This window comes from Phyllostomus hastatus, unplaced genomic scaffold, assembly GCF_019186645.2.
Source record: "Phyllostomus hastatus isolate PE091 unplaced genomic scaffold, TTU_PhHast_1.1 phas_contig_30, whole genome shotgun sequence".
In the NCBI taxonomy this organism is placed as follows: Eukaryota; Metazoa; Chordata; class Mammalia; order Chiroptera; family Phyllostomidae; genus Phyllostomus; species Phyllostomus hastatus.
In genome coordinates, this window is record NW_025333841.1 from 9317978 (window position 1) to 9462156 (window position 144179).

At 39.2% G+C, this 144179-nt stretch overlaps 2 protein-coding genes across 5 annotated transcripts; one reads left to right on the forward strand and one right to left on the reverse strand.

Moving 5' to 3' along the window:
* Positions 1-11820: 11820 nt before the first annotated feature.
* On the forward strand, positions 11821-40325 carry MAP7D3 (MAP7 domain containing 3). The gene is made up of 15 exons (XM_045839423.1): positions 11821-11856; positions 12939-13102; positions 16337-16442; positions 17254-17358; positions 27778-28901; positions 29448-29545; positions 30051-30259; positions 31613-31742; positions 33384-33519; positions 34487-34591; positions 35621-35674; positions 36915-37011; positions 38094-38286; positions 39220-39494; positions 40100-40325. Exons 2-15 carry the CDS (start codon positions 12950-12952, stop codon positions 40105-40107), a joined length of 2793 nt encoding a protein of 930 aa, XP_045695379.1. The 5' UTR covers positions 11821-11856; positions 12939-12949; the 3' UTR covers positions 40108-40325.
* A 5504-nt stretch (positions 40326-45829) lies between these two features.
* On the reverse strand, positions 45830-107928 carry FHL1 (four and a half LIM domains 1). Of its 4 annotated transcripts, none has more exons than XM_045839402.1 (7): positions 107785-107928; positions 83252-83325; positions 50539-50720; positions 49932-50106; positions 49149-49318; positions 48495-48681; positions 45830-47348 (listed from the first exon to the last, which is right to left on the reverse strand). In XM_045839402.1, exons 3-7 carry the CDS (start codon positions 50692-50694, stop codon positions 47194-47196), a joined length of 843 nt encoding a protein of 280 aa, XP_045695358.1. In that variant the 5' UTR covers positions 50695-50720; positions 83252-83325; positions 107785-107928; the 3' UTR covers positions 45830-47193. The 4 variants fall into 4 exon arrangements, with proteins under 4 accessions (XP_045695358.1, XP_045695360.1, XP_045695357.1 ...); XM_045839404.1 differs by lacking the exons at positions 83252-83325; positions 107785-107928 and adding exons at positions 47733-47932; positions 57581-57732; XM_045839401.1 differs by lacking the exons at positions 83252-83325; positions 107785-107928 and adding an exon at positions 57581-57732.
* Between the last annotated feature and the right edge of the window lie 36251 nt (positions 107929-144179).

Here is a 144179-nt window from a genome sequence, read left to right on the forward strand (position 1 = left end):
GGAGAGAGGGAGAGAGGAGTACTGAAGGGTCATGAGGGGTGGTGAGGGGTGGGCATGAGGTGGAGTGCATGGTGCAGTAGAGGGAATTCAGGAGCTGGGAAGGCTGCCATCAACCAAGTGAGAAAAGAGCAGAGTCTGAGGCAGGTAAGCTTGTAACTCAGGAGAGAAGAAAGGTGAAGATTCAGGGAAAGAAAGACTATGAGTAGATTTGACGAGAGATGAGGCCAGAATGAAATATCACTCTTTCCCCTGCATCACAGCCAAGCTGCAGCAGATGTGAGGCAAAAGGCAGAAATGAGAGACAAAAACAAAACAAAACAAAACAAAACCCAGGGCTTTTTCTCCACTGTGTGATTGATGCATGAATCCGACAGGTAGTTCAGGATGGAGAGGAAGAGCCAGCTCCTTGCTGTGATGCTTAAAATTCATAGGACAATGCTGTGGTGGTACCAGTTTAAATGCAGATTTGCTAGACTTGGTAAGTTCACCAAGTGTTTATTACATGTGAATTCAATTTTTAAAAACTTGTAATAGAAAAAAGTTCCCAGACCTATTATATATTTTTCCTGCTGGTGTTAGTTTTAAGGGGTAAAAAAGCCAAGTATGAAAAAAAATGGAAGATTCCAGTTCTTTTTTGCTCACTGGAGAACATGTAGTCTCCAAATAAGGGAGGAGAGGGAAGGAGCAGCCTGGGTTCTTTTCCAGCTGTGAGTCTCAGTTGGCTCCAGTACAGTCTTACCCTCCCCAAGCTGACAGGCATTCACTTCCAATATTTGTCTGAGAAATGTACAGATAGTCTCATGGGGACTCCTTAGAGAGCTGATCTAGCTCCCAAGGAAACAGCTATCTAAGGGGGCCCTAATGTCTAATCATTAACTTAGAATCGATGGAGGGCAGGACTCCTTACTTGTCAGGAGTCACTCATTCTCTCTAACCTGCCAGGCACAGAGTGGGTGCTTAGTAAAAGTTTCATTGAATGACTTACTTACGGAATGAATGAATGAGTGCTAAACTTCACAGTGATCTATCAGTGATGTTAGAGAGAAAGCAGGGTTTATCTACAGATTAAAAGACATTTAAAAACCAAATCAATGTCATGTGCAGCAATTGTTTGGATTTTTATTCCAACCTCCAAAATGAGACAATTGGGAAACTTGAATACTGATTAGATATTTGATCAATTTATTTGCCCTGCATGGTGTTTTTGCAAAATGTTTAATGTTGTCATCATTTTAAAAATAAGAGTTTTTGCATTAAAATCTAGATTTTCAGCTTATTTTGAAAATGGGAAGATCTGGCCACATATGGGCCTGTGTCTTTACTCAGCTACCATAGGCTGGAAGTAAGGACAGATTGCTTTCTTTGGGGCCTCAGGAACAGAAAAAGTGCTAATTCTTCCATGAAGGCTTCTCTGATCACCCACCCCAACTGGGAGTGATTTCTCAATCTGCTGAGCTCTTAGGACACATTTTAATTCCTCACCCAGCTGCCAGCATATGCTACCTATATGTATTTTTTAGTAGACCTCTTATTACCCCAATTCCCCCACACCAGGGCAGGATTAAGGCATTTGGAAGTTTTAAATCAGGGGTGTCAAGCTCATTTTCACCAGGGGCCACATCAGCCTCACGGTTGCCTTTAAAGGGCTAAATGTATTTTCAACTCCTTAACAGTTAAGGAGTAGTTACACAGTCCTAAAATTATTTCGGCCCCCTTGAAGGCAACCATGAGGCTGATGTAGCCCCCGGTGACAATGAGTTTGACACCCCTGCCTGAAATACTGAAAAGAATATCGAGAGTACCTCCCCATATGTATTTCCAAATCAAATTTCATTTTTGAAAGTTGTGGTATGTGCATGTAAGCTGAAGACAAAATTTCTAGATTAAAAACAACTCCAACTTGTTATTTTGAAAAATTCCAAACCCACAGAAGAGTTGAAAGAATAGTAAAATCAACATCTCTGAGACATCAAGATTCACCGATTTTTAACATTTTGTGATATTTGCTCTGTTTTTCCTCTGAATTACGTTACTTGCCAGTGTTTCAGATATTATGATGCTTTACCCCTAAATTCTGCAGCACTTACTTCTTAAGAAAAAGAACATTTTCCTGGATGACCACAATATCATTTTCACACCTAAGAAATTTGACTTTGATACAATAAGATCATCTAATATAGTTTATATTCAAATTTTCCCAATTGTTCCAATAATAAGTACCTCTGAGTTTGTTTTAATCTAGGTCTAATCAAGGATCATGTATTACATGTGTTCTCTTCCTGTGATCTAGACCACTTCCCTGATGTTTGTTTTTAATCTTTCATGACATTAACGTTTTGATGCATCCAGGCCAAGTATTTTGTAGAAAATGTCACAGTCTGCATTTGCCTGAATGTTGCCTCATTAATGGATGGGTTAGACATCTAGCAATAGGCTCAACATTTTCAACATTTTTGCAAGAAACTGCAAGGGTGATGCATTTTTCTAGATTTTCTGTTTGTGAAGTTTCACATGAATTCATTAAAGCTAATTTTATATCTGTGTACAGTACATATGCTTTGCTGGCACGCTAATCACATGTGTGCCATATTAATAAACATAGTTATCATAACGTATATCAGATAAAGCACTGATCTCTGTATATACATAAGAGCAGGGTTTGGGGTGCTATAATTGCCAAACTTTTACCTTTACTAGCATTTTTTGGAGAGTTGATATTTGTTTTTATTTATTTGTTATTCTTAGAAAAACCTCATTTTTGACTGGACTCAGACTTAGGCATGGAAGCTCTCAGAGAGGATACCCTATGTCTCTTAGCAATATGTTCTTGGTGTTTTTCTTTGGTCTTCTTCATTTTCTTAGCCAAACGTTTAGTGTGTTCCGAGTCTCTTCCTTATTTTTCTTAGTACATTGCAGAGGTATCCAACCTTTTGGCATCTCTGGGCCACAGTGGAAGAAGAGCTGTTTTGGGCCACACTAAATACACTGTTACACGTAATTACAAAAAAAAAATCTCATAATGTTTCAGCAAATTTACCATTTTGTGTTGGGCCACATTCACAGCCATCCTGGGCCACATGCAGCCCATGAGCCTCCGGTTGGACACCCCTGGTTTAGAGCAATACGCCAACATTTTTGTTGTAGGCCATGTGGAATAACAAGATGCTGAATCTTGGGTGCTTTGGTCCTAGTTTTCTTACCTTTATGTTTAGGGACTTTCTCACAACATGTTGGCAGGCATCATCTTTAGAGAGATTGAAAAGTTTGCAGATTCTGCTGGCTTTTTTTGGGCCCCAGGGGACAAGGCACAGTAGTATCAGTGAGACCAGGACTATCTTTCTCCCTTTAAAAAAAAAAAAAAGACCAAGAAGAGAACACTGAGATTGGCCCACAGTGCAACCCCAAACAGATTTGTGCTTTCATTCTCCAGTCCTCCTTAGTCTATAAGAGGAATGACCCTTTCTCAGAAGCAGGTGGACATGGCCATGGGTCAAGACACCCTACTTCACTGGGAAACTGTTTGTTGCGCCCACTACTGATTTGAACCACATAACCCTTCTATTCCTCACCCTGAGCACCAGCAGCAACTTCCATGGTCATACACTTCTCATAAAAGGTAGGAAGTTTGTGTTCATCATCCATTTCAATGAGTTTCTGGCAGCCAGTGTCTGGGAAAGACATACTCAGCTTCTTCCTGAAGCAGTCCACTACCTCCAAGGCGCCATTTAAAAGAGCCTCGCAGTAGTAGGCTCTTTCACACTGCTTAATAGAACTTAACATTAGTAGTATTAATCTGTAGCCTCACCAACACTTATTTATCGTCTGTTTTTTAATTTTTGCCAAATCTGTAGGTTTAACAAGACACCTTGAGGTTTTCCTTTATATTCCCTCACTGCTGAAGAGTTTGAGCATCTTTTGTTATGTTAATTGACCATTTTGTGTTTTCTTCTGGTATAAATTCTGTTTGTGTCTTTTGCTCACTGTTTGGAGGTTGTCTTTTTCTTATGTGTCTTTAGATCTTTATGCATTCTGGATACTAATCATTTACGAATTTTATACTCTATATCTCAAATCTCATGAAACAGTATGGCATAAGGTTAAGTGTATGGATACTGTGGTCAGTCGTTTCGAGTTCAAATTCCAGTTCGGGTACTTACAATTGTGTCTCTGGATAAATTATTTAACCTCTATCTGCTTTAGTTTTCTTGTCCATAACATGGGGGTGATAATAGCACCTACATAATAGGGTTGTAGGAAGATTAAATGAGTTAATAACTAATGTAGTTAGAACAGTACCCAGCACATAGTAAGAGTCAATAAGCGTTTGCTGTTATGAGGTTTTCTCATTTTACAGCTCCCATATGATCCTGAGACAGTAGGCTCATCACAGTGTTCATCTCACAAGTGGTCGCCTGCCCCACTTTGGGGGGGGTCTCCTGTCCCATCCAAGGATCCCATGGATAAACTGTTCCCTACAAGCAACCGTGTGCCACATCATACTAATAAAGGGGGTGACTCCACTTTGCACAGGCAAACCACCCATAAAAATGATGTCTTCCCCTCAAAGGTGCATCCAGCCAATGAAGCTTTTCCTTGTGAGTGGGAAAAACATTCTGCAAACTCCAAGGACCTCTTCCAAAATCTGTAGAGATTAATGCAAGACCCACAAGCACCCTTTGAGACCTAACAGTGTCATGATTTATTCTGCAACTGTTTAAGAAAGTCTCTGTTCAAGTTCAGATCCCTAGCACCTCACTGGAACCTGTCTCTCCCAACCTTTCCTTGGGCCCCGTCCCTCAATTTGGGCCTTTCTTTGTGCAGTGTTTCAAAGACTAGCAAACTCGTGATAGAAGCGCACCCAGAAGGCACTCCGTACAAGCTCCCTAAAAGAACGAATGAGTGAAGGGAAGAAGGAATGTTACTGTGTTGCCAGGTAGGAGTGATGAGAAATAGAATGTTAGATGGCCAAGTCGCGTGATGACTGGCTGGCCCCCCACAATGGAGGGGGCGGGGAGAGCGGAACGTAGGAGGGGGTTTGTTTACACTAGGTGGTCGCTGCGCAGCAGGTCACGGGATGAGGGGTGGAGAGCAGCTCTGCCCATTTCGCGGGTCCCAGGTAGGCGGGGCCGGCGAGGTCTGCTGTGCCACCCCACCCCGCCCCGCCCTCCAGCAACGGGGTCCGGGCAGGAGAGGCAGTCGTGCAAGAGTCTGCGCACTGTGCCCGAAGTGCTCGTAGCGGCTTAGGGCTCGACTGTTCCGAAGATGGCGGAGCGCGCCGCCACCGGTGGCCGCACACACCTGAGAGGGATGCGGGAACGCACGGGTGAGCAGGCGGCGGCGGTTCCGGGGAAGGAGGGTGCGGGGGCTCGGGCTGCGAGGGAGCCGGGTTTCCTGCGACCCTGGAGATAACTGAAGCGGCGCGGTGGGCGCCAGAAAACTTTGCTCCGGAGTCGCCTGGTTCTGTCCGGTCCTCTCACCACTCCCGCTGAAGCTACCTGGGACGGGGACTTGCGGTGGGACCAGGACGCAAGGGGAAACGGACGGCCAGCGCCGCCAACGGCCGAACCCTGCGCGAGGGGCACAACGGAACTAACGGGGACTGCTGGGCAGGGGGTGGCCTGGAACCCTGAATCCCGTGGCCGGTCCTGAGCCCTGCTTGCTCTTGGGGGACGACGCGTGCCCGCGCAACCGTCGGAGCGGACTCGCATCTGCCGGGGAGGTGCTGGCGCCTTCCAGCACCCGGTGTGCCGAGACCGGCTCCTCGGCGAAGGATAGCCCTTCGAGGCATCGGTGGTTGGAGTTTTCCTTCTACCCAGGGCGTTTGCGCTCTGATTCTTACCCACGTCTCAGTCTTTGCCTCTCTTCCAAAGCTTACTTCTAGCACCCTCCTGGTCAAGGTCGGTTGGCTGGCTATTCCTCCTAATTCACACGACTTCGCCACCACGTCACCTTTTTCTGGGATATCTTGCAGACCCTAGGCTGAACTAATTGAGTGCTTCTCCTAAACTGACCCCATCGCCAAAAAGTCTCCCCACACCCCAAATCATTAATTTTGTAAAATTTATCAGCGAATTGCTCGGCTCAGGAGACTTCCACTACCTGAGCGATATAGTATTTCTAGCTTGTGGGAGGTTGCTTTTTGCCACTTCTCAGGCTAGTTTCCTCCACTATGAGCTTGAATAAAACTATCATATTGATTTTATTGAAATCCTTAGGGTTTTTTTTTCACTTGCAGTTGAAAATTTAATTTAGATTGGTCACGATTGGGAGGCTTTATGTTACTTGAAAACGCTTTGAATCAACTCTGCAAAGAATGTCAGAAGCATAATACACTTTTATCGTTCCATCGGGAGGAATACTCATTTCTGTCTCTAGAAAGAGAGTTTGCAATAAATTCAGATTGTTTTATTCCTTATGAACACCTAAGGCTCTGTGACACTGGTTTATATCATTGATTTAAATTAACCAATATTCTGGATAATCTCTCCATACATTTGTATGTTAAATGTTGAAAAGTATTTGAAAATGTTTAGGACAGTTGCTTGAACTGACAGTATTTCAAACTAAAAATTTAAAAAGCTAAAAATGTTTACAACATCCCTAGTTGACATCCTTGGTGCCCATTTTAAATTGGAAATTGAAAGCATTACACGCTAGACTAGAATTGCCCTCCTGGAGTCAGCATTTCCTGAAGGGGGCAAAGAGTCGGTGGAATGTTTTGCCACTCTGTGGCAGTTGGTTCTTTTTATTCTGTTGTCCCAATAACAGTGAGTAGCACTAAATTTATGAATCTGTACCATGGTATGGTTCTTTGCCACAACCATAACCCTTTTATAACAATGAAAAACCTGTTCAATCAGTTTTTCAATCTACCCACCCTTTCCTACCTAATAAAAGTACTAGTTTATGTGATCTAATATTTCTGATGAGTACAGAAGAAAGGATCTTGGGGAAGAAAGGTCATGGGCTGGTAGGGCTACAGATTTTATATTGAATTCTGAGAGGGATTCAAGAGCAACATGTGTGGCAGACCATATAGAATTGCTGAATACGTATGGGGGTGAGTATTTATCATTGACATTTCATGGGATTAAGCATTGGGGGTGATTGTGCTTGTGTGCAGCCTTAGAAGATTATTGCCATCCTTAACTAGTTGGCATGGAGTGTTCTTCCTGTTTTGCGTTTAGTTGGCCCAGTGGAGCAGAACTCTAGTGATACAGATTGTGTGTATGTATGTATGTGATGATGTCTATGTGTGTGTGTTGAGGAAGGGGAGACAGAGAGAAGCAGAAATTTTCTATTGAAGTCAGTAATGAGCTAAAGTGTTTTATGACCTAAAGGGGCTTCATAATTTCAATGACATCTTTCAAAAACCTATTAAGTGTAAGCATTCATAACTTTGGCATCCTAGTGGTGCCAATTTTTGGTTCATTTCATTCTAAAGCTTATATTGGCCTACATAAGATGATTAATTGTAACTTTTCCCCATAGGAGAATTTTTTTTCTTGTCATATCTTTTTTTAAAAGATTTTATTTATTTATTTTAGAGAGGGGGAAAGGGAGGGAGAAAGGGATAAGGGAGGGAGAAAGAGGGGGAGAAAGATCGATGTGCAAGCAAAACATTGGTTGCTTCTCACATGCCCCCAACTGAGGACCAAACCTGCAACCCAGGCATGTGCCCTGACTGGGAATCGAACCTGTGATGCTTTGGTTCATAGCCCACGCTCAATCCACTGAGCTACAACGCCAGCCAGGGTTACACTTATTTTTTAAACATAGTCCTGTCTTAGCCACAGTATAATTGTGCTATCTTTTAAAAAAATGGTAAATGCTTTATTTTAAAATCTTTCCACTGCTGTATTTTTCAAAGTATATTTTATTTACTTCTTGTTGAATCAACTTTATACATTTAGGTCTTAATTTCTTTTTTGTGATATTTTAAACAGAAGTAATCTTAGCAGCTGGGGTGGGAATAATGAACTAAGTCATACAGCGGTTAATACGAGTTTGTACAGCCCGGTCCTTCATGATTACGTAAGATTTCAAGTAAAGTTGCTTCTTTAAAAAAAAAATTTATTTTACTTATTTTTAGAGAGGTAGGAAGGGAGGGAGAAAGAGAGGGAGAGAATCATCGCTGTCAACCGGTTGCCTCTTGCACACCCCCAACCTGGACCTGGCCCACAACAGAGCCAAGTGCCTTCATCAGGAATCGAACCAGTGACCCTTTGGTTCACAGGCTGGCACTCATTCCACCAAGCCATACCAGCCTCACACCAGCTGGGACACACAGCAGGGTGTAAAGTTGCTTTTTTAAAATATTTTATTTATTTATTTTTAGAGAGGGAAGGGAGGGAGAGAGAGAGAAACATCAATGTGAGGTTGCTGGGGGTCATGGTCTGCAACCCAGGCATGTACCCTGACTGGGAATCGAACCTGCAACACTTTTGGTTCACAGCCCGCGCTCAATCCACTGAGCTACGCCAGCCAGGGCTGTAAAGTTGCTTCTTAATCTACAATTGAATCAAGTTCTGGACCATTACTATCCGTGTGATCTGCAAAAGTTATGTTTAGCTTCAGTTTTCTCATCTGTAAAAAAAATGGGAAAAACAATAATAACCACTGTATAGGATTGTTATAAGAATTTAATGAGCTTACACAAATAGAACTTCATATATGGTGAAGTGATATACATTATTTGTTATGGCAGTTTTTAGGAAAGCACCATAATATAAAGTTTCACAATTCAGTTTTAGTAATAAACTCTATACATTTTTTAAATTTAATCTGTAGGCAAGGTAACTTTTAACCTTAATTTGGGATTTAGAATTAGTATAAGAACTACATAAATACAGTAGTATGCTTCCTGTACCTTACTGATACTTTCAAAATGAATGGTAACTAAATCCCATCATTTCAGAGTCGAGTAAGTCCAGACATAAAGGCTTTCCCCCATTGCCTGGAGTTTTGAAATAATTTTTGGAGCCTGCCGTTTTAGTGAATGTATTTCTTGCCAGTAGGAATTTGAATATAAAGATTTAAAAAATAGATTTGCTGTTATGTTACCACATGAGCCTTATATGATCTGGTTCACTATTCCCAACACAGCTAATTCTAAGGTTACTTCTCTTTAATAAGATTATGAATCTGGTTATATTTTGCTTGTTTGTTTTGTGTGAAGTTAACAAACTGACAGTAACCAGAGGGGAGGTGGGGGGGGGCTAATGGGGGGCAAGGGGAGGGGTCATCAAGGAACATGTACAAAGGACCCATGGACAAAGGGTGGATAGGATGGAGAGTGGGAGGTGGGGATGGCTGGGGTAGGGGGAAGTGGTAGGGGGAAAATGGAGACAACTGTGCTTGAACAATAAAAAAATTAAAAAAGATTTGTGAATCTAGTAAAATTGTGCATTTTGAAAGAAATTGCCCTTTTGGTCAGCTAAATTGTGCCAAAATATGAACTTTCCTTAGGACTTCTAAGAAAATCGAATGTGCAGAAACAACTGGTTTTCTCTTTGCTCACATAGAAATGTTGTGAGTGGGAGTGGGTATGTAGGAGGGCTTAATTTATAGAATTTATTTAAGAGTTTTTCTTAATACAGTACTACTTAAATTCTGAGGGTAATTTGTGGTCTACATAATTGACAGTAGTTGAATTATTGAGGAAGGTGGGGAAGAGTCTAATCTTCCAGTTTAGCTAGGTCATGTATTATCTGAGCTGTTAGGTCTCTGGGGTTAAAAAAAAAAATCCCATTTCCTTTTTGAAATGGTGATCCCTATGGCAGCGTTGTGATGTGACTTTCAAGGTTACTCTATAAAATGACTCACAGATATCCCAGTGGCAACAAACATCTCCAAGTCCATTCATTCTGTTAAGTACAAGGAGAGCACCTCTATTCCCTTAATTTTTTTCACTGCCCATCTTCAGCTGTTATATTTTCCTTGATATATAGAAACCAGAATTGTAAGCAGTATCACAGGGCCGTATTTCTTGTGCTTTTTTTTATAAGGTAGAAGAGAATTTGGGCACCTTCCCAAAGATGCCCAGTAGTGTGTGGGGCATTTTAGAAACAGCCATACATGGAACTAAAGGTTTCAGGGAAAACTCTATAATGACTTGTATGTGTATCACCCTAGGAATTTTTTTAAAGATTTATTTATTTATTTTTAGAGAGGGAAGGGAGGGAGGGAGAGAGAGAGAGAAACATCAATGTGTGGTTGCTGGGGGGCCGTGGCCTGCAACCCTGGCATGTGCCCTGGCTGGGAATCGAACCTGCGATGCTTTGGTCACCCTAGAATTTTAAGTTTTTTTACTTTCCCTCAAATTGTGCTCCCCTTATATTTCACCCCTATTGAAGTTTTTATTTATTTTTTAAATTTAATAATAGTTGGTATAAAACATTATATTGGTTTCAGATGTATAATAGTATTCATCATTTTATACCTTACAATGTTAGCACTACACTAAATCTACTAATCATTTGTCACTGCAAACTTACCACACTATTGACTGTATCTCCCTTCACCTTTTCCACCCAACCCCCATCCCCCTTATTGAAGTTTTTTGCTTTTCTACCTGTGTACACAAGTCATATGTAAATTTGTATTGTATAATTTATGTTTGTTTGCTTGACTTGTTATTTTATTTTTTATTGCATTTTTGGGTGACATTGGTTAATAAAATTATATGTTTCAGGTGTACAATTCTCTTCTATAATACATCATCTGTATATTGTATTGTGTGCTCACCACCGAAAGTCAAGTCTCCTTCCATCACCCTTTATCCTCCTTTAACCCTCTTCTACCTCCCCCACCCCCTTTCCCTGTGGTAATCACCATACTGTTTTCTAAGAGTTGTTGGGGGTTTTTTTGGTGGTGGTTGTTGTTTAATCCTAGAATAATACCATCTCCTTGGAAATTCCTTGAGCGGTTCTCCACCTTCATTGTGCATCAGAATAGAGCTTTTAGCAACTAAAAAGGCCTGGGTCCTGCTCCCTTGGAGTGGGGGCTGGGAGGGGCAGGCAGTGCTAATTTTTTAAAAGCAGTTTAGGTGACTGCAGACAGGGCAGAAAGCCCCTGAATCTAGGCCATTTATAAATGTACTCCTTAATGTTGGGCCCAGTCTCTGAGGATCTCACTGTTGACACTTTTGCTTCCCAATTAAGATCCATGAACTCCATATGTTTTTGAAATTCTCAGTTTATGATGAAACATTTTTTTCCAATTCCTTACCAGCTGTTTTTCTAGTATTGTACTTGGTGTAATGTCTTGTCTGACACATTTTTGAAAGCTATTAATCGGTAGCTTCTCCTCATCCACGAACTTGTGCTGCTGCACCCATTAACGATTCTCTCTGTCCACAGATATGCTGTCAACATCCACAGTAGACACTTATTTTTTGTGAGATTGTTGTTGAACATGATGAACTCAGTATATCTTTGTTGTTGACTCAGATTAACCCATCACAATTTATGGAAGATACACCACTTTTGGCATCAAAGACATGCATTGTGCTTTGAGGCTCCCTGTATTAGCTATTTGTGTTCTCAGTATCTAACCCCTCCCTTTATCTCCCTGTATTTTAGATACTGCCACTAATGCCATTGCTCAAGGGAAACGCAGTCAACATCGGTTTAGCATGTCCTCATCCCAGTCTTCAAACACAAGATCACCATTCAAACTAGGTATAATTTCTAGAATGCTCTAATAAATGTCAAAGTGTCACCTTGTTAAAATTTTATATCCAATTGATGTCTAACTATATTCTTTTTTTAGTAACAGATGGATCTGTGCTTAAAAATGATATAAAACAACAATTAGCGAAGGAGCGAAGAGAAGAAAAAAGAAGACAACAAGATGGTATATTTCATACTTTTTAAAAAATTGAAATGAATGAATTTTATATTAAGTTCCATATTTCCAAAGTAGTTTTACTTACTTTTCCTGAGCTGTTTATATGATAGATCACACTTTTTATAGTGTGCATTATATTGGATTACATGCTTATACTAAATTAGATAAAGGCACATAAAAATATTTGATTAAATTGTTTTAATTTTTGAAGTAAGCTTTACTGTTAGCTTTAATTTTCTGAAAACTAAGGTGTGAATGTATCTTCAACATTTGTAGAAATAAGCAGTGGGACTTGGTAAAGTGATACTAAATATGTAAATGAAGTTGCTAGGAGTCCTTACGTGGATATGATATCTTTCAGTGGTTGCTATGCTTCTCATGTGTAACTTTGAGTCAACTGGGATCTAAAAGAGTAATCTTTCTATCTATACCTTGAGAGCATGCCTTTTCAACTGTGTATTTTTCTCCTCTGGTCCTGTAAATCCACTGACAATACTAGTGTTCAACTTTATTCAAATGGAGTATCAATTACCTTTGTTTTGGTGAGGAACCCTTTCTTCCTTGCTCTAAGCCGGAGACTATTTTACACCTGTATAGATGCTTAAGCAAGGGGAAATTTGAATAGGCAAACATCAAAATGTGGTATGTGACTAAGCCAGTGCACTGGCATGCTCAATATGGTCAGTACAGATGAGGCCTTTGAAAGAAGTTTCCTAATGGAAGAGGAAAAACCACACTCTGGTCATGTGTTGTTGTTTTTTTAATTCTTATTTTAGTGTATGCCATGTTAATTGGGTGGGGTTTCACTTCAGCTCAAATCATCAGACATATTATGGATGAAACTTTTTCTTCTTAATTGGAATTTTGTTTCAGACAGGATGAAAGTCATCAAAGTTAATTTAGTTCTCTGGAGTTAAATGAACACCCAGTGAAAATGCACCTCTGTTAACTTATATAATAAATGTTTAGTTATTAGCGCAGATTATTTTAAAGAGAATGAGATAATAATTAACTTTCTCCTCTGTATATAATATGAAAAACTTGAAATATTTTCTTGGCTCCTATACCTTGTATTTGGAATATTTCAGCTACTAAAGAAATGCAACTACTTGAAAAAGAAAGAAAGGCAAAGATCCAGTATGAAAAACAGATGGAAGAAAAACAGCGAAAGCTGCGAGAACAAAAGCAGAAAGATGAACAGCGAAGAATATCTGCAGAAGAAAAAAGAAAACAAAAATTACGGGAAGATAAGGTACATATTTTTCTAGACTGTTAATTAGATGATATATGTGTTGCCTGGATCTGGGATACTTTTTTTTTTAAGCCTTTCTCTGTCTTTTACTGGTCCACCCTGTGGAAAGGGAACAAATGCCAATTCTTCCTTTCTTCCCTTCAATATTGGAGACTCTTGTTCCTGTCCCAATCAGATTCTGGGCGTTGAAAACCACTGGCTTGAGGTAAAGAGGAGCCTTGCAGATCTAGAAGGAGAAACCGCCCCCCCTCACCTTCAGGACATGGCACGTAGGGTGCCTCGGGCCCAGGGTTTGCTCTGAGTAGCTCTCTCCTATCAAAAACTTTTCAGTGAATTCCTAATATGCATGGACCCACTATTTGGTCCTCCCTCACAGGGCCCCATCTGACCGGCTTACTTCTCCCTACTGCAACTGTCATTGCCTGGCTGCGTCCCAGCCAACTCCAAGCACTGCTGCTCCCTTACACATTTCCCTGACTTCCTCTTGTGTGTGCACACACTCTCCCTTGCCCTCTCCCTCATGTTCTTCACATTCCCTTTTTTCTCTGTTGTTTTGTGGCCTACTGTTCTCTTTTCCTTTCTCTGTTAGTGTCTTTGGCACCTCTTAGTATGAGTCACTGCCTTTGTGATGCCTTCTCCTTTTCTCTTCTGTGTCCCTCTTTACCCAGTTTCTTTTATTACTTATACATGGACATCTGGCTCCCTGTCTCATTTTGTATGATTCTGTCTGACACCAAATTTTTCTCTTGTACTTCATCGCACTACCTTATTCTGAGTAAATTGACTCTTTCTTCTGAATCTGACAAATTCTCTGACGCCATTCTCTTTCTTGCTGGCATTGCCTTTTCTTCATTCCAGTGACTCTCGGGTGTCCCTAAATAAGTCTTAGTCTGTCTTCTGGTTCTCTGTTTTAGGTGCCTCACTTTTCTTTCTTTGTTTTAGCTTGCCTCTTTTTCTCTTCTCATATGTGTACCTTCTGCCTGTTCCCTTAGTATGCAGGCTTTTATCTTTCTCTCTTTTTCTAGGTTACTCTAAGTTTTACATTTCTTTTTCTCCTTTTTCTCTTTGGTTCCATTTCTCCCCCGTGAGCATTCATCTCTGTGATGCTGTCTTTCCCTCATTCCTCCTGTACACAGTTGCTCTGGCATAAGCTTCACCCCCCCGTTTCTACCTCCCATCTGTGGATCTTCCTTATTCTAGGACTGTATTTGTGTCATTTCTTCCCCATTCATGATCCATTACCACTTTCTCTTTCTCTTTTTGAACTTTTTTCCAAGGGTTGCTTGTGCTCTTTTTTTTTTTTTTTCACAATTCAGTAGTTGATGGACTCTCGTTTAGAAGTTCTGTCACCTTGTTTTTATCTGTGAAACACGTCCTTAATTTACTTTTCTATGTTGAAGAGAAAGTGGGGGGAGAGGGAAAGAGAATATAAGCTAAGAAAAGACAGAGAACCAAAGAAAGTAAAACAGAAAACTGTGTGTGCAGAGTGGGCCAGAGTGGAGGAGAGAGGCAGTCCCAGGGACTGAGAGAAAAAAAAAATACCATCTTAGGGAAAGAGGAATCTGAGAGAATATAGAGGAGAATGCAACAAAATGACACTGCAGACAGAAAGGGAGCCAGACACATGACAAGAAAAGAGGCAGAAAGACAAGAATACAGGGCCAAAGAGAATCAACCCCAGGGAGCTCATGTGGGGGAGCACAGCAGGGACTGTGGGACTTTATAAGTAAGCTGTAGGTAGATCAAGGAAAAAACCCAAATTTCTGGTGCTGAGGAGGGGCCACAGGAGACACCATATTTTGCCCTGTGTAATGCGCATTTTTTGTGCCCGAATTTTTGAGGGAAAAATAAGTATGCACATTATCCATGGGTAGTACCTGAGGTACCTTTAATCTGTTATGCTTTGTAGTTACTTAGTACATACAATTTCTTGTACCATAACATGTTCAAAAATGCTAAAAATTCCTTTGTCATACAGAAAACCAGTATCTAAATATAAATTTTAAAAAATTGAATTAAAAAATAAATTATTTTTTTCCTGAAGTTTTGGGCCAAAAACATGGGTGCATATAATAAGCAGCAAAATGTGGTATATCTGAGTCACGGATGCAAGAAGGAACCGGAGAGCACAAGTTCATTTGGAAACAGCAGGATGGAATTTTTAGGAATCAGTAATGTTCTGTTAATACAAGATTAATCTCTGATTTTAGTGTTCATTTCTGGGTTTCTGAGTAATTTGGAACAATTTTCTATTAGAAAAAATAATTTTAAAATATTACCCTTAGATGCATGTTTTTGAAAATTTTTAGTAATTGCAATTGCTACTCTTCTCAGAGGATACAGCCAATTCTCCATCTGCCTAGTGTGTTTACCCTTTTTGCCCTCAGAGAAACGGTGGGGACATTACAAGGATGATGTTGCTAAGAAACGGTGGTTGTCAGGGAAAAATAGAAAAGCTAGCCCTGAAGTTAATTTGCTTACCTTAGTATAACCCGTGGTATGTTACAGCATAGGGATGAAAAATATCTAAGTAAAGAAAACCATCTCATTTCTGGCAGTGCAGTTGTTTTGTCACTGTGTGGCATTGACATTTGTGTACTTGTTGTCCTAAGAAGTTTACACTGAACTTGAGGTCAAGACAAGCACATCAATTATCTTTTTAAAAACTGGATTATGTAACACCAGAATTTAAGATGTTTTAAATGTGGGTACAGTGGATGACCATGGCATAGATTTCACATCATGTGTGCTAGTTGATTTTTTTCCTGCCTTGTTCTAACAGAATTTCAGGTATATTAAAAAAAATACATACTACAACCACGTGATGTGTGTTTGAGGGATTCAAGCAGAGGGCAAAATTAAAGCAGGAAAATAATAAAACATAAGTTATGATTAGTTAACACAAAATTGGTCCCCTCAGTCTTCTCTAACTGGTAGCAAGAGGCTACAAACTTGATTCTAAATTCCCAATGACATAAGCAGAGGGAAGCACAGTTCTTCAATTCAGATTCCTAAGATTAAAATCTAGTTATTCAAGAGAAGCACTGATATTGATTGATAAACTGTGACATGTCTATTTTTAACTTTTACCTGATACAAAAAAAGTTCTGCCTGATACAAAAATTTGGTGATGGTGTTGTTTTATAACCCACAGATCATAATTATACTAAGCACTAAAAGGAATGTGTGAACATTGTTGGTATTTACTTAATTTTATTTATTTCTTTTAAATAGGAAAAATTCAAAGCTGTTGTCTCTCGTACATTGGAGCGCAACAACCATATTGAACGTGTAAAAAGATCGGAAGCCTCTGTGACAGTGAACTCTGAAAGCAAAATGGGTAATTAATAAAAACAACATTTAAACTTTTAAGTTCATTTATGTGTATATTTAAATGTTGTCTGTTAGTGTAAGGTCGCATTTACAATGCAGTTTTGAGTTTTGTATCTTAACTGAAAATGCTGTCATGTACTCTTCAGCATGCACAGTATTTCACCTGTGTTGTTTGATTGCAAAAGAAACAGGTAAAAATTTAATAACTTTATTTTATCCAGGATATGCAAAACCTTACCAGTTAAATTTGTAATTAGTATAAAATAATTAATAAATAAGCTTGACACACTTTTCCAGTGCATGTTTTAAAATTTTTTTTAGTTTTTAATTTAAATTGTTGTTCAGGTACAGTTCTCTGCCTTTTCCCCCCATCTCAGCCCACCTCCCCAGCCCTCCCCACCTCCCTCCCATTTCCACCCCCCCTAGTTTTTGTCCATGTGTCCTTTATACTTGTTCCTGCAAACCCTTCCCCTTTTCCCCTGAAATTCCCTCCCCTCTCCCCTCTGGTCACTGTCAGCCTGTTCTCTATTTCAGTGTCTTTGGTTATATTTTGCTTGTTTGTTTTTAAAATAAATTAATTCTGTCTTGTTTACTATTGATATGTAATGTAAATTTTCCTACACGTGGACGAATTCTGCACAATTTCATAAAACCTAAGTTAAATTTACATAGTTTTTAAGGAATGACTGATGATGAATGTTGTGTACCTAATTAATCCATGTTAAGGCTCCATAGAACTAGATCATGAACTCATTTTTTTTTTGGCTAATGATGCTTTCTTAAAATAGAAGTACAGTAAATATTATATCTTTTCTCAGTCAATAAACCATCTGTAGCTATTGAAAAACTTGAACAGGAGACTTCTGGATCAAACAAACAAAGAACTGTGCCATCTTCCAGTCTTCAGAATTCTGTTGCCAAAAGTAAGTAGTTATTTTATGTATTCCACTGAATTTCAAATCAATGAAATGAATTCTTTATATGTATTTTAACAGTATCACTTATTCTTTAGATTGTTCCACATTCAGATTTACTATAGAAGAGCACCACATTGATTTACAGTAGACATGATCATTACCATTTTGTATTTTCATCAATATACCAATATAAATATCAATGTATGTATATATATAAATCAATATATCAATATAAATATCAGTGTAAATCATCTTTGTGATTTGTGTATTAATCACATCAGATGGGTTTGTTAGACTCAGGTAGCCCAAAGTGAAACATATTTTGACTAAAAGTCATGGCCACTTAGTGGCACAATAATTTGTCTTAAAAGTAATTCATATTCTTTCTAACTTATGAATGAAATCTTTTTTTCCTAGGGACTAGTTAAACCAGTCATTTAATTTTCAATATTTTATAAATATTACCTCATTTAAGGAAAATAATAGCATATATATAGCATGGACAGATTGATCTGCTTCACATATATTTGTTATTCACAACAACTTTGTAAAGTTGACAAGCAAGTATAATTACCTTCCTGATTTTATAGTTAAGACCCCAATCAATTTGCCTACTATGAATACATCAAAATACCTTTTGCCTCTGGTGTTTGCCCTTTTAATTTCTTATTTTAAAACTCGCTATCTGAGTGTGTGTCAGTGACCAATTCTGGCTGTAACACATAGTGCTTTCATTAATAATCAAAATGGATTAGGCAGTCCATACCCATCAATAAAAAAAAAGAACCTTTTTCTTTCTAGACATAAAAACAGAAGTGATTGTGGCAGGAAAAAGACATGCTAAACATTCCACAGCATTCCCTCAAACTTAGCCATTAAAAAGGAGAAATACCACCCTGGCTGGTGTGGCTCAGTGGATTGAGTGCCAGCCTGTGAACCAAAGGGTCACAGGTTCCATTCCCAGTCAGGGCACATGCCTGGGTCCAGGTCCCCAGTAGGGGTGCGAGAGAGGCAACCATGCATTGATGTTTCTCTCCCTCTCCCCTTCCCTTCCTGAACTCTGTCTAAAAATAAATTTAAAAATAAAAAGGAGAAATACTACTTTTTTACCTTATGAATCAAAAACAAAAGGTGTAACTGTAGTTTGAATTATGGAAGAGGGGATGGCTAGGGTGGAGGGAAAATGGAGACAACTTTACTTGAAGAACAATAAAGTTTTTAAAAAGTAAAACAAATAAATAACTGATAAAATTATAATGAAGCAGGGAATAGAGCACCCAAGATAATAAGAAAAACATGTATCAGGAAACACTCTGCACAGTTAAATGCTAATTATTTTAAATTCCATGTGAAATAAAGCATTTTTTGGAAGCCAAAAAAAGGGTTTTTTTTTTGTATTATTAGTGCCTTGACAGTTTTTGGAACAACTCAGATTGCTATAAAATTTCAATATAGCAGAAGATTCTGCATCTGATTTTAAAGTATAATTTGTTGTAGAAGTGGTTACCTTAGTGGAAAAGATTTCTATTTTGTCTAAATATTATATTTTTAATATGTTAAATGATTTTTGTTTTGTTCATACTTACATTATGTTATTTGTACTTTTAGGACACTTACAGTTTCCAGCAATTTGCTGTGGGTTCTTTTGTTTGTCAGTTTGGGTGCATCCCATTTTCTCTTGCAGTGGTCTCACAAAGTTGACCCATTTATCACCATTACCCTCAATTTGCTTTCCCAAAACACTTTTATGTACAGCCCAGATCCATTCATAAATTAATATGGGAAGATTTTCTGTAGCACCTTCTTGTCATGTAATAAAATTTATATTTCACTAACTCAGTCTTTCAGAAAAATTATATATCATATTGCAATGTCGTGTTTATATACTTTAATTTTAATGTATCTTGTTTCACAAGCATTGACTGTTACTCTCTAATGCTTTGATGTATTAGCAAAGATTTCCTCCAGAGACATTTATTACATTTTTAGTATACTGAGAAGACACTAATATGCTTTTACTAATATGTCTACTTCCCAAGTTAATGAGACATGTAAAGAGAAGGGACAGGTGATGACTTTGAAGATAATAATTACTTAAATTGCACTGAAGAAGCAATTCCAAGTAAATTTTTAAATGATTTCTTTACTAGTTTTAAATACAAGAAGGTATGTGTGGAAGATACTTTGTGAAATAACTTGCTTAAAGGTACAGTATATTGCTAACCTTGAAATGATAAATGTTGTAATTAATCATTCCATGGAAAATAAAATCAATATTGGCAATGGCTTACCTTTGTAAAAGCCCTTCAAATTGAAATGGCATCTGTCCAATACAGAGAGATGAACATTTCAAAGTCAAATGAAGTTCATAGTCTAACCTATAGTATTTTAGGTAGCCCTGTTTTAAAATCTTGGCTGATTCAAATAGTCTCCTTCTGCTCATTGCTGCCTCATAATAACTGTCTATATCATTTTGTCATTCCTTGCAGTATGATAATAAAGGATGTGTGACTGAAGAAATCAATTACACCTCCGTGGTTCATGGTGCTTAATTATATTATCAATTCAGGAATTTTCAAATGATGCTATATTATCAATAATGTACTCTAATTTGCAGAGCCTCAAAAGAGAAAATATCTTTAAACAAACATTTCTCTATTCTGAACCAGAATATTGCGAGTGAAATGGAAAAGTGTCTACACAAAAGATTATTTTCCCTGTGAATGGTTTGAGTTTCTAAAGTTGTGTATCTATTGTACCATATGCTACTGATCATTTTTATTTAAAATTACTAGTTATAACCAAAAATAATACTAGTTATAACTAGTTATAAGTAAAGTGTAAGTAACCTTAGTAGTAAGTGTCATAGATTAAGTCCACAATTGAAGGTGGTGTATTCCTAATTTGGGAATTTTGATGTTAGGTAGTATCAGATATTAACCCTTTTAATTTTTATAATTTTCTAAATATTTTTATTTCATTTTATTTTTTATTTTTTAATATATTTTATTGATTATGCTACTACAGTTGTCCCATTTCCCCCCTTCTCTCCCCTCCACCCTGTACCCCCTCTTCCACCCACCTTCCCCCCCTTTAGTTCATGTCCATATGTCATACTTATGAGTTCTTTAGCTTCTACATTTCCCGTACTATTCTTGCCCTCCCCCTATCTATTTTCAACCTACATTCTATGCTACTTATTCTCTATACCTTTTCACCCCTCTCTCCTCTTCCCACTCCCCTGCTGCTAACCCTCCATGTGCCCTCCATTTCTGTGGTTCTGTTCCTGTTCTAGTTGTTTACTTAGTTTCTTTTGGTTTTGCTTTAGGTGTGGTTAATAATTGTGAGTTTGCTGTCCTTTTACTATACATGTCTTTTCTTTATCTTCTTTTCTTAGATAAATCCCTTTAGCATTTCATAAAATAAGGGCTTGGTGATGATGAAATCCTTTAACTTGACCTTATCTGAAAAGCACTTTATCTGCCCTCCCATTCTAAATGAGAGCTTTGCTGGATAGAGCAATCTGGGATGTAGGTCCTTGTCTTTCAGGACTTGGAATATTTCTTTCCAGCCCCTTCTTGCCTATAAGGTCTCTTTTGAGAAATCAGCTGACAGTCTGATGGGAATTCCTTTGTAGGTTACTGTCCCCTTGTCTCTTGCTGCTTCTAGGATTCTCTCCTTCATTTTTACCTTGGCTAATGTAATTATGATGTGCCTTGGTGTGTTTCTTCTTGGGTCCAACTTCTTTGGGGCTCTCTGAGCTTCTTGGATTTCTTGGAAGACTGTTCCCTTTGCCAGATTGGGGAAGTTCTCCTTTATTATTTGTTCAAATACATGCTCAATTTGTTGCTTTTCCCCTTCCCATTCTGGTACCCCTATAATTCGGATGTTGGAACGTTTAAAGGTGTCCTGGATGCTCTTAAGCTTTTCCTCATTTTTTTTGAATTCTTATTTCATCATGTTTTCCTGCTTGGTTGATTCTATCTTCCCTCTGGTCCACTGTATTGTTTTGAGACTCAGATTCCTTCCTTTCACTATTGGCTCTCCTCCGTGTATCTTCCTGCATCTCTTTTATGGTAGCCTGCATCCTTTCATCTAATTTGCGCCCAAAATCAACCAATTCCATGAGCTTTCTGATCACCAGTGTTTTGAACTGTGCATGTGATAGATTGACTATTTCTTGGTCGCTCAAAAGGATGAGTTCTGGGGGACTGATCTGTTCTGTTGGAAACATGTCTTTCCCTGTCTCTCCTTTTTTTTTTCCGGTCTGGTCGCTCTTGTTACGGTGCGGGGTGGAGCCTTAGGTGTTCACCGGGGCTGGGCACCCCTGTTGCTAGATTGTGACGTTAAATGTGGGTGCTGGGGCGGGAGTGGGAGCGGGGGCGGGAGGGAACAATGGCGGTAGTTCCGTTCTCCTGGGCTCAGACTCTTCTCTGGGATCCTGGGCTGCGAGCTCTGCCCTGGTCCACAATCACTGCCTCACTGGGTCCGCCAGCCGCAGCTTGTGTACTCAGGGATCACCGCTGCCTTCTTGCGCCCCGGACGGCTGTCGCGCAGATTTCGCACCAAATTTTCCCGGACTTCCGCGCACCGCCGACCCGCGCCAGCCCCATGCCCGCCCTGCTCGTCTTCTCCTACCGGTCTGGATGTATGGGTCTACTTCAACTTCTTGGCTGTCCGACTTCCAGTCAGATAAAATCCTCTATCAGTTCTAGGTGTTATTCTATCTGTAAATTATTGTTGTTCTAATCTTGGTTGTGCGAGGAGGTACAGTGCGTCCACCTATTCCTCCATCTTGCCGGAAGTCCTCCATTTTATTTTTTCCATGCATCCTTTGTACATTTCCTTGATGACCCTTCCCCTTCTTTCTCCCATTCTCCCCCCTCCCCTCTGGTTACTGTCAGTTTGTTCTTTATTTCACTGTCTCTGGTTATATTTTGCTTGCTTGTTTGTTTTGTTCATTAGGTTCCAGTTAAGGGTGAGATCATAATGGTATTTGCCCCTCACCACCAGGCTTATTTCACATAGCATAATACTCTCCAGTTCCACCTATGCTGTTGCAAAGGGTAGGAGGAGCTCCTTCTCTCTCTCTCTCTCTCTCTCTCTCTCTCTCTCTCTCTCTCTCTCTCTCTCTCCTGTGTAGTATTCCATTGTGTAAATGTACCATAGCTTTTTGATCCACTCATTTACTGATGGGCATCTAGGTTGCTTCCAGCACTTGGCTATTGTAAATTGTGCTGCTATGAACATAGGGGTGCACAGGTTCTTTTGAATTGGTGTTTCGAGATTCTTAGGATATAATCTTAGCAGTGGAATTGCTGGGTCAAAAGGCAGTTCCATGTTTGGTTTTTTGAGGAAATTCCATACTGCTTTCCACAGTGGCTGCACCAGTCTGCATTCCCACCAGCAGTGCACTAGGGTTCCCTTTTCTCCACATCGTCTCCATCATTTGTTTGTTGATTTGTTTATGTTGGCCAATCTGACCAGTGAGAAGTGGTATCTCATTGTGGGTTTTTTTTTTCACATTCTTCATTGTTGTTCAATATTTCATTATAGATAACTTAAACTAGTTTTAAGATTGGGGATGTAGAATCTCTATATAATACTTGAAATTTCAATGCTTATAGGTAAGTACAGAGAGGATAGAAAACATTTTAAGAAAGGAGTGGCTCATTACCCAAATAATATATTTAAATAGTTTGTAAAAAATAATATTCCTTTGCTTTTGATCTCCAGAAAAAAAAAAACAGGATGTTTACCTCTGAATAGAAGATATAGCAAATTACATTCACTTACAGAAGCTGAACATGTAGAAGGAAAATCAAGTGGTTAGTTATTTTTACATAGGAACCTTAATAGTGATTTAAAAGAGATATATGTATGTAAACATTCAGTTGCTTGAAAAGTCATTCCTAAAGTTAGAAGCCAAAATATCCCTTCTTTAACTAAAAATGTACTTTGGTGCCATACTTGTTTGGCCAAGGCCAGAAGAGCTTATCTTTAAATGGAATACGTAATTCTGCCATCATCTGAGCAAAGGGGTCTTGCGTATCTTTAAATGAAATACATCATCTGCCATCGTCTGCTGCCATCTGAGCTTCAATGAAGCTGGCAAACTACATGGCAGATATTGAAAGAGAGTTTTCTACTGGAGGACTTGATTCCATTAAAACATTTCAGCAATGTTCATTTAGAAGTTCTAAATTACTGGCTACATTTTGAACCTCGAAGCTTTGTTCTGTTGCTTTATAGCATTACCCCACATTCATCCTTTGTGCATGTTTTTCTTGCTGATTATTACATGTAAAATTTCACAATCATTACTTCTTGAAGTAGTTTCTTTCTAACACCTTTCCCTGTAACTTTTCCCTGTCAAACATTATCATTGATTTTTGTTTCATACCAATCCATTCACTTACTGGAGACTCTTCACTTCATTGATTCGGGTCAAAATCATTGTCACAGGGATCTTAAAGAGCATAAACATTTATTGGAGCAATATATTTACAACAAGATTCATTTTAGCAAAGAATTCTGTCGGTCCCTTGGAGCTTTTGGCAATGGTCTGACCAGTATTATTGTTAGCAAAATTTTTTGTCATTTACAACTTTTTTGTCCATATGTGAGTTGCTCTGTAGAGACTTTACCTGTTGAGTATGGTTATGTTAAGTATATTACCTAGATTCCTTCATTGGTGCTGTTGTGGTATCCTGGGGCCTTTGTCCCTTTATTTAGGTACTCTCTTTCTTAACAGTGCAGTCTGGTCAGGTGGTAGTGTTCACTATTATGAATGTATTGTTCTTACTGCCTGTACTTTTTGGTGAGGAAAGTTGTTGGCAGCACTTCATGTTGTGTTTTTTTGGGGGGGCTTGTGCTTACCATTTATTTGTGAGGTGTCAAATTGAATCCTTTTTGTTTGTTCTCATTATTTAGTTTAGCAACTATACACTGATCTTTAGGAGAATGCTTTAATCATGTGCCTGATCACCCCAACAACAGCATCAATAGTGAGGAGCAAAAGTGCTGCTTCATTATCAGTCCCTGGAAAAGATACGCCAGGTCACAGGCATAGGGTAGAAAGCTGGAAAGTGTTAGTGTTTGCAGTTAAAAAATAGGTTGTATCACTTAATTTGTTGCAGTAAAGCATGAAAATAATTTTAATCAGTGGCTTCCAAATGAGTGATTTTATCCAACATTTTATGTTGCATATTTATTTTATGACTTCTATCATGTTAGAGTAGTTATTTGGGCAATAGTTAATTTACAGGATGAGATAGGTCATTTTGGTGTTGGTTGTTAAATTGCAAAGCTCTATGGGTTGTTTGACCTGTGCTTAAGTGTGTCACTGTGCTGTAAAAAGTACTGGATTTTAAAACTATAGTAAAACTTAATATCAAGGAAGGAAGATTCCTGCTCTACCCTTTTTGTTGTTGTTGTTAAAATGTGGGAGAATAATGTTGAGCTGCTCTTTAGCTTTTTTTATTGTTGTTCAAGGGCAGTTGTCTCCATTTTCCCCCCACTGCTCGCCCCCCACCCCACCCATTCCCAGCCCCCACCCTTGACCCTATGCTCTTTGGCTTTGTCCAGGTGTCCTTTATACATGTTCCTTACAACCCCTCCCCCTTTTCCCCATTATCATCCCTCCCACCTCCCCTCTGGTTACTGTCAGTTCTTAATTTCGATGTCTCTGGTTCTATTTTGCATGCTTGTTTGCTTTGTTGATTAGATTCCAGTTATAAGTGAGATCATATGGTATTTGTCTTACTAAGAACATAAAGATTGTTAGTAAAATAAAACACCATCTTCAGTGTTATGTGGATTTTGTCATTTCTAGGTTACATATAGTGGGTAGTTAGATGTCCTCAGTAATGGAGAGGTCTAACACACTGATCCCACCATTTGCTTTCCTCTTCTCCACTTTTTATATTTCCAGAATATAACCCATCCCTTTTACTAATCAATATTCATTTGATTATTAAAATCAATCAAAATGTTCTCACTTTCTGATGGTGCATCTACTTTTGGTTTGAATTCCTGGCTTTGTTTTTTCTTTTTATTTATATATATATATATGTGTGTGTGTGTGTGTGTGTGTGTGTGTGTGTGTATTTATTTATTTATTTATTTATTTATTTATTTATGGAGGGGAAGGAGGGAGAAAGAGGAGAGAAACATCACTGTGTGGTTGCCTCTCCCACACCCCCTACTGGAAACCTGGCCCACAACCCAGGCATGTGCCCTGAGACTCAAACCAGTGACCCTTTGGTTCATAGGCCATCGCTGAATCCAGTGAGCAACACCAGCCGAGGGTGAATTCCTAGCTTTGTTTATGCCTAGTTATTTGTATATCAAATTATTATTTGCCAGTCTCCCTTCAATTGGATACTTCTAATTACATTCATTTTAGTTTAATATATTACTCCCATTGAAAAATATATATAATGGGAGTGATATACTTATGTATATATTTTATTTTATATACAAAACAAAATGTATACACTACTCCCATCTCAACATTTTGTCTTAAATTTTATAGCTAATAGAAATTTATACTTATTATAATACAATAAAATATATTATATATTTTGTAACAAACTGTCTGTGCTAAATAATGTGACTTTTTAAGCACATGTAGATACATAAATAAAATGGTTTCTCTACCAAAAGTGAGAGACTAAAAAAGAACATTTAATTTAATCAAATTTTCTATTCATAAGTCTTTATCTGTTCTATTTTTATTATTTGATAAGATCATATAAAATTTTCCACCCATATTTCAAGATAATGTGACACATTTACCATATCTTTTGTAAAATTATTCTTTTTCTAAAGATTTTTATGTATGTATTTGTGTATGTATTTATTTTTAGAGAGAGGGGAAGGGAGGGAGAGAAACATCAAATGTGTGGATACCTCTCATGTGCCCCCGACCCGGGGACCTGGCCCCCAATATAGGCATGTGCCATGATTGGGAATCGAACTGGCCATCCTTTGGTTCCCAGGCTGGCACTCAGTCCAGTGGTACACACCAGCCAAGGCGAATTTACCATGTTACAAGAAAGCTACCACCAATTACCTTTTAATAAATGTTTAACTACATATTTTTCTTAGTGTTATTTTTGCAAAATAGGATCATAACCTGCTTTTGTTTAAACTTAATATATATTACTTTTATGTCCAAAAATTGTATACTATTAATGACTGCCTTACTATAGTCCAAATTTTTTGTTGAATAATTGCATTACATTTTCTATTATTTCAGTATTATAAAAATGCTCCAAGTAACCTTATAAATACATTTTTATCTATCTTGTTTTTTTCCTAAGTATAAACCTAGAAGTAAATTTGCTGCAACAAATATAGTATATACTTTTTAAAATGCTTTTTGATATATTATTCCCAAAAATGATCCCCAGGGAGCTTATGCAAATTCACATTCCCACCAGCAGTTTATGAAGTTGCCTGGTTCCCAAAATTGGTACCAAGTATTATCATTTTTGTTCATTATTAGGCAAAAAAATATTTAGATCATTAAAGCTGGAAGAGACCTTGGAGATCCAGCCCATTCTGATTAACATCTTATTTCAATTTTTAAAAATTAAATTTACTGGGATGAGATTGTTTAATAAGTTTCTAATGTACAATTCTGTAATATATAAGCTGTACAAAGCATTGTGTGCTTATAATCCACAGTTTAATCTCCCTCCATCACCATTTATTTGACTCCCTTTACCCTCCTCAACTTTCCCTCACCCATGTTCCCTCCTGGTAACCACCATACTTTTGTCTCTGCAATGAGATGTTTTGTTTACTTATTCGTTCATTTATTGCTTCCTGTTTTATATCTCACGAGTGAAATCACATGGTTCTTATCCTTTTCCCATCATATTTATTTTGCTTTGCATGATACTTTCAAGATTCATCCATGTTATTGCAAATGTACCATTTTTAGTATGGTTATCAAAATGTTCTTCTTTACATTCTACTCTGTAACGATCATGTATAGAGTGCCATACATAATCACCTGTAACAGTAACTTCTCTGGCCCTGGTGAAGTAGTACTTTTTAAAAAGTATAGAATATCTTGCAATTTTCTATGAAAATCATTCTGAGCTATAGTGTGACTAAAATAGAAATGGCTATTGCAAACATCAATTTGGAGAAGCAGCTTATCTTCATGTGTAATGGATTATTGCTTTCACAGTGATTCTGTTGGTGGTGGTGCTTAAAAGTGTACCAATTTTGCCATGCTTCCATGCTGTGTATGTGATTCATTTCACTAAGCACTTCAGTGATGTGTGTAATCCTTGTCATTTCCTTCTCAACATAGCCTCTCTTTCTCCTCTCTTCCTATTCTGGAGAATAGGTGCATTTCTGTGTTGTGAAATTTCTAACTGAAATTTTATTCTTTCTCCTCACCCATAGGTGTTCACAACCCTGTAATGCAGTATACAAACATGCCCTTACTTATCCCTAACAGGGATGAATTAAAGAATACCATAGAGCTTTTTTGCAAGTCAACAGTGGCAATATCTCCCCAGGAAAAAAAAGGAACACCCTTCAAGGTGAGCCTTGAAGCACCCCTTGAGGGGAGTGCAGAAGTGGCCCCCAAGGCTGAGGCGAATGTGGAAGCAGCCCCAAAGGGGAGTACAGAAGTGGCCCCTGAGTCTGAGGCGAGTGTGGAAGCAGCCCTCAAGGGGAGTGCAGAAGTGGCCCCCGAGGCTGAGGTGAGTGTGGAAGCAGCCCCAAAGGGGAGTGCAGAAGTGGCCCCCGAGGCTGAGGAGAGTGTGGAAGCAGCCCCCAAGGGGAGTGCAGAAGTGGCCCCCAAGGCTGAGGAGAGTGTGGAAGCAGCCCCCAAGGGGAGTGCAGAAGTGGCCCCCGAGGCTGAGGAGAGTGTGGAAGCAGCCCTGAAGGGGAGTTCGGAAGTGGCCCCCGAGGCTGAGGCGAGTGTGGAAGCAGCCCTCAAGGGGAGTGCAGAAGTGGCCCCCGAGGCTGAGGCGAATGTGGAAGCAGCCCTCAAGGGGAGTGCAGAAGTGGCCCCTGAGGCTGAGGCGAGTGTGGAAGCAGCCCTCAAGGGGAGTGCAGAAGTGGCCCCCGAGGCTGAGGCGAATGTGGAAGCAGCCCCCAAGGGGAGTCCAGAAGTGGCCCCCGAGGCTGAGGCGAGTGTGGAAGCAACCCTCAAGGTGAGTATGGAAGCATTCCCAGAAGTCAGTGTGGAAACACTGTCTGACAGCGTTGAAATATCACCTGTGGGGAGCGAGGATGTGTCTCTTGTGAGCGTCGATCCATCCCCTGAAGTAAGCATGGATTCGTCCTCTGAGGTGAGCTTCGACTCACCTCCAGAGGTGAGCATGGAAACCTCAGCTGAGGAAACCATGGAATTGTTCCACAAGGCTAACATGAAAATGATTCGTGAGGAAAGCTTAGAAACAATCCCGGAGGAGAACATGGAGGAACCTGCTACAGCAAATGTGAAAGTACCCCCTGAGTCATGCCCTGCAGTGAGCGTGGAAACATCTTCCAAGGTGAAAGTTAGAGACACTCCACAGGTTTGTCAAGTGCTACTTATTGACTAATCTTCTATTAAAATCTGTTTGTAAGATGATGTGATAGGTCAAGTTTCCCAATATAAACAACTTATGATTTATAGCATTCAGCAATAAAAATAATAAAATAGGATAACTCACTTTGATGATCTAAATTTCTGATATTCCTTGTACCCATAACCCCCAAAGGTGAAATACTAATTTTTAGTAGAAAGGAGAAGATGTAAGAGTTTATATGAACTGTGCTTTTAAACTCTGAAGAAAAAAAAATTTGAGAAATATTGCAAACATTTAAATTAGGATTTAGAAATAGAATTAGGCTTTCAAGTAAAAGATTTCTTTTAAATTAACTGTTTCTATTGTCTGCTTGAATTGTGTAATATAAATTCTTAGTCTGAAAGAACATATCTCTGTAACTAGTTCTCATAATTAGGAGTTTTAAGGAACTATAATTGTGTATTATTCAGAATATTTTTCTCTTAGAGAGAAAAGCCAGCTGTAGTAAGTTATTGCTAGTAATTTCTTATCTGATTGTATTGATCTCTGCAGAAATCAAACCCCAACAAGAAGCGCCCATTGACACAGGTACCAATTTCTAGATGGCCATCTGCAAGTGGATGGTGTTCATCCTATCCCTTCAGTGCTAAGTAAGTAGCTTATTTGCAGTGTTTCTGATATGTATTTTTCCAGGGTAAATTTTATGTCAGTGTTTCAGAATTGAAATAATATAGTATATATAGTAATGTAAATATAAAAAAACCTCTAATAGACAAAGGGTTTGTCTATTATAAAATATCATGATCTTTTTTTTTTAAGATTTTATTTATTTATTTTTAGGGAGGGAAGGGAGGGGGGAGAGAGAGAGAGAGAGAGAGAGAGAGAGAGAGAGAGAGAGAGAGAGAGAGAGAGAGAAACATCAGTGTGCGGTTGCTGGGGGTTATGGCCTGCAACCCAGGAATGTACCCTGGCTGGGAATCGAACCTGGGACACTTTGGTTCCCAGCCCGCGCTCAGTCCACTGAGCTACGCCAGCCAGGGCTTAAATATCGTGATCTTATAACACACTTTATGAAATAGTAAATGAGAATTAATTGGCACATGTGAATTACAAAATCATATCAGATTTTTCCCATTAACTATAACTTTTTCTCAGTAGGCAAATCCAAAAGAGTCATCCACCATCCTTTTTTCTGGTCATGGCAGAACAGCCAGTACAACCTTCTCCTTCCTGTAAAGCACTTCCTGTTCAGTATGACCTATGTGCACAAAATGTATTAGATACCATCAAGAGGAAAAAAGAATCAGTTTCTAAAACCACTACCAGCTCTGAGACTCTGAGCCAAGAGCACGTGACCGATGAAGGTAAGTTCCTTCACTGAGTTTATATTTTGGCAACATAGCAAATGTTAAGATATGGGAATGGTCAACTTTATTTTCTAATCCAGGTAACTCGAGGAGCAAGCTTTCTTTTAGATAGAGGATTTAACCAATCACTGGCACACTGCTTACTTCTCCTTGTCAGACTTTGTTTACCCTTATTCCCTTATTGTTTTTGGGAAATCCGTTTTTGGAACTGATGTTTCAAGTACGGGTTAAGTGAACATATTGCCTAGGTGATCCTTGCAGTCCCTTCCAGCTCTGAGAGTGCGTGGTTCTAGGAATGGCTGAACAAGTTTCCATCAGGACCTGTAGGTCAGTGGCCATACGTAAGCCGTAACGTGTCTGGGCAGTATGTGGGTTCCTGAAAGTACCATATTGATATTTTGCTTGTCACATGTGTTGTTAATATTTAGAGATATTACTTAATTAAAATTATTTTTTAGAGAGGGGGAAGGGAAGGAGAAAGAGAGGGAGAGAAACATCGATCAGTTGCTTCTCGAACGCCCCCAACTAGGGGACCTGACTCACAACCCAGGCATGTACCCTGGCTGGGAATTGAACTGGTCACCTTTTGGTTCTCAAGCTGGTGCTTAATCCACTGAGCCACACTAGCCAGGGCTTTTGCTTAATTTTAAATATACATTGAGGAATGTTGCTTTTTGAAGGAATTTCACAGTGAATTTTTCTAACAGGAACAATCTTACTATAAATTCATTCTAGAACAACTCTCATGTTCATACATGCTTTATTTAAAATAAATTAATCATATGGATTAAATATTATCATACATTCATGCTATCACCTTATGTTACTGATATGATACTCTTTGTTTCTTTGGCTATCTATAGTTACCTACTTTATGAGCAATCAAATATTGTAATACACTATTATTAATGGTGAGCTAAACAGTAATTATTTAGTAAAAATGATGAAAAAATTTTAAAATGTATGCTGGATGTGTTTTCATTTAATCAAGTATTTAAGATTTGCACACTTCATTTAGACTGAATATAAGTTTGATTTTGTCTATATTCAGTATGAGTCTTTTTTCCCATAGGGTCCATTTAGTAAGGTATCAGAAGAGCTAAATCAAAGTAGGAGGGAAGAGTATATCATTTCATTTTAGAACAAGTAGTTATTAAAAAGAAAAGATACTACTTGTTGGGGAGTTGGGGTTTTGAACATAATGTGTTACATAGTCACAGATCACTTTTTATAAATTTTAGACCATATATGCATACTGTTTTTTTGGTTTTGGTTGTCTTACCCCTCTTTATTGGACTGAGAGGTAGTAAGTTCCCTGAACTAACTGTTCCACATGTGAATTTAAACTAGAGTCTGCACGTAAAGGCTCACAAGGGATTATGAGTGCTGAGGAGGAAACAAACATTTTGGCAGCAAAACAACACCTTGCTCATGAACAAAGAGAAAAAGAAGAAAAACTACAAAAAGAAATGGAGCAAAGGTCAGCACAGTGTCATCCTTTCTATGCTATCAATCTTGGGTGGGTCTAAAGTTTGAAAGGCAAAACTTACCCTCAAAATAGATGTATTACGAATTCTCAGACAGTGATTGACTTTTTCTTCAGCGTGAATCAGAAATGAGTGTGGGAAGCATGTCAAGCAAAAAGAGGACACGGGTGTGTAGATGAATGGTATAGGCCCCTTTTGCCTTCATGCATTGTTTCCCTTGAAGGTGTGCCGTGAAGACACATACAGAAACCAAAACTCCTGTCAGGATCCCAGATCTCACTGATGGCCCCAGAGTGATGGCACTCAGTGATTACACAAGACTGTTTCTGTTGGCATTCACTAGTGTCAGCTCCTGTCTTTTTCAAGAGTCTTTTGTAACTTTACAATTTGTAAACCTAGAATGTATACTTTTTTGTGTTTTCATAACAGTGCTCTCCGGTGACCTATGGGACACCTGAATCTCATCAGTCAGTCATTGGTGGAAGGATTTCCTTTGGGCAGCAGATGTCTCATACAGTTGTGTGCATTCTGACTCAATTAGAGGCTTTCTTGATCATCCATCTTTTTTTAAAGACATTTATTTATTTATTTTTAGAGAGGGGAAGGGAGGGAGAAAGAGAGGGAGAGGAACATAAGTGTTGGTTGCCTCTCACATGGCCCCCACTGGGGACCTGGCCTGAAGCCCAAGCATGTGCCTTGACTGAGAATCGAACCAGCGACCCTTTGGTTTGCAGCCCATGCTCAATCCACTGAGCTACACCAGCCAGGGCTCTTGATCCTCCATCTTGAGGCCCATTCTAGTTGGGACCCTGGAATATAAACCTCTGTCCTCTGACTGACTTTTTGTTTTTAAGATTTTATTTATTCATTCATTTATTTATTTATTTACTTTTACACAGGGGAAGGGAGGGGGAGAGAAACATCAGTGTGTGGTTGCCTCTTGCATGCCTCCTACTGGGGACTTAACCCACAACCCAGGCATGTGCCCTGACTGGAAATTGAACCGGTGACCCTTTGGTTCACAGGCCGGCACTCAGTCCACTGAGCCACACCAGCCAGGGCCTGAGTTTGTTTTTAAATATTAAGTGTTTTGTAAGTATAGTCACATGCCTTCCATATACTTTATAAGGCTTTGGGAAAAAGGAGAAGGAAATATTGTGAAGAGCAAAAAACTATAATTTGAAGACAATTATTCATTGCCTTATGTAAACGGACCTGATTTTGCATTTTAAAAGTGGCAAATACTGATCTTTGTGGACTGGGCTTTCTATCTCTGGGCACTACCAGACCCTCCTCTAAATAACCCCTATCACACCCCCATGTAATACCAGGTGTTAGCATGTGTAAATATAGAGTCCCATGTGTCTGAAACAGTTAAGGAGGAGTGATATTCTGTCTTTCCTCTGTCTCTCTTGTGTTTTAAGATACAAAGTAGCCCACCACTCGATGAAATCTTCTACTCCCAAGGGCTAGTGTCCCCCATTTAAAAAGGGTGAAATTGTGAAAATCATGTGGAGTAAAAACACAGAAAATGTAGTGAATCTGGTATAGATATAAATTGTACTTACTGCAAGCTGTGTATGGTAGAGACTAAAACAAATACCAAGAGTTATTTAAATATTCTGTGTCATTAGGAAAGAGATAGACGTGACAAAGAAAGAAGTTGAAGGCCAAGAAGTGTTCTCAAAATTTGACAATGGGCAACGGCAAAAGAAAATAACAAAGAAGAAAAGATGTCAGGACCAACAAAACCAGAAAATGCTATTACAGGTTTGCTGGCTCTGCACTTTATCAGGGGATGAGAACTAGGTTATAAAATTCAGTTGAAACCCAAAGCAAAAATGTAAATCTCCAAGAAGGAAGATGAGCAGATGCTGCCTTTTGTGGCTGCATTTTTACATTTCAGTCTAGGGAGCTAATAACCCCATATCGCTGTAAGTCACTCCCAGCCACTCTTGGCAAAATCCTAGAGTGTTTACCAAGGGAAACAAAAGCAGAAAGCAAATTACAGATTAGAAGAAGTTCTTTAGCTTGTCCACATAAACAATATTGCAACTTGGTTTCAGGGAATCCAAACCACTCACACAGATTAAACATCCTAAATGTAGAATTTTCCCAACCCTGCATTCTGTGGTGACACTCAAAATTGCACCCCATATCTACCCAACAGATAAACATAGAAATTATAAATACCTCTAAAAGTTTAAAGTCATCAATTCACCAATAAGAATGTCTAACCCATGTAAATTCAAATCACCAGGTAAATAATTCCCCAAACTAAGCTCAGTTTGAATAGCCTAATTTACATTCCACTTTTAGTGTATCACTTATCAAAATCAGTCATGTTACATAAATGATTGTATACATTTGCATTCCTGGAGAAGGTACCTTTAAGAATCTTCTTGGTGCTTATGAGAAGTGTAAGACTCGAGTCCTATTGCTGTGTTAATGGATAGCTATGCAATCATTTCCATTCTTTGAAACTGTTAATGATAACCCTGAGTTTCTGGAGGGGACTATCACATACCTTCTAAATGCTCAAGATATTAGTTAGCCTAGTTTTGTACATTTTAGCTAATGCTTTGAAAACTGATAATCCATATATGTTATCAGCACTCTTAATCAAAAGGTTATGTTCTTGTTATGCTGTATAACAACTTATTGTTTAAATTTTAAAAGTAGTGACTGATGTCATTCAGATATATTGAGATGAAACATTTTTATACAAATTTCCTAGAAAGGGGACAGCCAAATAAAAGCTCAGGAGGAGGCCAACGAATGCCAGAAGGAACAGGAAAAAAATGTATTATGGAATTTACCAGAAAGATCAGAAAGAAAAAAGGTAATTGCTCTTTCTGTCTTTGTTTTGGGGATTTGATTCTTTGTTTAAAACAATGTTTTACACATGATATCAAAACATGTTTTTGAAAATCACAAGTCAGTGATATGCCAGGCCCTGGTTGTTTTTACCATGCTACTGTCTTCTTCCTTATCCAAGGACCTGACCTCTCCTACCTAGCAGGGTCTTGTTTTAGTGACCATACCTCTCCCTCATGGACCATGGTGGCCATTAGAGTGATGCCTCAATGTAGCAAACCTCTAGGAACAAAGCTGCTTTGACCATTACTCAGATCATGGTAGGGGTTGATGGAAATTTGGTTTTCTTCTAATTTGGGCTAGAAATTGTAGCGACTGAGTGGGAAGAAGCAGAAAGTGCAGGTCTTTCTGAGAGGCCAAGGTACAGGCGATTTTTATGGTAGGACCTCACTCACATGTGTAACTCGTGTGCCTCATCTGGGAGCAAGGAAGGGAATTGGCCCTAGCTGAGGTGCTGCATGGCCTCTGTCAGATTCGTCACCCTGAGGAGGCCAGAGAGCTGCAGTTCTCACTTAATAAGGGAAGAATTGTACACTGGGAAAAGAAATTCTTATCCCTCATATGCGTGTGCTTTTTCTAGTAACAAAAGCTCTGACAATTTTGCACCAGGGTACACTCTTTTCATTAACATCAGCCTCAGATATGGTCTATTCGGACTAAAATTATGTTTAAAAATTCTAATTGTTTTGTAATAATGTGTGTTTACTCTAAGTAATAAGTTTCAGAGTCTGAAAAATTAAGAGTGAGGAATCATTTGGATTTCTGTGTTGCTGTAACAAGTACAGTTATCACCACTCCAGGTATTTCCTAGATGACTGAGACCTGGACTGGAAGAAGGAACCCAACTGTTGTCCAAGGTCTTGTGTCCATTAAGTCTGTGGCTTTGGAGCAGCTACTGATACTATCTACTTCTGGAAAATGGACATAATCACCTTCTTTGGGACCACTGTTTTGTATTTAATGTTTTCATGTTTGAAATTGTGTTTTTCTTTAGAGATTTGAGGAAATTATGAAGCGGACCAGAAAGACAAATTTGAATACCTCGAAGGTAATCTCCGTGCTCCTCCCAGCAGTGTACAATATTTCCTGTTGCTTCCCATTCTTCTTCATTTTGCCAATCTGGTGGTAATAAAACAGAGTATTTTGTTGCATTTCCCTGATTATTAAAAAGGTTGAACAAGTTTTTCAGGTCTTTAGTTAGCTTTCCTGTTTTTTGTTTTCTTGTGTGAAATGCTTATTTAGGTATTTGGCCCAGAACTGTGGGGCTGATTTGTCTTTTTCTTACTAATTTGGAGTTCTGTAAATGTTCCAGATTCTGCTTCTCTCTTGGTTATATGTGTTGCCGATAGCTTCTCCCACCTTACGGCCTTGTCTTTTCTTAATGCTGTCTTCATTTTCACATTGTTGAATTTATCGATATTTTTTGATGACTAATGGATTTGGCTACCTTTTCATATGCTTACTGGCCATTTGGATATTTCGTTTTGTGAAGTGCTTTTTTAAGTCCTTGGCCTATGTTTTTGTTGGGTTGCCTGCCTTTTTGATTGATCTGCAGGAGTTTTTACCTGCTTTGGTTATGAGCCCTTTGGATATATGTATTGCAGATATCAGCCCCCATGCTGTAGTTTGTCCAACACTGACATAATGTCTTGTGGTGGACAGAAGTTCTTTTGACTAAACTCAAACTCAGCAGATTCTACCTATATGGTTACTGCTTTGGGGAATTTGTCTCATAAATACTTGCCTAAGTGTCCTTATCTTTTGATGGATCACAGGCATTCGAGGCCTTTTTTCTCCAGATTCTATGTCCTTTACTTTCTGTGCTACAAAACTCATGCTATGCCTGTTTACCATTACCCGGTTGTGGTCATTCATATCATGACAATTTAGAATAGAAATAACCATTTCTGAGAAGTTCTGGGAGACACCATCTCAAAGATCATTTAACCCATTGGCCTGAGAAGTTTACCTCAAGCAGTAGCCAAGAACTTGTGCAGTTATTCACCAACTGTCCCCACCTTGCCTTAGTTCGAACTCTGAGTGGGGAGAGAGTACATGCCAACCCAAAGCTCTTGTCCCTTGGCTCCCACTCAGGAAAGTCTTTCATTCTTGAGTGTCTTTCCCTACCTGAAAGACACCACTAGAGCCATCTGTCCTATGTCCTATAGATTCTTGGGCCCAAAGAGTAGATTTTTAAAAATCTTTTAATTGAAATCGGTCTTCTTTGAAAGAACCAAGTTAGGATGATCGAATATTTATTTAACCTTGATTTTCTTTTTTCATCATAGGTTTCACCAACAGCCGGCACTGACATATATGAGGAACATGAGGCAGATGATGAGGATGAGTCTGAGAGTGATGATGCGGATTATTTTGATCTACCAGGTTTGCTTGCCTTTTGAGTTTTCTTAGTCAGTATATAAGAGCTAGACTGCCTAGGTTCATCCAGGGACTCCTCTGCTTCTGACCTGTGTGGCTGTGGGCAAATTAATCTCTGTGTGTGCCCAGTTTTCCTGTGTGAAAAGGGGGAAGCAAGCTATTGTCCTCCGAGTGTGGCCAAGAGATTTCAGTGAGATAATCTCTGTAATGCTAAGAGAATAGTGTCTGATATATAGCGAACTCCCAGTAAATATTAGTTGCTGCTTCTGCAGCTATTGTTATTTTACAGACTGTGCTGAAAGACTGTAGATAGCAGCTCCTTCTCAGCTGAGTGTGAATACTAACATTTCATAGCCCAGGGCCTTCTGAGGTATCCATGATTGGCCACAGGGGGAATGCTCCTTTCTACATCATTGAGAAAAATTAAAATAATGTCATGATTATGAGTGCCCTGGAAAATGTGTCATTGATTTCCTTATGAGGTAGGAGCCACTTTATGGCATCAGTAATTGGTATCTGAGAAAACACTCTTTGTCTATCCTTTATCCCACACACAAATCAGGTCCTCTACTAGGTACAAGGAGAAAGATGAAGACAGGGCCCTCATCCTTCAGGAACCATAGCCAGCAGGGAGGCAAGACACATAAGCAAACAGGGATACTGCCACAAAGTGGTTGCATTAAAAGAAGTTTGGCTACAATGCAATGAGAACATAACAGTAGGAACAGGGTAGGTGTAGAGTCTGTCTTAAGGCACTGGAAAGGGTACGAGGCAGCACTGGAGGTGAGACTGAAATAGGAGGCGGGATTTGGCTGGGTGGGCGATCAGGAGGAGGGATAAGGAGGATGGTACAGTCTCGTCCTCTCGCCTGGCATTCTTTCCTGCCAAGGGAGAGGGGGCAAGTTTCTTAAAGGTGGCCGCTTTGTGCTCTGAGATCAGGGTGGACGGGTGTTCTGGGCTGCCAGGCCTGCCTCTCCAGAGTCACTGCCCGTGACTCTTCCTGCCATCAGAAAGACGTCCTTTTCACAGCCTTCATTCTTGTCTTTGTTGTAGAAACTTCCGTTTTCATCTTACTCCTTTTTTTATAGCCAGTACCAGTGGTGTGAGTCCATTTAGAAAAATGAAGGCAAGCTTTAGAAATGTGAAGCGCATACCCAGGCTGCTGTTTTTAGATGTCAATTCCGACAAAGTTTATTCAGTGAAAAAAACATCTTTAAAAAGTGACGTGAAAAACTTAAGACAAAAGGTGAAAGACCCTTTGGCTCAGGCCAAGGGTATCAGGTGAGTTACTCGGTGAGCTTATCAGAGTAAACTTTGGTGGCGTTATGATTGACATTCTTAGAACGACACATGAGATTATTGACTGAGCTCTTAGTTTGTGTCAAGCACTTGTCTTACAGAAACAAACTGATAACCCACAACAGTCTCGTTAGGTAAGGATTAGCATCCCCTTCTTTATAGATAAGGAGAATGAGGCATGGAGAGATTGTGTGGCTTATTTATGCAATATTCCACTATTCCAGAGAAGAGCCCAAATTCACACCCAGATACATCTGACTCCAAACTGTGCTTTTGTTCACACAGGTTAATGTTGTCTCGTAAAATCAGGGAAGGGGGGGGGTCATTGATTGAGTGACGGCTATATATGAGACATTTTATATGACCTGTTTTAATTCTCATTGCACCTCTGAGTTCCATATTGATGACCTCATTTTACATATGGAGAAACTGATAGCCAGAGGTTATGTCTGAAGAGTGGGGACAGATTCTAAGAAAGGAAGGCTCTTAGCTCTTAGGGTGATTAGCTGAAAGACATTAACCTACAAGGCCCATGAAAACACTTTGCTAAGAGGCATAGTGATGGTGTGGAAAGAGCACTGGACCTAGAAAACCCACGTTAGCCCTCACTCCACCTTACTGGCCATGTTCCGGGTCAGCTTGCTGTAGGCACGGGGTTCTTGGAGCCTTCACACTTAAGTGCTCTGAGTCCCTCAGCATGTATGTGAAACCTAGGATTTCATAGGACACAGCTTGAAACCCAGTGTGTTCTGTGATCTCCAGGGTCCCTTCCAGCCTTCCCATTTTATCATTCTGAAAGTTCATTTACTTCCAAGGCATTCATTTCTTAAAAGTTAATTAAAGTTTGAGATTTCATTCGGGACAAAGCCCTGGTTTGGGGGTGATTAGGATTCTAACAAAAACATCTTCTTCCAGGCTATCCACCAACACAATTATGAATCAAGTAACAAAAACTGAAAAGGCTGGGGAAAGCAGCAACACCATGGAACCACCCGAAAGTTTACAGTCAATGACACAGGAAAGTACACATGACCAAATACTAGATATCACCAGTGAGATTGAGCCACTCGAGTCTGATATTCTTCCTGATAGCCAAAAGCACTATTTGAAAGGTTCCCTAACATTCTACCGAAGTTCCCAGATACCTTTAGAAGACAAAGATAGAGACAAATCTGATTCTGCTTCATCAGGTAAGTCTTTATCTCATCTTCATTTTGTTTGCAAGGCAGGTGACCCTGAACAGTTCTACTTCCTGCTGTTCCAGGGCCATCTTGGCACCATGTAACTTTGGAGGTGAGGGGGAAGACAGTGGTGGGTTTAAAAGTTAAGTTGATGTCCAAGAGTCTTCCATCAAGTTAGTTTTTAGAGAGTAAATGACTTGATTCTAATTTTTATGTTCTGCCAGATAATACAAAGTAGGTTCTTTTCACACCCCAGATAGATCCCTCCGATTCCTCTGAGCTCCTGATCCACTGACTGCTTGACAGCATGCAGATTATCACTTAGGGCAGAGGGTTTGTGAGGTCTGTGGAATTTGCCTGTCAACCTGTGTTTCCAAAACCAAAATACCTTTGGCTTTCTATCCTTGAGTGCTCTCTTTGAAATTCACAGGCAGCACGGGCTCATCTGGAGGTTGCAGATATGGAGAACATTTCTAAAAGCACCAGTGTGTCAGCATCTCCAGGTGGCTACTGAGGGTCCCTGGCCCACCCCGAACAAAGGAAGGCCAAGGCCCAGTTGCTGTGAGACCAGCATCTTCTCTACTAACCTTCCTTTTCTTCTTCCCTCTGGCCAGATATTTAAACCTCATGAAGCCTGGAAAAAAATTTATCCTCCATGCTGGGTTTCAACTTCCAGGCCCGTCACCCAAAATTTCTCCACTTCCACCTGAACCAGGCAAAGAAAAGAACCATTCCAAGAAAGGAAAACACCAAATAAGTCATTTTAGCAGATCTGAGAAGATACTCCCTCATTTCATCTCGAATCTTGTGCATAAGAAAGGGTTCTGAGTAAATAGTGTTTTTGTCTCCATGGTCTCTCATGTTTGTATTTTCCTGCCAACACGTATTTGAGTGTGCATCACGGGTGTTTTTATAAAATAGTACTTCTTGAACTTCTAAAAGAATAATTTTCTGTCAGTACATATTTGAAATAATGTTTAAAATAATGTTTATTGTATTTAACAGTTACAGTATTTTAGTAATTAAAAATGTCTGTTTGATCTTGTACTGAACATAACGGGTTATGTGAGGGACTCAAGGTTGCTCACAAGAGCTTTGTTGGTTTATTTCTAATGTGACAACACCAACAGTTGCAAAAGAGAGGAAAGCATATTTTATCTTTATGTATGTGTATTTCTAACCCTGCCAGCTGGGTACACAAGCACTGATACCTCTAAATGCTGGGAATCCTAGAGAGCATGATCTTGGAACAATTAGCATCTTTGTGTTCTTGTCAGTATTTCCTTTTGAAGTACCTGTTGAGGTTTATCTCCAGAAATGTGTATTATTTTTATTGTGTACATAAGGCAGTATTTGGTTGTTGTGTGGTGGGGTATGTTTAATCTCTCCAAATGTTTACACTGTATAATGTTTTTCTGTTTATGCTCTCCAGTCCTGCCCTTCAGTATACACTCTGGCATGGGATATGGGACCAAAATTTGCTTGCCTGTCTGTAGCCATTGGCTGCAAGTAAATACAGGAGCCGTGTATTACTCAGTCCTTGTGGTAGCTGGGCACATAGACATACACATGTACTCACACACATAGGATATATGTTGACCAAAATGCATGGAGTCCCAATTCAAACCATTGACTAAAACTTAAATGCAGGTTAGTTGTCCTAATGCTAGTGACTTTTGTGGTGAGGCACAAATAGTCCAAAACAGGCCCACATTATTTTCTAGTCACCAATGTTGGATTAGTAAAAGGAAGTAGTTATTCTTTCTTACTCTTTTTGTTATTCAGGGTACTGTACCTTTGTTACAGGTTAGAGCTTGGTGCCTTAGATTTAAAAACTATTTTTATACACTAGGTCTTTTACTTAGAAGGCAGAGACAATCGTCCTAATAATGGTATTTCTGAGAGTTTTCTGTGCATCACGTCTTGAAACACTGTTATACCTCCATATAAATGTGTGCTCTGTGAAATAAACTTTTGTTTTCGTTATAATAACACAAAAGTGTACTGGTGTGGTGACACCAATTGTTAACTAAGCCATGAGCACAGGCAACTAGCAGGTTGAATAAGTAGTAATCAAATCCCCTCATGCTCCTCTTCAGCTAGTTGGTGATTTGACAGTTCCAGTTGTGGGACATTAAGATGTGAATTTTAAAACTCTGGTCTTCCTGCACCTGGTTCAGTGTTTTGTTACTCTTCCCCTGGATGGTTCTGACTTACACTTGAGGGTAGTGATTAAAATACCTTTCTTTTTACTGGGATGAAATTCACAAAAGTCACCATTCAGTGGCATTCAGTATGTTCACAGTGTTGTGCAGCTCTCAGCACTAACTGCAGAACATTTTTCATCATCCTACAAAGAAACCCCAGACCCTTTACACAGTCATTCCCCAATCCTCCCCTAGCCCTTTTAAACCTCATTTTTGGTGCTTGCCATGGATGAGGAAAACACATTTGCCTTTTAAAGTTTGCATGTGTGCTCAGGCAGTGATTGGACTCTCCTATATACACTCTCCTATATATATTCTTCATGACATCACTTACTGTGCATGGCAAAATCAGTGTTCTGACCTGCCTATAAAGATTAAGTTTCCAATCTTGAAACATGTTCTACTCCAGTAATTATTCTTTTTGATAAGGTGAGGTGGTGTTTATCCTCAGTCTTTGAGGTCTGGTGCTTATGACAATAGTGGCAGCCATTGTCCACTTAGCATCACATTCTGTTGGAAGTGTTGAACCAGGAAGCCCCTGGTGTGCGCACAACTTGAAACATGGTCAAAGCACCCTTCTTACAACTGTGAAGTGATGGACACTGATCTAGCTTTCCCCTCTTTTTGGGGCTGGTGCCCTTGAACCTGTTGGGGCACACATTGGTTGTCTCCAGTTTCCCTTCCTCTCTGGATAGCCTCTTGCTGTCCTCTCCCCTGAGGAACAAGTTCCTGGCCTTAGCAGTAGATTCTGAGGCTAAGCACATTTCTTCCACTTACTCATGAACACTGGAACGAAGCCTTTTAAAGATTTCAGTCACTGCCCATCACTGAAGTGTAGTATGGAATAATGTGAGAGCTACTAGACAGGGATCTGAAGACCTGAACCTTAGCCAAGGTGGCTGTACCTGTGGCTGCTTGCATTATCGATCCACTGAGCACTCTTGTCTGGCAAGTGAGGGGGACTACACCACCACCTCTAAGAACCCTTTCATTCTCACCCTGAGGAGTTTACTCATGGCAAGAGCTGGAGGATTGGGACTAATAAAACAGTAGCTAGTGTCAAGAAGCAAAAAGCCTGGTGGCAGACACATCTTATCATGGGTCAACTCCCTGTGTTACTTGCAGTGCCCTCAGGCTTGGATTGGTGAAGCAGGTCCCAGAATCTGCCTCAATCTCTCCACTAATCCAGTTCCAGTGTTTCCAGAAGGGTGTGTCTAATAACTTTCTCAACAATGTTATAATAGCTAGTTAAGTTTGCACATGGTATATGCCAGGTACTTGATAGGCCCTCGCTTGATTTAAACCCTCACAAAAATCCTATGAGGTATGTGTATTCATTTTTACTTAGGAGAACATTGAGATTTGTGGAGATTGTCATTTGTTCACGGTCACTCAACTAGAAAAAGAACTGATTCAAACCCATCTTATCTGACTCTAAAGCCAGCACCCCGTCCTGTTTAGGGGCTGGGAACAATGTCCTGTGACTTGCATGGTAGTTCATACACTTCCTTTGCTGATGAAGATGATACAGTCATACCTTGGTACTCGTTGGCTTCAGCACTTGTGAAATCCTTTACTCGTCGCATTTTGACAAAAAAATGTTTCAGCACTTGCACTTGCTCAGAAGTCATTGCACTTGCTACAATTTGTATGAGTCATGATGCTGCCCCACAAGAAAAGATGCTTCATCATTCGGTACTTGTCAGTTTCAGCACTTGTCATGAATTCCTGAATGAATTAATGAGTACCAAGTTACCACTAATTGCTAAAGTTTATTGAGTGCTTTTACTGGGTGTCAGTCACCCCAGTAAGCACTTGCATTATTCTGAAATCTGCATGTGATTCTGCAATGTAAGAATTACTTCAAGATCTTATTTATTTTTAGAGAGGGGAAGGGAAGGAGAGAGGGAGCAAAACATCAGTGTGTGGTTGCCTCTCACATGCCTCCCTACTGGGGACCTGGCCCGAAACCCAGGCATGTGCCCTGACTGGGAATTGAACCTGTAACCCTTTGATTCAAAGGCCAGTGCTCAATCTACTGAGCCATACTAGCCAGGGTCAATGCAGGAATTCTACATCTCATTTTACAGGCAAGGGAAAATGCCCAAGGAGGTTAAATAACTGACCGAAGAGCCTCATAACCAGAAAACAGGAAGGCAGCCAGGATTTGAATCCTGGCAGTTGGGCTCCAGAACCCACTGTTAACCACAAGTAGGTATGTTCTTGATACCCTGCTTCCCTTAATTTTGAGGGATAAAAGGTATTTCTGCTGAAAATTTGTTACCTGAAATTTCCCCTCCTTCCTGAGTCTCGTGGTTGTCACTCAATACTGAGCACTGAGTACGATAGTTTCCTCATTGCGATGTGTCAGACACTGTCCCTGCCCTAAGGGAGCTCACCATTTTTAGATAATGCAGTATGAATAAGGGACAGGCTACAGGTGTGTCCAGCGGGGTGATTTGTGATTTACTAGCTCTGTGACCTTAGGCAAACCTCATAACCTCTCTGAATGTGTTTTCTCATCTAGAAATCGGGGTGGGCTGTGAAGGTTCACTATAATGTGTATGAGGTGTTTTTACTTCTAAAGATACTCAAGTGTTAAGAGGAGGCGTCGTGTGGCACGCAATAACCAGAGGCTGACTTCCATGGGTGTTTCCTGGGCGAAGAAGGTGGTGGAGGAAGTCTGTTAGCAATATGGAGGAAGTAGTGGAATGGAGTTCCAGGGTTGAGGGCTGGCAGTTCATGCAATACTGGTGGCTGCCGTCTGTAACTGTGGGTTTTTCTCAGCAGAACTCTTTGGCCCTGGTGTGGGCTGAGATTTTGCAGGCCAACTGAAAAAGGCAGGCAAAAGTGTAACAAGATTGAGGGGTGGGGGATAAGAATGGTCAAAGTGATAAACTATAGAATCTAGGGCAGATACGGATGGAAGTGGGAAGGAAGTAAGGGCTAGGAGGGGCTGAGAGAAGAACCTGGGGCTGTGGACTGAAAGGCAAAGAATAAGCTCAGTGAAAGCAGGAGGACCAGGAAGGGAAGAACGCGTGGTTAGAGGATATTTGCCACTGGATGATAGGAGGTCCAGGGTTTGCTGAAGCGAAGCAAGCAGAGGTAGAGAGTGTCATAGTCTCTGCATATGGAGAGCATGTAAACCGGTGCCCATCTTGCGTGAATGGGGTGGAGAGGTTGTCCCTCTCTGTCCAAGGCTTGCCCCTCTGGGCTCCATCCCTTGCCAGGGAGAGCAGATAAGACTCGTCATTGTTTTAAGGGTTGCTCATTACTCCAGGGAAATACAAGGGGATATTCCCCATTCATAAAAATGCTCATGATTTCTGACAGGTCCTGACTGCCTTCTAACACATTACAGTGCAATGGTTTCTGCCCTTGGCTTTTATTTCCCTGGGCCTAAGGCTCATTAAAGACTATGCCCCTGTCATTCCAAGTCTGTCTTTAGCTGAAATATAGTTTGACTAGGTGCCCTTATGGCCTGGTGACCCTTCCATCATGTGGGAGAGCACAGCACACCTGTTTCACTTGACCTGCACTGCCGCCCCGCAACAATCATACAGGGGTGGGTAGGTTGAATGGCTCGAGAACAGGAGCACAAGGTGTGTAGCAATGATCTAGAAGCTGCAACCTCTGGCCCCCACCCCTAACTGGACGTCCTAGGGCCCAAATGAGCAGCCTCCCAAATAACTACTGTCCACAAGGGGGCGTGAGATTCTCCTGAATACCAGACGGTGGAGGGCAGCAGTTGAGGACATAGCAGTGTTCAACAGGAGTCTGGGGCTCTAGAGGGCACAGGGTAAGGGTACCTAACAAAATAGGGATCTTGATGATTTCTCAATGGCATGCTTCAGCCACAGTTCCCTTCCCACCCCCATCCCCTAGCCAAAGACAATAAATCTGCCCCCTTTAAGGGATGAAAACATCTGGGAAATGCTGTTTTGAGTCAGAATGGGTTTTTGATGTTTTTAATTAGATCCAAGTGCTGTTATAATTTTGTTTTGTTTGTAGTCTGTGCAATCGCACTGAACTACATACATTCTTGAAGGAAGGAAGTCATTCAGGGTTGTGCATCAGTAGTATCTATCACCTTATAGCAATTCCACCCAGCAGAATGAAAAGACAGGAGGCAAGTTATTTATTTATATGCTGCTTTATTTCTGTAAGGATACACTGAAACATTAGATAATAATAGCTAATGACAAAATGTAGAAATGAGGCATCTGCTTCTCTAACCACTGCTAAGAGAATGTTAATATGTATTGTCATTACATGTTCACTTTTGATATCGTCTCATTCTACTATGTAATATAACAATGTAGCTAGAATACAGTAAGTAGGTGCTCCTGCCTTTCAAGTAAGCACTACGTGGAAATCTGCCTGTGAGGACAGCGACCTCCTCATTCCCCCAGAGACCCAACTAAACTCTTGAGGAACAGTCCTAAAAATCACAAGAGAAGGGGCATTGGCTGGCCTCTTTAACACAGAGACAAAGAGCAGACAACAACTATGTTACAAGAGTTTCAACTCGGCACCGTTTGGAAACGTCACATCCATGTGTCAATGACAGTCCCCGCGCCTGCTCATCTACCCCTCTAGAGTGTTATCATTACTTTTGTGGGATGATTTCAAAACTGCAGGAACATTTGAGCGGGCTAAAATATTTTCATGCAAGTCTCCAAACCCATAAACCATGTTGCTATTAATATTAAAACAAAATATTATTAAAAAGAGAAAAACAACAGGTGGGTTAGTTTTGTTAAACTTCCAGAAGTATTCATGGTGATGATATTCCTCTGAAACAGGCTCGTTTTCTCAGATCTGCCTACACTTTCCAAATCACCTGCATGTTCCATGCTTGGCAGTAGGAACGCTCAGAAAACACGGCACACGGGGAACTCAAATATTAGTACAGGTAAAAAGGTCAGTTTAGAATCACAGCTAAGTTCAAATGTTAATTTCTAGAAATTTGTATTAGTCAATCAAAAGCACAAAAGAACAGAAGGAAGGTTTTGATGAGGAAGTGAAACCATGCATTTCAGTAAGTTCTTTCTGCTCACAAAAGAGGGTGAGCAGCGAGTTGGAGCAGCCGCTGCAACTCTTTGTATTGTGTGATGGCAGTGGGTCCCAGCTGAGTCACGAAGGGCACCTCAGTGGGAGCTTTATCTCTTAGGCTTCTTGCTTACATCACTAAGCAGCTAAATGGTTAGCACTTTTCTGCTCTATGATAAATATGCAGAAGAGTCGATCTATCTAAGTGTTTGTTTTTTGACTGCAGCCATCGCAAAATTAACTTTGCTGAGGAGTTACTTTTTGCTACATCCTAGTATGATCACTGTGTGCCCTTATTTGAGTAATACTGTAAAATGGGAGAAAAGACAGAAGGAACAACTTTGAAGAAGTGAAAGGCCACTCTTTCCCTATGGATGGTGTAGGGCAGAGGGTGAGGACACAAACAACAAGATTCAATTCCATTTTACAGGACAGGGGCCCCTGTCACTTTACAGCTTTTTGGCACAGTCGGGGCAATACACTTGTTCCTGATGGAAAACAAAGCGCTTGTTGGCCAAATTCACGGAGCACTTTTTGCAGTGGAAGCAGTAGTCGTGCCAGGATTGTCCTTCATAGGCCACCACACTGGAGCCTTTACCAAACCCTGTGGAAAACACAAAAGAGAACAAAAGAGACAGCTCAGTGAATACAGGTGAGAGATACACCGCTGCCTTGCCCATTTATACAGCCAACAAGCACGCAGGGACAGCATCTGCCCGGCCCCCAGGCCACCCCTCTCCACCACGATCTGTCCCCCACACCATGCCACTGTGACCGTGCTACAGTTCTCAAGGACCTGAGAAGATGCCAGAGCTCAGCCAAGGGCTTCTCTGATGTAAAGAACCCACATTCCCATGCCACTGCAATCGCCCTGTGACGCTTGCACCAACCTCCCAGCATAACCAGTTTCTTTGATTTAGGTCAGGGCCATGGCATCAAAGTGGCCACCAGGAGGCAAACTTGGGCTGTTCGTGGGGTGTGCACTTACCGGGCCTCGAGGAGCTGCTAAGCTTCGATTTTTTCTATAAAGAACCACCACCCACGAGGGACAAGTCCTCTCTCCACCCGGATGCCTGCCCCGGAGGTTGGCGCTGGGAAACAGGGTGAGAGGCAAGCGTTTCCCGTGGCACACTGGGGGCTTCCTAGCTTTAGAGACTGGGTGGCTCACTCTTGACACAGTCCTTTTCCCTGAGGATGGCAAAAGTCTTCTCAAATGTACATTTCAAGGCTCCCCGGGGTGATGGGAACGGTGGAGGCAGGGAAAAGGGCCCAGGGCACGTGGATCGCGGCGCGAGATGAGGAATGAAGTGATTAGCTCGGCTTCTGATCCCAAAACAGCTGCCCACAGGCACTTCTGAGCTAGCCCTCAGCTATGGGATGTTATGATCCCAGCCTACAGCTCTTCAGCCTCCCTCCCCTCCCCCTGGCCTCTACCCAGCTTCATCCCATTCTCCCCCTCCCCCTCAGAACCCCACGTGCAGTGCCTGCCCAAGGCATGGGCGTGGGTCTCAGGCTCGTGAACGCAGCTCAGCATCTTTGGTCAGCAGCAGTCAGGAAATGTTCTGTATTGCAAACGCTAACCTGGCCTGGGGGAGAATTCAAACTCTGAAACTCTTTGGGACCACAATGGCAAGGGGCGGGGGCATTCTTTGGGGCTTTTGTGGATGAAACTGACAAAGTAGAAAAATGAGAGATGGTTACCATGCGCAAAACCTAGCCTGGCCGACTTAGCAAGGACTCTTTAGCCTACCAGTGATGGGGTTCTTGCATCCAGCACACTTCTTGGCCACAAAGTTCTTGTAGCAATCCACGCAGTAATACTGGTCCTCCACAGCGGTGAAACGCTGCCCAGCCAGCTTCTTAGAGCAGGTAACACACACAAAGCACTCGGCATGCCAGGGCTGATCCTGGTAAGTGATTCCTCCAGATGTGATGGCCTAGACCAGGGAGTGTAGCACCGGATTCAGATTCAACAACCATTTTGTTGAATGCCTACTATGTGCCAGGCACTGTGCTGGGCGCTTTGGTCTACAATATCTCATTTAATCGCCACAACGGCCATGGGAGGCAGGTGCTATTATTATCCCCAAGTTACAAATGAAGATACCGAGGCTCAGAGAAGGTGAGCCTCTGTGCAAGGTTACACAGCAACAAGGTGGCGGAGGCAGAGCCTCTGGAGCCAGGGCTACCCGTGCTTCCATGCGGAGCGCCTTTCAAGACAGCCTGAAGTGGCCCAGGCACTGCTTTCTACTACCAGTCTCCTCATCTGTAAAATGAGCATAATAATTCCCACGTCACAGGGCTGTTGTGGGGATGGAATGGGATAGTGTGTGTGCAAGTGCTCTGTCAACTGTCAAACGCTTCTAGAAACAACACTCCATGCAGAACTCCCTGGACAACGTACCTTGTTGCACTTCACGCAATGCTTGGCAAATTTGGCCTCATGGCAAGTCACGCAGTAGAAGTCCTCCCCTTTAGGGAAGAAACTTCCAGTCCCAATGACTTGCTTGCAGTTGCTGCAGGTAAAACAGTCTTTGTGCCAGACGGTCTTCTTGTACTCCACGTTCTGATCTCCTGCGGGGGGGAAGCGATTGGATAGCCCCACTGACAGTGCTCTGCAGGGGGCTGCATCCACTCAGCTCCCACCCTGGGCCCTCCAGAGGTGAGGGAATGCAGGCCCTGCAGCTACTGGCCTCACGCTTCTGATGAGCCTACCCGCTGGGGTGAGGGGAAGTTCTCAACAATGGCCTACCTGTGGGTGTGACAACCCAGGTCTGTTTGGAGGGGACCCGAGCTATAATGTTTGAGGAGACGCCTGAGTCCCCACTCCCACACCCTTTGTGGACTTAAGAGATTCCGTAGGGGACTGGCTGACCCAGAGTTACACCCTAAGGAAGAGGCATGCTTTGATCACTTACTCTACCCAAATGAGAAAGTGCTACATACTTTTTCACTTCCTTCTCTTGCCACAGACAGTTCTCTTCAGTGGTCTTTAGTTTCCGAATGTGTGCGTGTGTGCGAGCATATATGTGTACGCATGTATACATGTATATATATGCGTGCATATATATGCTAAAAGCTAAGAGCAGCTCACAGCAGCATTAGCCCCATCGTCCCAAGCAGCCCCACATCATCTCTGCCCAGAGGCCTCCTCCCTGACCACCCCGGGGGTGAGTGTGAGCAGTACCTGCCACAATTGGCTTGAAGCAGCCCTTGCACTTGGGGGAGTCCTCCCGTGTGGTACATTTGTTGCATAGGATCTTGTTGTCCTTGGATACAAAGGTCTCGTTTGCCAAAGGGTGCAGGCACTTGGCACAGTGGAAGCAGGTGTCGTGCCAATAGCGGTTCTTATAGTGCACCTCCTGGAAACCAAGCAGAAGGGGATTGGTTGGTGTGAGTGACATGGGGGCGCCGGGAGTGTAATCACTGACTACAGAGATGACACCACTCTGTGCACCTGGGGATGCCCCGAGGTGAATGTTCTAGTTAGTAACATAAAGGACACTGAGGTGAGGATGGAAGACTCATAGTTCCTGAAACAAGACTAAGAGGACAACCAACTGAGTTGGCATGGGCCTTGGCACCCACCAGTCCAAGTCCCACAGACAGCTCAGGACCCAGGCAAGGGGAAAAGCGCTAGAGGCAAGGGTGGCTGGGCCAGGGCCTCCATTCCCTTGTCTCCAGGCCACTGCCCGTCCTGCCTGCTACATGTGGGTTGCAGTGATGAGGAGAACTCAGGAGAGAGTGAGATTTTGTTGTCAGCCACAGGAAAACCATGTAGGGACCACTGTTACCTTGGAGTCCGCACCAATGGGCTTGCGACATTCCACGCAGGTGTTGGCGCAGAACTTGTCAAAGCACTTCAGGCAGCAGTGGTGGCCATCCTTCTCCACGTACTTCTTCCCCTGCAGGGGGTCCCTGCAGTAGTGGCAGTCAAACTTCTCAGCCATGGTGCCCACCTTGTACCTGGAGGGACCTATGGGGCCAAGCAGGCAGAACAAATGACCAATGGAAGACCAGTGCTCTCTGCCACAGAGGCTTCCAGGGGACAGCTGTGCCAAGGCAACAGATACTTCACTAAGACTCCTGGGAAGAAAGAACCCTCCCCAGGGGCCAGAGGGCTAATGGCTAGTGAAATCCTGGAGACTTGGGAGAAACCCTTGCTGGATTATCTCGCTGTGCTGCCTCACAGGACACTGACGGGGACAAGTGGATCAGAGCTGGTGTTGGCCTGACCGGGGCCCTGGGTGGCTCAGGGGTGCTGAGCAGTGACGTGAAGGAGTGCAGGGGTGTGATGGAGCAGGCAAGAGAGAAGGAGTTGTTTTACACAAAGGGACACACAGCTTTGGGCACAGTCTGCATGCAGCAGCTGCTTGGGGGAGAGATGCCTGGCCAGTCACAGGCTGGTTGGCTCGGGCAGTTTGTGGAGGAGGGAGGCGCCCAAACCCTCTGCTTTAAGGGCTGCATTCTAGACAGTGAGCCAGAGATCTCCCTGCCAGCTCCCAGTTCCTCCTCCGTAACTTCTTGGGGGGCGTGCGGGGGTGGGGGGGGTTGTGATTGCATCCTCCGGAAGCCTCACTTTCCTCCTGTCTGTAAAATTCAGTTCATCTGAACAAAGACTTACTGCTGACTCCACACAATGCTAGGCATACAAGTAATCCTCATTCATTTGCTTAAAATGTCTGCATTTACTTTAACTCTGGCAGAACCTTTTTCTATCCCTGAATGGATCCTATGGAGTTTTGTCCAAGGTAGTTTACTGACTTCTGAGACCTGGGCAATCAAGCCAGAGAGGACTGATTAAAGTGGCATTCTCAATCGGAGCTGGCAAGTTTTGCAACTGTGTATGACTTGTCGGAGTGATGTGTAGCGCTGTGATGGGCCAAAATTACATCCCCCTTTGTTTAAAGCAAGGGTGGATAGATAGAGTCAATGAAGCGCTACTATTTAGGACATTTGCTGTTGGAAAAATAGAAATCTTAAAGTCAAATCTGTGTGGGACTTACTCATTAAAAATGTTAAAGTGATTATTCCCCAAGAAACATTCCCACTGCCTTCACACAGACAAGTCCCCTTGTCCCCCTCCTGAATCCCACCCACCTACCCAGCCCCAGACCACCCGCCTGCAATGACAAGCATTGCTAAGGCAGTCTGTTAATCCCATCACCAAAAAAGGTACCAAATGCCAGTATCTATAAGCTCTCAACCTTAAACATTTGCTAACTTGTTCCTCTCTCCCTGAAAAGGAAACTTACATGGGCAAATAAACAACAAATATTTAATTTGCTCAGAAAACATGAGAATGGAGACTATTTTCTCCAACTACCCACAAACATGGTTATTGTGCTAGCAGACATCTTCAGCCTAATTTACAAAGAATGAGGGAAAAGCAATGAGCATTTGCCCAGTACTCACCGCAGCTCTTCCACTAACTGAATGGCCCCAAACTCCCACTTTGGGTCCCATTCCCAGTGTTTTTTTTTTATACAAACACATGTCCAAGTTGTTTGGATCTTGTTGCCATAGGCAACCAAATAGCAGTGTGTGAGCTAAGGAAACCGCACCCTGTGTCTCAGACTCTGCTAAGGCCGGTGAAGTATCACTCAGAACTGGATCAGTTTCTGAAGCCAGCCCCCCAAAACAGGGAACCGGACCACCGACAAGCATCATGCTCTGGGCCCACCAAGCTCCAGTTTGTGCTGGCACACAGACAGGCCCTCTCGCTTCCACAGAACTGATGACTGCAGCAAGTGACATTTTTGGGCAAAGACAATTGACCGAGACAGTTGTATCTGAGTTCTGAGATTTAACCAGACCAGATAATGCTTCTTACTACCAGTTCTCCCCAAAAAGAAAAGCAACATGTTCCCTTATATAATGGATTAGCAATGAAAAGTGGAGACACGGCGAAACCAGAGTCTATCTTCTTGAACTATGCAGTTTACATAGGGCAGCTTTTATACTACCTTTAGTCTCTGCACCTAGAAAAATGTGCCTGTCACAGTGATAGCAAGTTGAAAATGACTCTCCTTAATTCATTCTTGCTGGTCTTTCACATGTCACGTAAAATCTTTGTCTTACTGGCTTTTCCATATTGAAGTTGTGAACTCAACAAAGATTTACTTTCTTGTAAAGAGCTGAGTACAGAAACCAAATAAATCTCCAGTAACAGTAAATGCCAGGAAATTAAATTATCAGTGGCTCTTAAAAGTCATTTGGCAGGAAATCAGAATCTCTAAGATTAGACAGCATTGGCTAGTAATGTCAGCTGGTTTAGCCCTTCAGAAACTATTGTCTTGGGCCATATTTGAAAATCCCTCTTCCCTTACCAAAGTGTCTATTTATAGAATAAAGCCTTGAACCCTATTCATTTTCATGTCTTGTAGGCATCCAGATAATGAAGCAATCCATGGCTCACCAATGAGCATGGAAGTACCAGACTGTGTTGACAAAGAGTCACAATCAATGAAGCTGCTGATCACTTTATTATTCTTGTAGTACAGGGTCTTAAACCAAGCAGAAGGAAAATTACATGAATCCACTTCCAGTTAATGGTGTTTGGAGGTGCTAGCTTTAGACACTATTGTTTTTTTTTTTCTTTTTGCTGTGTGAAAAATCCAGGGTCATAGTTTTAGAACTGATTTCCACAGTGGACTCAAGCTTTTGTGTGTATGGAAACACTTATTTGTCAAGATAAAATAGGCACTTCCAGGAATGCTGGCTTTACTGCCTAATAAGTAAGCAGGCTGGAAACACTTAAAGCATGTTAACAATGCTGATGGCAAATTCATGAACTTTAGTACTCTTTTGCAATAAATCCAATTAAGTGGAACTTTGGGCAACCTGAATTAGCTTATCTCATGTTTTTCTAACCTTATGATTATTTCATCCCAAACTATTTCAAACCAAGCAGTGTGCTTATGAGGAATCTGGAGAACTACATTCCTGCTGATGGGATAGTTACCATATCAAAACTTTGCATAAAATATCAACAATGTGTACGAGAGCAAAATATTTTGTTAGCTACTTGGCTTCAAAGAGCTTAATAACTCTAAGAAAACAGATTATAAATGACAATGCTGAGAGCTTCTGAAAAGACGGCAAATACCCTGATTTGTAGGTTCCACCAAAATGACCCACAGTTAAGCACTGACTTCATGATGAGAGAAAAGCTTTGTACTTTCCTGTCTTTCCCTTTGTTGGAAATAAAAATAGAGAAAAATGGTGGTGGCATTTATCTTTTCTATGGGGCTCTCTTTAATCTTAATGAATGACGGCCATATACTGTAGGTGTTTATCTCTTAGGCAATAATTTTTATCCCTTTATCAATTTCTAAGTACATGAAATCTGAAGCCTTTAACCTTTCAAAACTTCCAGATCTGTTTGCATTGACCTATTGCTGTTATCTGGGAAAGGGCATGACATTATTCATTAAACAAAACTTGGATACATATAATTACAGCTTTGCTTCCCTTCCCGCCTGTCTCTGCCCTACGGCAGCTCTCTAATTTTAACCTCACAGCGCAGCCCTCATCTGGATGTGGCGATGAGGTTTCTCTATCACAGAAAAGTTTGCCAACACGTGAGGAGCCCCAGGGACCTCATTCAGGGCCTTGTATATACACTAGTCACACAGTAGATGCCTATTGACTGACAGATGGAGATAAATCACCACCATTAAGTTTCTAAAACCTCTTTCATTAAAAGCATTTTCTAACAAAGATTTCTGTTTCTGAAAGCCAGGGGAGAGCTCCTGTGATCTTAAGGTGCTGACATCTAACCTACAGTCTTTTATAGACGTAGCAGGTTAGAACGCTGCTGGAAATGTGACTGGCTGACCAAGTTTTGGATATTTATTCCAAAGTGGTAGCCTGATTTTCGTGCTATGCCCACTTCAAAAGACATATCATTCTTCACTTAATAAACAAGCTTCCTCTTTTAGAAAATTCCTGAACTACATCCAATATGCTACAAGGTGCCTACATAAACCTCAGTATCTCAGTAAAAAGTTTTGGCTTTTGATTTAATCATGAATCATGTATATATCAGTGTAATATAACATTACAACTTTTTTTACCATAAACCTCTCATTAGAGAAAATTCCATTTGTATTCAACAATCATCTTCCTTGTGTTCTTATGTGCATTTTCTGACATATGTTATGCTAATGTTCATTTTCTCCCTCGTGCCTACGTGGCTGAAATTAAGAATATTTAAGGAAAAAGTGAATGTTATAAGTAGGTTGCATTTTTCTAACCATGTGTTTTCCCTCAGTGGTACAATATACAGTGTAAACAATGAACAGAAACCCAAATGGAAAAAAAGTTCAGGTTATTTTTGGTCTGTTAATTGCTAAGTCCAACATACCAGTATGTTAGTCATTCCATGTGTAAATATTGGCTTCAAAAGAGAAAGGGTATATTGCTTTCCTAAGAACATTCACTAAATGGAACGAAGCTTTAGTCGATGAATAGGACACTTGTGTAATAGACATGCTCATGCACCTGGAGGTGTCGTCAGACATTTGGGAATAAATACCTAAGTAGCTGGAATGAGACGAAGATCATGAGTCACAGCTCAAAAGTAGTCTTTCATAGAATTTCATAGAAAATCAGAAAGTGTTTTTTTCCCTTAAAAACAGAACATTTGCAGAATGATTCAATGTTATTAGCAACTTCACTTGTATATGGCATTTAGGGGAAAAAAACCCATAAATCTTTTTTGGATCACCAATAGACAGGTAACACAATTTAGCTTATATCTGGTATCAGGAGGGTTGGATAGAGATTATTAAACAAAAACATTGTGTACCATTGTACTTCCACCGGGACCAGATTCTATTCTAGTGCTATTTTGTCCGTAGTTGAAGCTCTTCTTAATGTTGTACACATTACGTGCAGCACATTGTCTTCCCTATAGGAAAACAGCGTTTCCAACCCACCGGCAATAGAACCTGTGTTTTCAGTTTCTCTAGTCACGGTGAAGTACTAGGCAGTCACTTGCTGGTCATCAAAAGTACAAAACATTCAACTTCACCCTCAGCCAAATCTTCCGACTACCACTTTTCAGTTATTTTAAGAAGGTGATCCAGTTTGATTATTCCCTCTCACCCAACCTTTTTATTCTGTATCCCTGCCCTGAGAATAAAGTGCCGGGGGGTGTGACCCACTGGGCAGTGGCTGGTGAAGGGAATTAATGGCCGTACAACATGACAAATGATCTTAGTTCCCTCCCACCCACATCCCCACCCCAGTCCTCAACTTTAAAGGGCAAAGGGCAAAAGATTTCAATCTATATAATTTCACAGACTGTAAGTGTTCAATAACAATAGTGTAAATTCTTGTCCTTGGAATGTCCTGTCACTATGTGGATGGTCCCTAAAAATGGATTCTGATCCAATTCTGTCCGCACAAAGCCAATTTCAGAGCAATGTGGATTTTCCTTCTGTGAGGACTTCTCTTTTGTCTGCTTTCATGGACCTATGAGCCCAATGCAATACAAAATAATAATTCCTGATTCAAAAACTCATCTAAAAGGTGTCTATTAATTGGTCTAATTTAGTCACAGTTATAGCCTCCAGATTTATGTAAACAAGAATAAAGTCAGGATTGGGCGCAATTTAAAATCCAAGTTTAGGTGTGTAATGATTATGTCACTTTTAAAATACAGTATGTACCTGTTTTGTCACACAATTAGTAAAAAAAATGGGGAGTTACTCTACCAGTTAACATGCATTCAAGGTCCATTGAAACAACGGGTGCAGCTGAATAGTTTGCCTTCACCCAGAGAATGTGTGTGTTGGCCGATTACCACAATCTCAGGCATGTGTTGCCATGTTTGTAAAATGGATCCCGGGGGTGGGGGGGGGGGGGGAAACAAACAGCTCTTCAACTCTTGAACAAGGAAGACATTGCACATTAATTCATTAAAGCAGGGAATTCCACTGCAGCACATTTGTTTTAAAAGACCAAAGGAGACATTTCTAAAAGTACTGCCATTGTTTAAGTATTGACAGGCAATCACAAGTTGTCAAAAATAATTTTTTCTAAAACACTGCCACTGGTAATTACTTTGTCCCTTAATCTGAAAACTGGGAGAGAGGACAAAGTGCCTGGTTTCCAAGAAAGGGAACACTTAGTTAGGCAGAAGGCAACAAAGCAACGACGACGAATTCCTGGCTTCAGAGGAGAGACAGGCAGCAGGCTGACTAGAGAGAAGCAGGCAGTCTGGGGAGAAGGCCTGTCCTTTAGTCCTCTGACCCCTATTCCCCTACGTCTTGAACGTTGACAAAGGGCTTCTTAACATCAGGTTACAAAACAAGAGGGAGACTCTTGTAGTAATGACAGTATGGGTTCTGAAATTTTGCTCCCTTTTCAATTAATAGAACCTAAGCATTATATCAAAAGGATCAGAGCTGTTTCTTCAGGAAGATTCAAAATATTGTTCACAAAAAAGGAAGATATGTTATGGTAAGTCATTATGGACTTTGTTAATTATAAATATTCCTCCTTCCAGCTCAAAAAACTCTCTTCTTTCCTCACATAATTTCTTACCGCTTCATAAGATGTCCTGAGAAATGTACAATAGAATAAAATGTTTATATATATCAAAAAAATAAGACACTCAAACTGCTTATTTTATTTGAGTAAGAATAATCTTTTGTCTTTGAAACAGTATTAGAAGGCAAGGACAGATCAGAGATGAACTATCTCTTATTTACTATTTAGAGAATACTAAATCCACTTAATAAGAAAGTATATCCTTTAGACAAGTGATGGATTCACTGTTCTAACAAACTTCTTCTCAATAGAACATAAAGAATATGAAGCATTTACCTGACTTATGGGAAGCCATGGCTCAGACACCAAGTTCAGGAGCAGCACCTATACCAGTCCTCCCTGGACCCCAGCTGATAAGGCTGTGGCTCATTTGTGAACATACATTTAAGGGGAAGCAGCTAACACAAAAATAACCGAGAGCAGATGGCCCACCCCTCCCAAGAGATCACAACCTTAATCCCACTAGAAAATTCTTAACCATTTTAGGTGATCCAAGGGAGAAGAATAAGACCCAGTAAAAATACCAAACACTACATATAAATACCTGTGGGGCTACTCAGCATCCAAATTAGCTCCAGAGCTAGAGAGGCCACATAGAAAGTCATCCCCTGTACCGGAATAAAATTTGGACTCGGCTCTGGCATAGCTTAACGCTGAGCCACCCTTGTTAACCCACTTTATATGCCTAAAGAGCTTGTATTTGGCCCTACGAAGGGTCATTTTTGTGCTGTTAATGATAAAAGTAACTATAAGAGATAGACTTATGTTACCAGTAAAATTAAAAGAAATTACACACGATGAATATAGAGATCAAGGGTATGATCTATGTTCTCCTTGGTATGTACCAGATTAGCAGAATTACTAAAAAGAACAATTTTAGCCACATATCTCCATAGTGTCAGACAGCGCAGGTGTGGACAGACATACACATCTACATCTGTTATATACAAGGTAGAGACTTTGTCCCACAAGTGAAATCTCTTGCTTTTCACTGTAGGGGCAATATAAGTAAAAATATGGATGGAAATGAAGACAGCGACCTATCATGCTGTAACACCTGAGCAGGCTGACTGATGGCTGGAGGCTGGTCATCAGGAACAATCTCTAGGAAGAGCCATGGTCCTCAGGATAGCCTGTAAGTCCCTCCATGACCCCCTGCCCTGTTCCTTCTCTGGCCTCATCCCTATCCGCTGTGCCCTCGCTCCCTTCAACTCCAGTCTCATTGGCCTCTGAGCTGTTCCCTGCGCACACCAGAAAGGCCCCACCTCAGGGTCCCGACACTGATTCCCTCAGCACCAAGCCTCTCACGGTTGCTCCTCTATTTCCTCAAGGCTTTTCCAAGTCACCTTTTCAGTGACTTGACATGACCCCCCCATTTAAAATTGCAACCATGCTTCCTGACCTTGGGTTTCCTACCCCTCTGCCAATTTGTTCCCCACAATAATTATTTGTTGAAAAATGAATTAAAGGCAAAAAGTGTTAATTAAGCCTCATATAGAACCAAAATATAATCCCACCCAGAACCCTAAACATGGTTTTGGCCACTGAAGTTCAAGGAACGCAGCCGACCTCCACTCTGCAACAGGCCTTGGCTTAGTACCTTATAGGCACTCTCATGGAGTGCACGTTGCTGATTTCGACCCTCTTCATCTATCTCCCCTACTAGGGTGACGCCTGGGAATACACTTTACTTGTTTTCCTATCCGCAGTGTATAGCAAAGAAGCAACACATGCTTCGTGGACAAAGTAATGAATTTCACAATTCTTATGCTCTTCAAATATTTAGTGAAAAGTTCATCTAAAAGACAGCTGAAATGATCAGTAACTCCTAGTTAGTTGGAAAATGGCATAACGATAAAAGCCAGGATATGTTAAAGGCAAACTGTATGATGATGCAAAAAAAAAAAAAGCCTGGAAAAGAAAGGAAATGACAGGGTGCTCTCTCCAAGACTCTCTAGCCTCTTCCTTATCTGGCCTGATTACATTATGGCAGGGAGCTTGGCCCATCTGAACAATACCACACCCCTAAAATAAACCTCAACTTTTTACCCTGAGATAATGCTCTATTTTATTAGATGATTAACCTTTATAAACCCCAAATTTCAGGTTTTAGTGAGGTGTATTTTTAGATAGAGCCAAGGTATTTTTATGCCCCTCCTTGTAGTGCTGTGGACAGTAAACTTAAGAATGCCAATAGTTTTCCCCTGAGTCGACTGTAGTTTCAAACCATGCATTAAGAGGTGCATTCTTGTAGAAAATGTGGTGGTTCCATTAGGCATCTGATCATTTTGAAAAGCAACAACAGAATATGGACAGAGTGAGAGCCTTATGAAGTGAGCAAATAAACATAAATCTATTTTGCTCAAAAACACAAAAACAAGAGCATTACGTCCTGACTATTAATTAATTAGTCAACTACTACAAGTTCAGTGTGAGCTGGGAGCTTCGCCCTACAAACAACAGCATTTATTCCATCTACAATTTACTTCATCCAGGTTAACTGTGCCTTCCTAAATACTTGATGAAGCGTGACCACTGCCTGCTCTTAGATTTGTTCCCACACCCATGTCCTCAAAAAACAAAACCACAACTTTCAGAAACCAAAACACAAAAGGCCCTTTGTGAGGTGAAACTCAGTTTCTCAGGAAGAATAGCTGGTAATTTTGTCCTGTCTTGGATTAGTGGTTCAGAAACCTTGACAGTTACTTAGCACACGCCCAAACAATTACTGGTTTCATTAGTGTCTGAGCCAACTTCATTACACATTAACAGTATGATGTTAATAATATCCTTAATAATCACTGTTCTGTTTACAAAGCATCTTTATATACTGTTGGTGGAGCTGGCTAGTGTTTGATTAACAAATCTGGTCAGTGTTTGAAGGCCACATTTCAGACCTCTTAATGTTTCACAGTCCAGTGTACACCAGGAAGACTTTTCAGTGCATGTTAGGCATCAAAAGTCCTAAGTTCCCTCTTGCATGTCATCCATTTACTTCAGAGGTTATGTACACAGTCTTGTCTTCGGACAACTTAGTAGTTACATTTTAACCTACCCTTGGGCTCCACCTACAGATAACACCACCCTAGCCATTGTGTTTTATAAGGTGGACAGTTTTGGAACAGATGTCTTACTATATGGTGCAGGGTATTTTGCTGCTCACAGATTAAGATTAGTTCTTCCTTCCAAGTGTACCAAGATCAATATATAAATGACTGCCAGGAAAGGCAGAGCATAGTGAGTATTATAAGAAATATAAAATGGTATCAAGATTTATCACAGGCAATGATCATGTCAGGTTTGAGGGGGATCAGGGAAGACTTGCTGAATGTGATAATATTTGCCCTGATCCCTGAAAAATGGTTGACTGAGACTTCAAAACAAGTTGAAGAGGAGAGGGAATTCCAAGAAAGAGGTACAGTGTGAACAAAGGTATGGCAAGATCACAGGACCTGCTCCAGAAGTAGGATGCAGCCCAATGAGGACAGGAGCATAGGATACGGAAGTGGTGGCACACCCAGCTACAAAGGAAGGGAAAGCCAGAGCACAAAGGGTGTTTTTGCAATCGGTGCAAGGAAAGGGTGAGATCAGGGTAATTAAGAGGTGATAAGAAAGGTGGATCCTGGGGGGAAAAGTCTGCAAGTAAGGAGAGTGTGGAATGGTATTGCGGTCGTCTGGATGAGACATAAGGGGAGAACAACAATGGCAATAGGTGTGAAAAAGAAAGAAGGGATGTAAGGGACACTGTGGGGCAGGACTGAAAGGACAGATCTGATATATCAGAGGGGAAGGAGCTCACAATTCCCCCATGTGGTGATTCTGGGAGATCAGGGAAGTAATGGGGAATTTGGGAGGCAGCACTGATAGGGGGAAGAGTGGTACTTTACTTGGAGCTTTGTAATGAGTTTTTTTTCTGAGATGTGAATGACTAAACCCCTTTCATGGAATCCTAGTTGTCAACTCAAGAGAGAAACAGGGCTACTGGTGAGGTTATGGTGGAATCACGTTTGTGGGGATTCTCGCACTGCAATCTAATCCCCAACTCTCCACCTCAGAAACTCCACTGGGAGGATCAAACTTCCAGAGTTCAAAGTAGTGCAACCTAAGTGTCAAACACAGCAAATTCAGTGACCTAGTTGGCCCACACCTCAAGAGTTCCTCGTTCACAGCTTGGCTTGTGGTCACCCTTCTCCCTTTACTATATTTTTCATTTACCGAAGAAATTTCCAAATGACTTAAAACTTATTCAGACAATTTCTGGCCGTTAGCCATGGCCAGAGGCTGATGACAATCTGGAATGGGGTCTTTGTGGGTTTATCAGTGGTTTGATCTCCGTTTTTTTTTACATTATCCTTTTCTTCATGCCTACTATTAACAAGTTAATACACTGTAAGTTTTTTTTCACAATATAACTTTGTCAGACTACTAGTCCCTTCGCCAACAATTTTACTGAGTGACTCCAACTACGAGATTAGGCATCTAGTCATGCCCTATGATATGATGTGATTTGATGCTGCACTCTCTTAAGTATTTCTTGTTCTATGTGCTCCTGCCATCTCATGTTCCTGTCAATCTTTAGGGTGGGAAGAGTACTTTTGCTTACTGACAACTCAAATTTTGCAAAGTCACTGCTTAAATGTCATAATTCAGGGCATACCCATCAACAAGTAAAACAAGGGAGCCCCACCAGAACCACCTGAGAGGAGAATTCATCATGCAAGATCCAAATGAAAGCAAAGCTGGAGTTCTTGCTCCCTAAAGGGTCTCTGAGTTTCACAGCAAAGGAAAGGGTGGCTATGAAAGGGGAAGACCTGTTACAAATGAGGTTAGATACGTGAAACAGAGAACCCTGCAAATTGCAAAGGACCTTGAGAATTTACTCCAGTGAAGACCTGTTCATTTCACAATTAACCAGGGCTTAGATGGTTTCCTTGTAATATTCACACAGAGATTAAGAATTTGAACATGCACCATGGCTTTTGCCACCTGGTTTTTGGAAACGTTATCCTGTGATCTGTAACAGTTTTAAATGTCTCCTATCCTCAAAGTCAGTCCCTTCCTATACTGCTATGAGACTTTCACTAAGATGTATGAACTATTCCAACCATATCCTACATATATGTTTATGGTCCTCTAACCAGAAGTCACCATCAGGACAACAATGAACAAATGGCTTTCAAAGCAAGCCACTGTGATGATTTCAGATAAAAAAAAATAAAGTGGCACTTAAAAAAGAAGATAAATAGAAAAATGATAGAATAAAAGAAAGTGCAATGAGTTTTAGGAGGAAATATATAATACACATACAGATTTTCAGATCAAGGGAAAACTGAAGGTGCCACAAAACTGAGAAGCTGGTAGGGATAAATCTGTCATATTGTAGGTGTCAAAATTCTCTTCCAGTCTATTTTCTACCACCCACTTGTGATATATCTGTTTTATTTCCATGTTGCCATGTGCCATGACTCAAAACACCCTTTCAGTCATGCTAACTCCTGGCATTCACCAAGCCCACCTGTTGTGGACATTTAAAGCCTCTGATAGATACTTGAGGGCTAAACGTGCATGACAGCAGTCTATGATTTATTCTGTTCATTAATATCCATTAACAGGAAAAAACAGCAAATCAAATAAGCTTCAATCTTTTTATTTTTAAAGCTTCCAAAAAAGATTGAGTGCTCTAACCAGAGGTGTTATCACAATACCTCATGAGCCCTGCACTTCCTGGTGTGAGATCTCCACTAGTGACATAAAATCTGTCTTCAATCACCAAAGGACTATAATTAATGTTACCTTATTATGCATTGGTATTTTCAATTCCCAAACAGGGGACAGACCTGGAATTCTGAGTAAAGGTTGGTAAAGGCGCACAGAAACACGAGTGGGGGCACAGGAAAAGAGTGATCTGGGTGTCACTCAGAAGTCTAGATTTTGTTAGTCAATACGGTTGACTAATAGGGGAAATCAGACTTCTGGAGGTCTGAAACCACCCAAGGTGAAAGCCTCACTTGGTCTCCATATCCCAAGTTTTTCCGGAGGGCCATTAATTGTGTGCCTGAGCAGTGTCTCAATCTGGATTCCAAGCAGATACTCAGAGGAAGATCCAGGAGGGTTTTGGTCCACAGTTATTCATGGCTGAGAGAGCAAACACGAGTAACTTTCTGTGGAAAGAGCTATTCTGTTTGTGAGGACAGGCAATATTACGTGAGAACTCAGTGATAGACCACAGTAAAGGCCAGTGTGATCTTGTGGCCAGTGTGGCCTGCTGTGAGCTCATTGCCCAGAAAGGTAGCTTGTTTCCTCTATCAGTCTGTGCACAGTCAGGACAGAGTACAATGGGTGGGGTCTGTGGGTGTTTCCATCTTCATAATGATTACATAATGACAGAGTGGGAAATGATCTTAGATGCCATCTAGTCCAACCACCTCATTTTACAGATAGGAAAACTAAGACCCAGACATGAGAGACAACTTGCTTCACTGTGTTAACAGCAGCTCCTGGTCTAAAACCTGGGAATCCACACTTCCAAGGCACTATTCCTTGCACCATATCAAAGCCGCTTCCAGCAAAGGCTGTTTACTGCTGACACTGCAAAATCTAGGAATGTGCTTTATAGTCAATAGGGTTCATCTCCCTTGACTTTTGATAATCATTAGCAGAGGCTAGGCGTCTTCAGGTCACAGACCTCAAGATGAAGTGATAGCTGTATGATTTGTAGATGAACACTTTGCACATTTTCTCATGCTACAGTAAAAGTCGAGTTAAAGAGACCATAAAGTTCAGCTATGATAACTGGGGCAGTGGCAGTTGAAAGAGACCCAAGAGAGATAAGGACCAGGCTGATGGAGGAGCAGAGATTTTGCCTAAACCAGCTGACACTCAAGCAGCATGACTGACTATTTTCAAAGTTCTTGAAGTCAATCAATATATTTACCATGCCAGGCAGCAAGTACATGAACAGAATGACAGGAATACAAAGTCCAGCAAGTAGAACATGACATGGGGTATGCAGCTAGAGAGGCAGAAGCTACCAAAGGTCACACTTGAGAAGAGTACATCATATTTACCTCAAACTCCAACTCTTCTTCATTTCCAAGTGGTATGATACACAAAGACCATAAATATGTGAATATGTACCTAGTCTAAATAAGACCAGATTGTCTGAACTATTAAAAACTAAACAAAGAGTGAGGGTGATTATTGTACCCAATGGAATTCAGATAAAATGATTTAGACTAGATCAAAGCTATTTTTGAAGATTTCCATGAAATAAAGTCTTAATTTTATATAAGATTATCTGAATAGCTAACATTGTTCAAAGGTAAATAATATGGAACTTGCCCAGAGTTTAATATGGCTATATCTATTTTTTAAATAAAGTTTCAAGGGAATACAGTGGAGCGGCTAGTGGCTAAGGTCAAGGAATCTGGAGCCACAATGTCTAGAATCGAATCCTGCCTCCAACCACTTACTGGTTGTGTGCAAGCAAGTTTTACTTAACTTCTTTGTGACTCAATTTGATCACCTGTAGAATGGGGATAACAATAATACCAATATTATTTGGGTTGCTGGGAGAAATAAGGTAATAAATATCTGCAACATTTAAAACAGTAGCTGGCACACAGTAAGCACAAGGGTTATGTGGAGAAGAGATAAGAGCTCGGGGTCTTGGCCAAGAGTTCAGCTGTAAGGCTTATGGGCTTGAGAATGCTTAGGGCTACAGACAGCAATTCTAAAGGTCCCAGTAACTCAGAGGAATCAGCCTCTGGCAGCAGGACAGCCCAGAAGAGAGAGCTGTGTATCCTACACAGATAAGGAGGTTTTATGGACAGATGATGAAAACCTAGGGAGAACAAAACTCTGCTCTCTTGATCCTCTGGTGCAAATAAAAGACCTGCTAGATCTGGGTCACCCACTCAGCACTGGGGTGGGGAAGACTCTTCCCTACATCCCTCCTACCAAGTAAGACTCAGTGAATCCAATGGATGAATAGGCTTTCCAACACAAGGAACAAGAGCTTGCTGTGATGTGACTAATTAATGAGTCGGGCCACCCGTGGTTTACATGTCTGATCACAAGTTAGCCTGTGAAGATCAACAACAAAAAGAGCCTATGTATACCATTAGAATAGTAGCTCCAGCTACAACGTAGCTTAGTTTTGCATTATGTGAGTTAATTCTGAATGAATGCCAAGGATGTGGATCTGAAAGATCCTGTCTTATTAGGGCCACTTACAGAAAGGACTCAGCAGCCCAGGTGAAGATAAGGTTGCTTGTGAGGAGACTTAGTTTCAGTAGGCACAATAATGACTAAGGTGTCAGGGGTACAAACAAAAATATGCATCGTGTACCACACTCCTGACCAAAGATTGTGGTCATGCCCATCCCAAGATGAATTGAAGTTAAATCACCTGGAGTTGGAAAGACTGGCAAAGACTGGTATCTGACCAACCTGTAGATAGGCCATATGCTACAATGGCAACTGTCCTGCTGAACAACAATCCACAATGACCCAGAATCTAGGAACAGTTAGTGACTAGGGGAAGAGAAGCTGTATTGTCCTGTCCATGGATCTCACCCAGGAGCTCCAGCCTAATGCCCTATCAGGAAGGACTCTTTAAATCCTGTCACTCAGCTCAACACAGGGCTGACACACAGAAGGGAACGGGGCAGTTCACCAGCCCAGAGAGGCAGGGTAGGGGCATGGGGCAGCTCTGGGATCGGCTGTGGGGAGAGAAAGAACAGACTGGTCCAAAAGTTTCTGAGGTTCCTTTGAAATTCCCACAGCCTTCTCTCCTAGTGGCAGGGTTTGCGGAAGGCCTGCAGCCACAACATCTCAATCCATATAATTCAAACTCCTTTATTTGGTTATTTTGTCTAAAATTCTGTCCATCAGGGTTAACAATAAAATGAAAAGATCACTGGTGAGTGTTAGTGAAAAGAGTGAAAGGATATGAAGTCCTCTGGAGTTACCAGTGATACTATGTAAAATATTTTACAATGGAAATATTTCTTAGGTAGAAATTTTAAAAAGCTGTTTATCCTTTTATATATTCATGGTGATTCTTAAAGTTTCCATGTTCATAACTTCACTGAGTTGTTTTAATTTTATTTGAAATGTAATTTGCACACCATAAAATTCACCCTTTAAAGTGTACATGTTAGTAGTTTTTAGTATATTCATAAAGTTGTGCAACTATCACCCCTATCTCAGTTCAGAACATTTTCATGATCAAAAAAGAAACCTTGGACCTCTCAGTAATCACCCTCTAACCCCCTCCCCCCAGCCTCTGGCAATCACTAATCTATTTTCCATGTCGTTGGATTTGCTTATTCTGGACATCTCATATAAATGGGATCATACAAGCTGTGACCTTTTGTGGCTGGCTTCTTTAACTTAGCAAAATGTTTTCAAGGTCTGTGCATGTTGTAGGTGTGTCAACACTTCATTTCTTTTTATAACAAATAACATCCCGTTATATGGATATACCACATTCTATGTATTCATTCATCAGCTAATGGACATGGGTTTTTCTACTTTTTAGCCATTATGAATAATGCTGCTGTGAACATTCTTTTGTGTGTGTGGATTGACTCCTTAAATATGTTTGTTTTGAAAAGGTACAAAAGAGCATATACTGCAAAGTCTTCCTTTCCTGCCTGTGCCCAGACACCTATTCCCCCCCTCCATCAGTAACCAATGATACCAGTGTCTTATGTTTTCAGAGATACTAGGCATATGAAAACTAGATAGCTATAAACATTTTTCCTTTTTAAAAACATAATGGTGATACACTTTACATACTCTTTTACACCCTACCTTTTCTATTTAACATACTATAGAGGACTTTCCATGTTAGTACATGGAGACTTTCTACTTTGTAACATGTACACAGTATTCAACTGCATAGATACACTACAATTTATTCAATGAGTCCCGTACTTACAGATACTTAAAAAGCTGATTACAGTCTGTTATCACAAACAATGCTATAAGAAATATGGGAAATTTAAAACGATGGAATGGACCGAGTACAAAAAGTGCTTAGTTTAATCAGACTGCCTTCCTGTCCCACCCAACAGCGGTCAGCTGTGCTAAAAGAACAGCGTTGTGAAATTTACAAGGGAAGGGAGAGAGAAAAGGGAAAAGGATGGAAGGTCCTTGGACTGGATCAGGTAGCACCCATCAAAGCTTACAGAAATGGCAGATTATTTTCGTTCATGCCGAGAAGATGCCATCTGGAAATCCTATGCCAACTATGCTAAGGTTACCCTCAGTTAATAAGCCACCCAGACAGGAAGTGGCTTTTGATTCCAAGTCTAGTTCTCTTTGCACCAAACCACAATGCCTTGCCAATGAATTACAAAACAATAAACTCAGTAAAACATCCTGATGAAGTGCACACATGCTCATACAGTGTGGGACCACAACAAGTGAGTGGCAGGGAAGGACTTGTCTCTCACACTTAGTGTTCATCAAATCTTTAGGCTGAAAAGCTACAAAGCACATACGGTATTTGACTTTCAAATGTTTGTGTTCTCTTTTTTATCTATTTTAAAAAATGAAAGGTGTCTTCTCAGCTGTGGATTATAAAGGAGCAACCTGAGCTGCGCACAAGTCCTTTTGGACTATTACACTGGCAACATGTCAATGATGTGTATCACTAACCAAGTGCACAGCTCTGACTCACTGGCCTGACCTTAACTGCCTGCTGGGAGCACAAAACACCATACTCGTTTAGTATAGAAATGTGTCAGGGAGTTTTCAGCTCTATGTCTACCAGAGTTTTTAATGAACCCTGTAAGTGTTCCTTCTTTAAAGCAGAAGAGTAGCTTGATGTCAGTAGTGTGAAAATCAGTCTTTTCTGAATAAATGGGCATTTGCTTTTTAAAGGTCACATAACTAACTGAAGCCAGGTGACTCGTGTTCTATTTGTCACTGATTTACCAACTGAGATTGTGCCTGTTTCTCTGAACAAACAAGAAAAAGAAATGTCACTAGCACCCCTACTCCAGTTTCACAGCTAACATGTAAAAATTTAACTCTTTGGATTTCAGGAAAAGGGGTTGATGTTTGTAAATTGGCTTAGTATATGCAAATCATTTGAAAAGTATGTCTACCAGCTATTTTTGTTAGATGTTAAAACTGGGATCCTCGACACCATGGAATATTGCAAAACTCACAAAACTGATTTAATTTTCATTCACTTCAAACGGTCTACTCATTTACTGTCATAAATCCACGCTAAAGCCAAATGAACATACTGGACAAGGAAGTGTACAGGGAAGAGACTAATTCAGGAGTTCTGAAACAGGACATTTAATTTTAAAACATTTTTAGCAAGTATAAAACCAATTATAAGTTAACTTTGTAAAAATAAATTCAGACAACAGGATAAAAGTTAAATGAATTTTAAGCTTCGATTTAATGGAAAGAACTGTGAATGTCTCGTTGACTTTACTCTTTTGTAACTCAAGAAATGAGCAATAGACATAGAATAAAAAATCCCAGATGCAATCCCTCACTCTGGTGAACTTCTCACTAGCCAAGTTAATTTTTTCTTCCTTGCTGATAAAATGGGGACATTAATACTGTCCTGCTTTTCCCATATAATTGTTTTAGGAAGCAAATTAAATCATGTGTCCACGTACTGTATGAACTGAAAAGTAATATCAAAGTAATATGTTTGTAAAAGAATATACACATACATACACGTATATACATATACAGTTGACCCTTGAACAGCATGAGCGTTAGAGGCACTGACCCCTACACACAGTTGACAATCTATGTATTACTTTAGATTTCCCCAATACATTACTACTAATAAGTATTCTTGATTGGAAGCCTTACTGATAACAAAATTATCAACACATTTTGCATGTGTTATATACTATATACTTATAATAACGTCAGCTAGAAAAAAGAAAATGATATTTAAATCATAAGGTGAGGGGATTAAGAAGTACAAATAGGCAGTTACAGAATAGCCATGGGGGTGTAAAGCACAGTACAGGAAATGTAGTAGCCAAAGAGCTTATACCCATGACCCATGGACGTGAACAACGGTGGGGGGGTTGCCTGAGGGAGTGGTGGGTGCTGGGTGGAGGGAAGCAAAGGGGGAAAACTCAGGACAACTGTAATAACATAATCAAGAAAATATAATTAAAAAAACAAAGAAAATACATTTACAGTTATTTATTGGGGGGGGGGGCGGAAATCTGCCTATTAATGGACCTGTGCCGTGCAAACCCGTGTTGTTTGAGGGTCAACTACATATGAATCAGGCTTTGTATCTAAGTAGGTGAGTGACTTCTATTTTTTCAAGTGGATTTAATTTGACATGACTCTCACAATTTTAACAATAAACACACACATTTATCATGCACCATAAAAATCTAGTAGCAGATCAATGTGAAAATAATGATAATCTCCATCATAGGGAGTTTCTCTCTCTCTCTCTCTCTCTCTCTCTCTATCTCTCTCTCTCTCTATCTCTCTCTCTCTCAATTTGGCCCAAACTTTGAAGACTATAGAATTGAGAAAATAGCCATATGAGTACTTTAGTTTTACTTAGGGTATAGCTATTTAATCCTCTTGATATTTACTTAATATTAAATTCTTTGCAAAGGCACAAGTAAGTAGCTGGGAACAAATGTACAATAAGTAAGCTCCACATAATCTTAGTTCTTTGCTTTGATCTAAAAATCAAAAGCATACTCCTCTACATGTTTGTAGTTGGTAATTTTAGTTGCTTTAAGTAACTGACATGGTTCTTTACAAAGAGAGTAGCTTGGAAAGCTCTCAACGAAAGAAAATATTAAGCTAAGGATAGAAGACTTTTATTCCAGAAAAATTAAGTAAAACAAGGAGCACTTTTTATTTCTGTTGTCGAAAGAGCTGGAGATTTAGTAACAACTTGAAGAAGTGAGTTAATCCCTTTGTAACACAGCCAAGACAGAGTTTATTTTCCTACTGTTATGATGGTAACTTAGAACACACAGGACAACAATATCGAATATCAATTCCCTCCAGAGTTGTAACTTTCTAAATGTAGTAATTACTAATTTGTCTGGATTATCATTCAATATACAAATAATTTCTACATAATAAATTGAACTTCCATGCCACTTTCTACATCAAGTCTGCAAATGCTATCAAATAAAAACCAGGTACTGTTTTCATTAAATAACACTACAGGTGTTATAGGTGGATAAAATGAGACATTAAAAGATTAAGTGTCTTGCCTGAAGAGAAGGGGACAAGGTCAAGCTAAGAATAGAAGCTCAAGTGCTGTCACCTGTCCTAATCATAAATCTAGGACACTTTCCATTTCCTGCTAGCAATAAGTACATAGTCTAATCAATTTATATGTGTTTTAAACACATTCTGTAGTAAAATGAGTTTTCCAAACTGATTTGTCAAAATATATAAGTTAGGATGGTCCTGTGTCTATGAACTATAGAACATATTCATACGCAAAACAACTTTTTTCAAATAATATTAAATCGGATGTTAATATATAAAAATTTCTACAATAGTTCCAAAAGCTTGAGGCATAACAAAAAACATATATAGTATTAAACTCCTCTATTATACTATATGCAGTAGATCAGTTTTACTGTCAGTGTTTATGAAACCATCACAGAACAAGTCAGTCACTTTCTCAAGTCAAAGAGCAAGTCAGTGGTACAGGAATCAAACCTTTACAACATAATAGTCTCTGCCAAGAACAAAATACATATTATTCCACAGTGCCAAGGAGTTTTTAACAGTTTTATTTTTTTCACATTTTTTATTGTTGTTCAAGTACAATTGTCTCCATTTTCCCCCCACCACTGCCCCCACACCAGTCATCCTCACTTCCTACACTTGATCCTGGCCCCCTTTGGTTTTGTCCCTGTGTCTTTTATACAAGAGTTTTAAATGGTAGTGTGTTTGTCTGAAGGAGTTACAACTCTATAACATATATTTTTTAAATTCATGATTTGACACATTTAAAATATATCCAGACAACAAGTCTCCCACCCATATTCTACACCTAACCCCTGCCCCCAAAGGTTTTCTATTCTAACTTTTTGTTGTTGTACATTACATTTTCTTGGAAGATCCAGAGATTGGGAACATAATAGAGATTTGTTTCTACCCAAGCAACAGCAGCTGAAACTGAAGTGAAAATTACAGGATTAGCCGCTATAAGGCAGTGGGAAAAACAGCTTGGAAATGATTTTAAGAGATCTCCTGCCAGCTACCTCAAGAGTGCAAGTGAAGAGTTCCAGAACCCCGCCACTCCTGCCCAGGCCAACCCTGCCACTCCTGCCCAGGCCAAGGGGGAGTGTTTGGACATGACTCTGGGGATTCAGAATAAAGGGAACATGGGACAGCTTTGTAAGAACTTAGGGAGTCCTTGCTGCATAAATAGGGGCAAAAGCCATACACTAGTATCTTTCATCTCCATCCCGGTCTTACTGTTCCAATGGTAATGAGAGTGTTTTTGAATAATTTGCACTTAACACCTTGACACCAGGGTTTGGGATCAGATCCAGCAAAGACCAATTTAGTCCTCAGTTAACATGTTCCTCTGCTTTCCAAATCCACTGCATTTTGCCACAGTGACCAACACTTGATGTTCAGACACTTTTAAATTTGATCTTGTCTCTCTATAAGAACTACAAGTTATTTGGCTACTGTCTCAATGATGAAAACATAATTTACAAGTATACCCCCTTTTTACTAGGGGTCAGCAATGTCTGAGTCATGGTAAAGTTCAGGTTTCATTTTGTTTTATTTTTTTTTGCTAGTTTGCATTTATTATATTTATATAATACATGATTTTTAATTTATTTAGTTACAATATAGAAATTATTAAAGAAATATAAAATGATAAAGAATAAAGTTTTTTTCTGCCCTGGCTGGTGTGGCTCAGTGGATTGAGTGCTGGCCTGAAAACCAGAGGGTGGCAGGTTTGATTCCCAGTCAGGACACATGTCTGGGTTGCAAGCCAGGTCCCCCAGTAGGGGGCATACAAGAGGCAACCACACATTGATATGTCTCTCCCTCTCATCCCCTTGCTCTAAAAATAAATAAATAATTTTTTTCTTTTCAAATAATGGAAACATGGATATTGCTAAAAATACAACCAAAAATGTCTTTAATATTAAATAATCAGAATCTTCAATAGTTGGCTTTGCAAAACATTTGTAACAGTCATCACACACAGTATTGCTGTGCTTAAGGCATAAATACCTTCACACTTGCAAATATATATATATATATATATATATATATATTTACTTTGAGAAACATTGCTTTATTTTATTTTTTCACATTTTATTGTTGTTCAAGTAATAACAGTATTGTTCTCCAAATGCATGCCAGAATTCCAGAAAACCTGTTACTTTTAAAATAAGGTTCCTAAATTTTCCTCCAGTAAAATAGGCATTTGGTCACAGGACTCTATGACAATTTATGCACATCTGTGTAATGTCTGAAATGCCAGACTCCAGGTGTATAAAATATATGAAGTTAACTAAAATCTACATTTACTTTGTAGTGCATCTGAAAATAATATAGATTTATGGATAGACAGATGGATGTGATAAAAGAAGTGCTGTACAGTATTTTTAATGGTAAACTCTTAATGCTAGGTATATATGTGTTCACTGCAAAATCCTTTGAACGTTGTAAATCTTCACAATAAAATGTTAGGGGAAAATTAAATATAGATAAGCAAACATATGGGCAAGCAGGTACTGGCTCACAAAAGACATTACAGACTATAGGCACAGAATGCGGTCCAATGCAAATGAAGGGACCGAAGGGAGTAGCACAGTCTCGAAGTTAAAGTAATCTGCCAAAGCTCTTGTAAGCCTTTTCAGCCACAATCAAAGAAGCCATAAACATCTCATAATGAACTACGATATTGTGCACATACATTTTCAGACTTATGTTGAGCAATTTGAGCTACAGGCCAAGAGAAAGACCTTTCTGAAGGTTCCCTAATCAATTCACACAGCCCTATCTGAGGAATGACAGTGGAGCCAGCCTCTAGCCTCTTAACCACCTTTCCCCTTTTATGTTCATTTCAAGTTGAAGGCATATACTCATCTGTTTCCAAATTTCTAAAGGTACTAGAAAAAAATCTAAATATAACAGATGGATAAGTGCTCATGGTAACTGGAAACCAAAATGTAACTTCAGCTTTTGCAGGCCAGTTCCTTAACACTGTGGGCTTTAGTGTAATGGTCTTGCTGAAGACCTTTTGTCTTTATTCCCACGACAGAAATATTACCCTGGCTTTGATGGATGGCAGATAAGTGTTATTCAAAATTGTACTTTAAGCTGACATTCATAACCTTTACTTATTTCAAAGTCAATCAGAAGGCGTTCTCTAGCATGCTAACATTTACTACAAAACACTGCTGAAGTATGTGCTTTTTTTATTAGTTCTTTAAAATAGTTCAGTACACTTTTAAAAATCTAATTCAAATGATGGTAAAACCTCTAAAACATTTTTATGATTTCCAGGGTTCCACGGACTATAATGTAAAAACCACTAAACTAGAAGAACTCTCTATTTGTACTGTTAGTGTTTACTAAATCTATGACCCTTAGGTACTATAAACAGCCACTAAAATCTCTTTATGCTTATAAGAAAGTGGTGTCCTGTGGATAACTTCTGGATTCTGAATCTTTCCCCTTCCCTTATAGTAGCTAATTCTAATGTTCTGTCCCACGATCCTCAACTCCAAATCTCCATTTTTACACATATAAACAAGATTCTCTTATGGCTTAGGCTGGCCTTTCAAGTTTCAGCAATACAAACAATGTGACCATGTATCGTGGGAGTAAAGGGGAAAGGGGCAGTATTATGTATGTGTTTGTATGCCTGTTGGTAGTTAAAAACAAATAAAAACTCCCCCAGGTCTGAAAACAGATTATTTCACATTCAACTTACGCCATCTGTCCTTAGCTACCACCAAAATCAATGTCAGAATCTCAGCAAATCTTAGTATGTCAAAATTGAAACCATATAATCATATACATGCTGAAATGCACAGATGCCTATAGTTTACTTTGAAATGCATCCAAAAAATTAAGATAGAACAAAGGATGGGTGGATTTGTGATAAAGCAAATATTGTAAATGTTTTATTGTACAATCTAGATGGTGGGAATGACTGTTCACTGTATAACTTCCACTTTTCTATTTATAAAATCTCAAAATACAATGTTGGAATACATTATGCCATGTGGCAGGAGGCACCACTCTGTTTAAGAATACGCTCCAATGATGTCAGAATACTGACATTAGAGGAACGGGGAGGCAAAGATCTTGAGATTGTCCTGTGTACTACCACAGCAATGCTGTGGTTTGTAATTTATAAAATACCCTAATTGTATCTCTAGTAAATGCCTACTAAGCCTCTGGCATTAAATAATAAATGATAGGGAAGAACCAGAGAAAACATCAGTATTCTTGCCCCCAAGGAGCTTCCAGTTTCCTGGGTAAAGCAAAGCACAATTTAAGACAGTAATTCCAACCAAATCCTGGCCCTCTCTTAGGTTGCCTTAAATTGTCCCTACAATAAAATGGAAAACACCCAGGAGAGGACCAAAGAGGTTTGGTCAACATCCTGTGTAAAGTCTGTGAGGATTGACAATACAGAGGACATAGCCGGGAACATAAAGGATGGGCTAAAACTAATGGAAAAAATTGTTTTGTGTCCAGGCTCAAACCCATCACATGAGTCCAATGTCAAGGGTGGAGCATATCCTTTCCAATTAGTCAGCCCTGAACCACTTAGTGAGCAAAAGACATTATGGATTATGAATCCCATAGTCCAATATACTGACGACTACATATGCAAGCTCTCATTAAAATCCACAGAAAGTGCTCCATTGGTTCTGGGAAAGAAACACTGGAAATATCTTAAGAAAATTATTAATTTATAACTCTGAAGAATGCATAAAATGGTCATATCATGTGGTTTAAGAAAGATCCACAAACTCGCAAAGACCACAAATTCTCACTAAACTGCCTAAAACCACTGCTTTTGCTATTTAGGTGAAGAACTGTTAAACTAATTTTTATCCAAAAAATGAATATCCCTCATCAAGAGATGCTATACCAAGTGTGAAGCTTATCTGCCTGATAGGACAAGAGAGTGAGGGCACTATTCTAAATACATTCTTACGTATTTAATCCTTTTTCATTCAAACTGACTCAATCTTTAGAGCTGTTTATACAAAATTAAAATATCAGCAATTAAAGAAATAACACAATAAATTAAAACTAATATTAGCACAGTTCTCCACATTGGGCTTTCAACACAGAAGTTGATAAGAAAATAATGATGATGACAAAGATAATGAGAAAAGCACTACTCTTTTTCAAGCATTGACGACTTCGGATCTTAACATTTTGATTTCTGTAAAAGTTTTGACCTCAGCTATACTTATTGTACTGACCGTCATAAAATTTTTATGATTTAGCTATGACCTTAACCTAGTACATTTTCTAAGTTCACAGTTACAAAACACATCAGTCAAGGTTTCAACCCCACAACTTAATGAGTATCATATATTCATCTCACAAATATGGATCTCTTCTACAAATGGGCATCTGTTATTGGCTTCTCACATCTTTGCCTTATTAACAGAAGAGTTGACGATGGAAAAAATCTTAACTGCCATATCCACTGAGTTTTATGATGTTAAAAAACCTTTTTTAAAAAGATTTTACTTATTTATTTTAGACAGCGAGAAACGGAGGGAGAAGAGAAAAAGAAACATCAATGTGTGGCTGCCTCTTGCACGCCCCCTACTGGGAACCTGGCCTGCAACCCAGGCGTGTGCCCTGACTGGGAATTGAACCAGCGACCCTTTGGTTCACAGGCCGGTGCTCAATCCACTCAGCCACACCAGCCAGGGCAAAAAAAAATCTTAATAAAATAAGTATTCACAAGTTCCTACTAGACTTGAACTGAAGTTGATGACAGATCTGAACTTGAATACTATATTGGGGAATAAAGAATTAAGAGGGCACTTATGTCGCTTCCCTTGTCTCAGCCTTTGTGCAGTCCTTATCATTTACTGACTCCTTTGTTCTGGCTTTCAAGAAAATCCATATATGTGAGTTTGTTTCTAAAGAATATGAAAGGACTTGCAAATAAATAAATTATCCATGAGTAAACTAAAACACTATGCATATCCTTAAAAAGTAAAGCACTCTGACTTGATGTTAGATAAATTAACTTTCTAAAACTGGAGTATCCTCGCAAATCTCAAAGGATCATATGGGAGAGGATAAAAAGTTTTAAATAGTCATTTGAACCAACAGGTTCAAGATGGTTTGACTCTAGCTACCTTAGAAATCTTCATTTCATATGAATTTGTTATAGATGGGACTGTAGATTTGAATTTCAGTGTCAGATCTGCCTTCCTTCAAGGGAATCCTAGATAAAACCAACCTTTATTGTGGACTTCCACAGCACAGTTTAATATACACTTGAACTCTGAAATATGGTTTGAACATATATATGCAAACAAATTTATACCCTGTAATCAATAAAGGAGGTAGTTGTAAAAGTAAAATTAAATATATCAATCAATGTTCCTATTGATTTAATATTCTTATAAAAGATTCTATTAGAAAAGGTTCTTACATACAGTTCATTGACATTAACGAAATATTTTTAAAACTTATTTATTTATTTTTAGAGAATGGAAGGGAGGGGAAAAGAGAGGGAGAGAAACATCAACTAGTTGCTTCTTGTGCATGCCCCCACTGGGGACTGAACCTGTAACCCAGGCATATGCCCTGACCAGAAGTCAACCTGGTGACCTATTGCTTTGTGGGACAACGCCTAAGTAACTGAGCCACACTGGTCAGGGCTGCATTAACTAAATATTTTCTTTCATTGAAAAGAAAATTACTTTCTGGGACCATTAGCAATGTTGTGTGTGTGTGTGTGTGTGTGTGTGTGTGTGTGTGTGTGTCTGTGTGTGTCTGTGTGTCTGTGTGTTTATCTAAAAGATGTCTCAGCTTTCTTTACAAGTGCTATATGAATTCTGGTTGAAGGCAGCATAAAACTTGAAGGCTCTGGAGGTTCCACTTTTCAAGAGTCCAGTTAGAATCCTTCCTTTAAGCAGGGCAGTTTCTCTCCTAAAGTCAAAATGAATTCCTTCTACATCAGAGGCCGGGAAAGTTAGGAGATATATAAGAGGTCAGAATTAAGTCCATTAAATCCTGGCCCCGGATTTAGTCACCATAGAGACAGGAGAGGATAAATAAACCAGTAACCTTAACAAATGTTCTGCACCTTTGCCAGACATATCTTTGACTTACCATTATTTTTACTTAAGTATCTTTCAGTCCAAACATAACTGACTATGAAGACTACAAAACCAAACACAACTAGGCCCAAAAGAAATAGGAACTCTCAAGCAGGCAAAGGGCAGGCAAGGAGTCAAAAGCTACCCCCTTCGTAATGCGCTCTCTGTTTCCCTTGAAAAACGATTGCAACATGAAGCTCCAGAGGCAATGACATATGGGGAAAATATGTGGTGCTAAAGCCAGAGGAAACCATGTCAAAAAAGAAAAACAGACATGAAGTAACTGACCTAATTAAAGGAGAAAATTATACTTATGGCAGGGAAACAAGTATATCTGAAACAGGGACTACAACTGGAGTGGAGGGGATGCTGAAAAAAAAGGCTCATGACACTACAGGGAATTTTTGTTACTTATCTAAATGAAACCAGAAGATAAAATAGGCACTGCCCTTGAATTACAGCTCCATTATGATTCTACTTCAGTGTACACTGAGCCTTCGGACATAAGATTCTCTCCCTGGCACTTCTACACATTAATGGAAAGCTCTGAAACAAATATTTATACGTTGTCATGTGGGACGCCCAGATGCCTCTGTACCAACCACAGGAAACAGAAGAAAGAAAAGCAGGAGCTGAGGATGATGGACTAAAGCAGCAAGTAGGAACTATACCATCAGAGCTCCATGTTTAGGCTCTGGGCATCAGTCCACATTATGTTTCAGAACGATTTACTAAACACCCACTATATGACCAGCGGGAATACTGCTGCTTGCAATATGGAGTTGATTTAAATAGGTAAAAGCTAAAGATCCTCAACCTCTAAGCAAGCATACACTTATGGTACAAACAATAGGGCAATAATACAAATAAAACCTCGAATAGAGTATTACTTACATTGTCCATGAGCCTTCTAGCTCTTGTCCATGTGTACATACCTCTTTACAAAGGTATAAATCACCAGCACATGCACAATTTTGTGTCCTGGCTTTTTAGTAAGGCTATATTATACAAATTCATTTTTGCTCCCCAAGCATCAGGATTATAATTTTGAATAGATTCGTGGAATTCCACTGCATAGAGTATCATAATTACTTAATAAAAAATATTTGATGAAGAAATGAATCATCACTCTAATGTCAGACATTTAAATTCTAGTTTTGTGTCCTTGTAAATAACACTGTGATGAATACTCACATTTAGCTTTTTGCCTTCTTAGGACAATTTGTTTCTTAGAATACACTTCCCAAAATAGGGTTACTGGATCAAAGGGTACCAATCTGTGTGACTTTTGCCATATATATTGCCAAATAATGTTCCAAAAGGCTTGTAACCAACTTCCAATATTATCGGCAATGAGTAAGTATTTATTAGTTTTCAAGGTAACCTTATTAGCAAAGGGTTTTCTTTTTGTTTTTGTTGATTTAATGGATGAAATATGTACCTTGTTGGCATTTGAATAAGTTCGTTTTTGCATACCCGAGAGGCTGAAAATTCTTTTATACATTTGTTTACCCTGTGATTTAATGTGTTGTGTTTTTTTTGCGTGTTTAGCCAGTGCAGAATTCATTCAGTCAACAGTTACAGGACATCTACCATATGTCAGGCCTATACCAGGCCTTATGATCTATATAAGCCCTGTGATATTATGGAAATTATCTTGTCAAATTCACCATAAAGTTTTCTCGGTGTGTTTTCCACCTTTATTGAAGTATAATTAACAAAACTGTACATATTTAAGGTACACCATGGTGATTTGACATGCATACACATTGTGAAATAATTCCCACAATTAAGTTAATTAACACATCTATCAACTCAGAGCTATCTGGGTGTGTGTGGTGTGATACTTAAGATCTACTGTCTTAGTAAAGTTTGTATACTTGAATGTGTTCAACTCTTCCTTCCTGAATTCTTCTATCATTGTATAGCTTACAAGGTTATCATATATCCAGGGATTTGATAATTATCTATTTTCTGTGGTCTTATTTATGTTTTCTAAGAGTCTCTCATATATTCTCCTATAATTCTAAGATAAAAAGGTCTAATCCCCATTTCATGATTTTTGAGCTTTAATATCTGGCTTTTCTTTTTGCTAGAAGCACTTAATTTGAAAGAAGTTTTAAAATAAAAGTTAGGTTTACTGTTTAAATGGGCTATGTTGTACTAAAAATAATCAATTTCTTTAATTTACCATGCTGCAACTAGAAGTGAACACATGTTTATCTACAAAGATTCAACCCCAAGTAGCCTGGCTAAGATATCCTTTTCTTCCTCAGGCCAAAAAAAAAATACCCCACAGATATTTATAATCATCATTGTTTGCCTGTTTTTAGGATCACTTTAGGGTAGAGTGCTACTCAAAGAGAGGTAGGTTCTCAGACTAGCAGTTGTGTAACATGGTGCTTGTTGGAATAGCAGAATCTCATGCCCTACTCCACACCTGCTGCCTCAGAATCTGCATGTTCAGGTCTGAGATGCACTAGAGTAGACCACGGGAATCTTCCAAACTCTGCTCATGCTCTTTCTCTTAATCAGGCACCACCAGAAGTTATCCCTTCCCTCAGGTGTTTAGCCTTAGCCCATTGAATGCACCCCCTTAAAATGAACATTATCTAACATTGTGTCCCTGAAAAGCACCAAACTGAAATTTTGACAGAAAGGATGGGTCTAAGTTTGTAGACCTGTAACAGCTAGGCAGGTTTTTCTTATAAATGAGTAAAACATTCAGATAATAGCAACTGCCTTTGTCCTTAGTGTCAAGGAGATAACAGAATGGTGAAGACTGGCAAATTTCAGAGTTCATGTTCCATCTAAAGATGCAGCAGCTATTTGGCTCCAGCCTAGCGTTACCAAATAGGAATGCGAGCTCAATGTTGCCAGATCTTCTGATATTTCAAGAGAAGCTGAAAATCTGGAGTTTTGAAAATGTGAACTCTCTCAATTTTTAAATGCTGGCAATTCACTTAAAATGGTAAAAGAACACCTCTGTGTGCCAGATCCAGCCCACCAGTTTGAGACCCTGGCTCTAGGCTGAAAATTTCCAAACTCTTTAAGTTTGTGTAACCCATCTGTCCTGATTTTCATGCTTACTGCTAGTGCACCAAGGAGAGAGGTCACATCAATATCAACAGTACAAATCAAATCACTATGACTACTATATTTTAAATTTTTGCACAATGTGATTATTAAAACTGCCAAATCAATAATGAAAGGGATCATGCATCAGCGATACAAATATTTTCTAGATGTGAAGTACATGTTTAGTTAACAATAACGTCCCTACCACAGAAGCAAATAGAGTTCCCAGCTCAAGTATGTGTTAAGAATTATGTTGTATTTAAGTTTTTGTTCCAAATATTTCCATAACTAAAAGGCAGCCAAATGAAGTCATTTCAAACTCTTGAATTATAAAGTTTACCTGTGATACATGCTGTGTGAAAAATAAAATGGGACACATCATTTAAAAAAGAAAATGTCCTCCTGCGCAATCTGCAAAGCCCATTTTCCTAAAGTGTTCAATTATTCCAAACAAACTTTAAAAAAATACAGTGTGAATTACTCCATTTATATTTGTTTTCATTTTGAGGGCATTTGGATTCTAGGCACAGCTGCATCCCCAACAAGCACTGCATACTTTATTATTTGCACATGTGTTGATGGAGGTAGCATAAATCACAGGCTCAAAAAGCAGACTAGATATAGGTATTCTGAATTGCACTCCTGAACCCAAACTGGTACACTCAACACTGAGCAATTTAATTTAAAAAGGTAAATCAATTTTCAGTGACCTCATCTGCAATAGGGAAAATAATCTAGGGATGTCCTACACTTGAAGAATATCAGACCAAAACATATTATTATTTTTGTTCTCCTCACTCCTACACACTTCTGGCCTGTTACATAGTAGGGCTGAATGAATGAGTGAAAGAAAGGAAGAAAGATCACAAGATATAACTGCATCCTGACTTTGAACTGTTTTACATCAATCTATCATGGTGAAACAGAATTTAACAGATTATATTTAATAAGTCAGCTAAGAAGCTCACTGCTCTAAAGCAAAACTCAAGTTTTGATCAAATGAAACATGTCACTGGGGTATTCTTAATATCACAAAACCACTTTATGTGTTCAAAAAACTTTAAATAAAAGGTTCCATTTTAAGAATACAGTCTTGTAACACATTGTTTCCATCAAGTTTTTTTTCCTTTAAATTTGTTTTAAATTTATTGGCATTGCAATGGTTAATAAGATCATGTAAGTTTCAACTGTACAATTCCATGACACATTATCTGTAAACTGAAGTTTTCTACTGATGAAGCTTGTGGAAGTGGCAGATTGCTGGGGAATGACTAATGGCAAACAATGCATGTGAATGGCCAAGTTTCACCTAGCCAGAATTCCAACTAAACTGGTGGGAGAATGCTTTCCCCTTCTGTAGATCTCCTTGAATAATCTAGTCTCTGTTTCTGTGGGAAAATAAAAATAAGAGTTGTGGAAGGGCTCAGAACTAACGTCTTTGCTCTTTAGGAAGAGCACAGTGCTTTCGATCGGCCCTGAGAATGGTTCCTCAGGAGGGTTAGAGAGTCACATCTCCTACTGCCGCTTATTTTTTCAATCTGTGAATTATTCTGCAGCAAGTAGATGTTAACAAATGCAACTATTGCCACCTAGTGAGTGGGTACCCTAACTGAAATACGAAGACCTATGCTAAATGTGGGGCTATGCAAAGAGCCAAGGCAGGGGGAGGGGAAGTAAAAAACCTGTTGATGAATAAGACTGGAAACCCTGGCTGGTCTGGTGATGGCACATGTTACATCCTCTCTCGTGAGTGCATGGAGTAGGGCACAAACGCACAAGGACTGGGGCCCCTCCTTCCATTGTGCCTGGATGAACCATCTTTGAGATTCCCTCCTTTCATTCTTTTCAAAGGTGAACATCCAGTCTCTCAAAGAGAGAAATGGGTAACTCTGGATCACCACGGAGAAGACAGAAGTCACCGTGGCTAAATGAAAATGACAAAGGATGCCTATCCAGTGTGTTAAATGAAAACGCTGGCCAATCTGGCCATTCCCACCAGTGCAGCAGTGCTCTGAACTTTAATCAGAAAAAGTCATCTGGCCCATGTTAATCTAACCCAATCAAGCATTTTTTGGCATTCCTACCACCAGATTTCACAGAGGCATCCTGAACCCCGGCTCCTTTCCCTGACAGTTGACTGGGTCAGCCCAACCTTCTCACAGTTGTCAGCAAGAGTGTTTTCCCTCTATCTTGGTATTTGCTCCACACAGATGTCCTGCTCCCTACTGTTCATGCTGTGACATAAGCAGATCTTTATTTTCAAGCAGGCCTTCTAACACTTCTGTTGTGCTGGGCACATTCACTTTTCATGACCCCAAATTAAATTAAAAGACATTAAGATTTTTTCCCCTGGAAAAGGCATTCCCCAGAGAGCTAATATTTAGAATAAGGAGTGATAATGGTTGGGTCAATTAAAATGAACCCTCTTAAATCTGCTGTACAAATAAAGCAGTTCACACAATGTTGACCCTACCACCACACATCGGAAGGCTGGAGATTAGTATAAGAATTTGGGACTATTAGCAGTACTTACCTCACACTGGATGTTTGTACAATGCGATGTATTTGGCAAGGGCTGGGTGTAGTTGTCAATGACTTCCAACGTGCCTAAGTTAGGAAAAAATGAAAATCAAGAGGCAAAGTTATCTTTTCAGAAGAAAATTTTGAAATTCTCAAGAAAGGACCAACTTCCTTTGAAATGGCTCATGGTAACGTATTGTATTTACTTTGTATTCACAACCTTTAAAGTTAAAGGAAAACTGCCAAGATGTTCTGCATATTTCCCTAAATATCTGTTTATCATATAACATTCACACCGGCAGTGGATCTGGCTACCTCATTATCAAGCTGTATTAGCACAAACACTCAGCATTGTTAGTGGAGTGAGCTCATGGCCTATTTCAGTTTTAAATTAACATTTGGCAATCACCCGGGTAATCAAAACAAATGACTCAGTCTTTTAGAATAGATTTATTAGTTGAGTCTTTTTTCCCTTCTTTTTAACATCTTTAGAATATTTTGCCACAGGACAGCTCAGCTCCAGACAGAATGTAGAGCACAAGTCACCAGAGGAATATTTAGAGGTGTTGCCATGGAGATGAGGTGCCCTGTGACCTCTGAAGTTATCTCCAATCAACAACAGGATTAGGATGCAGGCTGGTGGGCAGGCTCTGCATCACATTGCTAGGAAACAGGTGTACCCTGTGCTTTTCCCATCACAGCACAAAGACAGTACACGCTGACCTGCTGCCCTCTCCATAGGCCCGGTCATGCCCCTTATTACCCACCCCTCATTATTCAGAAAGGACTGGCTGGGGCTAAGGAAAGAGGAAGTGTGATCACTGTATTATCTCCAACGTGCGAAATCTTGAAATTCATACCCAAAGCACTTTTAACTGTGAAATGTACACAGAGCAAATGAAATGTGAGGAAGAGACAGCTCCTGAGAGGGCTCTGTCTATCCTGTTTACTGATCTAATCCCATGCCCAGAACAGTGCCTGGTATACAGGAGGCTCTTAAGAAGCATGTACTGAATGAAATAGGGCAAACAGAAACCACGGATTATAACCAGGCTCGTAACTGCCCTCCACCGGCCCTCAACCAAAGGCTTCCAGGATGACCATTAAACAAGCAGTGGTTAGAGATTCTTAAAAACTGTTAATGTACTGCAAAATAAATAGCTGGTTTGGTTAACTCAATAGGCAAATGGGTTAATCTATTTAGATCTTAATGACAACTGTCATTGTTGTAGATAACTCTCCAAACTCAAAATAGACAAGTCTGCTGACTTCAGAGTCAGAGATCTTGTCTACCAGGTCAAAAGGCCAAAGTAAGGTGAACCTGTGCCAGCAGTGAAGAGCTACCTTTCAGAAGCAAATGTTTGAAAGTGACTGACTTCAAAGGAACACCTTCTGGTCCTCTTCCCACGCATACTTAAGTAGACAGAATATTTTCATATTCTACCATATAACTAGGTACTTTTTTCATGTTATATCTCATTTGTCCTACAGGACTTCAAGTTTCTTGGTGGCAGGGAGAGAATCCCCTATTTCTTTTCTATCTCCCAGTACTCAGAATGGTTTGTATACAAAAGGCTTTGCTCAGTCTCATCTCCCACCACCCACATCCCACTCATATGGAAATCAAGGTGCCACACCCTTTCTGCAGCTGTGGTGAGAATGCAGCATGCCACTTCTGTTCACAGCAAGGGTGCTAGAGTCAGAATGCATAGATTCAAATACTGGTCCCCCTCATATTAGCTGTACCACCTCTCTCTGTTGCACAGTGGTAAACAGCCAGGGAGGCTGTAAGGCAGCAAGAGGGCATTGCATGTAAAGCACTTAGTGCCTCACACATAAAAGGTACTCACTTAGTATCAGATATATAATTATTATAATTATAGGAGGCACAGAGTAAAAATATTATCAAACTTAGATAATGATTTCATCATATGTAGTCACAAATGCTTGGCACCAAATAGACCTCTTTTGAGAAGCAACCCAACTTAAACTTCAAACCTTAATCCATAACACTCTAGATTTGGTATACTATTTCATTTTACTCACCCTTCTGGAATCAATTTTTCCTGTAGATGGATTTGATATATACTGGGTACTACTTGAAGGAATTCAGTTCTGTACTTAAAGAACCATTTCCTCTCTAACACCCTAACCGTGCCAGTACCTTCCCTGACTTATCTCTGTCTACTCACCACCTCTAAAAATTCAGGTTTTGACTGGTCCCTAGAGGGTAGGGTAGCAGAGAACTTGTCGTCTAGTAACCACAAGAATGGCTCTTCCTTTCTAAGTCCTTGCATGTTATGCTCCCTGACACCCTCCAGAGGGCAGAAGAGAGAAAGGCCCAAGGGCAAGAGCTCTCACATTGGGGTCCAACTTGGGCCCCTGCCAGGGGAGTCTTCGGTTCCATAGTTCTTAGTTTCATCGTCAAGAGTTAGACCACAAAGAATAATAAAAATGGACTGAAAGATTTTAACACCATTTGTAGTTCTGTTTCATTTTATTGTCTGTGCTAGTGTATTCCACTTAACATTTAGTTGGGTTGGGAGGATGAAGACACTCATGGCGGGTAGAATTGTATATACTTTTGAATCTGCAGTGTGTAACTTTATGCCTCTGACCAGACATAATACAAACTCTGTTGACAATATTGCGCAAGTCAAAGAATAAAAACAGACCAGCAGCCAAACACATTGGATAAAATGTGATGACAGCAAAGTAATCCAAAATAAAACCCAAACACTTTAGGGTCAGTCATGCTTTTAAATAAATCATGTTAATCTTATCCTACCCTGACAGCATTAATAAGTAAAATTAGACAAATCGTTTATATTATTCCAGAAGAAGCCAGTAGCCATGTTCTTGTCACATTTAACATGCACAATCATTCTCCTTCAGGTTTAACAATAGTACTGTGGTCACAGACACTGGCGCCCCTATCACTACTGTCAGCCAAGCTTAAATGGTCCCCAAATCACCAATCAACTGGGCAAATTATGCAAAAACAAATAAAATCCAGAGACAACAGCTGTTTGAAGGAGGCTAAAAGACCAGTTGAATCAATCAGAGTGGATGAGCCCCACACATTCATTGTCTCCTTTAAATTCTTGGAATGTGACTGTCGTGGTAACCATTCCTTAAGCTAGTCCTTCAGTATATTCTGTACCACCTAAGAAACCAAAGAGCGGTGAACCCCAGCATCTTAATTAGGTACACATGTGATGCTAACAGGCTGCTTAGACTTCTCATTTATCCTACTTTTATTCAAATGCTTACACTATGGTAGTCACAAACGCTGGCATATGCATCTTTCAAAAACACATTTTAACTGTTACCATAAATGCAATAATACAAGTAAGATAGTCAGTGGCTCATTTCTTTTAGCAGAAGAACTAATAAACTGGCTCTCATTAGCCAAAATAATTGGTATAAATAAATGATTCAAATGAAAGATACCTCATTTTTAATCATTGTAACATATTCAAGATCTGCATAATAATCAAATCTTTCACAATGTTAATAAATAAAAACCAAGAGGATGTTACATTACAGAAATATAATAAAAATCTAATTTTGTATCCTTACATTAAGATTTAGTATAAAGTATATCTGGTGACATGTATCTAGTGATATACTGCATAGTATGTCTATAAGATCATCAATTCCACACAAGTTTCTGTATTTATTTTATATGATAAAATCATATTCTTCACAATTTGAAAAAGAAATGTTTGTCCTTATTTGGTTTGGCAAAATATAAGCTTTATTTTAAAAGATAAAGATATCTACTATAAATACTACATGTTTAAAGTTGTGATCAGTCTAGTTCGTTCCCTGTATTTTTACAGTTTCTTTAGAAAACTAAAAAGTGCATTTGCCAAAGTTAGAGTGGTGAGTCATTTTATTTGTTTTTTTATTTTAATATTTTTACTGATTATGCTATTACAGTTGTCCCATTTTTTCCTCCTTTCCATCACTGTTGGTTCCCTGTACATTTTATTTCACTTTACATAGCCTTCACTTCTTCCTCTACTTTGTGACTATACTCAACCATTTCTGTGAGCATCCTGATTACCAGTGTTTTGAACTCTGCATCTGATAGGTTGGCTATCTCTTCATCACTCAGTTCTATTTTTTGAGCTGTTCTGTTCTTTTACTTGGGCCATGTTTTTTTTTTTTTTTTTTTTTGCTAGACATTCCTGTTACCTAGTAAGGGGCAGAGCCTTAGGTCTTAGGTATTCACCAGGGCAGTCAACCCACATTGTTGCATTGTGGTGCTGTATGTGGGGGAGGGGTCCAAAAAGGAACAATGCTGCTTGCTCAGCTCTCCACCCTCTTTCAGTCACTTCCCCACTACACAAAAGGAAATTGGGCTCCTCTGGTGCTGATTCCTGGGTGGATGGGTTTGTGTGCATTCCAGGACCCTGTGGGTCTCTCCAATGAACTCTCCTGTGAGGCTTGGAGTTTCTCTCACTGCCGCAACCCCCACAGCTTTTTACTATCAAGGGTTTTGAGGCTCTATTTCCCCACACTGGAACCCTGGGTTGCGCAGTCTGTCTCGCTCCCCAGTTGTTCCTCCTGGTTTATCTGCACACAAACGTGGGACCACCCAGTCAGCCAGCAGCCACCTTGTTGCAAGTCCTCCCCACTCAGGCTGCCTGTCTCCGCCCCTCCTACCTGTCCGGATGAATGTTTCTTCTTTAACTCCTTGGTTATCAGATTTCCATACAGTTCAATTTTCTGGCAGTTCTGGTTATTTTTTGTTTTTAAATTTGTGGTTGTCTTTCTTTTGGTTGTGCAAGGAGTCCAAGTGTATCTACCTACACCTCCATCTTGTCCAGAAGTCCCATTTTTAAATGTTGCATTGGAATATAGGTAACCCTACTGGGGTGTCCAATCTTTTGGCATCTCTGGGCCACACTGGAAGAAGAAGAGTTGTTTTGGGTCACACATTAAATACAGTGTGACACATAATCACAAAAAAATCTCATAATGTTTTTTCAAAATTTATTTTATTTTTTAAAGATTTTATTTATTTATTTTTAGAGAGGGGAAGGAAAGAGGAAAAAGAGGGAGCGAAACATCAATGTGTGGTTGCCTCTCATACACTGCCTACTGGGGTCCTGGCCCACATCCCAGGCATGTGCTCTGACTGGGAATCCAACCGGCAACCCTTTGGTTTTCAGGCTGGCACTCAATCCACTGAGCCACACCGGCCAGGGCAAAAATCTCATAATGTTTTAAGGCACAAGTGACAAACACAAGGCCCATGGGCCAAATCTGGCCCTCCACCTTATTGCATCCAGCTCAGCACCTTGTTTCCACCTGGCAGCAGTGCTGAGCTCCTTGCCTTTAGTTAAGGAGTAGTTACATTTATACAGTCCTAAAATTACATCTGGTCCTTTGAAGACAACCGTGAGGCTGATGTGGCCCCTGGTGAAAATGAGTTTGACACCCCTGTTTTAAGTAAATTTACAATTTTTAAAAATCTATTTATTTTTAGGCAGAGGGGAATGGTAGGAGAAAGAGAAGGAGCGAGATATCAATGTGTGGTTGCCTCTCATGCACCCCCCACTGGGGACCTGGCCCACAACCCAGGCATGTGCCCTGACTGGGAACTGAACCAGCGACCCTTTGGTTTGCAGGCCAGCACTCAACCCACTGAGCCATGCCAGCCAGGGCTAAATTTACAATTTTATGTTGGGCCACATTCATAGCCATCCTGGGCCACATGTGGCCTGAGGGCCACAGGTTGGACACCCCTGCGAGTTTCAGATGTTGAATTTGCTTTTATAGGTTTCCATACTAGTAAATAAAAGGTGTCTTTCCTCCTGGTTATGGCATAACCTATACAGTCACTGAAGGTAGAAAGATGAGCAGAACCTCCACTGTGCCCCAAGTAAACACTAAGGAGCTCTTTTGATGGGCCATTTCTGGATGCAAATTTGAAGAATATTTTTTTGCCAAAATGGGGGGATAAGCAATAAAGTATATTTATTTTTTGACTAGAGTATTAAAACCTTGATAATGCTTTTGAAACAAAAGGGACTACATCATACTAATAGCTTCTGCACAACAAAGGAGACCACCAACAAAAAGAAAAGGCAGCCTACTGAATGGGAGAAAATATTTGAAAATCATGTATCTGCAAAAGAGCTAATATCCATAATACAGGGTTGGGCAAAAGTAGTTTTACCATTTTTCACATAGAAAATAATACAGTAACTAATAAATAATAATACAAGAATAAACTGTGTTTTGTACACTCACAACTGTATATCTATTTTTACCCCACCCCATATAGAAAGAACTCATACAACTCAATGGTAAAAAAAAAAAAAAGAAAAGAAAACTAATCTGATTTTAAAATGGGCAGAAGGTCTGAAGAGATAGTTTTCCAAAAAAGACATACAGATAGCCAACAGACACATGAAAATATGCTCAACATCTCTAATCATCAGGGAAATGCAAATTAAAACCACAATGAGATATCACCTCACATCTATCAGAATGACCATCATCAATAAATCAACAAACAAGTGTTGGCAAGAATGTGGAGAAAAGGGAACCTTTGTGTGCTGTGAGTGGGAATGCAGATCGGTCCAACCACTGTGGAAGGCAGTATAGAATTTCCTCAAAAAAATTGAAAGTGGAGCTGCCTTATGACCCAGCAATTCCATTTCTGGGGCTATATCTGAAGAAACCCAAAACACTAATTCAAAAGAACATTTGCACCCCTTACATTCATTGCAGCATTAGTTACAATAGCTAAGATCTGGAAACAGCCCAAGTGCCCATTGATAAAAAAAATGGATAAAAAATTTGTGATATAAAAGAAAATATTATTCAGCCATAAAAAGAATGGAAATCATGCCATTTTTAAAAGTTTTTAAAAAGATTTTATTTATGTGTTTTTAGGGAGAGGGGAAGAGAAAGAGAAAGAGAGGGAGAGAAACATCAATGTGTGGTTGCCTGTTGCATTCCCCAAATTGGGGACCTGGCCTGCAACCCAGGCATGTGCCCTGACTGGGAATCGAACCAGCAACCCTTTCATTCACAGGCCTGTGCTCAATCTGCTGAGCCACACCAGCCAGGGTGAAATCTTGCCATTTTCGACAACACAAAGGGACTTCAAGGGTATTATGCTAAGCAAAATTAGTCAGATAAAGACAAAATACCGTATGACCTTTCTTACATGTGGCATCTAAAATAAAGCAAAAAACAACCAAATACCAACCACATATATACAGAGAACAGATTGGTGGTTGCTACAGACAGGAGGGTGGAAGAAATGGGTGAAGGAGGTTGAAAGGATTTTTAAAGACTATTTTTCTGTATATATTGTTGCATAATTTCTGCCTAATGAGCTTTATGAGAATAAAGAAAAATAGAAAAGTAAAAAATAATAGAACATTAAAATACTTTAAAAAGCTGTTAGTAACAAAATAGAGGAAACTAAAATTAACATCATTAGGAAAAAATGAAAACAATGCCAAAAAAAGGGCAAAATCCAGCAAGAAAACTGGAGAAGCAAATATTTGCTAAAGTCAAAAGGTACAACCTTGAAATTCTTGTCCTTTGCCCTAATGTTCAATAGTATTTTTGTTTTGTTTTTAAAATACAGAGATTGATGTCCTTTCAATGACAATTACAACAGCTCCCAAATCAAACAAATGATAAAATAATTCACTTAATTGACTGATAGGTTTGAATTAGTCATTGCCAAGTTTACAACTTTCCCACAACTCCAAGCATTCTTTCGTTAAGAGAAACAGGGTTTTTGCCCCCTTGCCATGATGACCCTGAGTAACTTTCTGAGTGACTACAGCTCTTTATTTTTATGTAACTCACTGGGGAATACCCATTCCCCAAATTAGAACTCTTAAATCAAAGCAATGGGGGGGGGCAAAAATAAGTACAGAGCCGTAAAAATGTGACAATTCTGATAGCACTGGTTGTCCCAGAAGTCTGAGAGGAACTCCTGAGTTAAAGACATCATAACACTCCCCCTCACTCCCACAACCATCACTAAACCCTGTCCATTTCTCCTGCAAAAAAGCTTTCATACTTTTTCTTTCTTATGATCTCATTTCTCCAACACTTATTTAGCATAGCCCATTATCACTTTGCAAATAGACTACTTCATCAAATTGAACTATGGACATACTCCCTCCTTCATATAGCTGCCAGAATAATCTTTCAAACTTAGAACTTTGCAAGAATCCACTTCCTTTCCCCAAAACCTTCCTCCACTGTAACCTAAAGGCCATATTTCTAGCATGAAATTCAAGGCCTTCCAGTCAGATCTGAGCCCACTTTTCACCTTCTACCGTACTCAGCTCTGGCTTTGGCTGGCTGCCTGCCTGAGGTTAGTCACCACTGGAGAGTAACAGGTGCTCATGCCACCCTCCCCTAAACTGGCTATTCCCAACTTGCCTGTACCTGGGGTGCTAGAGCAACTAGTGATGTCTTGGGTACCTGGAGTTTCCCCAAGTGCCAGCCTCTTGCTGGCTCCAAATTAACACCCCCTTGCTCCAAATCCCTATAGCCCACAGTTGTCAAAGTTTAGTGGGCATCAGAATCTCCTGGAGGCAAGGGGGTTGTTAACACAGATTGCTGGGCCCCTCCCCTAGTGTTTCTGATTCAGTAGGTCTGGGGTGGCCCATGAATTGGCATTTCTAACGAGTTCCCAGGTGGTGCTGATGCTGCTGATCCAAGGACCCCACTTTGAGAACTGCTGCTCTATAGCTGTAATTAACATAATGATATAGTGTCAATATATGTACTGTATACAGCAGGGTATTCAACTAACAACATTTTGTTCAAAATTGTTTTATTAGATGAGACACCATAGGAACTTCACTCTTGTTTATATCAATTAGCCCATGGTAAAATTGATTTCGTCATATGTCGTTTCACTTAAAGTCACAGAACCTTTTAACAACACTAAGTGCAGACTTACTGTAGGTATAATAGTTATTGTATGTGCATGTAATATTATATGTATACTTCATCTAGCAAATGAGAAGGTAGCATGTTCTGGAATCTCTTTATGCCATTATTGCCTTGTACTACAAGGTGGTTTTTTAAAAAAGATTTTATTTATTTACTTTTAGAGAGGGGGGAAGAAAGAGAGAGAGAGAGGAAGAAAGGGAGAAAGAGGGAGAGAAACATCAATGTGTGGTTGCCCCTTGTGTGCTCCCCACTGAAGATCTAACCTGCAACCCAGGCATGTGCCCTGACTGGGAATCGAACTAGCGACCCTTTGGTTCTCAGCTCATGCTCAATCCACTGAGCTACACCAGCCAGGGCTACTGCAAGTTTTTTAAAACACATTTGTTTATGAAACAATCCTCAGAATGTTTTAGAGATTATTTAGTTCAATTCTGTTTTTATAAACAGACCCCAAGAAGGGTAGTGATTTGCTCAAAGGATCAGATGGTTATTGGCAGAACTTGAGCTAAGATTCAAAATTCCCAACTCCTCCTCCCCCTCAGTTCAATACTGTTTCCACCACATCCTTAATGCATCTCTAACAGCCTTTCCAATTAGGTTGGATATTCCCTGCTTAAAGAGATCACTTTTGTTTTTAATATTCCCCACAGCATCTAGCAAGCCTAGCAAAGTGCCTAGCACATAGAGTAAGCATTCAATAAACATTTGCTTATTTCCTTTTATGAAGTACTCAGCTTCATACTTATTTATAATCTAGGTTTGGCATAGGCTGACAGTTGGGCAGCTCTGCTCCAATCAATTAGCCACAAGAGTAAATCTTTCATATCAACATGCACATTGCCAGTATCTGCTATAGGGACAATAATAAGCACATACAATAAAACAAATGAATTATAGGGGTTTTAAAAGCAGAAGGAATAAGTTTATGAGGTGACACAATTGAACTCTCAAGATTTAAAACATACCCTAAGTTCCATTTTATACCTAACAAACCAGTGCAGCAGTGAAAACCTAGCTAGTTAGGGAAATCTAAGGTACACTGCTTTGGTAGTTAGAATACTTAGGTCAATTGTCCCCCAACTTTTTTGTGGTAAGGCCATCGCTGTCCGTTAACAGAAATTCCACAGGTAACTGAATTAAGGGTAACGAAGAGAGAGAGTGGAGGCAGCTGAAGAGAAGCCAAAGGTTTCTGAGAAGCAGTTGGGTGAGCACCAGGGGCAAAAGGATGTTGTCACACACCTGGCCATGCATGCTATTGCCATTACACCGACCGGGACCTTCCAGCTATTTCCAGCAGCTTTACTGGGAGGAGAATGACTATGGTAGGCCTCACGACTGAGCCTATCTACACCTTATGATCTGACCTGAGTGATAATGTTGCATCACTACAATGGACAAGAATTGCTGTATAAACAAGTCAGCTGCAGAACTTGGTATTAATTGTGAAGGCAACCACAGGAATGCGCTGGCTGTGCCACCATTTGTTTCACCACTGGCACAAAGTAACCCGTGATCTTGGCAACTGAAGTGGAATCTCCAGCCTCCATCATGGATTGTACCTTAAGGGAGAGGTTATTCCTGTCCTGTCTCTTTCTCCTTCCCCATTAAAATCTGCTGCTTCTAACAGACATGGGACCACAAGTACAGTACAGTCAATCATGCAAGCAGTGAAGCCAAGAACAAATATGTAAAAGTTTATCTAACAACAGGTATGACAATGAGTATACATAACAGATCCATACCTTAAAAATCACTTCTGATACAGAAAATAAAATTTCATAAGTTAAATAGACAAACTCTATAACTACCTCCCATTTATTAGTATCTTTTCAGATAACTGTATGAAGTTTTTATTTTTGAAGGATTTTATTTATTTATTTTGAGAGAGGGGAAGGGAGGGAGAAAGAGAGGGAGAGAAACATCAATGTGTGGTTGCCTTTCTCTTGAGCCCCATACTGGGGACCTGGCCCACAACCCAGGCTTGTGCCCTGCCTGGGAACTTAACCAGAAACACTTTGGTTGCAGGCCGGCACTCAAGCCACAGAGCCACACCAGCCAGGGCTGTATGAAGTTTTTAACCCTAGGTCTAATTATAGACTTGATGGACACATTCCATGAACAAACATATGCCTAGGTATCCATTCCTTGAGTGATCACCCTCATTTTTATGTTCTAATCCTTAATGCCTTGTCAGTTTTTTCTCTGCCAATAAGTTTAACATCACCAGAATGTTTATGTCCCTCAGTCTCAATGTCCTTCTCAGACCCAATCTCCCACCCTTCACCCCCTGCCTACTACTGCCTACCATGGAATGTTGTTTCCCAGCTGACTCACTCAAGAAAGTAACACATACTTGTAGTTGCTCATAATAATCACCCAGCTCCAATACAAAAAAAACAAAACAAAACAAAACACATTTACAGGAAGATCTTTAAAAAGTTAATCTTTTCACACAGGTTCAGTGCAGAGCTGGCCGCACTGAGTAAGTGCATGGAGGCTCTAGTGTTAGAGGTCAATGCTTCTACAAGCCCCACAATAGCCTTTGGCCCAAAGCAATCAAACTCTGACCTGGATATTGGCTCAAAGAGTTGGCATGAGCTCACCAACTGTCACTGTTGCTAGTGACACCAACAAATGCAAGGGTAAAGAGGCTTACTGGGCTCTAGGGCAGGGGATTTATCAAGTCTGGAGATCCACTCCATTGCAAAGATGGCACAATGCCCCAGTGGTGGCAAAGTCCCAACCTAATACTCACAATGATCTGCCCAGTAACTACTGTGCAACCAGATGGTGGTTAGCAGTACTGGGTAGCCTTCTCAGAAGCTCACACTTTCACTTTTCTGAGGAACCATGACACAAAGTTATGTCATTCAAGAAGCACTTCTCTCTCTCTTTTTTAAAGATTTTATTTTTTTTAGAGAGGGGAAGGGAGAGAGAAAGAGAGGGAGAGAAACATCAGTGAGTGGTCGCCTCCTGCGCACCCTGCACCAGGGACCCAGCCCGCAGTTCAGGCATGTGCCCTGACTGGGACTCGAACCAGTGACCATTTGGTTCACGGGGTGGTGCTCAATCCACTGAGCCACACTAGCCAGGGCAAGAAGCACTTCTCTTATTTTACTAGTACTTAAAAACAAACATTGCACTTTCATCTACAAGTTAATAATAAAAAGTGCCTGATATATCCTTTGTATTCCTGAATCACAATGTACAAAGGTTTTTTTTTTTGAATTTAATATATTTTTAGTGGATTTAGGATTACAGAAAAACTGAGTGGAAAATAGTTTCCATATATTCAACACCCCTCCCAGTTTCCTCTATTATTAACATCTTGGCATTACTGTAGTATATTTGTCACAGCTGATAAGCCAATACTGATACACTATTATTAACTGAAGTCCAAAATTTACATTAGCATTCATTCTTTGTGTAGTGCATTCCATAGATTTTGACAAATGTTGAAAGTTTTTTAAAAATCCTTTACAGTTCATCCTGAGGAGCAATAAATCACCTTACCTCAAGGAAATTTTTATTGCTTTAGCTTTGTAAAAGGAACTTTCATAGGGATATTATAATATAAATCATTCATTTCTTTTTAATGATTCATGGTTTCAAAGACTATCTATAACATAGCCCTGCAAACATATTTGACTTTGATAATCAAAAACTAACCATTCACAACTCTCAAACCTCCAGCCTGGCTCCCAACCCAAAAGGAGTCTGAAGAAATTATTGGACCACAAAACAAAAAGAAAACGCCTTCAGTACGGTATCTGACATGGGGAAGTTAGTCTGTTGATGACTTGGTCTGGAGATGTTTATAAAAAACAGCTGTTATTAAAAGATTTTTTAAAAATGTAAACGAATGGGGTTGAAGTGAACTTGATTTTGTTGACCATGTTCATGAATTATAGATGCAGCATGCATTGGTACACTTATGTGATGATCTTTTATACTTAATTTTTACATATCCTAGTCTCTGTATGAACCCATACAGACAAAGAACAAACTTCTTCTTTCTTTTGTTGAAGGATTTCCAGGACTGTGTGTCTGTTCCTGAGCTCTGTTTTAAGTATGTGTGTGCATCCTTTGCTTGTATTTTGTGATTAAAAAAAAGAAAAAGAAAAAGAAAAAGAATCCCTTGTTGTTGAGCATGTTGGCATTGTCCTCATTACTTTTTTTCCCTCTTTGTGGGGACATATGAAGCAAGTTATTCTCTTCCTGTGTATTTTCTGCTTTTGTAAACCTTTGTTTTAAAGTGGTTTTATAAAAGGGCTTTTACAACTTCTCTCCCCAAATAAACAGCTGTATCATAAGAAAACACAGCAGTGTAAGAAGTCACATGGGGAGACAGAAAAGATGAGGAAAAAAATTGGGGAAGGAAGACAGTGAAAGTCAAGAGTGGCAAGTAGGGACTGCATGCAGGGCACAGCAATAGCAGTGGAACAGAGAGCTAGCTGGACATAAAAGCACAGTGACATGAATTTTTTTGAGAGCGAGTGAGGAAGGGACATATTACATCTCAACAGTATGGCCCTTAAATTGGCTAATAATTGTTTGTTCAATTGAATATATCAATGGAAAATGAATGTTGAACACATTAAAAAGTTGCTTTTCAGCCCTGGCTGGCGTAGCTCAGTGGATTGAGTGTGGGCTGCGAACCAAAGTGTCGCAGGTTCGATTCCCAGTCCGGGTACATACCTGGGTTGCAGGCCATGGCCCCCAGCAACAGCACATTGATGTTTCTCTCTCTCTCTCTATCTCCCTCCCTTCCCTCTCTAAAAATAAACAAGTAAAATTTTTAAAAAGTTGCTTTTTATGTAAGTATGTAAAGATGGTACCACCAATTCACAGAAAATTCTCTCTGAATCTGTTTCAAATCTTTTGGAAAGCTCAAGGGGTAGGATTATTCCTGCATAATAATATACATACATTAGCCGGAGGCTCTGATATATATTTCATTTTTACTTTACAAATAAACATGAAATAAAATTCAAATTATTTTATTTGTCCTGTTCTTGAGGAATTGCACATCTCACTATAAGTACTTTGGAAAAACATACACCACTTTTCTATTTTATCACAGTTGTCTCTGTCTTGGCTATACTTTTCCTTTAATCCAATTATGTAATGAGGCTAATTGATAAGGATGCTGTAGTTGACTTGCAGGCAAATTCCTTAAGTATTCATCTTTAGACAACTGGGATAGCATTATTTCATTTTAAACAGAGAAAACTACATCTTGGATATATGTATATGGTCTTTTGGTAGAAAAGGATCCACACATTTTTTTAATGTAAGTTTTAAAAGAGGCTCTCCTGCCCAGACCAGCGTGGCTCAAATGGTTGAGCATCGTCCTGCAAAGTGAAAAGGTCCCCAGTTCAATTCCTGGCAAGGGCATATGCCTGGGTTGGGGCAAGTGTGAGCAGCAGCCAATAACTATTTTTCTCCTACTTCTGCCTCCCTTCTCCTCTCTCTAAAGATTTTTTTAAAGAAAGTGGCTGTCACATAAAGGCAGCTCATGTCCTGGTTGCCTGAGGACATGAGCAGAGGGAAGAATGTACTGAGGGGCCTGAGGAAACTTTTGCAGGAATGATAAAAATATTCTACATTCTGATTGTGGCAATGGTTTCATGGGGTGTATATACATCTGCCAAAACTCATCAAATTATATGCTTTAAGTAAACGCAATTTATGTTGGATGTAAATGATACTCAATAAAGTTGATATTAACATTCTACAATGTCTATGTATATCAAATTCCCATGCTGTACCCTTTAAATATATACAATTACATTTGTTAATTATTCCTTAATAAAGTAGGGAAAAGCGGATATCTAAAAAATGGCTCTAACAAGGGTCAACTGCTTATCAGCGATTTTCAACTGCTTTGACACAAGAAATTTTAAAACATGCAATACCCGACTATTAGTCAGGGGCACTGACCTCCTTTCCCTTAGACTATCCCATAAAAAAAATGACAATAGGCAACATAACAATAGCTATCCGGTGTGAATGAATCAAAATTATACCTATTTTTGTCAGATCAGCAAAAAAACCACCATTTTTTGGCTCGCTGCAGAATTTTAGTAATTAGTTTATGTGTGCCATGAGAGGAAGGAAGGTTGAAAATCACTGCTATAGATGCAAGTACAAACTTTCACCAGCTATTAGTTTAGCTGCTTGGTTTCTTTCCTTAGTGTGGTTAGGTGTGCTTACTATATGGAAAATTCCTCCCCAGTTCCTTCCTTAAAAAGAGGCAGAGCTTCAGGTGTACAGCATAGTGCTTACTGAAGCTCTGCCTCTTTTAAGGCACATTTTTCTACCCTTTCACTTACATGTTTATTTCTTGAGCTAGTTGAGTACAATACTTCTAAATATTAACCCTTCTGCTTTTAGGGTACCCATTAGTGAGGGAGGTTTAGGGCAAGGTCATATAAAAATCTTGAGCCATGTTGCAGTATGGATGTGCTTAGCAGAGTCCCAGGGTCCACTCATGAAACAAAGAATTGCTGTTTACCTGTAACCAGCATTTGAAAGAATATTCCAACATCAAATCCTAAATTCGAGATCGCCATCACTTTTGTTTTTGGCTTTGAAACTCATGAGACTTTTAATAATACTACAAGTTGTCTACCAACCAAATTCAATTTCAGTTTATAAACATGTTGAACACACACACGCGCATGCACACACACAACACACAACAGGCAGAGCTTCCTGTGGCCTAGAAGGGAATGGTCCTAGGATCTGAAAATTTGAATTGACTCTGCCATCTAGAGATGCAGAATCTTTGACAGGAACTTAGTTTCTCCTTAGCTTTCAGAAGGCTGAGGGCTTTATCATTTCAAGTATTTAAAATTACAATTAATTTCTTTACAGGGTACTTCTTAGAAAATGTTGAAATACAAAATTTTATTAATTCAGATATCTAGATCCACTATTATGACTTATTGATATAAAATCTTTGAGACTACAATTCATGTATGTGTATCTCCCTGTGTGTATTCTTTAGTCTCCAGGAAACCTGGGGGGCACCTGTTACTTTAGTTTACCTGGTCACATGAGAGCCCAGATGATTGATTATGTTTGTAGGCAGATGCTAACAATCAGCTTCATAAGCAAGAATGATGTGTAATGTCTTCCTAATAAATCACACATTTTAAACTTGACAGGAGTCAAGTAGCCTTATCCACACTCTAAAGTTGAAAGTGAATGACAAAACTTATTAATTAATCGAGCATAGAAATTTATTTTTGTATCATTCTTGTCAAAACAACCTTGATGATGAAAAAAATCTCTTCACCCTCAGCTATAATTTCCTCAGTATTGAAAAATATACATAAAACCTTGTGGATACTATAAATTCTTGTGATGAGATATCCATGGGTCATTTTGTGTCTTGGAATATATATATAAGATCCAGAGAGTTTTTATGTGAGTAAATAAAATATAAATTCTGCAAGCAGTAAAGAGCTGACTACAAAAACTTATACTGATTGTTCTTTTATTTTTGTAGGTTTAAATGCATTAAAAAACAGCCCACATATATTTTCTATCTGTGCATTTTCTACCTATAGTAGTGAAAAATAAACTATAAGCAAATCTCATTAGTTTAAATGCAGAAGGAAACACCCATTTTCTAAGCAGCACACAGTGCGCTATAGAAAGCTTGTTAAGAGCTGGTTGCTCCTGACAATGCACATACTCACCAACAGACAATAAGAAGAAACAGGCACAAAAACTACTTAAAAGCACATCCCTGGGTGTGCTCTTAGCAATGGTATCCATACTCGCTATTTTGCACAGCTTTAGCATTTCCTGAGGCCCTCACTATACAGAACAGATGATTTTGTGTTCACAGGTTTACATGTACAGGGTTCAGCAAAAGCAGATTTATAGTTGTTATGGAAAATAATGCAATAATTGATAAATAATAATACAAAAACAAACTCTGTGTTTCACATACTCACAAGTAACTGTAAACCTACTTTTGCCCCACCCTATTTATGCGGCCTATGTCATCTCTGATCATATTTTGTTTTATTCTCTTCTATTAGTGGCATTTCTGTATCAAGTGACACTAGTTCTAGGCCTGCTCTGGATAGCAGGTTCCCTGCCCATCATAGGCTGAAAAAAGGACCTGGTCCACTCCAGGTTGGGATAACTGTAATACTGGTGACTGGGGTAAGAGGGACCCAGCAGCAGATGAACATGATGATGTGGATACACTGAGAGGCAGAACAAGGAAAGTGGACCGAGTCAGCTGCACCATAAAATGTCACCCTAAGGGTGAGACAGACACACAGGCAAAGGAGACACAAAGACAGACAGTGAGCCACACATTTTTTAAAATTCTGTCACTTTTGTTTTGTTTGTTTGTTTGTTTTTTAGTAGTTTGTTTAAAGACTTTTTATTTATTTTATTTTTATAGAGGGAAGAGAGGGAGATAGAGAGAGAAACATCAATGAGATAGAGATAGAGAGAGAAAGAGAGACAGAGAGAGAGAGAAACATCAATGTGCGGTTGCTGGGGGTCATGGCCTGCAACCCAGGCATGTACCCTGACTGGGAATCGAACCTGCGACACTTTGGTTCGCAGCCCAGGCTCAGTCCACTGAGCTACGCCAGCCAGGGTGAGCCACACATTTACAGAAAGAGATAGAGGACAGGGAAAGAGAGGAAGGAAAGCTGAAGAACTTTTTTAATAGTGCCAAATCAAAACAACAATTACATGTGTGTTACTGATGCCACACTGCCGGCATTTGCTACAATTTCTTAACCTTCTACCTAAATTTGGAAGCAGATGCAATTTTTAAAACTTCTTTCCCACAATTTTAACAAATATCCCATTTAATAAAGGAAAATAATAATTTTGTGCAACAATAGCTCTAATTGTGGACTTCCAATGTGTAAAGACTCCTATAAAGTTGTTTTTCATTTCTGTGACCATAGGCATGTTTGATATGCATTGGTACTTGCCCACATGCCAGGGAAAATTAAACTGAGAGCCAGATGCACAAAAGAAGTTTCCCATTACTAATCTTCAATTTCAATAAAGCAAATTATATGAAAAATTCCTATATTGCTCACAAGTTTTGATCATTTTCTGAAATGAGGGAATACTTGGACTTTTTGGTATCTGTAAGTATTGTTATACTCCCACCATAACAGCTGATCTTTTGAGGGCCAGGCTAATGAAAAGTTCTTGACTGTGAGAAGCTTGTAATTAGAAAATAAAAACTTACCTACTATGGAGAATCTACACAACTTCAAACTGGAACTCAGCAACGTTAGCACGTTATATGACCATGGATCAGGTGCTTGACTTATTTTAGCCTCCTTTTCCTCATCTGTGAAATGAGGCGGGTGGGCACTGGCAGCCCCTTCTAGCAATGAAATTCTATCACTCAAGTTGGAGGAGGAAATTATAAGATTGCCTGAGGAGGCCACAGGATAGTTCTCCAACTCCCCAGCAGCATTCTCATTTCATTCCTTATGACCATGACTTCTATCTAGAGACACAACACTAATTCAGAAAATATTTTGATAAAGTTAAAAAAATAACTTAGACTACCCTTATAGTTTGGAGATTATAGTTTGGATAGTTTGAAAGGACTTGAGTCCATCATTTAAAAAAATTACTGCATTTTAAAAAGATCTACAAAACATTGTCACTAATTTCTGGGTGGTGGATTATGACGGATGTTTATTTTCTTCTTTAGGTTTTTCTTTGTTTTCTGAATTTTCCCACATTGAAGGACCATTCTTATCATTAAAAAATTAGATATTCAAAAGGATTAGTGTATTCTCACAAGTTGGATCAGATCTCTCAAGTTTATTCTGAAATCACTGGGGTGTGGGGCACAAAAATCAGACAGTATCACAATGAGTGTCTATACACAGTGGTTGATTATCCAAGTGGCTGACTGTTGTAGTCAGAATCAGGACATTATTATTACAATCCAAATCTATGGTTCACAGTCCTACATGGAACTCATTTTATCTAAACAACATTTCTTCCCCCCACCCCACCCCCAGCATCCTGGCCCTTGAGAATCATGGTTAAAATTCCTTTCCAATTTAAAGTAAATGAAATGAAACATGAGGTCCTTCTTCTACCCACAAAAAAAGCTTGCCAGACAAAATATAATTGCTAATGGCCTGTTTCTTATTTTTCTTCTTTTTATGCTCTAAAATACAACACATCAAAAGTTAAATATTAGCTGTCAAAACAAAACAAAACACACCCCCCATATGAAAAACACAAGTATAAATTTGATGACTTTTTTTTATCAAAACAACATCCATAGAAAAGAAACAATGTTTAAAAGACAACAAAACCAAACATTGCCATTACTAAGTTCTACATGAGAGAGCTGGAGGAAAGATAGAAGGTGAACTGCAGAAAGGAACCAAACAAAATTCAGTAACTTCCAGTTTTACAGTCATCAAATGCGTGTTCAAAAAATTCAGGTAACAGAAAATGAAGTTCTCCAAAATGACAGTGACAGGCCTACTTTGAGTAGATCTGCAGAACAAATTCCATGTTGCACTTAGTTCTTCATTCCCTACATGAATTTAATCCAGCACCTACAACACATTATCTCTGCAATTACTGTTTTATAGGACAGGTTACTTACCTCTCTGCAGCCCACTCCTCAACTCACCCCCTTCTATCAATCCCAAGCTTTAGATGAAGCAGCAGGGGACAGTAGGTTAGTCATGGGACTTAAGTTCAAAACCTAACTCTGATGCTTATTAGTTGTACAATCTTGAATAAATTACTTAACCAATCTTATGTGTGAAATGTGCATAACTACTTTGCAGAGTTGCTATGAGGGTACAATTATTTAAAGGGTATAAATTCATGTATTTTCTACAATTATAGTAGACCTTCAAATAATATTGGTTCCCCTTCTCCCCCTACTCCTGGCTACTTACTCCAAGTAGGATCAAATTTAAAATTCATGGTTTTAATTACTCTCAAGCAAGCTCCATGGTATGTAGGACATGTAGCAATTTTAATTTTCTTAAGATTTTGAACAGAGCACACCCAAATGGATACAATATGACATTGTGCTTAAAAACATGAGCTTCTGAGGAGTGAACAATCTTTTGATGTTTACTTCCAACCATCACCAGCTGTGCAACTTAAGGCAAGTTACTTTACCACTCTGAGCCTGGTTCCTCATTTATAAAATGAAGAGAATATACCATATTAGTCCCTGGCACACAGTAATTACCATTAATGGTAACTGCTATTGGTCTTTTAATTATTCAAGTCCATGTATGGGAACCAGTCACTTTTAAGACTAGTAAAGTGAGCTCAGCCAACTACTTAAGTCATATCAAGGCGCTGTCATTGTTCTCTACTCTCCTGAAGTTACATTTTATTGCATTTTGTAAAGGAAATTACATCAACCTCAGCGCTAATGACTTTTTTGTTCAGATCATTCTTTGTCAGTGGGGGGTGAGGAGCCTGCCCTGTGCACTCCAGAATGTTAAAGCAGCATCCTTGGCCTCTCAGAGGCATGCCAAGCCCCAAGTTGTAGCAGCCAAAAATGTCTCTGGACACTGTTCAGTGTCTTCTGGGGGCAAAACTGCCCCAGTTAGAAACCAGTGGTCTAGAACTATTTCCAAAAAGGGGAATTCTCAAAATTCTCAGGAGGTAGCCCTGCAGGACGGCAAAGGTTTACTGGAGCCACTCTTCTGGGCTCCACCACCCATTATTATCTATAACTCAAAGTTAGCCACAGAAAAGTCTTTTTTGGCCCAACGTGCTGTCAGAAGATGCTTTAAGGCACAGGAAGGAATGCTGGCTTGGCAGTCTTCTCACTAGTGTATACAGAGATATAAAACGCTGAACTTAAATACCAAGAATTCTGCTATGTCTTATTTATTTTACATAAAGCTTTTAAAACATCATACCTTAAAATGACTTAAAAACAATAGTATTACCCAAGATGAAAAGTTATGTCTTATTTGGGGAGGTGAGATAAAATTTATCCAGTGAACAATTCTCTGGAAATAAAATGACTCCACTATTTGCATGACTAAAGCATGTTTAATGTAGATAAAGTGCTATGTTAATTTCCAAAAGACTCTGGACAACTCTTGATTATTCATAACAAGTTCATTTTCTGTCTTTGATTTAATAACTGCATGGGAAGGCAGAAGCCATTTCTTATCCACTGTGCACCCCTGCACCTAGCACAGTGCCTCTGACAGAGGTGGTGAAGCTCAGTAAATGTTTGTTGAATAAATGAATGGTACTATATTCTGCTTAATTAGATACTCCATTGACAAAAAAAAAAAAACTTTCTTTGCCCTCATCCAACAAGAGCTGAAAGAAAAGCTCTTTTAAGAGAAAATAATTACGACTCCCTTTTACCCCAAATCCCAACAACTGGAAAGTTCAATTAACCAAAAAAATTTTGTAGGCAAAAGTTGGGGAAAGCAGCCAAAGAGATAAGTTCAACTAAGTGCCAACATTTGTTCAACTCCCACAAGGTCATAAAAGCCAATGTTACTGGCACGGGAGGGGAAAAGGGAGAGGTGTGGGGAAGAAGGGAATCAGGAAGTGGAGGGCAGGAAAACAGGGATCAGTCTCAGAAGGTTACCACCTTCTGTTCCTTAAACAAACTGTTTTTTTAAATGTCAAGACTTTAGGAGTATGGGGCAATTTCTTATACAAATTTGTTTTCAAATGGATGTTAGCAAAATCCATGGATGTTAAGGCTATTTTGAAAGATATTTTATCATATATTTGTTAATTTCTGAAATGCCATCTTTTTTCTTTTCCCCTTCAGTCCCACAGGGCAACAGGTTCTCAAAAATCTCTAAAAAACACTTCATGTACAAATTTTCTCTACAGAAACTTGAGGCCCACCACCCATCAACATACTTCTCTCTGTAAAAGATTTTACCTCTCAGCATTCTGTTCATAAAAGAAAAAAACAATCAGACTTAAATCCTGTAGGCAAAAAAATCAATGTATAATTTTTGACTCCCCAAAGGCTGTTCCTGGGTATCCTCAGGGAACTGGTTCCAGGACACCCCAAAGATACTCAAATCCACACTTGTTCAAGTCACCTGTATAAAATGGTGCAGATCAATGCATACACTCGGCCCTCCACATCTGCGGACTCCCAAAGGCAGACAGAAAACAGTACAGGTATTTTTTGGGAAAAAAATTGCTGTATAAGTGGATCCCTGAAGTTCAAACCTGTGTTGTTCAACTGTACTATTTTTTAGGCTGTTGCCTATACACAGAATACATATCACATCAACATTAGAAATGGAGCATATAATAAATAGCATTTATTTAAATGCTATTATTATTTAAATGCTAGTATTTTCATTAATCTTTGAGACCCAAATCTCTACTCCCACTTGAACGTTTCCAGGTTAGCATTTCCAATAGATAAGTAATAATCTTATTTCAGTGGTTCATTAGTTTGCTACTTATTAAATTAGCTCCAATACTTTGGTATCATACAAGAGACATTTTTACCAATTTAAATCTTACACACATTTTTTAATGGTTCACTAAAAAAACTACACTTGGTTAAAACAACAACAACAAAACATCTTTCCTTCTCCAAAAATCCAATATGGGAATGGTAGCTTAGAATTTCAAAAACAAGATATGGCTTCAGAACCTATATGGTAGTATTAGAGTATGTAATTATTGGGAGGTGGTTTGTACAAATCATGGCCTATCTGACCGATTTCCTGTTGCATAAAGATTATATTTGCTCTTAAAAATGTTAAATAAGCATTTTTAAAGACTGAAGGTAAAAACTAGATTGGAACCTTATGTAACCAAAATGGGAAAGCAGTATATAGCCTCACCACATTAAAGGCCTTAGACTCTTTAATATGTATTCTTCTTAAGCAAATAAGAGCATGAGTTTCCAAAGGCAAAGCTACCATCTCAGAAGCCCTTGCTTCTTCAGTGTAAAGAATGGGGAGTGTTCTGTTCCTGGAGAAGAAGAGCTGGGGAAGGAAAGGCTTTGCAAAATTCCAAGGGGCCCATAATTTAAATTTATGCTATTCTGCAAATGTTCACATTTCCAAGAAACAACATAAAACACATTAAAACTGTCTTAATCAAAATAACGGAAAAATTATTCCTGCTGCTCTATAAGCTTGCCATAGATTTGATAACCCAGGGAAGAATTACAGGCAATTACAAAATGATGGCTCCAATTAGGAAAACTGGATCTATTCCAAATTCAAATCAAAGGGGGCTCGATAACTCCAATGGAATAATTTAAATGAATATAGGGGACTTCCAGCAAAGACATACGACGTTTATTCTATTTCTCCTTCTGAAAGGCAAGCAAAATGCTACAACGTCGGATCTCTTGTCCTTCATGAAATTCAAAAACCAAACCTGGAGTCCCCTTAATAAACCGTATTCTCTTCTTTTCCCAAGGGGTCTCGCTGGTACAGGGTTTTTATTGTAAAAGGCAAAATCAAAACAAACCCGAGAAACTCAAATGCAGTCCCAAATGCAGAAAATGATATAGCACTGAACCCGAACCACAAACAGTTTTCCTTTGCTGATTTCCAAAAGTCTACCTAGTCCTGGACGATGAGAAAAGGCCGCGAGGAATGAAGAGAAGGAGAAACTTCGAAAGCAGAAAGCGCTCTCCCAGAGCCCAGAACAGACGGCAGCTTATAGGGATTTCAAGCTTTTTGAGACGGAAAGGTCACACCCTGCAGTTTTTGAAAAATCTACCTTCTAAGGATCAACCCACGTGATAGAACCTCCCTGTAGCTTCTCTAGGTTCCACTCTGGAGCTGAAATCCACCACTACCCCCTCAATTCACCAACCATCCCACCCCACCCTCAAGATGTCCATTTAGAAGCACAGCAGGCTACCCTCTCCCTCCTCATTCTCCCTGCACTCCCCACCCCTCCACCCCCTCCCCAGCATCTGGGTGTAGAAAAACCTGGAGAGCCCCTTACCTCCACTCCCTCGCATCCCCACCCCCACCGTCCTCGTAGAGGGAACTAAAGAAGGTCCCCCTTCACTCCCTCCCTAATCCCCACCATCCTTAATAAGAAGACCAAGGGCAGCCCCCCACTTCATCTTCACCCGCTTCCCACAAAACCTGCTAGCTATCCTTGTTGAGAAAACTGAGAAAACCAAGAGGTGCCCCACTTCGCCCCACCCCAACTGCCCGACCTCCTGGGTGAGAAAACCAAGAGCCCCCGTCCCTCCTTCTGTCCTCCCCACCATTCGGCAGAGGAGAGCGTGGAGAGCCTGATCCCCCACCTCCACCCGGCTCCCTCCCCAGTCGCTCCCATCCCCACCCCCCATCACCTTGGCGAAAGCCCAGGGGAGGCCTAAGCGGGCACCAGAGGGGAGCCCCCTTTGGGGGTCCCATAGCTTGCAGCCCATTGCGTCCCCAGTCCCCACCCCCGGCCCGGCGGCCGGGGCCAGAGGCCGCAGGTAGCGGGCCCCCGAAGGCCCAGCAGCCCTGACTGACTGCGGCGGGGCCAGAGGGCAGCAGCTCCCTGGGGACGCGGGCCGGTGGGCGGGAGGCAGACCGGCATGCACACGCGGCGAGAAAGCGGGCTTACTGCCTAGGGATGCTCGGCAGCGCAGCTGTCCTGGAGGCTGCCACTACCTGCACCGAGACCGAAGCGCGGCGGCGACAGCAGCGGTGGTGGTGGTGGCAGCGGCAGCGGACTGAGCCCCCTCAGCCGGGCGCGAGATGTAGGGCGCGGGAGGGACGCGAGGGGAGGGGCGCGCTCAGGGGTGGGAGGGGAGGGAGCGCGCGCAGGGGCCGACGCGGCTGGCCTGGGGCGGGGCGCGCGCTAGCCAGGACTCTGCCCGTGGGGGCTGCTGTGCCGGGTGAGCGCGTTGGGGCGGGTCTGGCAGGGGGCTGGGGGCAGGAGCGCCAAGCACTCGGCGCGCCCACGTGCCCCTGTCTCGCGAGCAGCGGCTGTGCCTGCAAGGCGCGGGCTCGCGGAGAAGGTGGCTGAGGGGAGGTGGTGGCGAGTGCTTCCCCGTAGGGCCTGGAGAGTAGGGCGGGCTAGGGGCTCCCGGGGCTCTCCTCCCTTGCGCCACAGCCTCCCAGTCCGTTTTGAAGTCAGGAGTCACTGCAGGCTGCTTCGCCCAAGGCACGGGTGATGGGAATAACAAAGAGCCCAGAGAAGGTGGCCACGCCAGGGGCCTCCGCTAACCTGCGTACTCCCTGCAAAGCCTCCCGGATCCGGAATGTACTCCGCTGGGCCCCGACTGAGGAACCCCTAGGTTCGGAGTGGCACCAAGGGACCCACCAACGACCCTTCTCTTTAGTAACAAGGAGAGTAGCGAAAGGAGCCCCATCCGTAAGTCCAAAGCCACAATCCACGTTGCTTTATATCACTCAGAAAACCCTTGATGGTTAGCGGCACGTGGTTACTCATTCATTCACTGAACATTCAGTTTACTGAGCCCTCACCATGTGCCAAGCATTGTGTCAGGCGCTAGTGAGAAGTGCAAAGTCCTGCAAAACACTCTCTACCCTGCCCTGGGATCTTGCAATCTAGTTGGGGAGACAGTTGATAAAGAAGTGAGAAAATAATCAAACGTAGGATAAGATCCGTGCAGGAAAAGAAGAGGGTGTAAATTGTGTGGTTGGGAAGGAGCAGGTGGGGTTTAAGCTGAGCCCTGAAAGTTATGAAAGGAACAACCATAGAACAGCCGGGGAAGAGCCTTCAGAAATAGGGAGCAGGTGTAACAAAGCCAGAAAGGAGGCAAATCTGGATGCCTTGGAACTAAGGTGATGATTCTGATGGGCACCGGAAGAGCTGGGAAGAGCTGGGGAGACCAGATCATGAACTGCATGGTAGTCAATGGACAGACCATTTTATTCCAAAATAAATGAGAGACCATTGGATAAATGGCTTTACCCTGGGGCAAGACATCTGATTTATATTTCTTTTTCTTTTTTAAGTAATTGTAGACACACACGCTTTTGTAAGAAATAAAACAGAAGCCCTATAACCCTTAACCATCCCCCCAATGCAAAACTATAATACAAGACCACAAGCTGAATATTGACATTAGTACAATCTACCAATCTTATTTAGATTTTCCTGGATTCTCTTGTACGTGTGTGTATTTAGTTCTGTACAATTGTGTCACGTGTAGGCTCATGTATCCGCCACCACAGTCAAGATATAAAATAGTTTCATCATTGTAAGGATCCATCCTGTTGCTCTTGTATAGCCACAGCCACCTCCCCAGTCTCCCCAGGTCCCTTGCCATTGGTGACCATTAATCTGTCCTCCATTTCTTCCATTTTGTCATTTTAAGAATGTTATGTAAATGAATCATACAGTATGTAACTTTTGGGAGTTGACTTTTTCCCCACTTAGCTTCTTTTTTTTAATTATTACTACTGAGTAGTATTCCAGGTCTGACATATTTTGGAAAGACCACCTTGACTACCTTGTAAAGAAAGGATCGGAGGAGACTGAGAATCAAAGAACTAGTTCAGTTTTCCCAATAGTCCTTGTCAAAACTGATGGTATAACTCAGTTGGTTTGGCATCGTCCTGCAAAGCAAAGGGTCACCAATTCAATTCCTGGTGGGGTCGCATGCCTGGGTTGTTGGTTGGGTCCCTGGTGGGGTGCGTGGGAGAGACAGACCATTACTGTTTCTCTTACACATCAATGTTTCTCTCCCTTTCTTTCTGCCTACCTTCCCCTCTAAAAATAAATAAAATCTTTAAAAAAAACTGATGGTGGTTTAGTTTGAGATGGTGCTTGTGGAGGGGATTGAAAGGGTTTGATGGAAAAGATTTGCAGGGGAAATTGGAGCTGAATTAGACACAGCATAGTGCAGACAACTGTTCTGAGACATTTCACTGTAAAGGGGAAAGGAAGTAGAGTAGAACCGGAGGGATAAATAGGGACAAAAGAAGGTTCCTTTCTCCCTTTTCAACTTGAGAGATGAGAGTGTGTTTAGAAATAAATATGTAGGGAGAGATTTCTGATTAGAGGGAAGGGCTTGCTAAAGGAAACCCTGCCTAGGTGAGGTGAAATGAGAGCTAGATTGCATGTGGAGGATGGGCCCTCCACCTGCTGAAGGGTGGTCTCCTTTGTAAAGACCATGAAGGTATATGCTGAACATGATGGAAGGGGGTAGTCAGCTGTGTATGTAACAATCAGACAAATCCAGTATGATGACTCCTATTCACTGGCCCCCCATTCACAAACTGGGTGTTGGCCTCCTTCAGGAGAGAGCATAAGCCCTTACAGAGTTCCCTTCTTTCTCCCTGGCACTAGGGACCTGGGCCTTCCTTTTTCCCATTCTAAGCCCTCAGGAGCACTGAAATTTGGCCTTTCTGGATGGTAAGAGAAGCTCTCCACACTTGTTAGGAAAAGCTCATCTGCTCTGCCCTGATCCTGAGAACAATTACCTCCAGGAGCAGGGTTTCCCCAGTATAGAATACCAGCGCAGGGTTCACTCAGTCCAGAATAGCTAAGAGGCACCCAAGCTTGGAGGTCTCCAGATGAAAGGCCCCCTGCCAGTGAAACTTCTGGCCATACTTTGGCACTCAGTCAGTGTTAGTTGTGGGTCATTTCTCACAAAACCCTTTTCTTCCTTCCTCATTCCATTCTCCATCTTTTCTTTCCCCTCCTTTCAGCCCCTACCTCCTCCACTTCTTCCATCCTTTCCTCCATTTATTATGTTCTCCCACTAGGTGCCAGTCATGGATCTCCCTCATTGCTTGGACTTGGTCCACACTGAAGGTCAGTACTACCTGCTTCTTAACACTTCATCTCCTTGGATTTGAACTCAACTTTTGTGGGTCATGGGCACACATTGTTTCACTTAAAATATGTGGGGGACTGTGTTGCAGGATAAGCAAAATGGATAGAAGAAAAGAGGCTGCCCAAATTGTGCACTTTTGTGGTAATGTTTCCAGCATAAGGAAATAAAAGAGAAATTTGTTTAATTTCTTTCAGGATGACTAAATTCAGATGGGATGACCTCAAATCTGATATTTTTCATTTTTGTTTGAGTAAGGAAAGGACATAAAGAGAAGGGTTTTGGATTTCAACAGAATTTAAAGCACCCTTGAAAGGAAATCTGAAGCATAAAATCCTTTGTCTCCTTTGGGTGTAGTCAAAGGACCATGGGCTTTGGAATCTTGCAGACATGGGTTTGAGTTTGAGCTTGGCCATTTATTGGTTGTGTGGCTCAGGGCAAGTTAAAAAGTCAAGTGGCTTCAAACTTTTTTTCTCGTGACTATAGTAAAAATGTGGGGGAGAGATTCTGTAAAAGATTAAAAACAAAAAAAGAGTGTGCTCACCTGCTCTAAAATAATTTCAAAAACCTGTTTACTTCCTCACATATTTGTAACTTCATAGGTAAATGTTTTCATCCCATGCTTACATAGTTACAAAGGAAGTTATTTTTGGTATATAGTAAATATTGACATTCTAAAATAAAGTGGTATGTCACAGTTTTTAATCTGTCCAACTGAATATGAATACAGTAGCCTTTTCGTGCCCACCATCAGCTATTTAAAAAACACATGATTAATTTATCTTTAACAGTGGGAAATTTGACATCATTTCTTTATTTTCTCCTTAGACTCATCTCCATTCCAATTCTCTCACAGTTTATCCTAATGTAATATATTTTATGCCTATAAGCCTGTTTTTGATCACTTTATATAGTTCTCTGAAACAAAAGTATGAACATTAATTAAAATTACTTTTTTAACTTTCACCTCCTTTACACATTTCTTCCACCCACTCCCAAGCCCTTACCCCCTGCTTCTGGCAACCACCAATCCCAATCTATTCTCTTGGTTTTTGTTTATTTAATTTTTTAGATTTCATATATGAGAGATCATATGGGATTTGTCTTTGTTGGTCTGACTTCACTTAGCATAATGCCCTCAAGGTCCACCCATTGTTGTTGCAAATGCCAGGATTTCATTCTTTTTAATGATATTGTGTATATATAGCTCATGTCTTTTTTTTAGTGAGATGGGAGGGGAGGGAGAAAGAAGGAGAGAAACATCAACCTGTTGCCTCTTGCATGAGCCCCAACCAGGGACCAAACCCCGTAACCTAGGCATGTGCCCTGCCTAGGAATCAAACCAGGAACCTTATGCTTTGCAGGATGATGCCCAACCAACTGAGCCACACCGGTCAGGGCACATATTTCACATCTTTACCCATTCATCTGCTGATGGACACTTATGTTGTTTCCATATCTTGGCTATTGTAAACAATGCTGCAATGAGAATACGGGTGCATATGTTCTTTTTAATTGGTGTTTTGGGTTTCTTTGGATAAATACCCAGAAGTGGGAGTGCTGGGTCATATGGTAGTTCTACTTTTAATTTTTTGAGGAAACTCCATACTATTTTTATAGTGTCTGCACCAGTTCATATTCCCACCAATAGTCATAGCAATTAAAATTAATTTTTAAAATTTCCTACCGCCATAAGGCTCCATGTGTTTCAAAAAAGTTTTTTGGAACCCTGATCAGCATGGCTCAGTTGGTTGAGCATCAGCCTACAAAGCAAGAGGTCGCTTATTCAATTCCTAGTCAGGGAACATGCCTGGGGTGTGGGTTCAGTCCTTGGTTGGGGCGCTTGCCCTGGTTGGGGCACTTAAGAGAGGCAACCAATTGATATTTCTCTCCCACATTGATGTTTCTCACCCTCTGTTTCTCTCTCCCTTCCTCTCTTTCTAAAAATAAATAAATAAAATATTTTTTAAAGTTTTCTGGATAAAATTAAATATTTTATAAAACTTGCAAAATAATTACATATATGATGTAAAAGTGTTTTGGAACTATATCTCTTCAAGGTGGATGAGGAGGTGTTCATGCATTTATGAATAAATAATACTTATTGCTAGAATGAGACAGGGTTCAGTACTGATTCTATTTTGATTTTTTTTACTTTAAAAATATAAACACTAAGAAGCTTTGTTCACAGAAGTAGGTAGAATGAAATTAAAAAAATATTTTTCACAGCATTGTCACAGAATTCTTTGTATTTCCTCTGAGTTGTGTACAAAAATCCAATTGTGATTCTTCATCAAAAATTAGTTTTAATGATTTATTAGCTGACAATTTCATTAGATCCTTCAGCAATTTTCTTGAAAGAAAAGCAAAAGGTCTTGTTAAGTAGTGATTAAGGTCATTCATTTTTTCCACACCATCAACCTTATTTTGGCTTGTCCCATTGTTTGGAACCCAGACATTTCTGCCCCACCTCCACCTCACCCAAGAAAGAGGAGGTGGGGAAGACGAACCCAACTGCCAGAGAGTGTTCTCAGGAGATCAATTTTAGGAAATTGAGAGTCTAGAAATTGATTTCTTTACAACTGAATGTGCCCACCAACTCCTGGCCATTCTTCATGTGTCCCCAATGATATTCATAACCTAGTTTGACCTAATTTACCTCATCCCAATTTCCACACCTGCAATTTGGAACTGACATTCTCTGAATCACAATATTAATATGAAGATGTAATTAAATCACATAGCACCTGTAAAGCATCTAGCACAATGTCAGATATTTAGTAGGTATTCAGCAAATATTAGATTCCCTCCCCACCTTTCCACCTTGATATGCCCATTTTTTACAGAAGTATGATTGCTAATCTTTTTTTTATTGTCTAAAAAGCATGTTAAATAAAGGTTATGACCTGGCTAGGATGTTGAGTAAAAGTGGGCCAAAAATCTTAATTCAGGACATTTTCCTGCATTTTTTTTAACTTTCAGATACTTTAAAAATGAAAAGTTCAAGAAATCATCTGAACACATGCTCCCACCATTCAGAATTAACAGCTGTTAACAGTTTATATTTACTCTAAGCCTTTGTTTTTGTAAAATAAGAAATTAAATACTATAATAAATACTTAGTATTGGCCACTGCCCTCAGTCCTACCCCCTTCTCTCTCCTGAGTCAACCACTATTATGAGTTAGCGTTCTTTTATGATTTTATGTTTAATGTACATTAGTGGTACTAGTAATATACCTCATTCTGCAACTTATTTTTATCTGTTTGGTTCTATATCATGGTTTTATTTATCATGCTTCTCTCTCCACCATTTAGAAGTACAAATTCTATTTATATCATTTACTCCAATGAAATGAGTATCTCTATTTTTTCTTTATATTGCTGAATAATAGGTAACTGTATGGACATTTTTGTTTGTCCATTTCATTTTGTTTATCCATTCATCAGTTGAAGGGCATTTGCGTTGTTTCCTCTTTTGGGCTGTTATGAATAATGCTACTGTAAATATTTGTGCACAAGTTTTTTGTTTGGACATATGTTTTCAGTTCTCTTGGATATATACCTAGGAGTGGAATTGCTGAATTAAATGGTAACTCTGTTTAAGCTTTGGTAAACTGCCAAATTGTTTTCCAAGGCAGCTGTACCATTTTACACTTCCAATAGGAATGTGTGAAGGTTCCAATTTCTCCACATTCTCACCAACACTTGCTATTGTCTGTCTTTTTTAATATATCCATGCTGGTGTGTGTGAGCTTGTATCTCATGGTGGTTTTGATTTGCATTTCCCAGATGACTAATGATGTATGTCAGTTTCTAAAAGAAAAGAAAAGCCAGCTGGGATTTTGATAGAGATTGCATTAAATTTGTAGATCAATTTGGAAAGTATTGCCATCTTTACAAATTAAGTCTTTTAATCCATGAACAATGGATGTCTTTTCATTTATTTAGGCCTTTTTTAAATTTAAAAAAATATTTTTATTTTATTTTGTAGAGATAGGCAAAGGGAGAGAGAAAGAAAAGGAGAGAAACATTAATCGGTTGCCTCTTGTACACCCTCAGTGGGGGACCTGGCCTGCAACTCAGGTATGTGCCCTGACTGGACCTTGAACCAGAGACCTTTTGGTTTGAAGGCTGGTGCTCAACCCAGTGAGCCACACCAGCCAGGTCTAGACCTTCTTTAAATAATATTTAATCATTTTCAAGAGTATAGGTTTTATGTTTTTTGTTAAACTTATTCCTGAGTATTTTAGCCCTTTGATGCTGTTATAAATGGAATTGTTTTTGTAATTTCACCATTGGATTGTTCATCACCAGTGTGTAGAATTATAAATGATTTTTACTTATTGATCTTGTACACTGAAACTTTGTTGACCTTATTTATTAGTTCTAATAAGGTATTTTGGTGAGTTTTGTAGACTCTTTCATATATACGTCATGTCATGGGCACATAGTGATAGTTTTACTTCTTTTTAATCTGGTTTCCTTTTATTTCTTTTTCTTGCCTGATTACACTGGCTAGGAGCTCCAGTACAATGTTGAGTAAAAGTGGTAAGAATGAACATCCTTGTCCTGTACCTGATCTTAGAGGGAAAGCTTTCAGGTTTTCATTATTAAGTATAATGTTAGCTGTAGATTTGTTTAATAGAGGAAGACCCTCTCTATTGCTAGCTTGTTGAGTGATTTTATCATGAAAAGATGTTGGATCTTGTCAAATGCTTTTCCTGAGAGTACTGAGATAATAGTTTATTTTATTCTATTAATATAGATATTCTCTAGGAATTCTGTAGATTCTATTGATTTGTAATATTACATTAATTGTTCTTCTTATGTTAAATTAACCTTGCATTCCTGGGATAAATTCCATTTGATCAGGTGTATAATATTTTTTTTTATGTTGCTGGATTCAGTTTACTAGCATTTTGTTGAGGATTTTCGCATCTATATTAATCAGAGATATTGGTGTATGTTTTTAGTTTCTTACGATGTCTTCTTTTGGCTTTGGTATCAGGATAATATTGGTCTTATAGAATGAGTTAGGAAGGGTTTGCCCATCTTCCATTTTTGGAAGAGTTTATGAAGAATTGATATTAATTCTTCTTTGTGTGTTTAATAACATTCACCAGTGAAGCCATCTGGTCCTGAGATTTTCTTTGTGAGAAATTTAAAAATTAGTAATTCAATGTCTTTGCCTATTAGTTCTATTTGGGTTTCCTTTTTGTTTAAGTCAGTTTCATGAGTTTGTATCTTAGTAGAAATTTTTCTGTTCCATCTAGGCTATGTAATTTGTTGGCATATATTTGTTCATAGTATTCACATATAATCCTTTTAATTTCTGTAGGGTTAGCAGTTGTGTACATTTAATTTCTTTTTTTAAGATTTTATTTATTTATTTTTAGAGAAAGGGGAAGGGAAGGAGAAAGAGAGGGAGAGAAACAGCAATATGTGGTTGCCTCTTGCATACCCGCTACTGGGGACCTGGCCCACAACCCAGTCATGTGTCCTGACTAGGAATTGAACCCACGACCCTTTGCTTCGTAGGCCTGTGCTCAATCCACTAAGCTACACCAGTCAGGGCTTAATTTCTGATTTTAGCATTTGAGTTTTCTACTTTTCCCTTGGTCAATCTATTTAAAGTCTTTCAATTCTGTTGATATTTTCAAAGAAACATCTTTTTGTTGTATTCTGTATTATTTTTCACCCAATTTGTTGGTTTCTTGTTTTTTAAAATTGATTTTTCAGTGCACGTTATGATTTAATAATCTATTTTTATAATCTGATTTTATAATTTTAGGTATGCTAATTTTCATTTTTATTGTGACATTTTAGGGTTGTTCTTGTTTGTGTTTTTGTTTGTTTTTCTCAATTTTTTATTTTGAAATATTTCAAGTCTTTAGAAAAGTTGCAAGAACAGTATAATGAAATCCCATATACCCTTCACCTAGATTCACCAATTATTAATATTTATGCACATTTGCTTTACCTGTGTGTAGATGTGTCCATATATCTATTTTTCTTAATGATTTGATTGTCATACTTGCAAATAACATTATATTTACCTCTAAATACTTCAACATGAATTTCCTAAAAAGTAGGGAATATGCCCACACAACTACTGTACAATTATCACACCTGGGAAATTTAACATTGATATAATAGTATCATTGGGTTTGCATCCATAATCAAATTTCCCCTGTTGTTTCAATGATATTATTTATAGCTCTTTTTAATCCAGAATCCAATCAAGATTTAAGCATTGCATGTCATATCTCTTTAGTCTGCATTGATCTAGAATAATTTTTCAGTCATTTTTGCTCTCATGATATTGACATTTTGAAGAGTCCAGGTCAGCTTTTCTCTAGAATTTTCCTAATTTAGATTTGTCTGATTGTTTCCATCTTGCAGGAATACACTGTAATTGATATCTTCTCCTTAGTTCATCACATCAGAAGGCACATGATGTCCAAGGTCTTGGGCCATCAAAATAAGTTTTTAAAATTATCATAAGTAATCAAAGCTTACATTTATTTCTCGTTACACTTTGTGTATTAAGAATGTGCACCCTGCCTTTATAATACAATAAAACCTTTAAAATATATTAGGATTGGCCGTGGCTGGTGTGGCTTAGTGGATTGAGTGCTGGCCTGTGAACCAAAGGGTCACAGGTTGGATTCCCAGTTAGGGCACATGCCTGGGTTACGGGCCACGTTCCCAGTGGGGGACATGCAAGAGGCAACCACACACTGATGTTTCTCTTTCTCCCTCCTTTCCCCTCTCTAAATAAATAAATAAATAAAATCTTAAAAAATATATATATATATTAGGATTACTAGGCTGTCTTGAAGGAGAAATCATCTCACCCACTTCCTCCTCCCCACACCTATACCCGGATATCACTCTCTATTTAAAAGAAGCTGCCTTGGCTGGGTAGCTTAGTTGGACAGAGCATTGTCTGAAATGCCAGGGTTGCAGGTTTGATCCCCAGTTAGGGCACATGCAAAAATTAACCAATGAGTGCATAAATAGGTGGAACAACAAAGCGATGTCTCTCTCTCTCTCTCTCTCTCTCTCTCTCTCTCTTTCTCCTTTCCTTTCTAAAATCAATAAACATAAAAACAAAAGCTTTTCTATAGAAAATAAAAACTCACCTTGAAAAAAAAAGATTTTCCTTTATCCCTTTAATCCTTTCCACCAATTGCAGTGATGATACCCTGGAGCCCTAAGTGCTAAAGCAGACCACCTGAAACTGCTTCTAGAAAAAAACCCTGCCATCTACTCAATACTCTGTATTACTCCCTTGGACCTCTTGTGTAGATGAGGGTCTTGGCTTTTTTAAATGGTAAATTCTTTTAAAGAATTCACTTGTGATTAATTCCTGTTTCCAGGCAGACCTCTTACTTATGCTGCCACCCTCCCAGCGTTTCTCCTCTGACGAATGCATACTTAGGCTGTGTGTGACATTTTTTCCTGATTATTGTGTTTCACATCTTCTTATTCTCCTCTGGAAATGCTAAAATTAGATGGATTTTCAGTCTCTGGTTCAATGCTGAGACAAAAGGCCTCCTCTCCTTTTGATATTTAACAGGCTGATGTGCTGACTAATTCTGCAGCAGCTTTCTCTATTAGTTCATTTGCTAAATATAGCAGTGGACATGGTGTTTGATAAGAGCTTTTACTTTTCATCCATTGATTTTTCAGTTGTTCACTGTTTAAGCACAAATAATATCATTGAAGAAAAATGAATTCAGAAGTACATACAATTTCAGAATATTTAAATGTAACATTGAACCATTTTTCTGTTATTTCAGAAAACTGAAAATCACTGATAATTGTAAAACTTTTTAAAAAGTGCGGCCACACACATCATAGGCTAATATTCCCTTTATGTAATTATGAGAGGTGAGGGAAGCCAGAGAGACCCTCTGAAGTAGAGCCCACTTCAGCTTGGGAGGTTTTTCTGTTTGGGGTTAAATCATGTCAGTGTAATTATTTTCTTATTCCAGATTGCCACATGCAGACTTCTACCATATATGCTTATGGTATGAATATGCACAGCTCCTCTTGGCCTGGGTTTAAATTGAGCTTGGAGTCAGCTGAACATTAACAGCAGTTGAATTCTGAAGAGCTAGATACTTTATGGATTAATGGCTTTGGCAAAATTGAATAAAAATGGAAGCAAATGAATTCTTGACTTGTTTTCTAGACTGGAATGTTTTAGGAGTGAGAGCCATTTTCAGCTGAGATTAAGTCTATATTTGGGAATTGAGTAAGTGGTGTTCCTCTATAAAGTACAGCATTGGGACTACAATCAATGATACTTTAATAGCTATGTATGGTGTCACATGGGTACTAGACTTAATGGGGAATCATTTTGTAAGTTATATAAACGTCTAACCACAATGTTGTACACCTGAAACTAATATAATGTTGTATGTCAACTGTGATTGATGAAAAATTAAAAAATTTAAAAGCACATTATGAAGATAGCCACAAAGAAGACAGCAACTGAAATTACCATCAGTTTAAGGAGTCATTGTTTCTTTTCTGCCCAATCTTTTAAATTTCTTAGCTGATATAGCACATTGTTAATTGCTGCCAATTCAATGCAAATGTTAACTGCCTTAATTCTTTGTGTTTTTTTAAAGATTTTATTTATTTATTTTTAGAGAGGGAAGGGAAGGGAAGGGAGAAAGAGAGAGAGAAACATCAATGTGCGGTTGCTGGGGGTTGTGGCCTGCAACCCATAAATGTACCCTGACTGAGAATCGAACCTGGGACACTTTGGTTCCCAGCCCGCACTCAATCCACTGAGCTACGCCAGCCAGGGCTCTTTGTGTTTTTTAAAAACAATTCAGGAATTAAGAAAGACATAAAAATAGTTAATGTTTGTTGATAACTCTGTGCCTGCCATTGTTTTAAGAGTTTTACGTGCATAACCTCATTGAATCTTTATAATAACCCTGGTTAAAATAGGATAATTACTTTTTATAGATCAGGAAACTGAAGTTTCAGAGAAGTTAAGCAACTTGCCTAGGAGCACATAGTTGTTAAGAGGGGTTACTGATATTTAAGCCCAGGCACTCTGACTCCACTATGCTTACATAGATAGAATTCCTTTCATATATGCGTTCCTCACAATGGCACACACACACACACACACACACACACACACACATATTTAGAGATGTTGGATCATTTTTTGCCATTGACTTTCATAATTGTTTGAGGGAAAGTTTTGATCAAAGATCAGCTAGATTTCCCTTATCCTTGTCATTTTTAATAAATCAGTGAATGAGAGGTTTAGAATGCAAAGAATGTAGCCATAAGGAGTTCTCAGTGGACCCCCTTTAGTTTTTATTCAAGATACTATTGAATAATCATCATATATGACCAGCATTGATTTATTTGACCTCTGTTGGCAGGTAGGTCTAAACTTCTGAACTATTTCAAAGGTCTGAGCAGATTCCAGAGACCAACCCCCTTCACACACACACACACACACACACACACACACACACACCCCCCAATTGTCTGTTGGTTGCAGTACTTTGAGGGTCAGAAGAGAAGAGGCTTATCCACAGCCAGATACTTGAGCCCCACCTGATCACATCTCTTCCTGTTTGAGGACACCTGCTTTTACCATTCAGACACAAGAAGGTGGATGCTGATGACATTTAATTACAGCTTCTTTCTTGTTTGAGGCTGTGAGTTACAGGTTTGCTCTCTTTTCTGAAGAGGCATTACAGAGTTATCGTGACATCATACAAGATGCAGACTAAAGAATTCACACTTCTATTCCCCTGTGTTATCCTAGGGGGATTATCTCTTGCAAATGGGCCATTCTTAACCCTTCCATATCAGGTTCTCCTAGTGACAGCCTACTTTTAAGAGATTGTCATGGGTCCCTAACCCAATAATCAATTGGTCAATAATTAATAAATATTTATTCACTAACTGCTAAATGCCTTAGCACTGTGTACTCTGCTGTGCAAGACTCAGAAGAAATATACGGCATGGCCAATATAATGGAAACCTCGCCAATGGATTCTAAAGCAGAATAAAATCTAAACTTCTTGTCATGATTTATAACCCACAAGGCCCTGCATACCGGGCCCTTGCCTTCCTTCCCCATCTCAGCTCCTACCAGTCTCCTCCTCTTTCCTGGGCACCAGCTACACTGGCTGAACACACTAAGCTAATGATTACTTTAAGGCCATTGTGCTTGCTTTTCTCTTTGCCTAAAGCACTCATCCTGCATACCTTTATACGGCTGGTTCCTTGTCATCAAGTATGTTCTTTAATCACCCTGTCTAAATAGCATCCAATTCCAGGTCACTGTCACCTTATCCTGTTTTTATATTTTCCTAGTGTCTGTAATTGGCAGAACTGGTCTTGTTTATCTATTTATTGTCTCTTTCTCTCACCAGAATGGAAGTTGCACAAGAGATTTTGTCTCTTATTTTCTGTTTTATCCCAAGTGCCTAGAACAGCACTTGGCACCTAGCAAGTGCTCAAATAAATATTTATTGAATGAATAAATGATCAAGTGCTAGCTTGTTACCCAGATAGGTCAATAAAATAAGGGTTCAGAAGAAGAGGACAGAAATCAAAGAAAATCTGAAAAAGGAGGTGACAGTCAAACTGGGAGATAGGTGTTAAAAAATGATAATTCAGACCACATTTTATTGTTAATCTTTATTTAGTTTTGGCCCCTTTAACTCCTCTGTCAGTTAATTACATTAAAACCCCCTAAATACATCAACAGGTACATCATATAAGCAAGAAAATCTTTTGAACATTTAGAATAATTAGCCCTTTCCTGCCTTTATCTGTTTATAAATAATACTTTTGGCATTTGAGTCCAAACAAATTGAGAAATTAATAACTAATTAGCTATGGACTAATACTGAGCAGTAATGATTTCTCCAAACTTCCGGAGGGGATTGAATTAGCTCAGGGGTCATAGACACAGAGGCTTCCTGGCGGCAGGTGGGTCATGAGGGGAGGACCTTGACAAACTAGAACACACCTTGCCTCACAGGTGCCATACAGCAGTGTGGGCCCGACATGGCCAGGTTTAACCTTTTTTTTTTTTTCAGGATAAGCCAGAAATACAGATTTTTATGTGAAACTGCCTTATTTTTCAATGTTGGCAACTAACCTAAATAGTTTTAAAATACCACAGGGGCCAAATAAAACATGTCTACAGGCTGAACTTGGCTCACAGACCCCTGCCCTAGCTTTCTAAGGTTCCTTCCAACTTCTCAAATGCCTCCAGTCTATGAAATTTCATTTTGAAAGTTGACACAAAATCTGGGTAAACATTTAAAGGCCCTTATTAACATAGAAACCTTTTTAAGATTGAAAGAAGACATTGTTTTAAGTAAAATAAATTAATATTCAAGGTGTACTTGAGTCTTGACCAATATAGTAGATGTTTTGATAGAGTTGTTCACTATTTAATTAAGCTCAGAACAAGGGGAACCAGCAATCTAAAGAGAGGAGAGTATGCTAGCTGTAGTGTTTTAAGGCCTGGATGGAGAAGAAACGGGCAGACCAACCTCTGTAAGTGAGGGATTGCTGTGAATTTATGTCTAGTGCAAAAAACAAAATTTATCCAAAACTTTAAGAGATGAGTCCTATCTAGGTCTTTGAGAAAAATTTCATCACCTTGGATCAGATTCTCAGTTCCTTAAGAAAGTAAGAGATTAATACCGACACCCAGGAATTTTTCATGTCCTGTAGAGAAACAACTGTATAGAAAACCCTCTCATCCAAGAAGCATATTAAATTAATACTTTCACTATTAGCAGAAAAGTTTCTGGAAGAAGCAAAGTAAACAGTTTCACATTAACTTTTCTCAGATGGGATAAGATTAGCTTGACATTTTTATGATAATATTAAATCCATTAATGAAGTCAATTGTTTCCACATTACCAAAACATACTAATGGGATAATTTTTAAGCTTTATTACTATGAAGACCATTGTAAAACACTAGGAACCCTGAAAACAACAACCTAAAAATATTAACAACCTTTAATTTAAAAAAAATACTTATTGTAAGTTTTTCCATTATCATTTAGTTCCCTTATGTCCCCCTCCCCCCAGCAGTCACCACAAAGTTGTCCATGTCCATGAGTCCCTTTTTCCTTTTTGTTCAATCCCTCCACCCCCTAACGTGCCCCCCACACTATCTGTCATCTTCTCTGCATCTATGAGTCTGTCTTTGTTTTGCTTGTTAGTTCACTTTGTTCATTAGATTCCACATATGAGTGAGATCATATGGTATTTGTCTTTATTTGACTGGCTTATTTCACTGAGCATAATGTTCTCCAGGTTCATCCACACTGTTGCAAAGGGTAACATTTTCTTCTTTTTACAACAAAGTAGAATTCCATTCTGAAAATACCCGTTTTTCTATCCACTCATCTATTGATGGACACTTGAGCAGCTTCCATATCTTGGCGATTGTAAATAATGCTGCAATGAACATAGGGACACTTATGTTCTTTTGAATTAGTGTTTTGGATTCCTTCAGATATATTTCCAGAAGTGGGATTACTGGGTCAAAAGGCAGATCTGTTTTTAATTTTTTGATCCATACTGTTTTCCAAAGTGGCTGCACCAGTCTGCATTCCCACCACCAATGCAAAAGGGTTCTACTTTCTCCACATCCTCGCCAGCATTGCTGTTTGTTGATTTATTGATGATAGCCATTCTGAAAGGTGTGAGTTGGTATCTCATTGTGATTTGAATCTGCATTTCTCTTATGATTAGTGACATTGAGCATCCTTTCATATGTCTATTGGCTATCTGTATGTCCTTTTTGGAGAAGTGTCTATTCAAGCCCTTTGCCCATTTTTTAATTGGGTTCTTTGTTTTTTTTAGTGGAGAGTTTTATAATTTCTTTATAAATTTTGAATATTATAAACCCTTATCAGATGTATCAGCTTATATGTTCTCCCATTCTGTAGGTTGTTTTCTTTTTTAAGATTGTATTTATATATTTTTAGAGAGGGGAAGAGAGGGAGAAAGAGAGGGAGAGGAACATCAATGTGTGGTTGCCTCTTGCGCACCCCCAACTGGGGACCTGGCCCTCAACCCAGGCATGTGCCCTGACTGGGAATCAAACCAGCAATCCTTTGATTTTCAGGCTGGCACCCAATCCACTGAATCACACCAGTGAGGGCTGTGGGTTGTCTTTTTATTTTGTTGATGATTTCCTTTGCTGTGAAAAAAAATTTAGTTTATTTTTCCCCATGTGTTTACTTTTTCTTTTGTTTCTCTTGCTTGGGAAGATATATCTGATAAAATATTGCTATGAGCAATGTCCAAGATTTTTGTTGCCTATGTTTTCTTCTAGGATTTTTATGGTTTCAGGTCTAACATTTAATTATTTGATCCATTTTGAATTTATTCTTGTGTGTGGTGTAAGAAAGCAGTCTTGTTTCATTTTTTTCTGCCCATATCTATCCAATTTTCTCAACACCATTTATTGAATAAACTATTTTTAGTCATTATATGTGCTTGCTTCTTATGTCAAATATTAATTGACTATAAACATGTGGGTTTATTTCTGGGCTCTCTGTTCTGTTCCATTGACCTATGTGTCTATTATTATGCCATTACCACACTGTCTTGTTTGTACTGGACTTACAGTATAGTTTGATATCAGGTAGTGTGATTCCTCCAACTTTGTTCTTTTTTCTCAGGATCACTGTTGCTATGCAGGGCCTATCGTGGTTCCATATAAACATTTGAAATATTTGTTCTAGTTCTGTCAAATATGTCTTTGGAATCTTGATGGAAATTGCATTGAATCTATAGGTTGCTATGGGTAGTATTCACATTTTAATAATGTTAATACTTCTTATCTGTGAACATGGTATGTGCTTCCACTTATTTGTATCTTCCTCAATTTATTTCTTCAGTGTTTTGTAATTTTCCACATACAGAACTTTTACATCCTTGGTTAGGTTTATTTCTAGGTATTTTATTCTTTTTGAAGCAATCATGAATGGGATTGTTTTTCTTAATTTCCCTTTCTGTTAGTTCATTATAGGCATGTAAAACTGTGACTGATTTCTGCATATTAATTTTGTATTTTGCTACTTTGCTGAATTCATTTATCAGTTCTAGTAGTTTTTTTTCTTTAGTGTTCTCCATGTACATTATGAAGGCTTGCTTTAAGAGGAAAAAGAAAAAGAAAAAACAGAGCAAAACAGTCTAACAATAAAATAGCACTGCATACGTATCTATCAACAATCACTTTAAATGTAAATGTCTTAAGTGCTCCAACCAAAGGACACAAGGTAGCTGAATGGATAAGAAAACAAGACCCACATATATATATATGCTGCCTCCAAGAGACCCATCTCAAATCAAAAGATACACACAGACAAAAAGTAAAAGGATGGAGAAAGATATTTCATGCAAATGGAAAAGAAAAATAAGCTGGGGTAGCAGTACTTGTATTTGGCAAAATAGACTTTAAAACAAAGGCTATAAGAGACAAAGACATTACATAATGATAAAGGGAACAATCCAACACAAGGATATAACCCTAGTAAACATTTACACACCCAACATAGGAGCACCAAAATATGTGAAGCAAATCTTGATGGGCATAAAAGGAGAGATCATCAGAAATACAGTCATAGTTGAGGATTTTAACACCCCACTGACTTCATTGGATAGATCTTCCAGGCACAAAATCAACAAAGAGATAGTGGTGTTAAACAACACACAAGATCAAATGGATTTAATTTATATCCTCAGAGCATTTCATCCCAAAGCAGTAGAATATACATATTTTCAAGTGCACATGGAATGTTTTCTAGAATAGACCACATGTTAGGGCACAAAACAAGTCTCAATAAATTTAAGAAGTTTGAAATCATGTCAAGCAACTTGTCTGACCACAGTGCCATCAAACTAGAAATCAATCACAAGAACACTGAAAAATACTCAAAGACATGGAAGCTAAATAATATGTCATTAAACAATGAATGTGTCAACAACGAGATCAAGGAAGAAATCAAAAGATACCTTGAAACAAATGAAAATGAGAACGCAACAATCCAAAATCTGTGGAACACTGGGAAAACAATCCTAAGAGGGAAATTAATAATAGCATTACAGGCCTATCTCAAAACACACACACATGAAAAAAAGCTGAAATAAACAATCTAACTTTACACTTAAATGAACTTGAAAAAGAACAATAAACAAGCCCAAAGTGAGTAGAAGGAAGAAAATGATAAGGATCAGAGCAGAAATAAATGAAATAGAGTCTAAAAAATATATATATAGGGTCAATGAATCAAAGAGCTAGTTCTTTCAAAAGATAAACAAGAATGACATACCTTTAACCACACTTATCGACAAAAAAAGAGAAAGGACCCAAATAAATAAAACCAGAAATGAAAGAGGAGCTATAACAACTGACACCAAAGAAATACCACGGATTTTAAGAATATTGTGAACAACTATATGACAACAAAATGAACAGCAGGGATGAAATGGATAAATTCCCCAAAACATACAATCTTCCAAAATTAAATTAGGAAGAATCAGAAAATCTGAATAAACAGATGACACCTAGTGAAATCGAAGCAGTGATCAAAAACTCCCAGCAAACAAAAGTCCTGGACCGGATGGCTTCACAGGTGACTTTTTCCTAACATCCCGAGAAAAACTAACTCCTATCCTCAAACTATTTCATAAATCTCAACAGGAGAGAAGGCTCTTAAACTCATTTTATGAGGCCAGCATTATCCTAATTCCAAAACCAGATAAACACACTATCCTAATTCCAAAATGAGATAAAGACAGTACACCAGATAAATTCCAAAACCATTTAAAGAAATAAAATTATAGGCCAATATCCCTGATGAACATAGAAGGTAAAATACTCAACAAAATATTAGCAAACAATACAGCAATGCATCAAAAAGATCATGATCAAGTGGGATTTATTCTGGAAATGCAAGGTTGATACATTTGCAAATCAAAAAATGTGATTCACCACATAAATAAAATGAAGGATAAAAACCACATGATCAAATCAATATATGCAGAAAGAGGATTTGATAAAATCCAGCACCTGTTTATGATAAAAACTCTCAGGAAAGTGGGAATAGAAGGAATATATCTAAACATGATAAAGGCCATATATGACAAACCCACTGCCAGCATCAGGCAAAAAACACAAGTGTTACCCTAAAAGTCAGGAACAAGACAGGGATGTCTGCTTTCATCTCTCTTATTCAACATAGTACTGGAAGTCCTAGCCACAGCAATCAGACAAGAAGAAGAAATAAAAGGCATCCAAGTTGGAAAGAAAGGAGTCTTTAAATAAAAAACACCGTCTTTATTTTCAGATTACATGATACTGTACAACCTTTGATTTTAAACCTAGAGTCGATCATAGTGATTTTTAACCTCTTATTCAAAAGGTTACAATAACAATCTGAAAATAAAATTAAGAAAAGTTACATTTATGATAGTGTCAAAAACAATAAAACGACTTAAGAATACATCTAACAAAAAGTGTAAAATTTGTACTCTGCAAAGTACAAAACATTGTACAAAGAAATTAAAGAATATCTAAATAAATGAAAAGACATTCCACTTTCATGGAGCAGAAGATTTAATATGGCAATAATATTTAAGATGATAGTACTCCCAAACTGATCTAAAAATTCAATGTAATCCCTATCAAAATTCCAACAGCCTTTTTTTGGGGGGGCAGAAATGGCAAAGCCCATTCTTAAATTCATATGGAATCACAATGGGTCCCAAATAACCAAAACAATACTGAAAAGAGAAGAATAACGTTGGAACACTCACACTTCCCAATATCAAAACTTGCTACAAAGCTACAGCAATCAAAACAGTTGTGGTACTGGCATACAGGACAATGGAATGGAATTGAGGGTCAAGAAATTAACTCATACATCATTGATCAATCAATTTTCCACAAGGCTGCCAAGACCATTCAATGGGGAAAGAATAGTCTCTTTGACAAATGGTGCTGGTACAACTGGATACCACATGCAAAAGGATGAAGTTGGACCCCTGCCTCACATCATATACAAATATTAACTCAAGATAGATTAAAGACTAAATTGTAAGAACTAAACTATAAAACTCTTAGAACATAGGTGGCAAACACAAGGCCCATGGGCCAAATCCGGCCCTCCACCTTGTTTTATCCGGCCCAGCACCTTGTTTCTATCTCGCAGCAGCACTGGGCTCTTGCTTAACTGTTAAAAAGTAGTTACATTTATACAGTCCTAAAATTACATTTTGGGACTACTTTGTAGGCAACCATGAGGCTGATGTGGACACCGGTAAAAATGAGTTTGACACCTCTATCTTAGAAGATAGTCCTGGTTGGTGTGGCTCAGTGGATTGGGCACCAGCCTGAAAACCAAAGGGTTGCCAGTTTGATTCCCAGTCAGGTCACATGCCTGGGTTGTGGGCAAGGTCCCCAGTAGGGGGCACAGGAGAGGCAACCACACATTGATGTTTCTCTCCCTCTGTTTCTTCCTCCCTCTCTTTCTAAAAATAAATAAGTAAAGTCCTAAAAAATATTAAAAATTAAAATTTTTAAAACCAACTCTTAGAAGATAATATAGAAGTAAATTTTGGTGACTTTGGGTTAGGCAAAACCTTCTTAAATAAGGCACAAGGGACAAAAAAATAGATAAATTGGACTTTATTAAAATGACAAATTTTGTGCTTCAAAAATGCACCATCAAGCAAATGAAAAAAAAATAAACCACAAAATATAAGAAAACATTGCAAATCATGTATCTGGGAAGGTATTTGTATACTGAATACACAAAGAGCACTTACAACTCAATAAAAAGACAACTCAATTAAAAATGGACAAATTACTTGAATAGATATTTCTTCAAAGAAGCCATACAAATGAACATTAAGAGCATGAGAAGATGCTCAAAATCATTAATTATTACTGAAATGTAAATCAAAACCACAACGAGAGAGTAGTAGATCTTCAAAATTCTTATTACAAGGGTAAAATTTTGACTATGTGAGGTAATGGATATAAGCTCAATGTATTATGTTAATTATTTTGCAACATGTGCATGTGTTAAACAATTATGTAGTACACCTGAAATGAGTATAATGTTATATGTCAATTATATCTTAATAAAACTAGAATAAGTAAAGTGGAAATCATTTTTAAAAAGAAAATAACAAATGTTGGAGGAAGACATGGAGAAATTGTAAACCTTATACATCATTGATGGGCATGTAAAATGATGTAACCACTATAGAAAAAGGTATGGCAGTTCCTCAAAAAATAAATATAGAACTACCATATGATCCACCAATTTCACTTCTGAGTATATATCCAAAAGTATTGAAAGCAGGGATCTCAAAGAGATATTTGTACACAGATGTTCATATCAGCATTATCCACAATAGCCAAGAGATGGAAACAACCAAGTGTTCATTTATTGGTGAATGGGTAAACAAAATGTAGTATATACATAATATGGAATAGTATTCAGCCTTTAAAAGGAAGGAAATTCTGTCACATGCTACAACATGGATGAACTCTGAGGACATTATGCTAAGTGAAATAAGCCAGTCACAGAAAGAAAAATAGTGTAGAATTCCACTTATATGAAGTATATAGAGTAGTCAGATTCACAGAGACAGAAAGTAGAATGGGGGTTGCCAGATGCTAGGGGCAGGGGAAAATGAATCATTATTCTTTAATAGGAACAGAGTTTCAATTTCACAAGATAAAAAGAATTCTGGAGATGGATGGTGATAATGGTTGCACAACAATGTGAATGTACTTAATACCACTGAACTGTACTCTTAAAAATGATTAAGATGGTCAATTTTATTTTATGCATATTATACACAATTAGAAATTTTTTTAAATTTACAAAGCTTCTTAATAGATATTTTCTAAGGAACACATAAAAATGGCAAATAAGGAAAATATGCTCAACATCATTAACCACCAGGGAAATGAATATCAAAACCATAATGAGATACCAATTCAGACATAGTAGGATGACCATAATAGAAAAGACAGTAATTATTATTTGCAAGGATGTGGAGAAATTGTAACCTCCTAATATTACTGATAGAATTGTAGAATGGTGCAGCCACATTGGGAAATATTAATAGTTTGTTCATTCCTCAAAAAATTAAACATAGCCACAGCAACAGACAAGAAATAAAAGGCATCCAATTTGGAAAAGAAATAAAACTATCATTTGCAAATGACATGATACTGTATATAGAGGGCCCTAAAAATTCCACCAAAAAACTATTAGAGCTAGTAAATGAATTCAATGAAGTAGCCAGATATAAAATAAATATCCAGAAATCAATTGCATTTGTATACACCAATAATGAACTATCAGAAAGGGAAACAAAAAGCAATTCCATTTATAATTGCATCAAAAAGTGCCCAGGAATAAATTTCACAAAGGTGGTAAAAGACCTGTACTTGGAAAATTATAAGACACTGAAAACAAAATTGAAGAAGATACAAGTAAGTGGAAGCATATATCGTGTTCATGGAGAGGAAGAATTATCATCTTTAAAATGTCTGCACTACCCAGAGCAATCTATAGATTTAACACAATTCCCATCAAAATATCAATGGTGTTTTTCACAGAACTGGAACAAATAATCTTAAAATTTATATGGAACCACAAAAGATCCTTAAAATCCACAGCAATCTTGAGAAAGAAGAACAAAGTTGAAGGTATCATGTTACCTGATATCAAACTATACTATAAGGCCATAGGAATCAAAATAGTGAGGAAATGGCATGAAAATAGACACATAAATCAATGGAACAGAACAGAGAGCCCCCAAAAAAACCCATGCCTATATGTTCAATTAGTATATGACAAAGGAGGCAAGAATACACAATGGGGTAAAGAAAGTCAGTTCAATAAATGGTGTTGCCAAAATTAGACAGATACAGGCAAAAAAAAAAATAAATAAAACGAGCTGCTTCATACACCATATACAAAAATAAAATAAAAATGGATTAAATACTTAAATGCAAGACTCAAAACAGTAAAACTCTTAGAAGAAATCATAGGCAGTGAAATCTCAAATATTTCTTTTAGCAATATTTTTTCTGATATATCTCCTTGAACAAGGGAAACAAAAGGAAAAATTAAAAAAAGTTTTTTTGCATGCAAAAGAAGCCATCAATAAAACTAAAAGATAACCTACTTAATGGAAGAAGATATTTGCCAATTATATATGCTATAAGGGGTTAATATCAAAAATTTACAAAGAACTCATACTGCTTAACAGTAAGAAAAACCCGAACAATCTAATTAAAAAATGGGCAAAGACTCAAAGAACCTGAATAGATACTTCTCCAAAAAGGACATACAGATGACCAATAGACATATGAAAAAATGCTCAATGTCACTAATCATCAGAGAAATGCAGATTAAAACCACAATGAGATATAAACTCACATCTGCCAGAATGGCTACCTATGAATCAACAAACAGCAAGTGTTGGTGAGGATGTGGAGAAGAGGAGACCCTTGTGCACTGTTGGTGGGGTATTCAGCCTGGTGCAGCCACTGTGGAAAACAGTATCAAATTTTCTTAAAAATTAAGAATGGAACTGTCTTATGATACAGCAATTCCATATTTGAGTATATATCCAAAGAAACCCAAAACACTAATTTGAAAGAACATAAGCACCCCTATGTTCATTGCAGCATTATTTACAATAGCCAAGATATGGGAGCAACCTAAGTGTCCATCAATAGACAAGTGATTTAAAAAAGCAGTGGAACATATATGCAATGGAATATTACTTGGCCATAAAAAGAATGAAATCTTACTATTTGCAATAGCATGTATGGACCTACAGAGTATCATCCTAAGTGAAATAAGTTAAAGAGAAAAGGACAAATATCATATAATTTCCCTTACCTGTTAAATCTAAAGAGCAAAATAAACAAACAAACAATTAGGTTGGCCAAAAGGTTTGTTCTGTTTTTAGGTAAAAGTAAAAGACACATTTTTAATTTTCACCAGTAACTTTGCTGAACAACGTATTCACTGTTTTGTTCCACTACCTTCTGCCATCTTTCAGGCACAGTCATAATTCCATCTTCCCAAAACTTTTTATCTTTTTGAGCAAAGAACTGTTCCAGGTGCATTTTGCAGTCTTCTAAGAAATTGAATTTTTTTCCATTAAAAGAATTTCATAAAGACCAAAATAAATGGAAATCCAAAAGTGCAATATCTGGTGAATATGGCCCGTGAATCAGAACTTCCCAGCCAAGCTCTAACAGTTATTGCCTGGTCATCAAAGAAACATCCATTCTTGTGTTATACTGATGGAAGATTGTGTGTTTTCTGTTGACTAATTCCAGATGCTTTTGTCAAGTGCTGTTTTCAGTTGGTCTAATTGGGTACACTATTTATTGCAATTAACCTTTTGGTTTTCTGGAAGGAGCTCATAATAGATGACTCCCTTCCAATCCCACCATATACACAACATCATCTTCTTTGGATGAAGACTGGCCTTTGGTGTGGTTGGTGGTGGTTTATTTCACTCGCCGCATGATCTTTTCCATTCCATGTTATTGTAAAGTATCCACTTTTCATTGCCAGTCACAATTTGTTTTAAAGACAAAACATTTTCATTATGTTTAAGTAGAGAATTGCATGCGGAAATACAGTTAGGAAGGGTTTTTTTCACTTAACTTATGTGGAACCCAAACATCAAAGCGATTCACACAACCGAGCTGGTGCAAATGATTTTCTTTTCTTTTTTTTCAAAATTTATTTATTTATTTTAGACAGAGAGGAAGGGAGAGAGAAAAGAGGGAGAGGAACATCAATGCGTGGTTGCCTCTCATGTGCCCACCACTGGGAACCTGGCCTGGTCTGCAAACCAGGCATATGTCCTGACTGGGAATCAAACCAGCAACCCTTTAGTTTGCACACCAGTGCTCAATCACTGAGCCACACCAGTCAGGGTGGATTTTCAATTCTTGATTTGGATATTTTGAGTAAGTTGGCTATCTCCCTCGTGGTATAATGTTGCTGATTCTCAATTAATGTCTCAATTTGATCGCTATCAACTTCAACTGGTCTACCCGACCATGGAGTATCATCCAGCAAGAAATTTCCAGCATGAAACTTTGCAAACCACTTTTGACATGTTTGATCAATCACAGCAATTTCTCCATATAGTACACAAATCTTTTTCTGTGTTTCAGTTGCATTTTTACCTTTCTTGAAATAATAAAGCATAATATGCTGAAAAATATTGCTTATTTTCTTCCACCTTCCATATTAAAATGGCTACACAAAAATACACCAATTTTGATGTTTTTAAATGCACACTGATAATGACAGCTGTCACAATACAATCTAACACAATTGTTTCAAATGAAATCAAAGACAGCTAAGCACTACTAGAGCCATCTTATGGAAAAAATGATTGAACTCTTTGGCCAACCAAATAGAAACAGACTCATAAATACAGATATCAAACTGATGGTTGACAGAGGGGAGGGGGCTTGGGAGTCTGAGTGAAAATGGTGAAGAGATTAAGAAGTACAAATTGGTAGTCAAAAAATATTTACGGGGTGTAAAGTACAGCATAGGGAACATACTCTATAATATTGTAATAATATTATTTATTACAGGTGGGTACTTGAAATATTGGGGGGAACACTTTGTAAAGTATATGATTATCTAACTACTATGCTGTACATATCATAATAATACAAAATAATATTGAATATACACTGTAATTGAAAAATGAAATTAAAAAAGTGAAAAAAGTTAAACACAAAATATCATATATTTCATCCATTTCATTCCTAGATATATTATATGCAAGAGAAATGAAGATATGTGTCTACCAAAAAATATTTGTAGAAACATTACTCATAATAACCAAAAAGTGGAAATGAACTAAATGTCATTTGACTAATGAATGGAAAAATAAAATGTGGTATTCATACAATGGAATATTATTTTTCAGTGAAAAGAAGGAAGTGCTACTGATACATGCTACAATATGGATTAATCTTCAAACACACTAAGTAAAAGAAATCAGTTGTGAAAAACACATATTTATGGGTGCATTTGCATAAAATAGCCAAAAAACCTCGTCTGTAGAGATAAAATGTAGATATTTTCCTAGTGCTGGAGTTTTGGGGGACAATGAGGTGTGTCTGTTAATGGCTACTGGGTTTCCTTTTGGGGTGATGAAAATGTTCTGAAACTGTGTTGATGGTTTCACAATTCTATGAATATATTAAAATCCATTGAACTGTACACTTTAAATGGGTGAATTTTTTGGTATATGAATTATATCTAAATAAAGCTGTTTAAATGTGATACTATTCTTTCACATCTTCACAAATGGCAGATTCATTCACTTTACAAACATCCATAGAGTTCCTTCTCTATGTGGTGCACTGGGCTCAGTTTCTTTGGAGCCAAAACACCACACTTAATCAGAACCATCTCAGTGAGCTTTCCATGCAGTACCTACCTGTGCATCAATGACTATAATACAGGAAGTAAGTGAAGACTGAACCCAAAAAGATACCAAAAGTTATGATGGGGATAAGATATATTCTCAATGGGGGAGATGCCACTTGGGGCACTGAAGGGCATTGGGATTTTAACAGGTAGAGTTCAGTGAGAAAAACATTTTAGCTGTGTATGGTGGAGTGAGGACGGAATGGGGTAGCAATGCTCAGCAGAAACAATGAAAGTGAAAAGCACCAATTGCCTTTAGGAAATGTCAATTACCTCAGTTGGCCTGAAGGTAAAAAAAAACAAACAAAACAGACACACACAAAAAACTGTAGGATAGTTATCCTTTAAGGTGGGACAGGTAGGTTAGGCCATATCCTGAGGACATTAAATGCCATGTCCAGTTTAGATTTGATTCACTGGGTAAAAGAGAAACATGAAGGCTTTTGAGCAAGGGAGTTACATGATCAGAATTGTGTTTTAGACAAATACCCTTGCTACCTCACCCTACTTCCACCCAGACTTTCACCCTTGCCCTGAATCACAGTGCCAACTACACATCTCAGCCTCAAGTGAGAGATCTGAGCAAATGAGCTAGAGAGGCTCCTGACTTGGAGACAGGCACAGACAGAAGAGGCTGAAATGTCAGAACAACAGGGATTACAGAAAAACTCTTAAACCTGCTATACAAACCAGTCACGTATGATACAAAGGAGAATCAGGACAGTATTGGGTTTCTCAAGAGCAACACTAGATGCTAAAAGATAATTGAGCAATGCCATAAAACTGTGAGAAAAAATAATACTCGACAGTGAATTCAATGAAATAATGCAAAGGATCAGAAACATTTTTCATGATTCTTTCTGAAAAACTATGGGAGAGTACACCAGCAAAATAAAGGAATCAATCAAGACTATAGAAGAAATTGGATACAGGAAACTTGATCCCACCCAGGAGAGTGGTGTGGGGAAGTTTCAGGATAACAACTGAAACACACTGGTACGGGAAGATGGGAAATCCTTAGAAAGTGATTTAAAAAAAAAAAGAATTTGATGAAATATATAAAGGAAAAGATAAAGGATTTGGGGGTCTGTGGATGATAGATTAAGGCAAAAGAAAAGAAAAGGTAATTAGAAGTTCCAGGAAAAATATACTACAAGAAAGAAAATGTATTACTCAACTCCACAATAAACAATATTCACATAGTTATAATAGTGTAAACACTTGTTTTGTTTTAAACTATAATTTCAATACAACTCTATAGGGTAAGATTATTAGATCTTCATCTATTTACTGATTTCCTTGCCTAAACACAATAGATGATGTCTGAAACTGATGAATCTAGGAATACCAGTAAAACCACACTGTAAAAAAATCTGGTCACAATTACTAGAAGAAACAGCTAAAAGTATGGAAGCAGCTGTTTCTATGGAGCAGAATTAGGTTATTGAAAAAGGTGGGTAGGGGGAACTAGGTTTTGTCATTATGTGATATTTGATTCTGAATTCTTATTTTATAATATTCATATCTTAACACATATTTTCAATTATACAATTATGCAAAAGATAACTCTGCATGTTCTGTAAGGTTGACCTGCAGGGGGTTGAAACTTAATTAGAATGATAGTGCAATATTCCTGAGATAATAAGGGTCTGAATTAGGCTAGTCAGGCAAGAAATGTTCAAACCAGATTTATTCTATTTATATTGACAAAACCTTTTTTCTGCAGTCTCATTAGAATATTTTCCGAGTAGGGACCTTGTTTATTTTCTTCAATGCTGTATCCCCAGCATCTGTCATAACTCCTGGCACCTGTAGAAGCTTGATAAATATTTGTTGAGTAAATGAATGAATAAACCTTGACACAGTTTTGCAAGGCCAAATTGCATTCTTTCTGATTCCTAAGGTGATGCTCATTTATAAAATGAGACCTTTCTTACATGGCAACAAAACAATAGCCATACCACTCTTATCTCTCCTTTCCCAAGAAAAGTCAGAATAGAGTGAAACTCACTTAATCTTATGGGAATCATGGTAACCACTCACTTCAAGAGCACAGACAAGAGCTGTAATGCTGATGTGTGTGTTCCCAGGTAAAGAGGTAGGGAGGGTGGTGGGTAGGGCTTGTTGTATTTGGGCTTAAGAGCTTCAGGGTTTCCAAGATTCCACCGTCTTTATCTTTGGCAAATAGACCCTTATCAAATGCAGAGTTGAAAAACCATGATAAGGATATTTTCAAACAAGGTGCTTGAACAGAATTTTATATAGAATGCCCACAGGCTTAGTTGGAATTTGAGAAAGAAATAGTTCCAGAGGCTAAGCACCCGAGAAGTATTAGGTCAGGTTCTACAATTGTCTATAAGCAGTGCCAATGGAGTTGTGTATCAATATATTAGAAAATAAGAAAGAGATGTTGGTTACTCCCTAGATGAAAACAATGGTGTATGTTTCATCTGCAAGCTTGCCTCTTGAATCCCCTTGGAACTCTGGGGCTTTAACTTTTAAACAGAAGTTCCAATGGTAGAAGACACAAGCAAGGCTGGATTCTATATAAACCCCACCATCTCAACAATTGTAAAGCAGGTTATAGCCTAAATTCTTTCATTTATGTGTAGTGGTTTCAAATCCCTAGACATTTGAGTTTAGAGTCTTATTATTTGAGTATGACATGATATTCTGTCTATAAAATAAAACATATTGGTTTATTGCACAAAAACAAGTTACCAAGGCAAGGAGACAGATGCGGAAGAGGAAAACAAGAATCATGTTAGTGGCAGTGGGGTGCAAGGTAGGGATTGCACTTGCTTTCTCTCTCCCTCCTTGCCATTATTGATTTCTCAATATCCCCACCCAGGTCCTTTCCACCACAACTTTCAATGGCTGTCCCACCTCAAAATATATCTCCTTCAAAATCTGAGACCCTCGCCACTTGCTCCAACTTGTAGCAGTTAACCCTGTTAACCTCTGGAATTTCTAAGCTTGTCAATGTAGCTTATATTATATGGTTTAGTTTCATTGCTATCTTTGTTATATGAAAAAGATATTTAAAATTCAGAATTGGGAGAACGCTAAAAAGAGAGAGACTTTGTACTGTCACAAGACATAAAACGTTTCTCAACACTGCAGCTGCTAAGTAACACAAATAATTGTCCAGTCTCTAAACATGTGCTTATCCACTTCAGCATTCCTATGATACCATTCTAAAGTTGTGCTAAATACTCCATGATTTCAGTGCCCAACAGGGATGAGAAAGATCATATCTCATTCCTTCTTATTCCTTTTGCTATACACTGAATGTTTGTGTCTCGCTCTCCCAAATTTGTATGCTTAAATCCTATTCCCCAATGCGATACTATTAGGTGGTAAGAATTTTGAGGAGGGGACTAGATTGTGGAAGTGGAGCCCTAATGAATGTGATTAGTGCCCTATAAAAGAAGTCACAGAGAGCTCTCCCACCCCTTCTGCCATATGAGGACACAGCTAGAAGACGCTGTCTATGAACCAGGAAGAGGATTCTCACCTGACACCAAATCTTGGTGTCAGCATGTTGACTTTGGACTTCCAGCCTCCAGAACTGGGAGAAATGAGTTTGTGTTGTTCATAAGCCACCCAGTCTGTGATAATTTGCTATACCAGCCCAAACAGACTAAAACACCTTTGGAATCAGCTGCCAACACTATGGCAATTCTAAATTGGACAGTTACAAGCAAGCAGTGTTCACTCAGGAAGAGGTGACGGTGATGTTTTGTCCTAAACACAGACACTAAGGCTCTGTCTTTTATCTAGTTTCAAGGCCTGTCCTGGGCACTGAGATGCGGAGGTAAATAAGGCAGACCTGTTCCCTGCTCTTACGGAGCTCACAGTCCAGTACGGAGACCATAAACAAGAAAACAAAGAGAGAACATTTCAGGTTGAGTAAAGCTATGATGGAAATAAACAGGGAAGTATGGTAAAAGTCACTGGAGGGGAGAAGACTACTATGGAGGTGTTCAACATCTTTCATAAGGTAGCCTTGCCCTGAGAAGTTTTAAGTCCAGTGAGGGGGACAGACTAAAAACAAGTAGACAAAAAAAAATTAACCTAATTGTGGGTTACAATAAAAGAAATACACAAATGAACAAATGGTGGTCGGAGAAGACCTCTCCCAGGAGTACTATTTCAGCTGAGGTCTTCTGGGTGAGAGGGAAGTAGCCAGGCCCAGAGCTGGGGCAAGAACATTGTAAGCAGTGGGAACAGAAAATCTAAAATCTCCAAGATGGGAAAACACTGGTCATTTCCAGAAAGGAGACCAGCATGTCCTAGTGAACAAAAGGCAAATTGGAAGCAAATGAGGGTGGAAAAGCTGACAAGGGCCAGCTCTAGTCCACAGGAAGGAGTGGGGTTCTTATTTTAAGTGCATTGAGAAAACAAAAAAAGTTGCTTATACAAAAGGGGACCCCTAAAGCTGGAATTTATTTATAAAAATTGTGTATTTATTCTTACATGTTTAAACTTCACTCACCTTCAAAGTATTCTCCATTTGATGCAATACACCTACTGAGATGTTTTTTTCCACTGCCCAAAACAGTTTCTGAACTCATTGATTTTGATGCCTTTTAGTGCTTCTGCCATGTTTTGTTTCACCTGTTTCACACTGGAAAACATTTCCTTTTGAAGACTTTTTTTACATCTGTGGAAAGAAAAAATAAATCGCTCAAGGAGAGATCAGGTGAATAGTGAAGGTGGGATGGGGGTGATGCCATTTTTGGTTAAAAAGTGCTGAACACTCAGTGTTACTGAGTATTCTCTGGGTGTTACTGCTCCACTCTGGGCATATGTGCTTGTAAATCACCCATCATGAAATAGGCAAACAATGAAAGTGTCTTCAGAAAAATTCACTGAAGCTCAGTGCAGCCTCTCACAACAACACCAGCTGGTACACTTATACAGATGGCTTCTAGAACACTCACCTAACAGGGGAGCCTATACTACAAGGGTCCTGCCCTCCAGAAGATAATTTCATTTTTGGGGGGTCCCCTATGTAATCTAGTCTTTCTTGATCTTCTGTTCCAGACTGCCTCTTTCTCTGTAAACTTTCATTAGGCAGATGAGTACAGGTGAAATGTTTGAAATGTGAAATGTCTGACAGCCTAATAAATTAGCTTTGGCTTTAAATATTTCACAGATATCCTATTGAATATTTGAGTACAGTGGTTATATGCAGACCTGTTCTTGTAGATTATTGTGGGCAAGTAACCTGGTAAAGTCAAGTGGAGCTTAACTCCATTCCCCCTTCACTTTCTCTAAACATGGTTAGCAGGGATGGTATTTTCAACATGTAGTAATACTCATTATGTTCATACTGTGTTCCTCCATTAATAAGTAACTCAGGTGGTAGTTTAGTCAGTTGCATACTCCCTACTTCCATAGAGAGTGTGAAGTGAGTCACATAAATTCATGTGATATAACAGGATAAAAATGTAATCAATAGATAAAGTTCATGACCAAGGAAAAATATACTAAGGAAAAAAATGAAACTGAAAGTAAAGTTAAAACAGTATGCTGAAATGCTACAAAACAGATCATAAACCTAGATACAGGATGCCTGGTAGACAAAGAAAGGAAGGAAATAAGACCAAGCTCATACTGCCTATAGCAGGGGTGTCAAACTCATTTTCACCATAGGCCACATCAGCCTCATGGTTGTCTTCAAAGGGCCAAGTGTAATTTTAGGACTGTGTCAATGTAACTACTCCTTAACTAGGGGCAAGGAGTTCGGCGCTGCTGCCAGGTAGAAACAAGGTGCTGGGCTGGATAAAACAGGTGGAGGGCCGGATTTGGGCTAAGGGCCTTGTGTTTGCCACCCGTGGCCTATGACATTGTTAACCAATGGTTGCTCGTGCCAATTCAATGCTACCAGGAGTCCTCAATCTGGGGTTCAATGAAAAAAGAAACTTTATTCAGGCCAAACAGCTCACTTGTGAGAGCACAAATGCAGAATAGCATGGCTGTGAAATAGCTCAATAGCGTTACTGCTCAAAAATTCGACTATGTTCCATAGCATGGCTGTGGAACAGCATGACTGCGAGGCAGTCCTCAGGCAGGTGCCTCTCTGGCTATTGAGACCTGTCTGCTTCCCTTTTATTCAGTCTGGTCAGTTCTGCCCTTCCGTGCTCTGGCCTGCTCGGCCCACCCCACTGCTCTTCTCTGCTCTAGTCTGTTCCACCTGCTCTACTCCACTCTGGTCCACTCTACCTGCTCTTCTATGCTCTGTGCCTGTCTGCTCCACTCTTTTCTGTCAAGATGTCTTTGATGTTTCATCTCCAGCCTCGAAAATGCAGTCTTCAGTTTTGAAGTCCCTGCTCCCAGTCCCTGATAGGTCCATCCTCATGCTAAGTGGGTTTCCAAATTCCCACAGTTCAACTGGTACAAAAAGTACTTGTCCTGATTGGTCGGAATGGAGCCACTCTGATAAGTCGTGAAGCTGCTGATGAGAATATAGCTGCATGGGTCTGATTGGGCAGGGAACATTTCAGTCCTATTAATTCAAATTCAATTCCAGGAACTCCTTTATAAGGGCTGGCTCAGATGGCAGGAACAGTGTAGGCAGGTGGTTGAGTGTGGGAGGCAGGCAACTTAGTGCAGCTTTCTCCCTGAAGCATGGCTTTGGTGAGAGGCCCCAACTGTGCTAGGCTCTGCTTTTAAATTTGAGCCAAGTTAGCCACCAGGAGCCCTTCTTGGTAAGGCATCCTCTTTCTCAGGGTCAACAAGATAAGCCATAGTTTTGCTCAGTATAAGTGCGTTTTTTTTCTGGTATAGAAGCCTGACAGAAATTTCTCATGTGATCCTCTTAGATTTTGGGACATTGTTCTCAAACTGACCTATGCCTTTTTTAAAAAGCAGTTTTATTGAAGTATCATTTACACACCATAATATTCAACTTTTTAAACTGTATAATTCCCTATGTTTTCTTAAAGACTTATACAAAAAAAAAAAGACACCCAGGGAGGTTTTGTAATTAGATGATAAAATTATTATATTTGCTTCAGATAAAGTGATTCATATGAGTAACCATACTTTCTCTTAGCAAAAAGCTCTATAATCGTTAGCATGTTTTTTTCTAATTACTAATCTTAAAAATTATAGTATTAGTTCCATTTTATAAGCTGAAGAGCCTAAGGAAAAGGGAAATTGAACAATGTAGCTAAAGTCAGATATTTTGCCAAGATTAGACTTTAAAACTGGACTGTTATAAAAACCACATTCTGATTCTAATTGCTTAATATGGGTTGCTTTTCCCTGTTTATAGATGGCTACTCTTGCAGTGTGTTCATGTTCATCTCACTCAATTGAAGTCCGGAAATGTGAAAGAGCTCTGAACTCAAATACCCTTAAGGCCCCATTTCAGATTGCTAAACCCAGATTAAGTGTGAGCAACGTTCTCCAATGCTACAAATAAAAAATTAATGTGTCTGCTTCTTTATTTTTGGCAAAACATCTGAAAAATTTATTTTGAACCTTAAAAAAGTATGCAGAACATTTCATCATATTAGTCCAGAAATCAGTTTCTCAGAACTTTGCTATTGTTGGTTAAAGGCATGTGGTCCAACAGGAATGTATTGATAATCATTCACAAGTGGAATGTGAAATATTATTTCAAAAGACCTTACTATTTTCCAGAATATATTAACAGAAGTATAGTATGCAGTTCAAAGCATATGGAAATTCATCTTCCTTGTTTATGCAGCATTTTTGAACTCTTTGTAAAGTATCCTACAGAGCCAAGCAAGAATTTGACCATTCTGGAGACCAGAGTCCTAGACGCAGGACATGTTTATGATCTCTCCAGGCTCTAGCCAGCATAGACGAAAAAGCTGGAGAAAGACAAGGAGACAGGGGTCATCTAAGGACCTAGCATAGTGCTGGGAATATAGTAAGCTGTCCAGTAATTGGATTTTAACCTGAAAAATAATGGGGTAGGGAAAGAGTTTTTTATTTTCTTATTTTTTATGCATTGAAAAAGCTTTTGTTGAGTGAAAGTATAGAAAATGGTGGGTTTTCACAAGCTACTGAAACCTGTATAACCAGTTACCTATTTCCAATGGAGGTTTTACAGCTGGAAAATGAGCAAAAATGGGTAAAACCTGCTCTCTGTGCTGGAGGAATGCATAGCCCAGTAGGGAAGACAGGACAAACAAAACAGTTACAATTCATGTGCTGGGTGCTCCAATAGAAGTGTGTACAGGGTACCTAGAGATGTGATGCAGAAAGTGGCTCACTTTACCTTGACTTAATAAAGTCCTCTCTGATACCACTTCACACCAGTCAGAATGGCCATCGAAACCAAATCAACAAACAACAAGTGCTGGCAAGGTTGTGGAGAAAAGGGAACCCTAGTGCACTGTTGGTGGGAATGCAGGTTGGTACAGCCACTGTGGAAAACAGTATGGAATTTCCTCAAAAAACTAAAAATGGAACTGCCTTATGACCCAGTGATTCCACTCTGGGAATATATATAAAAAAAACCCTAAAACACTAATTCAAAGAAATATATGTATCCCTATCTTCATTGCAGTGTTATTTACAAAGACAAGATTTGGAAGCAGCCTAAGTACCCATCAGTGGATGAATAGATAAAAAAGCTTTGGGACAATACATTTACACAATGAAATACTACTCAGGTGTAAAAAAGAAGGAAATCTTACTTTTGTGACAGATTGGATGGACCTGGAGAATATTATGCTAAGAGAAATATTAACCTGTTCTTATTTTAACACATAACCTCTAAATTTGGTTATTCCTCAGGACTTATTCTTTACATTCCATCCATATAATCATAAATCAGAAATTTCTATCCCTAGGCTTTCTTATTTACTGAGCCTTTTTCACAGCAGCTGGAGTATTCTTTTTGAAACATATAGCATAATATTCACTGGTGAAATATTATGCACTTTTCCCCTAAAATTAGTAACAAAGCAAGGATGTCCACTCTTACCACTTTTATTTAACATCATATCAGGGTCCAAAAAGTGCATACATCAAGAAAAAGGAGGCACACATATTGGAAAGGAAGAAGTAATTTTTTTCATATTACATAATTGTGTATAGAAAAAAATGTAAACAATGTACAACAAACAAATTAAGCAAGGTCATAGAATTGACTATATTCCTATATACTAACAATGAGAAATTGTACAATAAAATTAAGACATTATTATTTATGATAGCATCAAGGAACCTTCCAACACCTAGAAAAGTTCCAATAAAAGGCATCAATAGTTCTAGACTGAAAAATAAAACATATTGCTGAAAGAAATTAAAGAAGACCTAAATAAGTGGAGAGATACATCATGTTGATGGATTGGAAGAATCAGTATTGTTAAGATGTCAGTTCTCCCCAGATTGATCTATGGATATAATGCAGTCCCATTTATTATCCTAGCAAATTTCTCTTGTAGAAAATGCAAGCTCTTCTGTACAGCAAAAGAAACTGACAACAAAACAAGAAGACAACCAACCGAATGGGAGATGGTATTTGCAAACAACAGCTCTGACAAGGGGTTAATACCAAATATGTAAAGAACTCACACAACTCAATACCAAACAAACAAAGAATCCAATTTAAAAAATCATGAAAGGACCTGAACAGACACTTTTCTCAAGAAGACATGTAAATGACCAACAGACA

Coding starts and splice junctions, on each gene's coding strand:
- MAP7D3 (XM_045839423.1), top strand. CDS start 12,950: ATGCAACTACTTGAAAAAGAAAGAAAGGCAAAGATCCAGTATGAAAAA. Junction 29,546..30,050: donor TCCTATCCCTTCAGTGCTAA/GTAAGTAGCTTA, acceptor ACTTTTTCTCAG/TAGGCAAATCCAAAAGAGTC. Junction 30,260..31,612: donor AGAGCACGTGACCGATGAAG/GTAAGTTCCTTC, acceptor AATTTAAACTAG/AGTCTGCACGTAAAGGCTCA.
- FHL1 (XM_045839404.1), bottom strand. Junction 49,319..49,931: donor CTTCAAGCCAATTGTGGCAG/GTACTGCTCACA, acceptor TCCCCCCCGCAG/GAGATCAGAACGTGGAGTAC. Junction 48,682..49,148: donor ATTGCGTGAAGTGCAACAAG/GTACGTTGTCCA, acceptor TCCCTGGTCTAG/GCCATCACATCTGGAGGAAT.